Source organism: Bos indicus, chromosome 1 (genome assembly GCF_029378745.1).
Source record: "Bos indicus isolate NIAB-ARS_2022 breed Sahiwal x Tharparkar chromosome 1, NIAB-ARS_B.indTharparkar_mat_pri_1.0, whole genome shotgun sequence".
NCBI lineage: Eukaryota > Metazoa > Chordata > Mammalia > Artiodactyla > Bovidae > Bos > Bos indicus.
Window position 1 is genome coordinate 23,519,714 of NC_091760.1, and position 144,179 is coordinate 23,663,892.

General features: G+C 38.0%; 2 protein-coding genes across 4 annotated transcripts in view; one reads left to right on the forward strand and one right to left on the reverse strand.

The window, feature by feature from the left end:
* Nucleotides 1-7,651, forward strand: part of HSPA13 (heat shock protein family A (Hsp70) member 13) — a 12,245-nt gene extending 4,594 nt beyond the window's left edge. The window contains exons 3-5 of the mRNA XM_019963373.2: nucleotides 1,117-1,330; nucleotides 3,186-3,353; nucleotides 4,292-7,651. Of these exons, the coding sequence (XP_019818932.2) occupies nucleotides 1,117-1,330; nucleotides 3,186-3,353; nucleotides 4,292-4,959 (1,050 nt within the window). The 3' untranslated portion in view covers nucleotides 4,960-7,651. The remainder of the gene's footprint in view (nucleotides 1-1,116; nucleotides 1,331-3,185; nucleotides 3,354-4,291) is intronic.
* Nucleotides 7,652-18,060: 10,409 nt separating this feature from the next.
* LOC109560994 (multidrug resistance-associated protein 1-like) lies at nucleotides 18,061-115,502 on the reverse strand. Of its 3 annotated transcripts, none has more exons than XM_019963459.2 (28): nucleotides 114,455-115,502; nucleotides 107,119-107,180; nucleotides 98,227-98,374; nucleotides 97,363-97,505; nucleotides 92,935-93,112; nucleotides 85,024-85,278; nucleotides 82,541-82,606; nucleotides 76,516-76,653; nucleotides 75,147-75,293; nucleotides 72,856-72,940; nucleotides 72,694-72,760; nucleotides 72,165-72,291; nucleotides 63,929-64,105; nucleotides 59,735-59,902; nucleotides 57,447-57,609; nucleotides 53,007-53,082; nucleotides 43,947-44,007; nucleotides 43,228-43,447; nucleotides 37,170-37,324; nucleotides 36,283-36,438; nucleotides 31,417-31,616; nucleotides 30,017-30,143; nucleotides 28,106-28,207; nucleotides 25,494-25,637; nucleotides 23,006-23,164; nucleotides 21,262-21,428; nucleotides 19,713-19,907; nucleotides 18,061-19,371 (listed from the first exon to the last, which is right to left on the reverse strand). In XM_019963459.2, the coding sequence occupies exons 1-28, from the start codon at nucleotides 114,515-114,517 to the stop codon at nucleotides 19,239-19,241; spliced, it is 3,882 nt and encodes a 1,293-aa protein (XP_019819018.1). In that variant the 5' UTR covers nucleotides 114,518-115,502; the 3' UTR covers nucleotides 18,061-19,238. The 3 variants fall into 3 exon arrangements, with proteins under 3 accessions (XP_019819018.1, XP_070642573.1, XP_070642576.1); XM_070786472.1 differs by lacking the exon at nucleotides 114,455-115,502 and adding an exon at nucleotides 108,293-108,771; XM_070786475.1 differs by lacking the exon at nucleotides 75,147-75,293.
* Between the last annotated feature and the right edge of the window lie 28,677 nt (nucleotides 115,503-144,179).

The following is a 144,179-nucleotide window of genomic DNA, read 5'->3' on the forward strand; positions in this document are numbered from 1 at the left end:
GTAATGATAAAATTGTATAAAGCTATACATTTTCCTCTAAATTGCAGCTTTGGGTACATTACTTATTGATCCTAGAGTTATTTTAAGATTTTGTGTGTGTGTGTGTGTGTGTTTTAAGTTTCTCAGTGATCCAATTTTTTTGTTGTTTCTCTTTTATGATTACTCTGAACATACTGGAATTAATCTAATTTTTTTAAATGTACAAATATACATCTACATTAGCAAGGATAGTATACTAATATACGTTTTCATGGAAATAAGAATGTGAGTGATATTTGATTCTTAGCAAAAATAGTGAAGTATTAAAATTATTCTTGTTAATACATACCAGCACATTCTTTCAATTATCTATTATGTTTGGAAATAAATTAGTTTTTTGAAAAAGAAGATCTTGAGTCACATACATGATTTAGCAACTGTTATTCCTTCTATTGGGCTTTCCTAGTAGCTCAAACAGTAAAGCATCTACCTGCAATGCAGGAGATCCAGGTTCCAATACCTGGGTCAGGAAGATGCCCTGGAGAAGGAAATGGCAACCCACTCCAGTATCCTGAAAAGTTCCATGGACAGAGGAGCTTAGCAGTCTGCAGTCCCTGGGGCTGCAGACAGTCGGACACGACTGAGTGACTAAATTCGCTCTATCTCATCATTCATTTTTTTCTTACATTTGACATACGTATTGAGTTCTAGTTATATGCTGCTGCTAAGTTGCTTCAGTCGTATCCGACTCTGTGCCACCCTATAGATGGCAGTGCACCAGGCTCCTCCGTCCCTGGGATTCTCCAGGCAAGAATACTGAAGTGGGCTGCCATTTCCTTCTCCAATGCATACTTAATGATAAGTTTTATTTTTCTGCTATTATTAAAAACTAGAGTAGATTTATTTTATAATTTTAAAGTATATCTTTTAATAGCCTCTAATCTTTGTACATGCACTTGCTAGATAACAAATGAAATTTTATGACCTTTTCAGGGTAAGTTTTGATTGAATACATTCAGTGTGTGTGTATATATATATATATTTATGTGTATTAGTATATGTGTATGTATTATATGTATGTAGATATAAATACACACTCATATATAGTGTTTTCATCTTTGCAAATCTTATTCACAGGTTTTAAACAAAAATGGAATGGTTGAATTTTCTGTGACAAGTAATGAAACCATCACCGTTTCCCCAGAATATGTTGGCTCTAGACTGTTGTTAAAATTAAAAGAAATGGCAGAGGAGTATCTTGGAATGCCAGTTGCCAATGCTGTTATTTCCGTACCAGCAGAATTTGATCTAAAGCAGAGAAATTCAACAATTCAAGCTGCTAACCTTGCAGGTAATATCACTTGCCTGAGTTGCATTTTTCTCAAAATTTTCTTAGGCTGAAAATCTGTAATGAAGTGTATTATTTTGCCATCCACTTGATTAGGCGCCTAGACAAACTATATGGTAGATAAACAATTAAGAAGGCCCCATGGTACAATGTAAAATATGTACATTCTGACAACAACCCCGCAGGTATATGACCAAGGCTGAGAAAGAACATGGACACATAACAGTGAGGAATTTGTTCTCCTGAACTTGTTTTAATGTGAAGATGAATATAATACAATGTTTTTTAAAAATCTGAGGTGGGAGAAAATTTATTTGATACCATTCAGCAAATACTGATTACCTAGGTAAACAGAACTGGTAAACCCTTTTTCTCATGGAGCTTATATTCTGCTGGAGCAAAGAGAAAATCAGTATCGAAGATATAGTGTTCTTACCTTTAGCATTCTGTCATTTTTGAGGTTGTACCCAAGTATGCATTTTGGACTCTTGTTGATTACAAGGGTTACTCCATTTCTTCTATGGAATTCTTGCCCACAGTAGTAGATACAATAATCATCTGAATTAAGTTCACCCATTCCTGTCCATTTTAGTTCCCTGATTGCTAAGATGCTGATATTTATTCTTACCATCTCCTACTTGACCACATCCAATTTACCTTGATTCATGGACCTAATATTCCAGGTTTGACGTCAGAGGATGAGATGGCTGGATGACATCACTGATACAATGGATATGAACTTGGGCAAACTTCAGCAGATGATGAGGGACAGGGAGGCCTGGCGTGCTGCAGTCCATGGGTTGGAAAAGAGTCGGACACGAATAAGCGACTGAACTGAACATGTTATAGAAAGACAGGATAAAGGAATGGGCTTGCTAGGTGATCAGAGAGTAGGGGGACTTGCAGGTTTTGAAGAGAGTGATCAGATAGACCTCAGTGAGAAAGTGATATTTAAGCAGAGTTGAAGGAAGCCAGGTAGTGAGCCAAGCAGGTGCATGGAGGAAATATGTTGCAGGGGAGAGAGTGGCCAGTGTAGCGGCCATAAGATGAGAATTTAGAAAACAGAGGGTTGGCCAGTGTGACCAAAGGCGAGTGAGTGATGAAGTCAGAAAGCTAAGGGGAATAGTATTATGGTCTTTGAATAAATTCTTCAGAGTTTGAATAGTTTTTATGGCTCTTGATACAGAAAGTCATACTACTTTCAAGGCCACTCATTATATGTGGCAGTTAGTTTAAAGCAGAATTTTGTTCAAGGAAATTTTGATCTTTTGTCTGCACATCTACTGTTCAGCATTACCTTGAAATGAGATTTTGCTGTATATTTCAGAGTTGCTTTCAAGGATCTTGCATTTTAAGTTCTTTTTAAAAATATCATTGTAGCTATTAAAGCATATCTTCTAAGATTTTTCTTTTTATCATTTTTCTATCTGTTCATCTGTTCTTTTACAAAAAAGTCATTTTTAAAAAATGAGCACCATAAGCTTATTTCTATAGCTATTTGTTATAGTATATGGTTAATGTTTCCTTTCCCAAGTAAAATATGAAATTTAGAAGAGGCTGAGGGATCTTTTAAAATTAAGTATTAAAAAGAATAGAGTGATGTATTTCACTGAATCTGAGCCTTTATTCTTTATACTGTAGTCATCTTTTAGAAAAATTTTAATGATATCTATTCAAAAGAACCAATATTTGTCCTTCCCGTTTCATTGTTTTTATTTGGCTTGTGACTGTTCTTTCTTATTATTACTTAGTGGAGTTCATGTTGGAGAAGATACTAATATGTTGTAGGATTAAGTGAAAAAAAAATTCCTTGATCATGTCCTTTAATGATTGTTCTTCTCTCCAACCAATTTTACAGGACTGAAGATCTTAAGAGTAATAAATGAACCCACCGCAGCAGCTATGGCCTATGGTCTCCACAAAGCTGAAGTCTTTCACGTCTTGGTGATAGATTTGGGTGGAGGAACTCTCGATGTGTCATTGCTAAATAAACAAGGAGGAATGTTTTTAACTCGAGCCATGTCTGGTAAGAAAAATGTAGGGAGTGTTAACAAGATTCAGGCATGTTGACATATCTAATGTTTAAAGTGTTCATTTTTCAGTGTTTCAGTATTCTTCGCATTCATTTTGGTAATCTTCTGTACTTGTGATCTTAATGCCACCACCTATTTTATTTATAGCAAAAAGTTAAGTCTCAAAAAATGACTGGATATCCTGTAAGTCAGATATTGTAGCTCACTGAGCCAGTAGTTTTCACCTCCATTGTGAAGGGAACAGAAGGAAAGAAATCATTTAAAATGAAGGATGGTCAGTTTACTTCATTTAATAATCTATTTCACTAAATAGCTATGTTTAGGAAATCTAGTAATAGTATTTTGCATTCTAAGTTTTTTTACGGTTTTTGTTTTAGTTTAAGGAATTAAGCCTATGGAACTTAAGTTATAGGTAGTCTAACTGGACTCCATTTTGAAGCAAGTTCAGTGATGGGAATTTATATCACATTACTCTTTTCCTTATTAAATTATTTTTTCTACTTTTTAGCTCTTAATCATTTAAAATGAATTTTTTTTTTTTAAAGATAAATGCTTACTGGTACTTTTTATTGTAAGAAACACGTCTTTCTTTTGAGACTAATGCCGCTTTTTGTTTCTAAATTGCTACTTAAAGCCCAGTCTGTGTTCTCAATTTCTTATTTTCCGAAAAAGTATTTGATATCACTGAGAGACTTCCTTTTACATCATTTGAACCCAGATGTGCACTGTATTTTAATAGTGTACTTTTGAATTAAACTGCTTTTAACCCAGTTATTTTTAATCAGTCTGTATATGAATAAAATCTTAATAATACATTAAATAAGTATTTATCATTCCCAGAATATCATTTATACATACATACTACACAGATACATGCATATGTAAACACATACATATAGTCATAATATAAACTTTTTTATTTTTAACTTAGGAAACAATAAACTTGGAGGACAAGACTTCAATCAGAGATTGCTTCAGTACTTATACAAACAGATCTATCAAACATATGGCTTCCTGCCCTCTAGGAAAGAGGAAATCCACCGATTAAGACAAGCTGTAGAAATGGTCAAGTTAAACCTGACACTTCATGAGACTGCCCAGATGTCAGTACTACTAACAGTGGAGGAAAATGACAGAAAGGGACCTCCGACTAGTGACAGTGAACTGCCAAAGGACAAATTTTCCCAAGCAAATGACCCCCATGTGGACAGCATGTTTGGAGCTAACCTATCTGAAAAGAAAAATGGAGAGGGTCAGGTTTTATTTGAAACAGAAATATCACGAAAGCTCTTTGACACCCTTAATGAAGATCTTTTCCAGAAAATACTTGTACCCATTCAGCAAGTGTTGAAAGAAGGCCACCTGGAAAAGACTGAGATTGATGAGGTGGTCTTGGTTGGGGGCTCAACTCGTATTCCTCGAATCCGCCAAGTCATCCAAGAGTTCTTTGGAAAGGACCCCAACACGTCTGTAGACCCTGACCTGGCCGTGGTGACAGGAGTGGCTATCCAGGCAGGGATTGATGGAGGCTCTTGGCCTCTCCAAGTCAGTGCTTTAGAAATTCCCAGTAAGCATTTACAGAAGACCAACTTCAACTGAAGTACGAAAGGATGGCTGTTTGAGATCTTGTCTAATGATCTCTTCCTCTTTATCAGACAACCTCCATCAGCCAAATAAAGTCTCGAAAATGTCTCACACATTTACCTGAAAAATAACGTTTATATATATGAAATTTTGCATAACATTTTAAGATTGAATGTGACCAGATCGATCCTTCTTGATTTTGGAGAGATCCCATTCCAACAAGTACTTCTAAAATGATAGAATTGAGGTACAACTCTCTTACTGGATTATAGGTGACTGTATTTTCTGGATTCTGGAAGTAGACATCCATGTGCACTTAAAACTATATTCTGTAAACATTGCCTAGTGCCAATTATATGATTCCCAGTTCTTACTAAATTGTGTTAGCAGGGGCTGGCAATTTATTTACTTGGTTATCAGATGTAATTCTTAATTTGAACTATACTTGAAGGACAGTGTTGATGTCATGTACTTACATTGACTAGGAGATAGCAGTGTTATTTATATAAGCTGCATATACAATGTTCAGTAACAGCCATATTATATGACAAAGTTAACCTTCACAGAGTCAGTGTCCTGTTATGTGTCCTATTCATGTAACCTGCATTCTCCAGAGTTTTAAAATATATTTATTGAATCAGTTTGTTTTCTTTCTAAAAAGCTACAAATTTATTCAAATATTTCATTACCAATTTATATTTTATTTCTTTAATCTGCTATCATTCTCTGCTTCGATTTCCATGATTCTGCATGGTTAGAAAACAAAAGAGAATTATTAATTACATTTTAAAAATGTGTTAATGTCACAATATTTATTACTATAATTTTTTTGGTTATTTAAGACCTTTGTAGATGTTGATAAGGGGCTTTCCTGGTGGCTCAGTGGTAGAGAATCTGCCTGTCAATGCAAGAGACACAGGTTCAAGCCCTGGGTTGAAAGATACCCTGGAGAAGGAAATGGCAACCCTCTCCAGCATTCTTGCCTGGGAACTCCCATGGAGAGGAGCCTGGGGCTACGGTCAATGGGATTGCAAAGAGTCAGACACACAACTTAGCTATCAAACAACAAGACATTGATAAATAGCAGTAATTAGGTACAGTATTTATTTATTTTATGTTTTTTTTTTTTTTCAGTGTTTATTGTCAGTAAGCCCTGGAGAATTTAGCTTGCGTTAGATTCAGTTTTACTGACATTTTTCCCCATATTTAGTTGTGAATGAGGAAAATTGTACTCATTTGCAAAATCCTTGTTATTTGTTTCCTACCGTCATTTAAAAATAATCAGACTTGGACTGTTTTAACCGTAAGGTTAGTTTGTGATAAGAACAAAAAATTCATGAATACTGGAAGTAATATGGAAATCTCATGGAAGGCAATGTTAAAAAATGTCCACAAATCAGCATTTATAGTAACATTGGTATAGTGCAGTAGTTTTAGTTTGTTTCCTTTTAGAAAAGCTGCAGGAACCAAGAAAGGAAACATAGTGGTTTTATTTGTTATGCCCCTATTATTTGAAGATTTTCTTTTTCCTTAATAGAGGCTACTTCCTCTCAATATTCAAAAGTTATACTCTGGTCAACATTTTTGCTAATGTAAAATATGTCTCTTTACCCATTGCTGAATTTGAAAGGATGTTGAATTTCCAATCACTGAAAAAAAGAAAAAAGCAAACGCACTTCAGCAACATCAAAACATTTCTGCTTCTCATAGTAAAATCTAAGTGTTTTTGTAGATTATAAAGAAAATATTTCTTAGCAATGAAATTACTGTTAAAACAATTTCAGTCAGATACTTTTGTGAATAGAAAATGTCTGTAGTAGATAAGTAGAAAAATATAAAATGTCTGTTCACATGTTTTATTTTTAGAACTGAATGGAGAAATGCCAAAGAGGAAGACTTCACTGCATTATAAATATATTCAAGTGTTCTTTTGAACTTTATAAAAATTTTTACTAGACTTAAAAATTGAAAAAGATCTTTGTGCAAAGGTCTTTTAAGAGAAAAGTGTTCAATTTATCAAAATCTCTATATATAGTACCAGCTTTAACTAAAGCATTTTAAGATTTTTTTTTTTAAAGTTCGAATTTCTCCGATATATGAGATAGTTCAGGACAGTCTGTTAAGAGTTCTTAGAGGAAACGATTTGCAAGACAGAATGGCTAATCTCATACTCTAAAATTGGAATTTAAAAAATTTGATTGTGTCTGAAAAATAGAATGGCAGTGTTGGAATTTGGAGCCAATAGTTGAGCATATTCTCTAGAATAATACACTTTAAAAAAAATTGTGTCTGTCTTCAATCATATTTAGGAGGCTATGTATAAATAGTCTTGAAGTCAATGTAGTTTATTTAAAAGGTAAAAATGCATTCTGAAAGGGATCATTTATATATAATAATCTGAAGACATTTTCCATAAAACTATATTTTGGTTGGTTGTACATCTTGCTAGTGTTTTTTGAAGTACATAACTTTTAAAATATTAACTGTCTTCTATGATTAGAATATGTGAATGAATGTTTGGTGTCAGGAATGTTTCGGTACCACTGTTCTCACGGGAACCACTGATGTATCGGCAGATACTATTGTGTATGACGTGTTCTGAAGATCATAGTTGCTGTGCGTAACATTGTGCCTCTTAACTTTGTGTGCACACAGGTGGTTTACATTTTAATGTAAATAAATGCCACTTTGCAGTTTGTTTTTTAAACTGTGTCCTTTATTTTCTATTTGAGACTATACCAGAGTACATTATTTGATGTAAATAAGAAAGGAAGTGGGAATAGAGCTGATCTGATGCTTATGGCACATGACCTCAGCAGGTATGGCCTACTTTCCTGCATCCTGAATGTCCCTGAAATTGCTTACTTTTATACTTATTTCTTTATTTTTTAATTAATGTTTATTGGAGTATAGTTTCTTTACAGTGTTTTGTTTCTGCTGCAGAGCTAAGTGAATCAGTGATACATGTACATATATCCCCTCTCTTTTGGATTACCTTCCCATTTAGGTCACTGCAGAGCACTGAATAGACTTCCCTGTGCTATATAGTAGTTTCTCATTAGTTATCCATTTTATATATAGTATCAATAGTGTATATATGTCAGTCCCAATCTCCTGATTCTGCCCTCCTCCCCGCTTATCATACATTTGTTCTCTAGGCCTGTGTCTCTGGTTTTGCTTTGAAAATAAGCTCATCTGTATCACTTTTATAGATTCCACTATAAGCAATATAATGTTTGTTTTTCTAGATTAGTTTTGGCTCCATTATAGTCAGAAGCCATGAATTGATATTTAGAATTCTGGGTATCCTATTCATGATACAGGAAATATCTCTTCTAATTTAAAGAAATGACATATACCCAGAATTCTGAATACCAATTTATGGCTTTTGACTAATGGAGACAAAACTAATTTAGATAGTTAATAACCCTGCTTAATAAACAACTGTAATCCTTTGGTTGGTGATTAATACTTGATGATTCTCTAATAAAGTTTTTATTATTCTTTGGACAAAAAAATTTTAATATATATTTTTTAAAGAAGTTCATTCAATTCATGTAGTCTTTTCAAATGAGCCCTTAAAAACAGATGTGGCTTTCACTAGTTCCTGTGATTCTTTCATGGTTACTTTAAATACCATTGCTGGGAGATTCAAATATATGAGAAAACAGAGTCATATGTCCATATTTTATTTCACTAAACAGACATATACAGTGACCTATTCAGGTAGGCAGCTTCTAATGTAACTTCCAATTCTCTGGCCTGGTATTCAAGTCTTCAAATGCTGTAGCCACAGTTCAAATTTGAATGTAATCTTTTGAGAGACTCTTAAGCCAGAATCACTGAGCTAAGCAGTTTCCAGATCCCCAGTTCACAGAGACTAGTACCCTTTTTTCATTTGTTTTAAGCTTTGTTCAGTTGCTCAGTTGTGTCTGACTCTGCTACCCTATGGACTGCAGCATGCCAGGCTTCCCCATCCTTCATTATCTCCTGGAGTTTACTCAAACTTGTCCATTGAGTCAATGATGCCATCCAACTATCTCATCCTCTATCACCCCCTTCTCCTTCTGCCCTCAAACTTTACCAGCATCAGGGTCTTTATGGTTCAATTAACATCTCTACATGACTACTGGAAAAGCCACAGCTTTGACCATATGGACCTTTTTTAGCAATAGATGATACAGTGCTTACTATGTACCTGGAGTTTTCTAAGTGTTTTAATAGTACAAATTTTGTTCTAGCAGACTTAGGAGTAGTTACTGTTACCCTGGGCTTCCAGGTGGTATTAGTGGTAAAGAACCCGCCTGCCAGTGCAGGAGACGTAAGAGACATGGGTTTGATCCCTGGGTGGAATAAATCCACTGGAAAAGTAAATGGCAACTGAATCCAGTATTCTTTCCTGGAAAATCCTATGGACAGAGTATTCTGGCAGATAGAGACACGACTGAAGAGATTAGCACGCGCACACTGTTAACCCATTTTCAGGTATGTAAATTAAGGTACAGATGTGTTATGTAATTAATACAACATTACACAGCAGAGTTATGATTCAAATCCAGTCCATGGACAGAGGAGCCTGGCAGGCTGTAGTCTATGGGGTCACAAAGAGTTGGACACGACTGAGTAACTGAGCACACACACATTTAATTCTTCACATTACTGAGAAATTTGAATTTACAGATTTTTCAGATACGAAATGAAGATAATAGTACCTAATTCATTGGGGTTTTGTAACTGCCTGGCACAGAAAGTGCCAAGTACTATGAACGGAGATGATACATAATTGACCATAAGAAACATTGAAATAAGTTTCAGTGACTTGCTAATTTTATAAGAATTGTAAGAAAATGTCACAATAATGTAGGTTATTTTCCCTAGTATACTCAAAGCCCTAATTCTATGAGTCTAGAAGATAAATTTGCCATGGTAAAGCATTTATTTAATTTTGGAAAGAATTAATAGCTTGCCTCACCTCAAGTTATTTGGATGTTAAAAAAGTAACAAATGTAGTTTATTTTATACCTCATTGAATTAACTATGCTTTGGCTTACCTAAAAAGACATTTAAAATGTTTTAAATAGCTTACCTAAAATATGTAACACAACTTTGATGTGGACTTCTTTTTTTTTTTAAGTTATTGAATTTGTTACAATATTGCTTCTTAAAATCCTTAACCCAAGGGATCTTAGCTCTGTGACCAGGGATCGAATCCACACTCCTGCATTGGAAGGCAAATTATTAGTCACAACGTTATATATATATATATGTATACATACATATATATATATATATATATATATATATATATAACAATGTAAATACATCTGTTAAGAGTTTATCCATTCACCTTAAATTGTTTGATGTGTCCTATGTAGTACTGGAAACTAGAAATTGGATCTTAGTTGTAAATACTACCCCTCCTTTGTCTCCCAAGTAACTAAGAACATTTTGTCAAGGTTGAAAAATATTAATACTTTGTAACACGCCAAAGAATTGATGCTTTCTAATTGTGGTGCTGGAGAAGACTCTTGAGAGTCCCTTGGACTGCAAGGAGATCAAACGAGTCAGTCTTAAAGGAAATCAACCCTGAATATTCACTGGAAGGAAAGATACTGAAGCTGACGCTCCAATACTTTAGCCACCTGATGTGAAGAGCCGACTCCTTGGAAAAGATTCTGATGTTGGGAAAGATTGAAGGCAGGAGGAGAAGGGGTCATCATCAACTCAATGAACATGAGTTTGAGCAAACTCCAGGAGATAGTGAAGGACAGGGAAGCCTGGCGTGCTGCAGTCCGTGGGTTTGCAAAGAGTCATACAATTTAGTGGCTAACAACAACAACAAAAAAAGTGGTCATGGCAGATCCTGCTAAATGCTACTGCAATATCTTTTCTATTCATTCTTCAGAAGTGAGTTTTTTGGAGAGGCGTGACTTCACTTTCACTTTTCACTTTCATGCATTGGAGAAGGAAATGGCAACCCACTCCAGTGTTCTTGCCTGGAGAATCCCAGGGATGGGGGAGCCTGGTGGGCTGCCGTCTCTGGGGCCGCACAGAGTTGGACACGACTGAAGCGACTTAGCAGCAGCAGCAGCAGCAGCAACATCCCCTACTTTAAAAATTATTTTCCAGCTTCCTCTGCAGCTAGGGATGAGTATGTGACATAACTCTGACCTGCTGCTGCTGCTAAGTCACTTCAGATGTGTCCAACTCTGTGCAACCCCATAGACGGCAGCCCACCAGGCTCCCCCATCCCTGGGATTCTCCAGGCAAGAACACTGGAGTGGGTTGCCATTTCCTTCTCCAATACATGAAAGTGAAAAGTGAAAGTGAAGTCGCGTCCGACTCCTAGCGACCCCATGGACGGCAGCCTACCAGGCTCCTCCATCCATGGGATTTTCCAGGCAAGAGTACTGAAGTGGGGTGCCATCGCCTTCTCTGTAACTCTGACCTACCTTCTTGAAATACAGACATGAGGCTGGAGATAAAGCAATGGGTTTGCAACTAACAATCAACAGACATGTAATGGGTGGTTGAGCCAAAGGCAGAAAGAAGCAGCCAGTGGTGTCATGTAACTGCTCTGGCCATCTTTGTCCTTTCTACCTTGGGACTTATTTCTACCTGAGAAAAACAAGCCCTTAGTTGTTTACACTTCTTTGTTTTCCTTCTTTCTGTTTTTGAACCTTTGACCCTTAATTTATGGTTAAACATTTTGTCCAATTGTCATTTGTTGGACTTCTGCTTCTGGCCAAGATGGAATAAAAAGGAAGTGGTTTAAGTAAAAAGTAGAAGAAAATACATGAAACAGTTTTTTCAAGACCTTATGCATCATGGTTCACATTAATTCTTATCTGTTATTTCTGTAAAATCATGGCTCTGGCAATACAGAGAAAGTAGAATCTGTTGTGTAATACCTGGAGATTGTTGCACAAATGCTCAGAACAGAAAGCCAGAAGCAAATGTTCAGACAGAATTACTGTTGACTAAAGCTGGATTAATATTTATGCCTAGTTCCTGTGGTACTCCACTGTAACACATTCTCAATCATTCATTTAGTCTTATTCTCTGATGTTTTCTATTATGTCTATCAAGAGTTGAAAAATAGCAATAAACCCATAATCATCCCCAAGTATATTAATGATAAGCTGAGTGCTATAAATATGAACTCAAAATCAACCCTGTATCCCTTCCTTTGACACACAAAAATGCATATGTGTCATTTTCCTTTTAAATGTTTTAGAAACATATTTTTCAAATTTTTCACAAATATCACAGATAATTTTTTAGTTAATGATATTATTTTTACATTTTGCTCATATGCCTATTCATTTTTATTTTTCTCTTGTGCTGCCCTCATGAGATAAAATGTTACTATCATTGATCAGCTATAACTAAGCATGGGTTCAATCTGGTCAGTATGTAAATAGCAAGTGAGCAAGCTTGGTTACCTAGTCAGCAATCATTAACAAGAGAAGCTGAAATGGAGCAGGACCCTATGGATCCTTGTCCCCCAAGTCCTCTGCCTGAATTTTGTCTGTGGAAAAACTTTTACCAAAGAATAAGCCTAATCAGAGATGTGAGAACATACAGATACAAAGGAAAACAGTCAAAGGAGACCAAATAATAAAATGTATTCATTAAGCATAGTCAAGGACTTTTAGTTTCTTCTCACATCCTGTGAGCTGTTTTATAGATACTTAAACCACCCCACCAGGTGGAGAAGTTAACTACATGATGATCTGGCTTTAGCCATGACATAAGCTGGCAATTCTGAGAACAGGCCTCAAGAAATGGAAACAAAGTGGCCCTGGAATTGAAGATTAACTGTACTTAAAACAATCAAGATGATGCTGGTCAGACCACTGACCAGTTTCAAGGTGACTGTCAGAGCTAGCTATGCTGTTTCTGTTCTTTAGCCCCCTCCATCTATAAAAGCTCTTGCTCCCTGATTGTTGGAGCTGGGGGGAATTGGCCTTTGGACAGGAGTCTGTCCTCCCCCTGCCCCCAATTGTCCACATACAAAATAAAGCAAACTTTCCTTTACACCAACCTTGACACTTTATTGGCTTTTTGAGAGGTCTGCAGCCAGACCCCACTTTTGGTCACAAAACTAATCAGCCTTTAAAACCAGGTTTGTTACCCATTACCTTGGCATCATTAACCCAATAGCGTAGCAGTTGCCATGCAAACTACCGAGGTAGTCTTCCATTTTCATGAAAAAGATTTAGAGAAAAATGGCTCAGAATATTGCCGGAAGTCCTGATTTCTATATTCCACAGATGGTCTACTTGCTTGGAAAATGACAGCTAGAAAAGCAAGAGCTAGGATAACTGGAAGGACTAGAAAGAGATCTGCCCTGCTACTGCCTTCTCAATGTTGCTTGATCTCACCAAGATCATATTGTACACAACTGAGGACCGTATCTTATTTAAATATCCAATTATCCCCAAGTTGCTGTGTATACAATAGACTATCATAAATATTGGCTGTCTCACCCTTTTTGTTTAAAACTGTGTCCTATGTGATCTTGTTTGTAAACATGAGACTATGTATAACTACAAGAAACTATGAATGTTAATATTTAAGTGGTTATTAAATATTTCTACATTCCAGAAAGTGTTCTATCTGTCCTAATGTTATGTCATCTCATTTAATTTCCAAAAAAGAAACTTTTAAGGGGTAGATAAAATTCTTACACCCAAATAAGTTCAAAGAAATAAGTTAATTTGCCCAAGTTTGCACATCCAGAAAGTTGTGGAGTTGAGATTTTACATACATATTCTGTCTCTAGATTCTGAACTCTTTTAACTACAATAAAATTTTCTTATTTTAATTTTGTTGATTATTTTTCCCAGAATAAAAGCCCTCTAGATCAATTAGAACTATTTGTTATTTTCATGTGTATTAAAATACTTCATTACATCTCTTAACACTAACTTAGATATTAAAGTTAAATTGAAAACTATATGAAATTGCCTTTATTCAACCATTTTTTACCTACAATGATAACAAATTCATTTTGGTTTAACTAATATTATATTTGAAGAAGAACCCTGACCCCAAGACAAATACCATGTATCTATTTCAAAGCTACTGGTTTAAAATTCTTCTCTCCTATTCTTTAATTATAGACTCTTTAAGTGGCTCTTCCAGAAATGAGACAGATTATTAGAGAACTGAAAAGAGCATCAACACTTTTATAGTCACCTGGGTCTGGATTTTACAATTTGTTGGCTAAGATACTCTTGGTATCTTATCATGTTTGGTAAAATAGGGTGGGTAGTAATACCTTCCTTATGTTCTTCAGTGAGAATTGAAAATAATAAATTATTCCAGTGCTTTGTACATCACTTGGCATATAGTGGGCTTTCAGTAATAAATATTCTTATCCTAAAATAATTCAACTTAATGCTGCTTAGAATTTTCCTTCTGTTAGCTAAGAAGGAACTGCATGTCAAAAATGATAATTATTCTCTTAATCCATTTTTTAAGTTACAATTTGAAATAAATCAATCATTCAATCAATGCAGGAGAGCCAGATTTCATCCCTGGATCAAGAAGATCCCCTGGAATAGGCAGTGGCTACCCACATCAGGATTCATGCCTGGAGAATTCTGTGGACAGAGGAACCTGGTGCACTACAGTCCATGGGATCACATAGATTGAGACAGGACTGAGCAAAATTTAAATTTACTACTTCTCTATAATCCAGTCTTTTAAATTTCTCTCATTTTGCTTCAAAGACCACTTAAGTAATTGAACAAACTTGATGGACATCGCAGAAATTAGAATGAAATATTAATTTTTTAAAAAACACAATATATTGAGTAATAATAGCAAGAAGGGATAAGCATTCCTCAGTGATCAATGCAAAGAAATAGAGGAAAACAACAGAATGGGAAAGACTCGAGATCTCTTCAAGAAAATTAGAGATACCAAGGGAATATTTCATGCAAAGATGGGCTCGATAAAGGACAGAAATGGTATGGACCTAACAGAAGCAGAAGATATTAAGAAGAGGTGGCAAGAATACACAGAAGAACTGTACAAAAAAGATCTTCATGACCAAGATAATCACAATAGTGTGATCACTCACCTATAGCCAGATATCCTGGAATGTGAAGTCAAGTGGGCCTTAGAAAGCATCACTATGAACAAAGCTAGTGGAGGTGATGGAATTCAAGTTGAGCTATTTCAAATCCTGAAAGATGATGCTGTGAAAGTGCTGCACTCAGTATGCCAGCACGTTTGGAAAACTCAGCAGTGGCCACAGGACTGAAATAGGTCAGTTTTCATTCCAATCCCTAAGAAAGGCAATGCCAAAGAATGCTCATACTACCACACAATTGCACTCATCTCACATGCTAGTAAAGTAATGCTCAACATTCTCCAAGCCAGACTTCAGCAATATGTGAACCGTGAACTTCCTGATGTTCAAGCTGGTTTTAGAAAAGGCAGAGGAACCAGAGATCAAATTGCCAACATCCGCTGGATCATGCAAAAAACAAGAGAGTTCCAGAAAAACATCTATTTCTGCTTTATTGACTATTCCAAAGCCTTTGACTTTGTGGATCACAACAAACTATGGAAAATTCTGAAAGAGATGGGAATACCAGACCACCTGACTTGCCTGTTGAGAAATCTGTATGCAGGTCAGGAAGCAACAGTTAGAACTGGACATGGAGGGTACTCTTTCTGCCCCCTTCTGATGCCTACGTCAGAAGCTTTCTCTATCTCCTTTATACTTTAATAAAACTTTATTACACACACACACACAAAAAAAAAGAACTGGACATGGAACAACAGACTGGTTCCAAATAGGAAAAGGAGTACGTCAAGGCTGTATATTGTCACCCTGCTTATTTAAGTTCTATGCAGAGTACATCATGAGAAACGTTGGACTGGAAGAAACACAAGCTGGAATCAAGATTGCCAGGAGAAATATCAATAACCTCAGATATGCAGATGACACCACCTTTATGGCAGAAAGTGAAGAGGAACTAAAAAGCCACTTGATGAAAGTGAAAGTGGACAGTGAAAAAGTTGGCGTAAAGCTCAACATTCAGAAAATGAAGATCATGGCATCCGGTCCCATCACTTCATGGAAAATAGATGGGGAAACAGTGGAAACAGTGTCAGACTTTGTATTTTGGGGCTCCCAAATCACTGCAGATGGTGATTGAAGCCATGAAATTAAAAGACGCTTACTCCTTGGAAGGAAAGTTATGACCAACCTAGATAGCATATTCAAAGCAGAGACATTACTTTGCCAACAAAGGTCCGTCTAGTCAAGTCTATGGTTTTTCCTGTGGTCATGTTTGGATGTGAGAGTTGGACTGTGAAGAAGGCTGAGTGCCGAAGAACTGATGCTTTTGAACTGTGGTGTTGGAGAAGACTCCTGAGAGTCCCTTGGACTGCAAGGAGATCCAACCAGTCCATTCTGAAGGAGATCAGCCTTGGGATTTCTTTGGAAGGAATGATGCTAAAGCTGAAACTCCAGTACTTTGGCCACCTCATGCGAAGAGTTGACTCATTGGAAAAGACTCTGATGCTGGGAGGGATTGGGGGCAGGAGGAGAAGGGGACGACAGAGGATGAGATGGTTGGATGGCATCATTGACTCGCTGGACGTGAGTCTGAGTGAACTCCAGGAGTTGGTGATGGACAGGGAGGCCTGGCGTGCTGCGATTCATGGGGGCGCAAAGAGTCGGACACGACTGAGTGACTGAACTGAACTGAACTGAATGGCTTAGTCATTTAAAATTTTACTTTTTTATTCTTTAACTGTATTATATAAATATAAATATATATGACATCAATATATAATAATATATATATTATATAAATATATAGTTTATATTTATAATATAGTTTATAATATAGTTATAAACTATATTATACATGCATGCTGGTAAGTCACCTCAGTTGTGTCCGACTCTGTGCAACCCCATAGACAGCAGACCACCAGGCTCCCTGTCCCTGGGATTATCCAGGCAAGAACACTGGAGTTGGTTGCCATTTCCTTCTCTAATACATGAAAGTGAAGTTGCTCAGTCGTGTCCGACTCTAAGCAACCCCATGGACTGCAGCCTACCAGGCTCCTCCATCCATGGGATTTTCCAGGCAAGAGTACTAGAGTGGGGTGCCATATGCATGTATACATACTAATGTCACGTCAGTCACCTCCAACTCTGCGATCCTATAGACTGCAGCCCAAAAGGCTCTTCTGTCCATGAGATTCTCCAGGCAAGAATAATGGAGTGAGTTGCCATGCTTTCCAGAGGATCTTCTCAATACAGGGATTGAAGCTGCATCTCTGATGTCTCCTGGATTGGCAGGTAGGTTCTTTACCACTAGCACCACCTGGAAAGCCCATACATGAGATAAATATATAAATCTATCTATCTACATTGTACAAACCCCAAGTATATGGCCTGATGATTTTCACAACCTGAACCAATACTCAGACACAGATCAAGAAACAGTACATAACCATTTTCTAGAAGCCCACCTTATTTACCCTTTCAATCATTACCCATCATTGGAAAAGACTCTGATGCTGGGAACGATTGAGGGCTGGAGGAGAAGGGGGCAACAGAAGAGGAGATGGTTGGATGGCATCCTTGACTCAAAGGACATGAATTTGAGCAAACTCTGGGAGACAGTGAAGGACAGGGAAGCCTCGTGTGCTGCAGTTCATGGGGTCGCAAAGAACAGACACGACTGAGTGACGTTACAACACCGGCAACCAAGAGTAACCAGTATCCCAACTTCTAGGAGTATAATTGGCTTTTCCTTTTTTAAAAAACAAACTTTCGTATCCGTGGAATCGTAGGATCATATAAGAGTATTCTTTGTGCTTTACTTCTGTCACTCCACCGTATGCATGTGAGATTCACTGGTGTTATTGTCTGTAGTGGTTGTCCATTTATTCTCACAGCTGTGTAGAATTCCATGGTGTGAAGATACCACAATATATCCAGGTGACTGTTGACATACCATTAGACTGTTAAATTATGCAGTGTCTCTGACTGACTTATTACAGATGTAAAGAAGCTAAGACACAAACTTTAACTGATGTTAATGAAATATACAACTCCTTTCTTAAGAGATTTCAACAAATATTTATTCAATGCCTACTGAACACAAAGCATAGTGGTAAGTACTACAGGAATTATAAAGACAAGACAACACTTTCAGTAGCTAATGTTTTAAGCAAGGAAACTTTATAGATAATGTAGGGTTTTAAAATGTAAGTTAACTTTTCATAAATACCTTTAGGGGATGAAGCAAGGTTATGCAAAGTTGTTAAGGAGAAAAAGAGGATAAAAGAAATGACTGATGAGTCTGAACAGGTTAAAGCATTTTATTAAAATAATCTTGAAAGGAAAATATAATTGAAGTTTGGAAACTTCAAATTTGAAGGGCAATTCAGAGAAATAATGTTGCTTAAAACTACCAAATGAAAAAGCCATTCAAAATATAATTAGTACCACAAATTAATAATTACTTGTGAATGTATACCATCTGATACATAACTCACTGAGCTTTTCAAGTCAAAAATGACATTCTATAGAAAATACTGGCTTTTTACTCAAATAGTAAAAATATTATAAAATATTATTTTTAAATAAAGCACATCATAAAATTCAGTTAACATATACTTTCTCTTTCAAAAAAGCAGCTGAATAACTCAGTTTTTTCTGTGATTCCTCCAAAAATTTATATACTGTACAGTAACTCAAAACTTTGTTCATATGTATATAGGTGCCTATACAGTATTACTCTAAAACGCCTAATGATTTATTCTACAAATGTTTGTTGAGAATCAACAATCTGAAAGCACTATGCTAGCAACCTAACATACAAAGATGATAAAACTAGGCACTTGCCTTCAAGTAGCTTTAAGGGGAGGCACACTAAAAATAATTTAAACAGATTTTGGTCCCTGCCATGATAAAGGTATGCAAATAAGGCCAGTCAGAGCATATCAAAAGGGCATCTAGATAAGACAGGGGACCAAGGAGAGAAACCAAGAGATACTTTGTGCAGAAGATAACTCCTGAACAAAGTCTGAGACTTAAAGGATAAGTGGCATTTTGCACTTTGGGGAATCAATAAAAGGCAGATATTCAGGAGGGCATGACTGGAAGAAAGAAGGTTGGGCACAGCTCAGGATGGTTAGAACTATGGTGCTTATCTCTATTTGTGCCAACATAGGCCTACTTTTCGACATTTCTCTCCGGTCTTTATTTTTTTCAAATACTATTTTTTTTATTTGGTATAATCCATATATAACTATTTATTTTTCGCCCCCAAGTCTTGTGTTATTCCAGCTTCTGTTAGCATGTCAAAGAAAAGTCCTCTCTTGTGTATCAAATTCTGTGGTGTTTCAAATTCTGTAATTCTTCCAGAGTCTAGAACAAGTACCCTGCAATGTGAAAAGAATCCAGTCAGGTAAACTATAATCAGTATTTCAGTTCATCTTTCTTGTTCTTGCAACTGTAAAGTTTAAATTACTAGGTAAGTTCTGCCAGTACGAAATAAAAGTACAATTTGACTCAGGAAATATATCAAGTTTTCTAATATTCTCTTAGCATTAACGCTTTCCTCTAATTATTTTGTAAAGTATCTTCCATACTATTAGGGGACACTTTGTATCTCTCAGCACAGATAAAATCCATTATTAGTGGCAAGTAATTACTGTGTTTCAGACATGCAATCACTATCTCTATAGAAATTGTTTTATTTCTGAAAACAAATAAAGCATACCTGTCTGAATCAATGATAGAATGCAGTCTGTGAGCAATTGTCAGGATGGTGCAATCAGAAAACTCCTTCCTGACTGTGGTCTGCACCAAGTTATCAGTCTCAAAATCGATAGAGGCTGTTGCCTCATCCAAGATGAGAATTTTTGTTTTTCTCAGCAAAGCACGAGCAAGACAGACTAGCTGTCGTTGTCCAACACTGTTATAAAAAATAGTAAAATGGTCTCAACAATGGATTTTATGGTCACACACTTCCTATTCTAAAATTCTGATGACATTGTTATTCTCTTCCTAAGCCACATTCATTCATTCTTTAAGAAGTATCCCCTGAGTGATTATACCAGACTCTGGTCCAAGTTCTGCAAATAGAACAATGAATTAAACAGACAAAAGTCTGTGGGTTTTCACGGGGAGACAAAAAATAAACAAGATAAATGAGCAAAAGGCATAAGAAGAATTCGAATATACAGAAAGGCAGGATATAAAATGTGGGCATGGGGTGGACATTTTTGAGGAGCATGCCAAAGAAATCCTCAGAGACGACGCCTTTAAATTCAAGACCTGAGGAAAATGAAAAGTGAATCCTGCAGATTTCCAATGGGAACTTGCTCCTGGCAAGGTGATGGGCAGATGTAAAATTCCTGAGGCAGGCAGGAAGTGGCCTGGCATATTCAAGGAACTGTAAGAAGCCAAGGAGGCCAAGGTGGCAGAAACAGAGAGAGGGAGAGCGGGGAGTAAGCAAAGAAGAAGCTGAGTCATGCAGGCTGTGTCTCTTAGGTGCAGAGAGGGTGTAATTGCTTTTCCTTAGGTTTCTGGTCGGAGAAGGAAATGGTAACCCACTCCAGTACGCTTGCCTGGAAAATGCTATGGACTGAGGAGCCTACCTACAGTCCATGGGGTCGCCAAGAGTCGGACACGACTGAGCAACTTCACTTTCACTTTTCATTTTCATGCACTGGAGAAGGAAATGGCAACCCACTCCAGTATTCTTGCCTGGAGAATCCCAGGGACAGATGAGCCTGGTGGGCTGCCGTCTATGGGATCGCACAGAGTCGGACACGACTGAAGTGACTTAGCAGCAGCAGCAGGTTTCTGATCACATAAAGGGACTGTCCTAAGACAATAGTGGTGAAGATAAAGCAGAACTTTGTTGTTGTTCAGTCTTTCAGTCGTGTCTGACTCTTTGCAACCCCACGGACTGGAACATGCCAAGCTTCCCTCCCTTCCTATTTCCCAGAGTTTGCTCAAACATTTCTTTCCGGAAGAAAGCTATTAGGGTAGGAGTCTTTACTAAAGAGGAGTCAGTTAACTAATGACTTTCCACACTGCATTGTTGCTTTCTTTCCCCTTCATTTTCCTTCACCAGCAGTTTTCCAGCTGGTGGCTACCATTTTATTTATTCCTTGTCTCTCTTCTCTAGAAGGAATCAGCCAGTGATGTCCTTTGAACAACAAAATCCATGGTGGCTCAGGAGTGATTTCCCTCTGGGGCCAACTGGTTTCTAAAAAGCCTGGAATGAGTAACTCAGGCAAGCTCTGTTCTTCGCAGCTTACCTGAGGTTTTCACCACCCTCTGAAATCTCATGCAGCAGCTTCTTGGGAAGTGACTGCACAAACTCTTTTAAGTGACATAGTTCCAGCACCTCCCATAGCTCATGATCAGGATACTTGTCTAGGGGATCCAGGTTCATTTGAAGGGTTCCAGAAAATAGAACAGGATCCTAGAGAATAGAACAATCACTGGTAATCTTATTGTCACATGAGGCATGCATACTTTAAATAAGGAAAAAGCAAAATGATGAAAAGCTAAATAGTTATCAAATTCATTTTATATTGAAACCAAAAGCTGAAGGTCAGAATAAGCTGTGTTTGATTAAATCATTATAAACTTCCTGATACTTCTTCTTTCTCTAGTTCATAATGTTGAAGACAGCTTTCCAACCACAATAATAATGATGATAGTAGTCACCATTTAGTCAGAGATATAATATAATATGGGCTTCCCAGGTGGCTCAGTGGTAAAAGAATCCAGCTGCCAATGCAAGAGATGGGGGTTTGATCCCTGGGTCGGGAAGATCCACTGGAGAAGGAAATGGCAATCCATTCCAGTATTCTTACCTGGAGAATCCCATGGACAGAGGAGCCTTGTTAGCCACAACCCAAGGGGTTGCAAAAGAGTCAGACATGAGCTAGCAACTAAACAACAATGTAATATATAATGTAGAGAAGAATAGAATAAATGTATCTATAGTATGTATATAACATTATCAATTAGTCCACCAACCAGAAATAAGGAAGCAAACACTCTTGTTAGATAGCGAACTAGATGTTTCAAAAGCTCCTGTCCAAGGACACACAGAAAGTAAGTGCTTAAGCAGAATTCAAAGACAAGTCCATGCTTTTTCCAATACATTTACACATCTAGTGAAACTGCATTTTACTACACCTGTTTTGATTTATAAGAAAGGAATGACAGTTTATTTTCTCCACCAATTTTTTTCCCTTCCAAAATTTACTTAAATTTGTTCCAAAGTAAATTCATGAATGCCAGTATATGTTTAAACAATATGACAAAGAGATGATAGCATTTTTAGAAGCAAACATAAACATACTTCATAAATTCTCAGCTCAAATCTTTCAAACACAACTGAATGAGTCATATTTGGCTGTAGAAGCATATTATTGAGCCGATTTGCATACTTGTTAATGATCAAGTTCCTCTGATGCCACAGATGGAAAAATCAAAGGAGTTGGAAAAAAAGATCTAACTGAATTATGGTTCCTTTCATTTTTTAAAAAATACTTCTAAACCTCAAGTCAAAAAGTCAAAAAAGTCAAAATTCAACAAAGTACCAACTAAGCAAAAGCCTCACTAATTGCTTTTTTCTTCTAAAATTTCTGGTAAGTGGGATCTAACTGCCAACTAGAGTAAACTTGACTATCGTGGAAGACTTAACGTGACTTTTTCAAACAGATAAATGCACTTAGAAAGAATGCATCAGGGTAGTTTCAGTATGATTTCTTCATTTTAATTTTATTTGTATTTACTATTATGAAGGAAACTTACAAAGCAACATACTAGTTTTTCAAACAGATAAATGCACTTAGAAAGAATGCATCAGGGTAGAGTATTTAATAGGATTTAATTGCATAGTTATTTTTCACAATATATTTAAAATAATTTGGCTCTCAAATCCAAATGTATAGGCTTGAAAGGAATATATTCTTAAAAAAACAACAAAAAAGAAGAAGTTTACCAGAGGGAGTTAAGAAAGACTAGCAGTAAAACAGTCTTTACCTGTGGAATAATATTGAGTTTGCCACGAAGGTCATGAAGCCCAATAGTAGATATGTCAATTCCATCAATTATAATTTTACCTCCTGATCTTTCTACAATTCGAAAGAGGCAGTTTGATAGTGTTGATTTGCCTGCTCCAGTTCGTCCCACAATTCCAATCTATAATGAATGTATCATAAACAATTTACACCGTACTTTGTGTAAGGGAAGGAGACCTTTGTACTGACAAAAAATACATTATGTGTCTGGTAAATGGGATCTAACTGCCAACTAGAGTAAACTTGACTATCGTGGAAGACTTAATGTGACTTTCAAGGATCCATCTTTATCTAGATACCACTTACTCTGGTGGCTCAGAGGTACAGAACCTGCCTGCAGTGCGGAAGACCTGGGTTTGACCCCTGGATAGGGAAGATCCCTGGAGAAGGAAATGGCAACTTTTTTAAGTATTATTGGCTGGAGGATTCCATGGACAGAGGAGCCTGGTGGACTACGGTCCTGAGTTGCCAAGAGTTGGACCCAACTGAGCAACTAACGCTTTCACTTTACTCACTAGAAAGGCTTGGGCTAATTTGTGTGTTTCCTCTGGTTTTTGAATAGTTTAGTTATCACCCAGCAAAAACTGCCCCAGGCAGAGCAGATCATCCCTGAATCATCCCTGAAACAGCCATTAAATGCGGAGTTGAAAGAGAGACTGATAAAGGGGTTGATTCCATGAGACTTTCTGAATGAGGCTTCTCTACCATTCTTCCTCCAAAACAAACAAGCAAACAAAGGAGATGGGAACCCTTTGCTGAGATAGGCTAGAAAATCTAAAGGAACGCCTGCAAAACAACTATTGCATCAAAACTACTAAGGGTGGTCACAGATCAAGTCTGGGGATTTTGGACTTTTGGACAAAAGTAATCGGCTTGTCATAAGCATCCAGTGATTGCAGTGTTCCTTTGGCCACGAGATCTGAAGCAACCTCTTCTGGGTGTTGGTTCGTGTCTTGGTGTTAATGGAAACACTGCATGGAGAGAACATTTGGTGCCTGGTTTGCCCTAATTAAAGATCTTAAATCTTAAATCTGACATACTACATCCGAAAAACCAGGAATACACTGAATGAAATAGAATGATTAAAATTCCACAATTATTTCCAAAAATTAATTTGTCCTTGAGGCCACCTCAGTGGACCTGGTTTAGAGGGTTAGAAAAGGAGAATTTGGGGTTATCTGAAACAAGTCTCAGGAAAGGGGAAAGTGGAATACTGCTGTTCATTAAATTTTTTTTATCTTTATTTATTTGTAAAATATCAATCTGATCAGGGAAATAATATATTTTCATAAAACATTTTGAAAAAATATAGAGGTGAAAATCATCTAAAATCCCAACACCTGGAGAGAATCACGTTTATATTTTGTAACCATTCTTTTTGCTATTAGTAATATGCCTATCTGTTTGCTTTTTTAAAACACAAAAATGATACACTGTCAAAAGATTTGTATATTGTTCTTATTAACTAAATTACATCTCAAACATTTTCCCATTTCACTGATAGTCTTGGAAAACATAATGTCACTGACTATACAAATATTCTCACCTGTGTATTACTGGACAGTAACTATTATCTTACTGCCTTATTGTTGCACTTCACTTACTAGAGGAAGTAAAAATAAAATATACTAATAATACTGTATGTGTAGCCAAAGGAAATGAAATTTGTATGATGAAGAGAAATATTCACTCCCAAGTTCATTGCAATATTACAGTAGCCAAGAAAATATCAAAACAACCTAAATATGTGCTATGGATGAATGGATAAAGAAAGTGTATATATATATACATATACATACATACACATATATAATTCTGCCATAAAAAATGTAGAAAATCCTACCATTTGTGGTAACATGGGTGAACCTGTAGGACATTATGCTGAGCAAAAGAAGCCAGACAGAGGAAAACATTTTATGATCTCACTTACATGTGTAATCGCAAAGTGTCAAACTCACAGTACCAGAAAGTAGATAGTGCTTACCAGGGGTTGAGTGGGAAAATGGGATATAAACTTTCAGTTATAAGACACATAAATTCTAGATATCTAAGACATAGCATGGTGACTATAGTTAATAACACAGAAATTTGCTAAGAGATCTTAAGTGCTTAAAATTATGATAATAATTTCACAATTTATTCATATCAAGCTATATACTCTATGTATACTGTACACTCTAAATATATACAATTTTCATTTGTTAATTATACCTCAATGTAGGTAAAAATAGTACAATCATGTTTCATAATAGATTATGAACAATTTAAAATATATATTTTTATTTGTAGAGGAAAAATTTATTCTTTACATACCAACAACGTCTTTACTATTTTTAAATGAAATTTGAACAAATGACCATTTTATACTCCATACCACAGTATATTTTGGCCTTGAGAATAAATATATTCAGATAAAAGGTAAAGTGAAACTTATGAAATATTTATGGTACCTTCTCTTCCCCATGAGTCTGGAAAGTGATATCTTGTAATGCTAAACCAAGATCATCTCGGTATCGAGCTCGATAATCAACAAACTCCACTATCCCTTTACTGGGCCATTGTGATGGAGGCCTCTTAGACGTTATCCAGGGTGCCTTAAAACAAATAAAAACTTTTTAAACTGCAATTACAATAAAAATACCTTCCCTCCAAAAGAAAATAATTCTCAGGCATAAAAACAGAAGTGATGAAACAAAAATGAGGAAAGACAACATTTGTAAATATTATGATTTTTCTGAAAATAGTTTTAAATAATACCAACATAAAACTTCTCATCTAGTTATAAGAAGATTTTATAAATCAATTTTCACTCATAAAAATGCTTCCCATCTTCTATTAAGTTATCAATAGAAGTTTTCTATAACTTTATAAAGGATATGAAAGTAACCTAGAATTTTAATTGACAGGGGACAGTTTGTCATTTATTTCCCACATACTGAGTGTTTACCGCACCAGTCAATGCTTTAGTTGTTGGAGATTTAGCAGTGAGAAAAACATAATAAATAATAAACATAAACTCTCCCTTCGGGAGAGTACTTGCTGGTGAGGAGAGACAGAAAGAATCATACAGTCTATGCAGAATATCGTTGCTGTTGTTGCTCAGTTGCTAAGTTGTATTCGACTCTTTTGTGACCTCATGGACCGTAGGTCACCAGGCTCCTCTGTCCATGGGATTATCCCGGCAAGAATACTGGAGTGGGTTGCTGTTTCCTCCTTCAGGGGATCTTTCTGACCCCGGGATCAAACCCGTGTTTCCTGCAGTGGCGGGTGGATTCTTTACCACTGGCCGCCAGGGAGGCCCGTGCAGAATGTCAGTTGATGATAAAGTTTTGAAGGTCAGGAAATAGGCAGTGTTGGTGTAATTTTAAGTAGGGTGGTTAAGAAAGTCTTGATGGACCTGATTGGGAAACAAGCCATTTGGATATCAGAGGAAGGGCTTTCCAGGTAAAAGAAGCTAGGTGCATAATCTGAGGACCTGAGACACTGGAGGAAGAACAGGAGCTGGAATACAAAGAAGAGTGTGGTGCCCGGCCAGTGAGGGGAAGTGTTTTCATGAAGGGAAGTGATCACAAGCACCAGATGATAGGCTAGGTAGAGTGAAGACTGGGAGGCTGCCACTGGTGATGCTGACCAGGGCAGGCGCGGTGCAGAGGGGAGTTAGAGCCTGTGTGAGGAGGTTCCAAAAAAGAAGGAGAAAAGGAGTTAGAGCAAGTACAGGAACTATTCCCAAGAATTTTGCTGTAAAGAGGAGCAGAGAAATGGGGCTATTTTAGAGTAAACATGGTTATTTGGACGTATTTACTTTTTTCCACATCAAGAGTTTTTGTAATGGTATCTCTCACCTTATAAGGCATCAAATTATATAAAGGTAATTTTTAAAAATGTGTGTGCACACACACATTTTATTCTTTTTTTTTGCAAAATAAAAAAATATATATTAATAGCAGAAGGTTTAGAAAATACAGAAAACAACTTATTTTTCCTTTATTTTGTCCATGGCACGTGGCATGTGGGATCTTGGTTTCTAGACCAAGGATCAAAACCGCATTCCCTGAATTGGAAGTGTGGAATCTTAACCACTGGACTACTAGGGAAGTCCTGAGAATGATAAAATTTTTATATAGTCCTTACATAGCAGTAGGCTGAACAAACTAAATGTTGATAATTATGATTGTTTTTGTGAAGGTAGACTAATCTTTCAAGAAAGTTTTGGGAAAAATGAAGGTAAGACTCAGGGAAGAATCTGGAGGAAGAATCAACATTTAGGTAGAAGTTGGAGTATGCAGAAAATATTTTAGCATATTTGTAGGCTGAAAGGAGCCAAGGGGTTAGGGTGCTGAAATTACGACTTAGAGAAGATGGTTAATGGAACAAGGTCTGAGAAAAGACATGAAGAGATGCTACCAAAAATACAACTGGAAATCTGTAGGTTTTTATTTGGAGGAGGAATACACCTTCCTGAGTTATAAGCAAAGGAGGAATTTTTCATGAAGATTTAGATATCTTTATAGTCAGATTGAAGAAGATATAGAAATTCAACATATAACCTTTATCATCTGCCCTATTAATTCATGGAACTGGGAGACAGAAGTAACTGAAATTAACAAAATATGCAGATAATGCAACCATTATACTCTGTCAATAGTCTAATTCTTCTGTCCCTCAAATTATACTTAATTAAAGGGAAAAAAGCAGACTGATTTATTCTCCTCCTCCTTCCCATCCACAGAGATGCTAATGATGAGTAAATGGAACAGAAGGTATAAACAATAAAGGCGTACTTAATTTTTAAATTATACAATCAGACTGTAAATAATTAAGAGCTGACTATATTAAGATACTTCTCAATGTAAAATCTTTACAAAGTTGTAATCAGAGGTTGCATATTTTACTCTACATTGGTAGGGGACAAATCACTGTGCCTCTTAAAAACAGGTGATCATGTTTCATTTTTATAACAAATACAGGTTTTGTTCAGAATTGATTTTCAGAATGTCCATTCAAGGTGTACTGCAATATCTTAAATTCTGTATCTGCTTATTGGTTATTCATGAGTACTTACCTCTTTATCCATAGTTTCATATTCACAAACTCTTTCAATGGAAACTGCATTGGCTTCAATTTCACATGCTTTCCTTACCCAAAAATTCAGGGTTTGAGTAATCTGGGAGTGAAAAACCAAGAGCTTAATGAATAAGTATCAGTCTTTTACACAACGTTAATAATACTTTACAAAGCTTTTTTCCCAGAGTTTTAGTATATTTTATCCCTTTGAATTATTTAAACTTAATTCAAAGTAAGTATTTTTATCTATAGACACACATATGTGCTGTTTTAGGTTTGTTAAATTCATTAATGCCATAAATAATGGTTATTTGGCAGAAGATAGACTGTTCACTACATATTAAAGGTGCCCATACTTGGTGTAAGGAAAGATGAAAACCAAGACTGATGGGATAGGCCCTAAGAAATGTACATCCTAAGTGGGGAAAAATTTGTGCATATTACCTTTGCCACACTTTACCATTTTCCACTAGAAGAAGGATTCTTCTAATTTTCTGACTACAAGTGTCTCCTTTTTTTCCCCCAAATTTTACGTTCTTCACACTCACCTTTCCTCAAAATACACGTTCTCCATGGTTATAACCTCAAATGTAGTTCTGAAAGTCAAAAAGCCCTCACAATTCAAATTTTTCTTGAGTTTGTTGTTAAAAGATTTGATGGCCAACCTGACTTGAACTAAAGTGGGCCTCTTTAAAGTGTTGATTTAATTGACTCATGCTACACATTCACATGTTTCACTGCAGAACAAATAGTTTGATTACAGAGTTCTGCCCAGGCACTCCATATACTATATATATGCATGTGTGCATGCCAAGTTTCTTCAGTCATGTCCAGCTCTTTGCAACTGTATGGAATGTAGCCCGCCAGGTTCCTTTACCCATGGGATTCTCCAGGCAAGAATACTGGAGTGGATTGTCATGCCCTCAGCAGGGGATCTTCCCGATCCATGGATAGAACCCATGTCTCATGTCTCCTGCACTGGCCAGCAGGTGCTTCGCTACTAGTGCCACACCTGGGAAGCATGTATGTATGCCTCATCTGCTTTATTCACCTGCTCTCTCACCTGTCGACTACCACTTCTTCAAGCATCTCCAAAACTTTTTGCTGGGAAAATGCTTCCACAACCAGCGGGAGGCAGCAAACGCACTCCAAGAGTTCATCAGTCCTGAAGCATGGAGTTTTATCCAACAGGAATACACAAACTTATTTCCCATTGGCAAAAATGCATGGATTGTAAAGGTTCCTATTTTGATTAATAAACATGTGTTAGAGCCTAGTTACAAAGATTTAAAATTCATGGTCTGAGACCACAGTTACGTTTGCCCCAACATAACAGATGGACAGGACATGGTAGAGAAAGGCCCTACCCTTGTTGTGTGCATGCATGCTAAGGTGCTTCAGTCTTGTCCGACTCTTTGTGACCCTATGAACTGTAGCCCTCCAGGCTCCTCTCTCCATGAGATTCTCCAGGCAAGAACACTGGAGTGGGTTGCCATACCACCAGGGGATCTTCCTGACCCATGGATTGAACCTGTATCTCTAACGTCTACCCTGTGTTGGCAGGCGGTTTCTTTACACCAGCACCACCTGGGAAGCCCCTACCCTTATTACACTTTATAATCTGTAAGGATAGGAGAGGATGAAATGTCTGGGTGATGATGCAACACTAGGATCCTGGTCCTCTAGCACTGAGCCTTGGGGATCGGCTTTCTTTCTGTGAACTACCTTAGAACGGCTGAGCCAGCTATTTTGCTAGTAGCAAAAGAGAAAAAGAAATGCGCCTCCAGGGTAATCCAGATTTGTCTCTCATTACTTAGTTACTACCATCTCTTATTCAGACAGGAAAAGAAGAGAGCTTAATTAATTGGATTATAAACATGTCATATACCACACAATCGTTATTACTTACATTTAGGGCATAGGATATAGACAAACCAACTATTGCTGAATCTATAGAATTGCCAGCCAGCACAGTAAGCACTGCAGTGAAGAACACCATTAAGTTGCCAAGAAATTCAAGTCTAACAGACAGCCACCTGAAATAATGGAAAATATTCCTGAAATGAGATGCAAAAGCTTTGGTGCACTCAATATGAACTCTCCTCTGGGAAATGAAGACATAAACATCAATAGCTGCTTTCTACTTTTTTCTCACTTAGTTAGAAATCAATCAAACATAGGATGGTGGCAATGACAATAAAGAATTTATCTGCATTAAAACATGCTTTACTTTTGAAGAACTTTGCTTTTAAACTTCAGTTCAGTTCAGTCTCTCAGTCATGTCCGACTCTTTGCAACCCCATGAACCGCAGCATGCCAGGCCTCCTTGTCCATCAACAACTCCCGGAGTCCACCCAAACCCATGTCCATTGAGTTGGTGATGCCATCCAGCCATCTCATCCTCTGTCGTCCCCTTCTCCTCCTTCCCTCCATCTTTCCCAGCATCAGGGTCTTTCCAAATGAGTCAGCTCTTTGCATCAGGTGGCCAAAGTATTGGAGTTTCAGCTTCAACATCAGTCCCTCCAATAAACACCCAGGACTGATCTCCCTTAGGATGGACTGGTTGGATCTCCTTGCAGTCCAAGGGACTCGAAAGAGTCTTCTCCACACCACAGTTCAAAAGCATCAATTCTTCTGCGCTGAGCTTTCTTCACAGTCCAACTCTCACATCCATACATGACCACTGGAAAAACCATAGCCTTGACTAGATGGACCTTTGTTGGCAAAGTAATGTCTTTGCTTTTTAATATGCTGTCCAGGTTGGTCATAACTTTCCTTCCAAGGAGTAAACTTAATCAGAATTAAAAAGAAAAAGGAAAGAACACCAGCTGAAATGATGCATTTATTTTAAAATCTCATTGGAAAATCACTTACCTTCCTGATTACATGCACATTTTATACAATAAAATTAATCTCTAAAAGTTAAAATGTGCCCAAGTACTATTTAACATCCCCCCCGCTACTGGGTGAAATGTATAGCTTCAAATTCAAAATATTATAAATTGTTGTATGCAAATAAAATTTATGTTCACATACATAAATACAACATAGAGTCATATCTTTAGTAATTCTAATAGCATCCTATGTAACTTAAAAAAAACGTAGGATTTTATATTTACATGAATAGCATGGACTGTTCATATGGATATAAATAGATGTACTTTAACTTAAATGTGTATTAAATACTAGAAATATTTAAGGTTTTAATATTTTTGATGAAATGTTACTAAAAATACTCTATTTAGAGGTCAATAAACAAAACATCCAGGAAGGGACTAGTCTTGAATTAGGTATGTGGATATGACTTACCTGTTTGAAATCACGTTGTTGTAGAAACAGACCAAGTTCTCATTCACCACCTCTTTGTTTTGCTGGATGAACCTCTGTTCATGTCCAAATGCCCTGATAGTGGACACTCCCAGCAGAGTCTCGCAAAAATGGGAAATGACTGGAGAGTGAGATGCTCCTGCCAATCGTCGAATCTGCCGAGAGCTCGCCATGTAGTATCTCTAACAGGAAAACAGAAAGAGGTCGTCTTGCAGATATAGCCAAAATTTCTTCAGCAGTTTGAAACTGGCAAGATTCATGTGTAGTGGGCTAATGAGCAGCTCCCAAAATTTAAGTTCAAGTTCTAATCTCCATCGCCTGTGAATATGACCTTATTTGGAAAGAGGATATTAGCAGATGTCATTAATGTCTTGAGATGAGATCCTTAGGGTTGGCCTGAAATCCAGTCTGAGTGTTGTTATAAAAAATAGAAAAGGATAAGACACAGACATAGGGAGAAACTCATGGAGGACAAGATTGGAGTGATGTACCTGGGAGCCAAGGAAAATGCCAGGGGTCACTGACAGTCACCAGAAGCTAGGACAGAAGCATGCGACAGAGGCCTACTCCTGGATTTTACACTTGTGGCCTCTAGAACTGTGAAAGAATACAATTTCTGTTGTTTTAAGCCACCAAGTTTGTTATAGGAGCCCCAGGAAAGGAATGTACCTTTGTAACAGTGAAAGTGAAAGTGTTAGTAACAGTAAAAAGCCCAAATTCTGGATAGAACAACTCAAACATATTGGGCAAAATTTCACCTTGGGGACGCTCTCAAACAACCATTAGTGGAAAAAGCTCTAAGTTAAATAGTTGAAAGTGTGGCCAGGTGGTTAACCCATTAAATGAAGGAAGCCTACCAAGTGCACAAACAATAATATTATTATGATAACGAATGTGTTCAGTCGCTCAGTCATTTCCAACTGTTTGCAATCCCATGGACTGTAGCCCACCAGGCTCCTCTGTCCATGGAGTTTTCCAGGCAACAACACTGAGGAAGGTTGCCATTCGCTTCTCCAGGAGATCTTCCTGAGCCAGGGATCAAACCCAGGTCTCTTGCATTGTAGGCAAATTCCTTACCATCTGAGCCACCTATACCTAACTATAATTATGGAAATTTTTTTCCACTAAAAAATCTCAATATGGCCACAATTATAATTGGTGCTTCCCCTATGGACAATTGGGATGAGTGGACTGTGGAGAGCTAGAAGGAGTAAGCCTGAGTTAACTGGACCATCATTCATCAGCCCCAAATAGTTGCTATAAACTGGAAATGAAAATAAAGAGTTGCCACATCTAGCAATTTTTTTTTTTCAGGAAAATCTTTTATGTAAAATTCCTGATTTTAAAAAAGTCTTCATTTTGGTAAAAAACATTGAGCTAGCTAAGTGAAAACATATCTGAAGCCACATGTGGTCTTGGAGTTTACAAGCTCTGGTCTATGCTAAATGCTCTGGAGAATACAAAGGATGATGACATTCTGAGCCTGCCAGGGGACTTAAGAGATTGTCCCAAAGAAAGTTTCATAAATGTTCAATGAATTGTTGAAGCCCTGGAGTCTCTCCCTAAAATTATACAGAGCTCTGAGCTTAAGAACCTTTGATCTAGATTAATGCTTCTCATTCTTCAGCAAATATTACCAAAGGATTATAAAAACACAGATTTCTGGGCCCCAACCTGAGAGATTCTATTAGGGTATGATAAATAAAAATTATACATATTTACTTGCAAAATATGATATTTTTAAAAGGAGAGGTACAATTGGAAATTCTGATTCAATAGGTCCATGGGTCCAGGGACCACACTTTGAGTAGCACTAATCTAAAGCAAACTTCTTATCTTACAGGTAAAAGAAATGAAGGTTGGAAAGGGAAGTGATGTACCAAGCACAGGAGTCAAGAAAGTGACTAGAATTTGAGGCTCCTGAATCTATGTCCTGGGTTCAGCCTATTAAGTTCCCCTTCACAAAACATTGTTTCTAGACTCTTTTCCATTCCTAGTCACCCTATTATAGTGCACCAACCACAAAATTTTCACTTGTGATACATTTTGTTGTTTTTGTTTTTTTTTAGCAGATAAAATTGATTCTCAACATCATTCATCAATTTTTTTGGTTATTCTTTTAAACTATAAGACATAGCATCTGTCCCAGAGAACTTACAATCTTATTGAGGAGACAATTTTAGGTCCACTAAAAAATAAAACAACAACAAAACAGCCTACAAAATAATATAGCATAATATAATAATATACTGTAATAATATAGTATAATAAGTCCATAATACCTTCATAAGTCATATCTTTGCACTATTTTGGTAGAGAATCCTTCACACAGAAAGTAGAATATAACCTATGCATAAAGGGTAATTTCCAGGTGGCTGAGAGAAGAGGGGCATCATAAGAAATAAGAACAATAATGATAGTAGACATGTAGAAATGAGCAAATGATTAATAGCTTGGTTTGGACAAATTGGTGGCAAGAATACATGGAAGAACTGTACAAAAAAGATCTTCATGACCAAGATAATCACAATAGTGTGATCACTCACCTAAAGCCAGACATCCTGGAATGTGAAGTCAAGTGGGCCTTAGAAAGCATCACTACAAACAAAGCTGGTGGAGCTGATGGAATTCCAGTTGAGCTATTTCAAATCCTGAAACATGATGCTGTGAAAGTGCTGCACTCAATATGCCAGCAAATTTGGAAAACTCAGCAGTGGCCACAGGACTAGAAAAGGTCAGTTTTCATTCCAATCCCAAAGAAAGGCAATGCCAAAGAATGCTCAAACTACCGCACAATTGCACTCATCTCACACGCTAGTAAAGTAATGCTCAAAATTCTCCAAGCCAGGCTTCAGCGATACGTGAACTGTGAACTTCCATATGCTCAAGCTGGTTTTAAAAAAGGCAGAGGCACCAGAGATGAAATTGCCAATATCCACTGGATCATCGAAAAAGCAAGAGAGTTCCAGAAAAATATCTATTTCTGCTTTATTGACTATGCCAAAGCCTTTGACTGTGTGGATCACAATAAACTGTGGAAAATTCTCAAAGAGATGGAAATACCAGATCACTTGACTTGCCTCTTGAGAAACCTGTATGCAGGTCAGGAAGCAACAGTTAGAACTGGACATGGAACAGCAGACTGGTTCCAAATAGGAAAAGGAGTACATCAAGGCTGTATATTGTCACCTGCTTATTTAACTTATATGCAGAGTACCTCATGAAAAACACTGGGCTGGAGGAATCAAGCTGGAATCAAGATTGCTGGGAGAGATATCAATCATCTCAGACATGCAGATGACACCACCCTTATGGCAGAAAGTGAAGAGGAACTAAAGAGACTCTTGATGAAAGGGAAAGAGGAGAGTGAAAAAGTTGGCTTAAAGCTCAACATTTAGAAAACGAAGATCATGGCATCTGGTCCCATCACTTCATGGGAAATAGATGGGGAACAGTGGAAACAGTGTCAGACTTTATTTTGGGGGGCTCCAAAGTCACTGCAGATGGTGATTGCAGCCATGAAATTAAAAGATGCTTACTCCTTGGAAGGAAAGTTATGTCCAACCTAGATAGCATATTCAAAAGCAGAGACGTTACTTTGCCAACAAAGGTCCATCTAGTCAAGGCTTTGGTTTTTCCAGTAGTTATGTATGGATGTGAGAGTTGGACTGTGAAGAAGGCTGAGCGCCGAAGAATTGATGCTTTTGAATTGTAGTGTTGGAGAAGACTCTTGAGAGTCCTTTGGACTGCAAGGAGATCCAACCAGTCCATTCTGAAGGAGATCAGCCCTGGGATTTCTTTGGAAGGAATGATGCTCAAGCTGAAACTCCAGTACTTTGGTCACCTCATGCGAAGAGTTGACTCATTGGAAAAGACTCTGATGCTGGGAGGGATTGGGGGCAGGAGGAGAAGGGGATGACAGAAGATGAGATGGCTGGATGGCATCACTGACTCGATGGATGTGAGTCTGAGTGAATTCCGGGAGTTGGTGATGGACAGGGAGGCCTGGCATGCTGTGGTTCATGGGGTCGCAAAGAGTCGGACACAACTGAGTGACTGAACTGAACTGAACTTGGAAAAATCTAACTCCAATAAGAATTTTAAAATTAGGATTTTGAGAAAACATTAAATTACGAGAAAACATTAAATTACAAGAACTGCATCCTTTCATATAAAGAACCTCAAAAACACTGTTATATTTAATTTAAACAAGAGTTAAGAAATTTTGTTTTTACACTAGAGCCTCCCAGTGACATTATCTTGGAATTCAAATTGGCTGACTACATTTTAATTAGAATATAAACGTGTACACCTATCATGAGAGATCTGTTTAATACTTCTAGCAATAGTTTCTTGATAGCAGGGTAACAGGGCAAAAGGGAATATTCGTTTCTCTCTTGAATCTTCAGGAAAATTGACTTTTTGCTAAAATGTAAATAACACCCAGGTTTTGTGGTGGCCATGAAAATGCACAACTCAGTTCTCTTGTTGCAGGGCACATCGCTGACTGACAGCGAGGCTGCTGCCTTTCCAAATCCACTCCTATTTTAGAATGGAGGCCACTTTTCCCTCAGGTGGCTCCCAGGAAATGACTCAGCAGGGAAGGGGTGTTAAAACAGACTCATTCAGAGGTCACGTGGGAGTATCAATGGGCAGTATTGGTTGTGGATTTTCCATTCATTCAACCAAACCTCTTATGAAACTGTTCTGCAGTCCGGGACTTCCTACCCAATCCTCTTCGTTTCCCTTCTTCCTCAGACTCCTAACCATCTGAGCCATTAGGGAAGCCCAACTAGTATTTGACTATGAACTTGGAAGTTATTAAAACATAAAAATCCATAAACTTACCTGTATAGTGAAATAGAGGAAAACCAAGGGAATAAGCCCAAGAATGAAGAGTGGTAAAGCTCCCACAATGACCAAAACTGTTCCAATAACATCCAGTGTACAATTCACCCAGGTCCGTATGTAGTAATGGAAACGCATATCAATTATAAACATGTCCTGAAAAATTTGACATCAGATCACTTTATTTTTAACTTTTTATGGTTTAAAATGAGGGGAGGAAGACATATATCAGTCAGTGCAAAAATAAAAACACTTACCCAGAAGTGACAATATGAATCTTAAATGATTTTTGCCCTCCTCAACTCACCCCCACATATTTTTCAGTTATAACAATTGAGAGGGTTTTATAGTCCCAAGATGTCAATGATCAAGCAATCTGCATTTCCCAATCACAACTACATGACACTTGGCTGCCGTATTTTAAGGTTATGGCTATGCACAGTCTAATACAGGAGCCACTAGCAAATATATGGCTATTGAGTACTTGAAATGTGGCTACTGCAAATTGAGATATAACCCAAGTCTATAACACAAATCAGATTCTGGAGATTTTGTAAGAATAAAAAATCAAAATATGCAATTAATATTTTTATATTTATTACACTTTAATGTTTCAGATATTCAGATATTCTGTGTCAGATACTCTACACATTAAGATATATTATTATCAATAACAATTTCAACTGTTTCTTTTTAATTTTCTATTGTTGCTACTAGAAAATTTTAAATTACCTATGTGGTTTGCATAATAGTTTACTGGACAATACAATTAAAAGTACTTAGCTGTAAATACGATGGGTAAAACCCTATAGGTAGAGATTATAAAGTACTAAATGTGGATCATCATTTATTTACGTATGCCCTCTAATAAGATAGGGTTTCCTTACCTTGGTGAACCTATTGATGACCTGGCCTATGGGATTGGTTTCAAAAAACTGGAGCGGGAGATGCAGCACATTGTCCAACAGCTGAGCATGCAAAACTCGAGAGGCAGCCAAGGATCCCCTGGTGACTACATAAGCTCCAGAGCACACAAAGAGACCTAAACACAAACTGCTATCAGGGACATGTTAACAGCTTAAACTTCAAATTTTAACACTCAAGAAATTGCATATAATAGAACTTATTTTTAATGGAAAACTCAAGTATCAAATTTCAGAATGTGTAACTCTGGACCAAACTAAGTATAAACATACATGGCACACTGAAAATAAATACAGATGCTCTGATGGGGTATCAGAGCAAGGCTCTCTTATTTTTGAGCATAGCTTCTAGAGAAACGCTCTGAAGATAACAGATCAACCAGGTGGATAGAATGTTAGCAACCTATTAACTTTTATAACATCCTGAGGGACAATGGTAGTCACTGGTGGTACTAGGCAAACAGTTTCAGTTCTCCTAACTTCTAGGTCCATGGTAGAATTGTACTTTTTGGCCCCTTTGTGATTGGAGAGAACAAAGAAATAGTTCTGAACTATTGAGGGAGAAACAACACAGGACACTTCCAGATTAGAGCATTTAATTGTTGGTGTCAGATCTGCTAAAGCTCCTACTCCCTTTGCACAGTGCCTGCCAAAGTTTAAAAAAAAAAAAAAAAGTTGAGTTGCTTTTTCAACTTGGGCTCTAGAATCAGAAAAATCCCCTTCCCAATCAACAATGCACAAGTGGTGTGAGTGAGGAATAAACTTTTTTGGTCTGTCAAGCTGCAGAGATGTGGTTGGTGGAAGAGTTGTTCTTGACGAACTAAAAAGTCAGAAAACATAATCAACATGTCGCTCTGGTGGAAAAGGTTAAAAAACTGTTAACAGCATCTATTGACAACTGTGGGCTGTGTTTGACAAAATACTGAATATAACAAGAAAGAGGCAAGCTCAGAAAAGAGCTATCCAGGTGTGCAAGAAGAAATGAAAGCACAAAGAATCGCCAACTTGGGGAACTTGTAAGGTTGGAAAAAGAGAATGTTTGGGTATAATGATTGATTCAAAGATGGATAAGTAAGTTGTTTCAAGGAGAGTAATTTCCTGGGTTTCTATGGAGGGAAATTCTTTGAAAGATAACATTTCCATCACCATGTGAAGCTTAAGGATTAAGCCAATGAGGAAAACGAGTAGAACTGATAAATAAAGAGTAGTGGATACTTAGTTTGAGCCCCCTCGATCAAGTGAGTTTAAAGACTTGTGCCTGGACTTCTCCGTTTGAGGCATCAATAAACTTTCATGTTATCTGAGACATTTGCTTTTGAGTCTTCTGGGATACACAATTACTTTGTTGATCTCTACTACATAAAATTGTTAATAAAAGTGTGTTGGCAACATGATTCTTGTAGGTATAATGTGTAAAACAAAGCAAAACAAAAATAGTTGACCCTGACCACTTCAAATTATTTTAGCTAGTTCTATTTTAAATAATATCACACACGACTGTTTAATAATGTCTTACTCTTAAATATTTATTATTATTTTCCTACCTCAGTCCCCCTTACTTTCTTCTAGCCCTTCTAAAAATAGGTTGTTGCCCATTTTTCCCTCAAATATTCAGTGTTTACATTACTACTAAACATAATATTCATGAAGTTCACTACATTTACAATGCTTGTACCACTATTTTTCTATGCCATAAGAACTCATCTATTCCCAAACAATTCAGTAGTCAGAAAAATTCTTTTGAATATATTTGAACTCTTCAGATATTCTATTATTTCTTTTATGCTCTTTTGCCCCCTCCTCTTGCAACACAAACTACTATCTTGGAACCCCTTGTATTTCTGCTCTAAACTGGAACATTTGTGGGGACAGACTTCAGTTTTCTTCAATTACAGAAAATGTTGTTAAATATTATATAGTTGATCATTTCTATCTGCATTTACTGAAAGTCTTACTATAGGGATGGTGAGCATCCTGGATTGTTACTGTAATTTTTCCTTATTTATCATTTGCCATCTGTTTCTGGTGTTGTACATCTGGGACTCTCTCTTCCAATTTATCTCTTCAAACTTGTACAATCTCTTTAAATTTTTTTAAGAACTTTCTTGCTCTTAGACTGACCTTATTTCAGCACATTCTGCACTTGCTTTGCTTCTGCCATTTGAATATCTAAAGATACTAATTAGATATTTTAAGCTTCTCTTATATACCAAGTATGAGTATTTTACTTCTTGGTTCCACTGTTCTGTTTGTTAGCTCTTATTTATACTGTTCACTTAATTAAAACGCATGACCATCCATCATGACCAATTTAAACATGCGAGATAAAGATATGGTTAATCAAGAGGTACTTGGTGTGCCCTTCTTCTGCCAGTGTATACATTAATTTCCCCCAACATTTCTCTCCTCTGAATGGAAGTTCCACGTAAGTGGGTGTGACCCTGCAAGTCTTATATGGTGATTTATATGCAGGCTGGAACTTCTTCAAAAGCCACACAAGGAGGCCATCTTTAATATATGTCACACACACTAGTAACCTTCATTCTCTTTTTAAGCATCAGCTCCTAGTTTTCATTGTATTATTACTGTGCCAGTTGGTATATAATAATACATAGCTAGTGCTGGGGATGGGGCTGAGCTTGTAGGAGAGGCTGACAGGCCAGGACAAAGCTCTAGTGAGCCACTTTGATTAATTCTGTGCTACTTAATCTTACTCCCTGTACTTGTGTTTCTCCAGTGGATAGACTGGACCACTTACTATGCTTTTACAGCTTCATCTAGTATTTGTTACAGGTTCTTCTACCCTTGATTATCACTATAATCACTTATGCAGAAATTCATCACTGTGAAATTCCCTGAACCCTTTACTTTTGGATTTGTTCACTGTCATTTCAGTGGAATTTTGTGAGGTAAGTAAAGTAAATGATCCACTCATTCATCTCAAACAGGGAGTAGCAGTGTACTCCTTAAACACCACACGTTGAAAATAAGGTGTCTATATTTTACACACTGGGTTGGAAAAGGAAGTCTCTAACAAGGAGGCATAAAACACAACAGATTAGGGATGTCCAGAGTGTTCCAGAGATTCAGCACATAGCTGAGAACCAGAAATAAAATGTTTAGGGCTATTTCTTTTTCAGAAGATAAGGTAGGATCGTTATTATTGTTATAAAATATAGATGCAGTATTTTCTGCTTCAGTTCTCCAGTTTTGTTTGAATGTCAGCCTTCTATATTATTCATAGCAGGCCTCTGGTATTAACATGTGAAAGTGCTATTTATGCTTTAAAGCTCAAAAATTAATGTAAGCTTTTATGATATCAGTGAATACAGCCTGCTTTTGATTGGATCAGGTTCCAGAGGATGCAGCTGTGGACCACTAATAAAACCAGAAATTACAGAGTTTCATTTCTTATGAAATAATTTAAAATTTATAACATAATTACATTTAATAATAAGTCAAAACTTTAAATTTTTAAATGTAAAAAATAAAAATCCAGTCATGAAAAAATCTTTTTGATTAAATTGTATATAATCTGTTACTTTCATTACAAAATACTTTTTATACCTCCTGACAGTTAGTTAAAGTAAACGAGTAAAATTTTGAATACTAAACTTGCATACCTTGCCTAGTATAGGAAAATAACAGTATTTGGTCACTTAAAATATTCTCCAAAGGATACTGAATCTCCCTTAAAACTGCAACATGAGCTCACTAGGTTGGTAAGAGTTTAACTCTCCTATATATGATGATAGACACTGGTATAGAGATGTATATGGGATATTTCTTTTGCTGCTCAGCATTCTATCGATATATCTCTAAATCTACCTTCACCTCATTGAGTTTCAAACCACAAGCCAATAAACTTGACTCACTGGTTTAGAACCAAGCACATTCTAAGTTCCTGAATCTCATTTTAGTTATTAACATAAAAACTCTTTCCCCAATGAGTGTAACAGAATGACAAAACAAGCATAAATTTGCCTCAAAATATTTGTTTACTTTCTGATGGACATACTTATAGGTAGTACTAAGGTGGTCCAACCAGTCCATCCTAAAGGAGATCAGTCCTGGGTGTTCATTGCAAGGACTGATGCTAAAGCTGAAACTCCCAATACTTTGGCCACCTCATGCGAAGAGTTGACTCATTGAAAAAGACCCTGATGCTGGGAGGGATTTGGGGGCAGGAGGAGAAGGGGACGACAGAAGATGAGATGGCTGGATGGCATCACTGACTCGATGGACATGGTTTTGGGTGGACTCCGGGAGTTGGTGACGGACAAGGAGGCCTGGCATGCTGAGATTCATGAAGTCGCAAAGAGTCGGACACAACTGAACGACTGAACTGAACTGATGGTGACATAATAAAAGATAAGATGGGAGAGGAGAAAACAAAGCAAGGCCTTGAGTCACATACTTTTAAATGTTATCCTCATTTTCTGTTACCATAAGTATGTATTCTTTCTGTTTTCCCTTATGCACATCCTTAGATGTGCAAGGGAAGCAAGACTTCCATGTAGCTGATTTGTTTTCTTATTTAACTTTATCACTCTCCTTCACGTTATCTTTTCTCCTTATAAATACACAAAGATTGTCTCTAATTTAAAAGACCTTTCCTTTAATGGTTCTGTACTTTTGAGTACTGTACTTTTGAAAATCTTTCTTCTTACTCTTTCAAATCACTTAACTTCTTTGAAGGACAGTGTGAATCTACTTTGCTTACTGGGGGGAAAAACAACAGCAAAATATATCCACACTTCCCACTAAATGTGTTCCAAACTGAATTCATAATTTCTCTGTTCTCTCACTTAAGACTCTTCCCCACTGGTTTCTTTATTTTTGTCTTCATTGTTTTCCCAATTACTCGAACTTCAAAATCTCAAGTGATGCTCTCTTCTCACCCACAACAAATTTTATATATCTTTTCACTGCAGTGTCTTTCCTATCCATCCCTTTTCTGCAACCCCACTGCAGTTCTCTGACCCTGCCTCCATTCGTACTTTATTCAGCCTTATTCCATTCACTGCCCATTGGTTAGCACTGGACTAGATGCTTTGGGTGACAAGGAGATGGATCAGATATCTTTTTTACTTGGTTATTTTTATCCCTACCAATCCCAACTTCTCCCTGGTCTCTGACTTTAGTCCCTCCAATAAAAATCCATCTGTTTTTTCATCACACCAAGTTTATTCATATTCTGAAAAATAACTACAAATTCTGTCATTTCTTTCCCCCCTCAATTCTCAAAGTTTTCCACTTGCCTTTCCAACCATCATCTTTAACACATTTCCAAACTACCTTTCTACCTCCAGTTCCTCTCCTGCCCCATCAGTTACCTGAAGATAACTCAGATTGGCATCCTCAGCTATGCCTAGAGCCCCCTCAACTTTCCTATCCATCTTTATGAACATCTTTCTCTGCATCTCTCACCTTCCCTTCTCTGTGATCTCTGACAAAACTCAATCCATCTTTTCAGTGTCGCCTCAAATGCCAACTATGCCTTGGGAATTATCTTAATCTCTCAACCAAATATAGCTTTCCCCTGCTCTAAATCCTCCCAGTGTCGTCTTTTACTATTATACAAATATTGCTTGCCATGTAGTATTAAACTTTACTTACAATGCAGTTTTTAACAGACTCACTCACTGATCTTCACATCAGTCACAAGCCTCCCACATACAGTGACTAGCCATGTCGTCAAGACTTTGAGTCCTGAATGACTTAACAGATAAACCTCCATTTTCTCAGCTGTAAAATGGGGATAATGATACCTTTCTAAATACTTATTGCTAAGATTAAATGAGACAAATTTTTTAGTATGGGTCGTGTAGTTGACACATACAAGTTTCTGTTTATTCTCTCAAATATGGTGAATTAAAAATATATGTATTTGAATTATCAAAATACATGAATATTATGACGTAGATTTAAAAAAAATGCCTTATGCTTGCATCCAGATCAGTTAGGTTAGAAAAAGAAAAGAAAAGCAACTGAAAAAAAAAAAGCTAGACTTTTTTTTAACCTTGCATTAATCCCAGTAATCCATAGATGCTTAATTTCTTGCTTCTTATTTGCTTCCATTCTGTGAAATCATTCATGTGTTTTGCTTCTTTTGCCCAGGTACTAAGCCAGAGATTCTGTCCAGTTCCCACCAAATTCTGCCCCAGGCAAGTGGCCACATTCAGCCACACCCAGAGCCAGCCGAAGGCGTGAAGATACTTCAGAATGACTGAAAACTTCACCTAAAAGCAAAATTGTTTTTAAAAAATGATAAATTACTGTAATTAAAAGTCACACTAAAAGCTACATTTAAACCTACTGTGATATATTCTAAGCTTTATGACCTTGATTCAAGTTACCAACTCCTCTAATCCTCAGATTACTCATTTATAAATTGGAATAATAATAGTAGCCACCTTATAAGTACAAGCAAAGTACATTCACAGTCCTGAGGGCTTTAAAATAAGTGCTCAAATAATGTTAGTTACTATCATTAACAAGAATATACATAGTGAAATACACACAGCTAAATATCTTTAGTAAATAAGAGTATACGCAGCTAAATACACATAGCTAAATAATTAAACATCACTCTAATGTCCGATAGCTCATTTGCTTTAATTTCTTCAAAATATTATATAGCAACTCCCTTCAAATTCATTAAAAAATAGATGGTATTTGTTAATAATACTTACATGGGAGTGGTTAGTAACAAATAACACTAGTTATTCTGGTACTCACCCCACCAACAGGAATCTTTTCTTTTCTCACTGAGAACTGTTTCCTTTGATCCAATAAGGGCCTGATAAAGCAAGACAACATCCTTTTTTTCCTTTAGATTTTTAGATCAACCAAACATTTTTTAAAAGTTATACATGCTCAATCCCTTTTTTTGGATATTCGTCTGCTTTATTAACAGCAACCTGACTTGCCTTGACAATAACTTTGTTTCTTTAATCTCCTGGAAGGGAAATTGTTTATTCTTCCATACCCCACATATTTTAGAGCCAGGGCATACTGCCTGATTTTTTCACCGTTTCTTCTAGAAAATTGCCCTTCAAACTTGAGCCGAACTCCTAGATTGTTTAAGCTATTCCATCTGGCTGGACCATAATCTGTGCCTCCTCAGGTCTTTGCCTCCTGTCCTACCAGAAGACTAGCATCAAGCTAATTCATGCCACCTCAGTCTGCCACCATTCTGGGGGATGGCATAGCTGACAAGGACAACTGTATTAAACTCAATCTCTTCTCAACTTCATGACCTTCATACTTTTAGAGTCTGTCAGCTGCATGCTACATTGGCCATCAGCTTTCATGACCATAAACCATGAATCTTATTACCTGGAACTAATCCACCTTTGAAAACCCAACTCTAATTATTCCAGCCTCTGGCCATAATGTAACCTCTTCTATTTCTAAATCGTACATTCAGTTAGTCTCACTATATTTGGTTCTTATTCTATCGAGACTCTCAGTTTAAAAATGCAACTTTCTATCATCCATGCTCCCTAGGATGATCAATGATCCTGGTTTACCTGGGATCTTCCTGGTTTTAGAATCAATGGTCCCACGTTCAGGAAAACTCTCAGGACTAAGCACATCTATGTCCTGTCTTGAATCTTTTCATTATTCAGCCTGTACTCCATGATTACATTTCGCCCAAATGGTGGTGATATTCTAAACTTTAATAGTTTTCCTTTTCCTTCTATTAAGCTTCAACATTAGAACTCACAAGTCAGTCCTGATCATACTTGCTCCCTATCTGTGGAGTGCTACTTCAAAAGATCATAAAGCCCTGCAAACTGGCTCCACCATAAATTAGTATCTTCCTTCCATGTGGGTTTTCATAGTGCCTAGAAATTCTTGCATCTCTCAGAAGGGGCCTTGACATCCTATCTGATGGAGAAAGTCAACACAGACAGGGAAGTCAGTTGCCACACTTCCACATTCCTGCATCTCCACTCTGCCTTTTCTGACTCTCTCCTATAAAAAGCAAAGATAGTTCTCTCCTCAGATCCAAGGATAACCTTATGATCCGAATCACATTCTGCCCATTGCCTCAAAATACATTTATTAACTATAATTGTTTCCATACTTTCCTGCTGATGAGTCATTTAACAGTGCTTGATAAAAATGCAGATTGTAAGATTCCCGTCTGGAAACCTATCTTTAAAGGAATGATGCAAGGGATCATTTTATCGTAAGGCAAATTTTAAGATCCTCAATTGTTCTCTCTTTTTTAATCTTCATCTTCCTTTCAAGCATCTCTTTCCCATCAGCCCACAGAGAACTACACATTTTTCTCATCTTATAATTAATACCATCACCACAAAAATGATTTCACCCTCATTCCAGTGTTCAGTTATCCTCTTACTTCCTGCCTTCCTTCTGTAGCCAAATATTTTTCTGCCAAACCACCTTTTTTTTCTCCTTGAACTTTCCAACACCTGGCTGAAAGGGTTTCCAACAGTGGGGCCTTGATAAAGAAAGTACAATACTTACTGCTGTATTCTTGGGATACTTTGAAGATTATCTCACCTAAACTCTTCATAGAAATTAACATCATTGATCATCCCCTTGTTTAAGACATGTTTCCTTTTACTTCCTTACCATCATACCTTTGTGTTTTCTTCCACCTGTCTGGGTTTCCATTAGTTTCTTTGTCTTCTTTAAAAATGTATATTTCATGACACTCAGCTCTAGTCATTATTCCTTTCGTATGCTCCTTTTCTGAGCAATCTCCTCCACCCTCAGTTTCAACAAACTTCTTCTCTGTTGGTGACTCTCAAATGGATTTCTCAAGTCCAAACCTCTTTTCTGAGCTCCAGATACATACAGTAAAAAGCCTACTTGCCATCTGCTTCATCTCTACTTGTTTATCTCAATCACCCTGCACTGAACCAGTTATTTCTTACCTCTTCTAAAGCTTACTCTGGCCAAAACACTTCCTCTGTCTCAATCTTGACACATTTCCAACCATCACCATGGAGCTGTCAACTCTTCTGGAATTGTATTGCTGAAGAAATATTTGGAAAATACCGAATAGCACAAAGAAGAACAAGGACAAAGGAGGAGAGAGAAGAAAGAAAACAGAGGAGGAATAGAAGCTGAAGAAAAATACTCATAATGCTAATATTCCAGAGATATCTGGTGCTAAGGTGTTTGTGAGTACTGCTAGAGTCTTTATATGTGTGGTGTGTGTATGAGTCTCTCAGTCATGTCCAACTCTTTGTGACCCCATGGACTGTAGCCTGCCAGGCTCCTCTGTCCATGAGGTTCTCCAGAAAAGAACACTGGAGTGGGTTTCTATTTCCTTCTCCAATAAATGTGGTGTCATAATTCAAATGTTGCTCCATAACCAGTCTTACTTTTTTTTTTTTTAATGTACACATGGTCTTTGCAACTCAATATAAAATGCAGAGACATTTGTACAAAGGTACAGACCTTTGCCAACAAAGGTCTGTACAGTCAAAGCTATGGTTTTTCCAGTAGTCATGTATGAATGTGAAAGTTGGACCATAAAGAAGGCTGAGGGCCAAAATATTGATGTTTTTGAACTGCGGTATTGGAGAAGACTCTTGAGAGTCCTTTGGACAGCAAGAAGATCAAACCAGTCAATCCTAAAGGAAATCAACCCTGAATATTCATTGGAAGCACTGATGCTGAAGCTGAAGCTCCCATACTTTGGCCACCTATGTGAAGAGCTGACTCATTAGAAAAGACCTGGATGCTGGGAAAGATTGAAGGCAGGAGTAGAAGGGGATGACAGAGGATGAGATGATTGGATGGCATCACCGACTCGTGGAAATGAGTTTAATCAAGTTCTGGGAGATGGTGAAGGACAGGGAAGCCTGGCATGCTGTAGTCCATGGCGTTGCAAAAAGTTGGACACGAGTGAGTGACTGAACAACAACAAATATAATCAACCTCAAATATCATTCTATAATAACATTTTATTCTGTCATATGGCAACATAAGATTTTATCTTTTTACTAAATTAAGGCTTGTTCAACAAAATCAAAAGTTATGCCTGTTGCAGATTTTTCCTACTTTATTATTGTTACAATGCTCATTCTGTTTATACATCTCTCATGGTCCCTTGTAGGGACATAGGAACTTGAGACACGCTAAATTTTAAGTCATTTGATATATGAAATATCAAACTGACCTCTAGAAATTCTTAGCTGAGGTACATGCATGCCCCCATTTCTCCATGCTTCTCATTCTGTTTATCAGAATAAGAAATGGCTATTTGATCAGTTCAGTAGTTGTTCCCTGCCCATCTTTGGCATTTCTGTCAGGAAACATTCTGTGGGAGGTCTTGGTACATGCCCTTTGCCGGATCAGTTTCACCATCAAAAAAAAAGATACACTATTTAACAGACACTTTCATTGGAATAGCTCCTGGTATATGATTTGGGTTAATTACTGTCATCATCCTTCAAGCCCTTGGCATGGCTTCTGTTTGGATAAGCAAATTTAGCATTGGTGTCAAGCCAAAAAATTAATTCTTAATGTAGTGGGATATAAACTGCTATGAAACCCAACTGTTAAAAGGGAATTAAAGCATCCTAATTAGACATAACTAACAAAGACCAATAATTTAATGAACACTACACAAAAAGTTTCAGTTTTTCCAAACTACAATGTTAATTATTCTTTTTCCACAAAAATACTGCATGTGATCCTGGGCATTTTGTTGTGAATAACAGGTTTTATTTGAATTTTAAAAGAGCAAATTATTTTGTGCTGGTAGAGAAGTTTTAAAAATGAGTCTTGTTCTGTCCTTCAGAAACCCTTGGGAAAGTTGGCACGATACCTGTCTGCATATTTTTGTATAAAATATATAAAATTAACATACTGAAACCATTATCCCTGATCTGAGCATACAGTTGTAAAGTATGGAGTATGTATGGGAGGATTAAAGTGATTAATAGAGCCTGACATGAAAGCCAGAAGGGGGCAGTCTAGATGCTAAAATGGCATTTTCAGTTTATTTTATTCAAGGAAGATAGAAATAAGGATTTTAAGGAAATAAAATAATTAATATATACCATACAAAATTAAACCACAAAATGAAGAATAAAATGTTGAAACAGTTCCAATTATTTTAGTCCCTATTTGAAAACAAAACTAACACTAGTAAAGTAATGCTCAAGATTCTCCAAGCCAGGCTTCAGCAATATGTGAACCGTGAACTTCCTGATGTTCAAGCTGGTTTTAGAAAAGGCAGAGGAACCAGAGATCAAATTGCCAACATCCGCTGGATCATGGAAAAAGCAAGAGAGTTCCAGAAAAACATCTATTTCTGCTTTAATGACTATGCCAAAGCCTTTGACTGTGTGGATCACAATAAACTGTGGATAAATTCTTCAAGAGATGGGAATACAAGACCAACTGACCTGCCTCTTGAGAAATTTGTATGCAGGTCAGGAAGCAACAGTTAGAACTGGACATGGAACAACAGACTGGTTCCAGATAGGAAAAGGAGTACATCAAGGCTGTATCGGAGAAGGCAATGGCTCCCCACTCCAGGACTCTTGCCTGGTGGGCTTGCCTGGAGGAGCCTGGTGGGCTGCAGTCCATGAGGTAGCTAAGAGTCGGACACGACTGAGCGACTTCACTTTGACTTTTCACTTTCATGCATTGGAGAAAGAAATGGCACCCCACTCCAGTATTCTTGCCTGGAGAATCCCAGGGATGGCGGAGCCTGGCGGGCTGCCTTCTATGGGGTCGCACAGAATCGGACACGACTGACGTGACTTAGCAGCAGCAGCAGCAAGGCTGTATATTGTCACCCTGTTTATTTAACTTATATGCAGAGTACATCATGAGAAACGTTGGACTGGAAGAAACACAAGCTGGAATCAAGATTGCCAGGAGAAATATCAATCACCTCAGATATGCAGATGACACCACCCTTATGGCAGAAAGTGAAGAAGAACTAAAAAGCCTCTTGACGAAAGTGAAAGTGGAGAGTGAAAAAGTTGGCTTAAAACTCAACATTCAGAAAACGAAGATCATGGCATCCAGTCCCATCACTTCATGGGAAATAGATGGGGAAACAGTGGAAACAGTGTCAGACTTTATTTTTCTGGGCTCCAAAATCACTGCAGATGGTGATTGCAGCCATGAAATTAAAAGACGCTTACTCCTTGACAGGAAAGTTATGATCAACCTAGATAGCATATTCAAAAGCAGAGACATTACTTTGCCAACAAAGGTCTGTCTAGTCAAGGCTATGGTTTTTCCTGTGGTCATATATGGATGTGAGAGTTGGACTGTGAAGAAGGCTGAGCGCTGAAGAATTGATGCTTTTGAACTGTGGTGTTGGGGAAAACTCTTGAGAGTCCCTTGGACTGCAAGGAGATACAACGAGTCCATTCTGAAGGAGATCAGCCTGGGATTTCTTTGGAAGGAATGATGCTAAAGCTTAAACTCCAGTACTTTGGCCACCTCATGTGAAGAGTTGACTCAATAGAAAAGACTCTGATGCTGGGAGGGATTGGTGGCAGGAGGAGAAGGGATCAACAGAGGATGAGATGGCTGGATGGCATCACTGACTCGATGGACGTGAGTCTGGGTGAACTCCGGGAGTTGGTGCTGGACAGGGAGGCCTGGCGTGCTGCAATTCATGGGGTCACAAAGAGTCGGACATGACTGAGCAACTGATCTGATCTGATCTGAAGTAATTCTAATTCTTAAATTTCAAAGGGAGAGACTCTCAAACATTATTTGGTCCATATTCTTTTCCACCTTTTCTCTTGATGGGTAGTCAGTTTTCCTGAGAATCCTTCCACAAGGAAGATTCATTGTTCTATCTCAGTATATCCCCCTGTAGAGAGTATGTGTTGTCGCGATTACTTCCTTGTATCTTCCAATCTCTAGTCTATCTTAATTCTGCACAAATTGGAAAAAATTGAGTATGTTTAAGAAATACAAGTTAGGTTGAAAGTCAGGAAAATTTTCTCCATATAATGTTGTCTTACCAAAAAGTAAAGCAGATTAAAAAAACAAAAGCTAGACTAGTGATCATATAGAAAGTCATAAAGTAGGAAATACATGGACGTATGTAAAGAAATGCACACATTTTGGAGAAATGAAAATAAGTCTCTGATTTTTCATAGACAACATAAAAATGGTATGGAGGATTCAGGGACCTCCAATAACACTTTGATCACTTTTAATTACTTTTAGTAATTAAAAAGTAAGTTTGAGGCCAGACTGTGTTGACATGAATGTACCATAGTAGAATGAGGTAATCTTTTTGATGTGATCTTTACTGAAGAAGTAACTTTCGGCAAGCTGGTTTCTGTTTGAGCCTCCATAACTTGATAAATGTTTAGAAACCAGATCTGTAAACAAACCTCCATAAGGACTAGGGTTCTTTTTTTAAGGAAAAATTTTGCAAAAGTGGTCCACCCGAAACTTTGAGAGGTTCCATTTAGATATAACTAAAGATGACTTTTAAACAAGGAAAACTATTTATTATAAAGGAGAGGGTATGGTTATGTTTACAACAATAATTATTACTTTTTCACTTTTAAGCTTTAAAGCAAGCTACTCATTGAGTGTATGGTCAGACTATATACAAATGAAAACTATGATTCAGAGATGTGTACAAATGCCACAGCACACAAATTTCAAAGTCTGCTTCAGTGTTTCTGCTTCAGTGGATTTGCTTTTCTTGGATACCCTTAAAAATTGCACTCATATAAATGAAACACTGTTATAATGGTAAGAAAAAATAAAATGATAGTTTAAAGTTCCCTGGGTGTTCTTTCAGTCTCTAGTTATTTATTCATCCATTCACAATGCTTATTGAACACTAGGTTACAAGCTATTGAGTGTTTAGTTGAAATGTGTTATTTAGATGGCAGTAACAGAGAACAAAAAGACAAAAATTCCTGCTCTTATAAAGCTTAAAACCTAGAGGTAAGAGAAAGACAAAATACAAGCCAATACATTTTCTACTATGCAGGTAATTAATAAAAATTATGGGGAGAAAAGCACAGAAGGGATATTGTGATATAAAATAGGGTGGTTGAACAAGTCTTCATTGATGAGGTGACACTTGAGGAAAGACTTGCAGAAGTTGGGAGAACATAAGCCATATGGATATCTGGGAGAAAAATGCCCTAACTAGCGGGATCCCAGGGAAGGAGCATGTCTGATTGCCCAGGAATAGCAGAGTCAGGGCTGCTGGAATAGAATAGTGAAATGAGCTTTAGGAGGTTCTGAGATTAAAAAGATAAACAGGTTCAGGTCCTCCAAGGCTTTAAGCATATGTGCGTGCTAAACTGCTTCAGTTGTGTCTGACTCTTTGTGACCCTGTGGACTGTAGCTTGCCAAGCTCCTCTGTCTGTGGGATTCTCCAGGCAAGAATACTGGAGTGGGTTGCCATGCTCTCCTCCAGGGGATCTTCCTGACCCAGGAGGGAACCCACATCTCTTAATCTACCTGCATTGGCAGGTGGCTTATTTACCACTAGCACCACCTGGGAAGCCCTTAACAGGCCCTTGTAAAGACTTGAGATTTCACTCTGAGATGTGAACCTTTGGAGATTTGGGACAGAAGACTGATATGATCTGACTCATATCTGTGAAACAAACAACTTGATGTATGTTGTGAACAGACAGTACAGGGACAGGCTGTTGGCAGGAAGACTCATAAGAAGACAATTTTGTGATTTGGACAAAGGGCAGCTGTGAAATTGATGAGTAGTGTTTGAATTCTGGGTTATTTGATATATTTTGAAGATAGAGCCAATGGGGATTTGATGATGAATTGGATGTGGAAAAAGAGAGAGGTCAAGGGTGATTGCAAGATATTTTTATCTAAGTAACTGGAAGAACAGTGTTGCCATGAGCTGAGATTAGATGTCAAAGAGGAGGGTCCACCTCTGGGGTTCAGAGGACAAGTTGGGCTGGAGATATAAATTTGGGGTAAAGGTAACTAAAGTCAAGAGACTGGATGACAATACCTAGCCAATAAAAAGAAGCAGTCCAAGATCTTTAGGATCAAAGAGGAATAATTTAGTTTACCTACTCATCTAAACCTGGTATACACACAAAGCTCCAATCTGCAGCATCTGTATCATACACACATTCATAGGACTATCAATCCTTTAAAATAATTCAAGGTTGAAACTACAAAATCCTGAGCTATTAGATTCTAAAGTATTCATGTCTCTGTAGTTCATTCCAGCTCTCAACATTAGCAACTTGGACACAAGGCAGCTTTCAGTAATTCTAGCTGCTTATTTTTAAATGACTCATTACTATTATTTCTTTCTTTCTTTCAATCTCCTCTTTGCAACTGTTGGGGGTAGATTAGGTTAATTTTCTTTAATCACTGCTCATTTTAGTTACTTATAAAAAGGAAAAATAAGTATAATATAACAATTCAGAGTCAGAGTTTTATTATTTTTTTGTCTCTTTCACTTTCTCATATTCTTTCCTCTCTCCTTCCGTCTCTCCCTTCCTTCCTCTCGTTTTTCTAAATAGATTCATTTGGGGGATATTTTTAGCACTTACACACACAAATCAGAGTAGATTTCTTCTGGTAGAATTTGACTAGAAATTACTAAGACTTACTATGTTTCCCAAACTAAGTCACATACATCTCACTTAAAAACTTCGACACAACCATATAACTTATAGTTTAAAATTTGGAAACCACTAAGTACATTTTATATCCATCATAACATATAGATCCTTTTTATGGGATACATTTTAAATGCTAAAAATGTAATTAATTAGTCTGTAATCCCCAAGAGTCGAGTATCGTCCTAATACTCACCTATCATTTTGCACCAGGATTTGGTCTTTCAGTACAGTTCTGGAGTTGATTACACTGACTTGCTTTAAAGCATGAGCTGGGAAGAAGATGGTGAGTGCTTTTATATCCATAAAGGCAACCAATGCACAAAATAGAAATATCATGAAAGATTATACAAATCATTCTTTGTGTTTTGGATTCGCAGGTATACTGGGAGCCCTTCCGTTTTCCCCAGTATTTCCCCCTCATCTAAAATGTCCTGTAATGTCTTGATAAAACTAAGATTCTATAATGAAAAAGCCTACAGAAAATTCTTTTTTAGACATTAGAGAGAGTGCTAAGTTGTTTTGGATCTTCCACAGAAGGGTTTAATATTTGCCAAAGTGGAATGATTTTCTTTATTTAAAAGAAACATGGAATATCATCAAGTCTTATTATTGTAAAATGCTATTATGGTGAAAATTGTTAAGAAAATACAATGTAAATTCCCCAAATCTCTGTCTTGTTCTTACTAATTTCAGTAATATTAATAACAGCTTCCTATCTGTCAGCAATATTCTAAATGTTTTACATATTTTAACTCTAATGTTTCAAAATAACCCTGTGAGGAAGATCCTACATTATCCTTATTTTACAGATAAAAAGTACAGAGAAAGCAGGTTACACAAATCAAAGCAGGTTACACAAATCAAAGTCACACATCTAGAACTACAAGAATAAGGTTCAAGTTGTGTGTGTATGAATGTGCACTCAATCGTGTCCAACTCTTTAACACTCAATGGACTGTAGCCTGCCAGGCTCCTCTGTCCATGGGATTTCCCAGGCAGTAATACTGGAGGGAGTTGCCCCTTCCTTCTCTAGAGGATCATCCTAACCCAGGTATCTGTCCCTTGTCTCTTGCATCTCCTAAACTCCAGGCAGGTTTTTTATGAGCTGAGCCACTGAAGAAGCCCTGAGGTTCAAACTTCTGTTAGTGAATTCCATGGGAAACATCTCAGAGTTCGGCAGATTTTTGTCTTTTTTTTCACAGTATAATACTTGAATTTCAGACTTCTTATTTTTAAAAGGAAGAAATTGGAGATTTCTGAGCTCTCTACATGCGTTCTATGCTTTTTGTTTCTAGAAGTAAACATTTGGCCCTTAAAGGAAGCATCTGATTTGCATCAAGTGTCTCTGTGAAACACAGGATTCCATGTCTCACAGAATGAAAATTTGGGGATGTTGTAGCCTCTTCTGCCTAGGGCACATTTTCATCTTCATAGCTGATAATGATAAACATTTACATTTATGTATTTACAATTTACAGAATATGTTCACATACATTGTACAATTTGAGCATCAGAATGACCTGATAAGATAAAGAGAATAAAATAGGTAAGCTTATCCATATTTTTCAGGGAAAAGTAAAATTCAGGACAAGTGACTTGCCTAAAGCCCAAAGTTGTCAAAGAGACAAAGAGGGAGGGGGAGAGAGAGAGAGAGAGAGAGAGAGAAAGATTGACACACTCCTTCCTGTCTTTCATTCTAAGTCAGTGGGCTTGTTCCTACAAATTTGATATAATGTATAAGAGCTTGACTGGCCTCTGGCATAAAGCAGAGGCAGCGAAGGATTTAAATTCCGCAATTTATCACCTGTCTTAACTTGTGCAAGATACATATTCTTTTTGTAAAATCAGGACCATGCAGCCTCAGGAGGTTTTGGGAGAGATTTAAGCAAAACATTTGTGAATATACTGACAAAATTAATACCCAAGATATCCTAGCTATCATAAGTATTATTAGTATGGATAAGAGCCTAAACTTCTAAATATAAATATGTAAGTTCACCTTTGTATTTCACATCTTTTTTGATAAAGTCTTCTCTAACTCTTGATTGCTTCTGTTTTATAATATTCCCATGAGGTGACACTTGTAGATTTTTCAGAGCTGGATGGATTTTTAGAGATCTGATGTATCCAAGCCAAATAATAATATAAATTCTACTTGAAAGAAAGTGAAAGTCGCTCAGTTGTGTCCAACTCTTTGTGACCCCATGGACTATACAGTCTATGGAATTCTCCAGGCCAGAATACTGGAGTGGGTAGCCTTTCCCTTCTCTAGGGGATCTTCCCAACCCAGGGATTGAACCCAGGTCTCCCACATTGCAGGCAGTTTCTTTACCAGCTGATTCACAAGGGAAGTCCAAGAATATTGGAGTGGGTAGCCTATCCCTTCTCCAGTGGATCTTCTTGACTCAGGATTGAACTGGGGTCTCCTGCATTGCAGGCAGATTCTTTCACCAGCTGAGCTATGAGGGAAGCCCATAGAGTCTACTTATCTGTCATCAGCTCTGGTAGTGAGAGGGTGAATGATAGGAAAAGAAGAACAAGTGTGTGAGTCATCAGCAGGGAGGAAAGGCAGAGCAGGGACATAGTACAGGACTGGACACAGCTGGCCCAAGTCCAAGGGAAATAACTGCAGGAATGTGACACTAACTGTAACTAGATTTGAAGTTGTTTGGTGGGATGTTTTATTATCAATTTTATATCAGTTAATCTATTTTTTGCCCTGTTCTGTGTAATCAGTAATAAAATGACAATATATATGGCTGACCTTTTACATATATCTATCTAGCATTATCATGAGTAATATTTTGCCTGCTTTTTAAAAGCTTTCATATATTTTTTACTCAGCATCCAAAAAATCAAAATTCCAGAAATATTCACTTTAGAAAACATATTCTATTTCCAGTATAAAAATGATCTCTACTCACCACCTTTCTGAATTGTAACAGAGAAGACACGATACTGAAGTAATTAGAAAACAGTTCCATTTACATTTTTCTAATTATGGCATATTTCTGATGGTGAAATTGTAACATCTATTAATGTCAGCCCAGCTTCAAGAAAATTTTCCACTTGTTACCGCAGAGGACTGGTGTACTTAAGTTTTATCAGTGCTGGGAAGGAATGATGTTTTTTTCCAAAACTGGAGACTTAAACAAGAGCCACAGCTTTCAAAAGTGTGTTCCATATTTTATGGTAAATTAAATATTGAACTTAAAACTTACATATTACCTGCTTTTAAAGCTGTATTTCCCAAGGTAATGTAACTTATATTTCATGTGATCTTTAAAATAAATAGCAATACTGGCTCATAGCAATAAATAGCAATACTGGCTCATTACAAATCATTCCATTAACTCTGAAGAGACATACTTTTGGTAGAAGCAATGGAGGCAGATTCATCTGTTTAACAGTTATGGCGTGCCTAGCATGAGGCTACCTAAGTGCTAGGGACAGAGACAGTGACAGACTGCATCCTCATTCTAGCCCCTGACCAAGTAGGCAAGGGCTCATTTCCAAAATTGCTAGCCCTTAAGAAAAGATAAGGTGCCTCTCTTACTAAGAATGACCACAGCCATCTGATGATGCATCAGATATTTCTGAATGCATCTACATGTAGAACATTTCAATTTGAGAAAGGAGTGTAAACAAGGAATAAAAAAAAGTAGTGCATACCTAATGTATTAGCATAGAAAAAAACATCAGCAAAATGGCTTTTTTTTTTATTTCATGACAATCAAATACTAAATTGCACTGATCCTATTATGAACTGGTTTCATATCTTTCTGACGTTTACATCCAGGTAAAATGTAAAGTGAATTAATAGATAACAGTTCATGCAAAAAATACTAAGACATAACTCTATGTTTCTTTTTAGCCTGGAATTTTGAAATAGTCCACTGATTTTATAGTCATTTCTCAGTGGTGTTCCAGAAAGGGATAGCACAAGGATCCCGATGGTGGTCTATATGAGAAACCATCCATAGCTGGGAAGAGAGATGATGGCACATCCAGTTTTCAGAGTGAGAGAATGATCGATCTCTAGAATTAAACTAATGCTGGATTTCAAACATCCTTGTGTCCTAATTACATAAAGATCAAACAGCTTCATTTATACAAACATCTTTGGATCTTAATTTAAAATACTAACACTATAGAAATAAAAATTAGTAGTAAATAAACTCAGTTGTTGTTTTGTAAAAGTTAGACAACAATTATTCCCCTTGGTCATTCTTCAGATTTTCTTTTCGTTTGTCTCTCTCCCACAACATGCAATAATACATTTTAAAGATTTATTATTTATTTGATATGAATCTAATTTAAAAGAAAGCAGAATGTTTAGATTCATTATATTCTAAACTTGCAGTAGAGTTTATAAATTACCTAATCTCTTATTTCATAGATGAACAAACTGATCCTGGGGAATAACATTTTGCTTAAAAATCGTATGTGAGGTTGATTTTTAGCTGATGTGTCCCAAAGTATTTGTTTCTTTTCTAGAGAAAGGAAGATGTTCAGCTCCTGACTTAATAATCATGAATGAATAAAAATGCAGAGTAAGAAATCAGACAATCAATGGGCTTTCAGAATGGGTTAGCACACTGTATCTTAGGCTTATTTTTAATTGTGTCCTCACCTGTTTCTTGTTCACTGAAGGCCTGAAGCAAATTCGTGAGATTTTTGGTTTTAGCCAGAATTTCCTGGTATGTTCCCATTTGTGCTACTCTGCCACTTTCCATTACAACAATGAGATCCATCTGTGGTAGAAGTGTGAGGTTGTGTGTCACTAAAATTCGAGTCTGAAAAAGAGTATTTTATTCCTTGGGTTACAAAGGATGGTCAAAATGACTATTTTAAAGAGAGCTTCAGGGCGTCTCTGGTGGCTCAGTGGTAAAGAATCCACCTGACCGTGTAGGGCACGGGTTCGATCCCTGGTCGGGGAAGAGCAACTAAGCCCATGTGCCGTAACTACTGAGCCTGTGATCTAGAGCTGGGGACCACAACTATTGTGCTCACACGCCGCAGCTACTAAAGCCCGATCACCCTAGAGTCTGTGCTCCACAAGAGAGGCCACCACAGTAAGAAGGCCCGTGCACTGCAGCTAGAGAAAAGACCGCACAGCGATGAAGGCCTAGCACAACTAAAAATAAATACAATTTAAAAAAAGAGAGCTGCAATCATTATTTTTTGTCTTTACTATTTTAGAGTATACTTCTTGGGAGGCACCCATTTAAAATAGCACATAAATATCTCACAGTGAATGATGATACACTACTTGACAGAAACAAAAAAAGTCAGCAAATGTTTTACCCCATTAGTTCAGGTATTCTTCATTCATTAAGAATGAATCAAATTTATGACAAATTAACAACAGTCTTATAACTGTCATTCTTGCATCCTTTTCTGAAGGTCCTGTACTGTTACAAGGGGCTTCCCAGGTGTTGCTACTGGTGAAGAACTGGCCTACCAATGCAGGAGATGCAACAGACCTGGGTTCAAGCCCTGGGAAGATCCCTTGGAGAAGGGCATGGCAACCCACTCTAGTGGGTTCTCTTGCCTGGAGAATCCCAAGAACAGAGAAGCCTGGCAGGCTACAGTCCATGGCATGGCAAAGAGTTGGACACAACTGAAGCAACTTAGCATGCATGCAGTGTTACAAAAACATGTTTAAGTTATAACACGTAGTCTTTATTTTTAAATCTTTCCATATTATTATATAATATACATTAAATTGAGAAGATTTATCTTGGGTTCATTTCAATAAGTAAAGACATTTGTTTATACTTATTATAAATTATATTTATATATAATGTATATAATGTATATTAATGTATAATATATGTTTATATTTATTATAAATTATAAATATTTATTTTGCCATCTTATACATTTACTTTTTCCAGAATTCTCTGTATAAATAAATCTATAAGCACACAGTGTGAATACATGCATATGGCTCTGCAGTCAGAGAGACTTTTAAAAATCTCTGCGGTTCTTGGGGTTTCCCTGGCGGCTCAGTGGTAAACAATCCACCTGCCAATGCAGGAGACATGGGTTGCATCCCTAATTCGGGAAGACCCCACATGCTGTGGAGCAGCTAAGCCTGTGAGTACCACAGCTACTGAGCCTGTGCCCTAGAGCTGAGAACCACAACCATTAGCTCATGTGCTGTAACTACGGAAACTCTGCCACAGAGCCTTTGCTCTGCAATAAGAGAAACCACCGTAATGAGAGGTCCGTGCACTGCAGCTAGAGAGTAGACCCTGCTCTCCACCACTAGAGAAAGCCTGCACAGCAGTGAAGACCCAGCACAGCCAAAAAAAAAAAATTTCTGTGGTTCTTAAATTGGGCAAGCTATATCAAGTCATTATGAGTTCCAAGTTTCTTCATATATAAAACAGGAGTATTGATAACGCTTATCTCAGACTTGCTATAAGAACTAAATGAACTAATTTAGTGTCAAATTAGTCATATTTAACTATGTCAAATATGATATGCACTTGGTAAATATTAATTCCTTTTTCCTTTGTTCCTTCACAGAACAATTGGATTGTTATTAAGGTTATATTTAAAATATCTAATTTTAAGTAAAAAATAATAAATACTATTTTCCATAAAAGTGCTATACAACAAAATTCCATTTTTCCAAAAAAATGGTCAGCTAAACTTAAAACACTCATTTTGATGTGTAAATCACCTTTGAACACAGTATGAGTCAATGAGGTAATAATCACAGAAGTAGAGTAAACTTGTAAAGATTTTAAAATGTTCATTAAAGTCTGTGAGAGAGCAATACACCATCCCATTCTTTATGTGAAATTTGACTACTCTGCATCAACAAATAAAGTATTAGAATCTGGGGCCCAGTGCTACGTAGATTATTCTCCCCGTCCCTCACAAAAGCGTATGTGATGCTGTGGCCACCTTGTTCCTTAACATGCCAGAGGACCCGATCACTTTTTCAAAAAGTTGCTTTGCAACATGAACATCAACTGCAGACAAGGGATCATCTAGGAGGTAGATGTCAGCCCCACTGTAGACAGCTCTGGCCAGACACACTCGATGCTTCTGTCCACCACTTATATTCACACCCTGAAAATAAAGCAGGAGAAAAAAAAATAGGGAAAATGTGTAAATGTCAAAGAACATACGCATGCATGAGTGTGTGCTCAGTCGCTCCAGTCATGTCTGACTCTGCGACACTAAAGACTATTGCCTACCAGGCTCCTCTGTCCATGGGATTCTCCAGGCAAGGATACTGGAGTGGGTAGCCATTCCCTTCTATAGGGGACTGTTCTGACCCAGGGATCTAACCCAGGTCTCCTCCATTGGCAAGTAGGTTCTTTACCATGGAGCCAACTGGGAGGCCCCAAAGAACACATTAGTTATGTCCAAATTCTCTTCTGTAGCAGGGAAAGGTAATAACTCAGGATTGATATTTCAACCTTTCTTTATCCTGAAATTCCAAAAGCCTCTATTTCCTAGTGCCATTAATTTGTGTAAATTAACAGATATATCTGCTTTCTCTTAATTGCTTGCTTTTAAAAAGTAGATACTAACAGTTATGGAGGAAAAAAATGTCCAATTCCTTACCTCTGAAAGGTTGTGCCTCTGGAATATTAAAGGAAACTTTTGGCTGTCATTTGTATACTGACACTGCTGATTATTTTTAAATTGACATATAGGAAATTGAGAATAATAGCTAAATTATCAAAGCAGTAATCAACATGTCTTATTTTCTTCTGTAGAAAGATTACTACAAGTCTTGTTGGCAAAAGTACAACTCTAAGAAGCAAGAATAAGGAATATACATCACTCTATGTGAGAATTAGAATCGACATGTACAGCCATGTATGGAGAATTATGTGGCCAGGCCCAATTTACTTGATTTATTTTATATTTAGTATTTACAGATCTGGTTTAAAAGCTCTCCATGCAGCACAGAACTTAACCAGTGCCCTATAATTGTAAAATGCCTTTGCTTCTTTGCCTTTCTCATCTTCCCTCTGCTCAACAAATATCTCCTATATTCTGCTGCTGCTGCTGCTGCTAAGTTGCTTCAGTCGTGTCCGACCTTGTGCGACCCCATAGATAGCAGCCCACCAGGCTCCCCCGTCCCTGGGATTCTCCAGGCAAGAACACTGGAGTGGGTTGCCATTTCCTTCTCCAATGCATGAAAGTGAAAAGTGAAAATGAAGTTGCTCAATCGTGTCTGACCCTCAGTGACCCCATGGACTGCAGCCTTCCAGGCTCCTCCATCCATGGGATTTTCCAGGCAAGAGTACTGGAGTGGGGTGCCATCGCCTTCTCCATATATTCTGAGAGCTGTTAAAGAATATGAAAGTGCTAGTCTCTCAGTCATGTCCGACTCTTTGCGACCCCACGGACTGTAGCCTGCTTCCCTCCGTGGAATTCCCCAGAAAGAATACTGAAGTATGTTGCCATTCCTTCTCCGGGTGGAGAGCTATGCTAGCACTTGGGATTTAATGATAAATGAAACTGAGCCTCTGTCATGGGGAGGTCATATTTTAGCAAAGGAGCCAAGAGCAAAAAAAATATATACAAAGTAATATAATACATAAATACAACAAAGTAATATGATACATATATCTGTGAGTATGTGTGATTGTAACAGTCTCCAACTCATGGGTTTGTCATGAGCATTTAATGAGCTTAAAATATCTAGGATGAATCCAATACTGAGTACAGATATAACACACATTGGCTATCGTCACTCAATCACTTCTCTCTCTAATCCATCCTCTGACCTGTCATCGTGTATCCAGCAATTATGTCATCTTGCTTAGAAATCTTGGATAGCCACATCTTTCTCTTCTCATTATTCATGAGCAACAGCAAATTCCTTAATAGAAATCCAAGACACTTAGATTTTGGCATTAACTCATCTTTCAACCACTCTCCCAATGCTGCCCTCAAGTGACTGACTGACAATCAGACTAGCCTGCCTTTTCCTATCTACACAGAGAGTGTTCACTCTGCTTGGGTACCCACGCCCTCCCTTTGCAATTCAAAAGCTACACACTGCAAGTACTCTTTGAAATCAATCTTCTACCCAGAGTTTCAGGTAAAGCAATTCCTTCCCTCCCTTCTTGTCTTATAGTTTTCTGTTTACTCATCCATTGCTAGAAATAGCAATACTCATGTCAGCATCTCATTCTCCTACCCACTCCTACCTAGTTTATTCTTGCACTCCCAGCACATAGTGTCCAAATAAATACTGGTAAAGGCAATTGATAACATCACTGGCAGAGATCCAGTTGATTCCAATCCCTTGAAGACAAAGTGATAGCTTTCTTGCTCACCCTTATGTACTCCATTGTAGAAAACAGGCAAATAACAGATTAATAAATATTTGTGTTCAACTGAGTTATGTCAAAGAAAAAGATAATAAAGGTGAAGAAAATCCTACATTCATTATCTTTGTCATCTCATTGTTTTAGTTGGTAGTCGAGTCTGACTCTTTGCGAACTCGTGGACCATAAACAGCTGTAAACAGATTTCCTTCTGAAATACTCAATTACATTTGTAAGGTACATCATTAGATTGGGAGAAATTTAATTATAAAATATAAAAATCAGAATTTATAAGTGGTAATAACACTTAAGGACTATATTAAATCTATATTTCACATTTTGAATTTTCTACTTTAATTTTTTAGTTACATACGATTAGCTATTTCCATCTTCACAGGTGGCATTAGTGGTAAAGAACCTGCCTGCCAATGTAAGAGACATAAATGATGCTGGTTTGATCCCTGGATAGGGAAGATCCCCCAGAGAAGGGCATGGCAACATACTCCAGTATTGTTGCCTGGAGAATCCCACGGACAGAGGAGCCTGGTGGGCTACAGTAGGGTCGCAAAGAGTCAGACATGACTGAAGCAACTGAGCACGCATGCATGCGTTAGCTATTTCATATTATTAAAGATTGGCTTTATCAGCAAAACGCTCAACATGCATTAACAAGTTTGAAGAAGTCGCATTTCTGTATAATTTTAGCTATGGTGCTATTGCCTAGAGGGATAGTGAAGATGCCAGAAAAAACACAGAGATTGCAAAAAATTAAATCTACTTAACACTTTGAAAACATACCCCCGCAGAATAACAGGTTATGAATAAAAACAATGTAAGTCTAGTTAAAAGGTAAGATCTACCTTGTCCTAGATTTTATATTTTATTGAAATATAGATGATTTACAACGTTGTGTTAGTTTCAGATGTACAGCAAAGTGTACATCCTAGATTTTAAATACTGTCGCTTTCTACAATTTCGTTTATAGTTTTCAATTTATATAACAAGACAAATAATAGGAGGCCAGGGTAAAAACGCTTAACAACGTTATGCTAACTCTCTTCTCAGAAATTCAAAACACTAAGGATTATTTACTTATCTTCATAGTACATATGAATCGTAGGCAGAGGCTGCTTTTGCATTCATGTTTAATTAATGGAGATTTTAGTCAAGGGTTGGGGATAATCTCTCGGGGTTCATTATTTGACTTGTGATATATTATTTTGTTTTGTTTTTAACTACAATACACTGGGTAGCATGATACCTATTCATTAACTCGATGAAAATAAATAGAACAAAGAATATGACCTCTGGGAAACAAGCTCCTCCTAAGGAAGCATGTGTGAGCATGGAACAGGTACATGATGACAGCATCGTCTCAGAGTGTTGTTGGAACCTGGTCTTGGTGCCGCCACTGGAGACGGGGGCTCTGCTGCTACTCTCCTAGGCTTGACTTCGTGCACAAGAGATTCACAAGAAACAAAACTACTACTCCCTCATTAGACAGTGAACAGCATTACACCAGAAACCAAGCAAAGCGTTGATGATCCACTTGGTGGGCTTTCACTCCCTGTATAGACACTAACAACAGAATTTCCTGCTGATTTTTAATCTGCTTTCCAAGTAGTCAATAAAAAATAATTATTCATCTTTAATACTGCCATCTCTTTCATAGGACTTCTACAATAACTTTTAAAAATTATGGTTGTGTAGCTCTTCAAGACCTCAGGAAAAGGGCTATAGATGTTTTATTAGTGTAGCTGACTGGAATGTTATTCCTACATAGGATAAAATATATTTTCCTTACTTTTTCTCCAATCTCAGTTTGATCTCCATTTGGTAACTGCTCCAAATCAGGAAGGAGAGCACAGGCTTCCAAAACTCTCTCATAAAGCTGCTTCTGCATGACAGAGCCGAAGAGAATGTTTTCTTGCAAAATGCAATTCTGAATCCAGGCCTGCTGGGAAACATAAGCCACGGAGCCCTAAAAAAGAAATAAATAAAAGAAATACTCTTAACAGGGGAAAAGGAGAACTTGCATGTGCCAGATAAAGGGAACATATTTGTCTGTGGTTTTGCTCCCCTTAAATTGAATTTAAAAAAAAAAATAGATTATTTCTTAAATGTAAATATATTCCATATATATTTTAATCTTATGTCCTATTTTAATCTTATGTATTTTTATTAGAGGCCCCTTCAAATGAATTACTTTGTGTTTTTTATTTCCTTTCAAGTAGCTTCTACCAAGACTTCCCTGGTGGCTCAGACAGTAAAAGCATCTGCCTACGATGCAGGAGACCCAGGTTCGATCCCTGGGTCGGGAAGATCCCCTGGAGAAAGAAAAGGCAACCCATTTCCTTTCTATCAAAGGTCCCTGTGAGATTTTTGGCAGACACCGAGTTTACTAGTCAGCTCTTCCTACCTCACAAGGTACCATGAACTGAGTGGCTTAAACAATAGAATTTTTTTTTTTTTCTCACAATTCTGAGATCAAGGTGTTGGCACATGTGAGGAGAGAGTAAATTAGCCAAGATGGTGTGTTCAGACTCTCTCACCCCACATTTTGTAAATAATGACTATGTAACAGCTGAGATCATTTATAGCACTGCACATGCTCATCATGAGGTACTTGATTGGTCACAAGCTGTTTGTGCTGTAGGGATATGTGAGCTCCACCTAGAAAGTGGTGGCATTACTGCTGTGTCACGGCTGTGTCTGTTGGGTCAGCCATGAGAGGAGAGAAAATAGAGTGTCTACTGCCATGGCTGCTGTGGCAGCCAGGAGAGAATAAACATGTCTGCAGTTCCTACAGCTCTTTGCATCTTCTTCCAGCCTCTTAGCTTGCACCTTGCCTACCCTGGGTTCAACGAACAGTGTGCACAATGTGAATGGTAAGACAACTGGCATCATGACCAGGACAGCATGGTTGGTTTCTCCTAAGACCTATCTCCTTAGCTTGAAGATGGCTGTCTTCTCCCCAGTCTTCACATGGTCTTTCCTTTGTGTATGTGTCTTAATTTCTTCTCCTAACATATCAGCCAAAGGGCCCACCCTATTAACCTTATTTTAACTTATGGCCCCCTTGAAGACCCTGTCTCCAAATACAATCACATTCTTAGGTATTGGGGGTTAGAACTTTGACATATGAATATGGGGAGAAGACAATTCGGCCCATAACACTGAAGTTGGGGTGCAAGTTGTTTTGGAGGGATGAATTCCTGTGGACTTCTTATGGAAAGGAAATGGAGAAGCAGGATTGGATAGAGGGGTAGGTCACATGGTGACCCAGATCCAAGAAAGATTTGGTCAATCTTCCAGAGAGCTGTGGAAATGTATTACCCAGCAGAGGGATTCTGTTGTTAGGCTGAACTGGCCTGGCCTTTAAGGTTGGAGCCCAGCAGGCCATCACGAAGGTGCTAATGTGTTTGATGTACTCCCAAAGCTGGTGGCAAGCCCCCTAGAAGGGGGCTCTGGACACCACATTCCTTTGTCTTCCATGAACTCACTGCTCTTAAATTCATTTTCTGATAATCTGATGTCTTGACATTATTCCTGAATATCTCTGATGCATGAAATATTCTTTTAACTAACCTTTGTCTTCTAAAGGACTCCCAGTATTTGAACTAGAGACTCACGTTTCAATCTACCCCATGGACTCTAACCAAACACCAACTTGAGTATTCTGATTATTCCTCACTCTAACAATACTGCACATTTAAAGTACTTTCTGACATAGACCTGTAAATAACTACCAGTCTTTTGATTTCTACCAACTGCTTTCAAGAACAAAGATTAACTTTTAATTCTTCTTTGTTGAGCAAGTAAGACACAGAATGGATTTTGAGCCAAAATAATATAATTCGATCTGACTTGATCTTGAACACAAAAGTAATTGCTCTTGAACTACCTCGCTTAGTGAATAACCTTGATTAGGATAGCATAATAAATCAGTCCTCAGGTGATGGAGATTCTGAATACTTGATATACATCAGGCAAGATAAGGAGAACAGAGGGTGAAGAACACAGGAAAGAAGAATGCAGAACAGGGGGAAACGGTGTATAATATAAAATAGGAACTAAATACTACATTGAGAAATATGGACTTGAGGTATTGGTGTAACAGGAGCTGAAAAAGAGTTGATAAATTTTCACAGAGATGTAAAACTTTCCATGTATTATCATTACATCTCACATACAAATGAAAATGTGTATTTGTTTCATTTCATTCTTAATAATATAACTACAATAGAAGTTTGGTTAATTCAAAAATGGACTCTAAATCTCTGATGTTCCATCAAAGAACACTGAATACTGGATATGCTGCATGAATGATGTCTGATATAAACCTTTGATACTGGGAATAGGGGATCTTAGAATTTGAACACTGTAATGATATGCATCAAACAATTGAGAATGTGAAACCTTGAGAAACAGAAAGATGTAAACAAAAGCACCTTATAAATACTAAATGTTAGGTTGGCCATGCCATTATTATGATTGAAAGTGAAAGCATCAGTCACTCAGTGGTGTCTGTCTTTTTGTGACCCCATCCATGGACTGTAGCCCTCCAGCCTCCTCTGTTCATGGAATTCTCCATGGAAGAATTCTGGAGTAGGTTGCCATTCCCTTCTCCAGGAGATCTTCCTAACACATGGATTGAATCTGGGTTTCCCACATTGCTGGCAGACTTTTTTTTTTACCATCAGAGCCACCAGGGAAGCCCATTACTATTAAATTAGAGATAATCAGATAATATAAATTTAGGATTAGACATGTTTTAGGAAATAACTGAGAGTATGGAATGTGGAATAATTCAGAATGTTAAATAATTAAAATCTTGCCACTGATCCAGACTAATAAGCTTCCTAAAGAACAAAGTGGCCAGTTATATAGACAGATAATATTGTCTCTCTTTCACATCCCTAGCTTAATATAAACAAAGTGAGTCCTCTCTACTTTATGATTAGTAATAGCAGTGTTATTGTTTCTATTATCACCATGAACACTTTCCTAACTATGAATCCTCAAAAGTATCAGAAATAATCTTTAAGTCTTACCACGAGCCCCTCAACAATCATAATGAAGATAACAATAACCATAAAAACTCTCAGGGAGCCAGCTGACTCTGTGCCAAGAACTAGTCTAGGTCTTCGCACATTATCTTATTCAATCTGATCCTTAAAATTTAAGTTTATTATTATCATGTATGTATCATGTGAAACTTAAAATTGATATTGGTTTCATCTTGATCAACTCCTAATCATTTTTCAAGATTAAATAAAAGGCTACCTATTTTGATTATTTTTTTAACTCTTAAAAGCAGAATTTGTTGCTTTTTATACTGTTTCATTTCAAAAATCAAAATATTTATTGTAAATGATCTTAGTATCTCCCTCACTTGACTATGAACTCTTTAATAAAAGTAGCATATCCTCTTCATGTTTATTTCCTTGGTACTATGCCAGGCGCATAGTATATGCTCAATTGTTGCTTTGTGAAAATTAAAGAAACTGAATGAAAATAAAATCAATATGTCAATAAAATCATATATCACACTATTATATTTTTAAAGGATACTTACTGGCCATGTGGGGCCACCCAAGATGGGTGGGTCATGGTGGAGAGATTTGACAGAATGTGGTCCACTGGAGAAGGGAATGGCAAACCACTTCAGTATTCTTGCCTTGAGAACCCCATGAACAGTATGAAAAGGCAAAAAGATAGGACACTGAAAGAGGAACTCCCCAGGTCAGTAGGTGCCCAATATGCTACTGGAGATCAGTGGAGAAATAACTCCAGAAAGAATGAAGGGATGGAGCCAAAGCAAAAACAACACCCAGTTGTGAATGGGACTGGTGATGGAAGCAGGGTTTGATGCTGTAAAGAGCAATATTGCATAGGAACCTGGAATGTTAGGTCCATGAATCAAGGCAAATTGGAAGTGGTCAAACAGGAGATGGCAAGAGTAAACATCGATATTCTAGGAATCAGTGAACTAAGATGGATTGAAATGGGTGAATTTAACTTAGATGACCATTATATCTACTACTGTGGACAGGAATCCCTCAGAAGAAATGGAGTAGCCGTCATGGTCAACAAAAGAGTCCGAAATGCAGTCCTTGGATGCAATCTCAAAAATGACAGAATGATCTCTATTCGTTTCCAAGGCAAATCATTCAATATCACAGTAATCCAAGTCTATACCCCGAACAGTAACACTGAAGAAGCTGAAGTTGAGTGGTTCTATGAAGACCTAAAGACCTTCTAGAATTAACACCCAAAAAAGATGTCCTTTTCATTATAGGGGATTGGAATGCAAAAGTAGGAAGTCAAGAAACACCTGGAGTAACAGGCAAATTTGGCCTTGGAGTACGGGATGAAGCAGGGCAAAGGCTAATAGAGTTCTGCCAAGAGAACACACTGGTCATAGCAAACACCCTCTTCCAATAACACAAGAGAAGACTCTACACATGGACATCACCAGATGGTCAACACTGATACCAGATTGATTATATTCTTTGCAGCCAAAGATGGAGATGCTTTATACAGTCAGCAAAAACAAGACTGGTAGGTGACTGTGATTCAGATCATGAACTCCTTATTGCCAAATTCATTCTGAAATTGAAGAAAGTGGAGAAAATCACTACACCATTCAGGTATGACATAAATCAAATCCCCTATGACGATACAGTGGAAGTGAGAAATAGATTTAAGGGACTAGATCTGATAGACAGAGTGCCTGATGAACTATGGATGGAGGTTCGTGGACATTGTACAGGAGACACGAATCAAGACCATCCCCAAGAAAAAGAAATGCAAAAAAAAAAAAAAAAAACATGGCTATCTGAGGAGGCCTTACAAATAGCTGTGGAAAGAAGGGAAGCAAAAAGCAAAGGAGAAAAGGAAAGATATGCCCATTTGAACACAGAGTTCCAAAGAATAGCAAGGAGAGATAAGAAATCCTTCCTCAGCAATCAATGCAAAGAAATAGAGAGAAACAACAAAATGGGAAAGACAAGAGGTCTCTTCAAGAAAATTAGAGATACCAAGGGAATATTTCATGCAAAGATGGGCTCAATAAAGGACAGAAATAGTAGGGACCTAACAGAAGCAGAGGCTATTAAGAAGAGGTGGCAAGAATACACAGAAGAACTGTACAAAAAAGATCTTCACAACCCATATAATCACGATGGTGTGATCACTCACCTAGAGCCAGACATCCTGGGATGTGAAGTCAAGTGGGCCTTAGGAAGCATCACTATGAACAAAGCTAGTGGAGGTGATGGAATTCAAGTTGAGCTATTTCAAATCCTGAAAAATGATTCTGTGAAAGTGCTGCACTCAATATACCAGAACATTTGGAAAATTCAGCAGTGGCCACAGGACTGGAAAAGGGCAGTTTGCATTCCAGTCCCTAAGAAAGGCAATGCCAAAGAATGCTCAAACTACTGCACAATTGCACTCATCTCACATGCTAGTAAAGTAATGCTTAAAATTCTCCAAGCCAGGCTTCAGCAATACGTGAACCGTGAACTTCCAGATGTTCAAGCTGGTTTTAGAAAAGGCAGAGGAACCAGAGATCAAATTGCCAACATCCGCTGGATCATGGAAAAAGAAAGAGAGTTCCAGAAAAACATCTATTTTTGCTTTATTGACTATGCCAAAGCCTTTGACTGTGTGGATCACAATAAACTGTGGAAAATTCTGAAAGAGATGGGAATACCAGACCACCTGATCTGCCTCTTGAGAAATTTGTATGCAGGTCAGGAAGCAACAGTTAGAACTGGACATGGAACAACAGACTGGTTCCAAATAGGAAAAGGAGTACATCAAGGCTGTATATTGTCACACTGCTTATTTAACTTATACGCAGAGTTCATCATGGAAAATGCTGGGCTGGAGGAAGCACAAGCTGGAATCAAGGTTGCTGGGAAAAATATCAATAACCTCAGACATGCAGATGACACCACCCTTATGGCAGAAAGTGAAAAAGAACTAAAGACCCTCTTGATGAAAGGGAAAGAGGAGAGTGAAAAAGTTGGTTTAAAGCTCAACATTCAGAAAACGAAGATCATGGCATCTGGGCCCATCACTTCATGGCAAATAGATGGGGAAAGAGTGACAGACTTTATTTTTTTGGGCTCCAAAATCACTGTAGATGGTGACTGCAGCCATGAAATTAAAAGACACTTACTCCTTGGAAGGAAAGTTATGCCCAACCTAGACAGCATATTAAAGAGCAGAGACATTACTTTGCCAACAAAGGTCCGTCTAGTCAAGGCTATGGTTTTTCCAGTTGTCATGTTGAGTGTTGGACTATAAAGAAAGCTGAGCGCTGAAGAATTGATGCTTTTGAACTGTGGTGTTGGAGAAGACTCTTGAGAGTCCCTTGGACTGCAAGGAGATCCGCCCAGTCTATCCTAAAGGAGATCAGTCCTGGGTGTTCATTGGAAGGACTTTGTTGAAGCTGAAATTCCAATACTTTGGCCACCTGGTGCAAAGAGCTGACTCATTGGAAAAGATCCTGATGCTGGGAAAGTTTGAGGGCCAGAGAAGAAGGGGATGACAGAGGATGAGATGGTTGGATGGCATCACCGACTCGATGGACATGGATTTGGGTGGACTCTGGGAGTTGGTGATGAACAGGGAGGCCTGGCATGCTGTGGTTCATGGGGTCGCAAAGAGTTGGACACGACTGAGTGACTGAACTGAACTGATATGGGCTAGGAAAATGTATAGCCATCTTGATCACCAGAGAAATGGCTGATTGTTGTCATTAAAGAGAACATAAGGAGAAAAGATAGTATATTTTAAGTTAAAAGTAGTGGTATTTATTAAGTGTAATCTTGTCAAAGAAAAAGTCCTTGAAAGTATGCTTGATTCCAAACTAAGAAACTGTATCGATGAGAGAAAAATAAATAAAAAATTAATCACTAAAAACCTGGAATCAGGAAAGATATAAAGACATGAAATTGAACTTGAACTTGGAAGTCGCTCAGTTGTGTCTGACTACAAAGCCCATGGAATTCTCCAGGCCAGAATACTGGAGCAGGTTGCCATTCCCTTCTCTAGCGGATCTTCCCAACTCAGGGATGGAACCCAAATACAACTCCTGCAATGTAAATGGATTCTTTACCAATTAATCACTAAAGACCTAGAATGACTCTTTGCGACCCCATGGAATATAGCCCACCAGGTTCCTCTGTCCATGGGATTTTCAAGGCAAGAATACTGGAGGGGGCTGAGGTTTCCTTCTCCAGAGGAGAATAAATATAGACACAAGGAAATGATATATCATGAACAAAAATAAAAAGATCTGGAGTTGATTTTTCCTAGAGAAAAAAAATAAAAAACTGTGAAGACACTAGTTTCATATCCATAGAGCCTCTCCATCTTGTCAGAAGTGAGAAGGAGTGATTAGGTAATATTTTACCTTCTTAGATAGTTAGGTCTAAGGAAAAATTCATTGGTAGCCTAGTACTTCAAAAAAGAAATAGCTGATGAAGAACTTGTTGAATTCTTATTCCTATTGACCTTTAAGAATAGAACAAATGGCTGGAAGTAGACCTCTCCATAGTCCAAAAGCTGAAATTTAAATGTAAGCTATTCATAATTATTATTTTCCTGAGGTTTTCCTAGGTCAGAGATCCTTCTTGTGAGCAACTACACCATTTCTTAGAAATGGAATGGCCGTAATTACTTAGGAAACATTGCAATGAATGATAATTAGAAACCTAATCAAATTATATTATAAACTACATTCGTTTCTCCATAATTGGTTGCAATTTAGTTAATATCATCAAACAATTACCATAAGCATTCCTAAATGATTTGCTGAAGTATATGGATGACAGAATGCTCTGACTAATCCATCCATAGCTAATCAATTTCTGTGGAAATTTAAATGTTTGTTACAAACTAGAAATGCTCATTAAATACTTCGTTCTTCAATTCAACTTGATAAATTCTTATTGACACTAACGATGTGCTGGCTGCAGTCCATTACACTAGGAGATGTGCAAAGAATGCATTGTTGACTTTACCTTTCTTTGGACTATTCCTTTTAGTTTCTCCATTTCCCCCAGAATTGCAGAAAGCACAGATGATTTTCCAGACCCAACTTGCCCTACAACAGCCACTAAAGCTCCTTCTGGAATCTTTATGTTCAAGCTGCACAACAAATAAAGAAAGAGATGATATAGGAAGTTCTGTTATAATTGTTTTTAATGTATATTCCCAGAAAAGTCACTGTATCACAAGTCACTATATACAGGGCATCATCCTTGAAATTGCTGCTATTTACATTGTCCTACATTATTCTACAAACACCCAACCTTTCAAAATGCAAGCAGTAAATGCTGCAAAGAAAATAGAGGAAATGAACAGGGGGTAAAAAGATTGTAAAACAATCATAAAGATGAAAGATGCAGTGAGAGGTTTTTAAAAAAATCTTACAAATTCCAATAGATTCATCTTCTGCTTAAAACCTCTAAAAAATAAACACATGAAGTATGATAGAATCTATGCTAATTTTTTTGTTTTGTTTTTAATTTTCCCCAAATCATGACTTACTCTTTTAATACTGGAATCCCTGTTTTATCCCAGGAAAAGGAAGCATTTATAAAACCAATGGCATGATCTAGGAAGAAAAATAAATACAGAAATGTATTTTAGAATCAATTGTCTTCAGCCCAGAAGTCAAATAAATATTAAACACAAAAAAGAACTGCTAACCTCCTATGTAGTTTGCTTCAATACTATGTGGAAGAAGTTCCTCAGTGTTGAGAAAGTCTTCCAAATGAACCAGTGATATTCTTGTCTATCAAAATAAACGCAGATGGAATTTTTGGGTTTCAAGAAGAAGTTAAACTAAAAAACATCTTAAAGTTTTTGATGTAAACTGGAGATATTGATATAAATATTCAGCAAGCATGATTTGCATTGTTTGAATGTTTATAAATAAGTCCATCGATAAAGAAAAAGAAGTTTCAAGAATCAAAAATCACAACAAATATATGTATGCAGGAAAACACGAGAAGTTAGAAACCAAAAATTCTCCTTAACATTCTAGCAAAAACATGATAACTGATTAATTAATAATCATAGAATAATTAGTTTTTAAGAGCAACCTCAGGTTGGTTGAATGAAATCTGCTTGTGAGCATAAACAAAATAGCAGTTTTGGCAATGGTAACATTTAACTAATAGAATAGCTATGAATGTTTTGCTACAGATAGGATAAATAGAATCATTTTTCTCCTGACACTCACTTGCATGAAACCTCTAGTACGTTTTTATTCACTTTCTGTTAGGATGTGTCTACTGTTAATGGATAAGATATAATTAAAAGCTGTGATTTTGTTTACCAAGTGTGTCATATCAGTATGCAAGGTTGTTTTCTTTTCTTTTCTTTTTTGACAATTGTTCTCATCTGTTTAGTGACAGTAGTAGCATACCACTAGGAACTGGAAAACACTCTGGGATACCAGACCTTTAGCTAGAATATAATTTCAAAAGCAAAACAGAACTATTTTTCTAAGAATTTTTTTTTAAGAGAAGTGTGCTGTGAAATGTGTTAAAAGCATCAATAGTACTTCTATGCCCTCTGCTGGTGATTATTAGCAAAAGAATATAAAAACAGTATTATGGAACAAAAATAGCTTAAGTGCTATTTATTATAGAATTATGTTACTCTTCAGATATAATTTCTATATCTCAATTTATATAAATTAAAAGGAAAAGTTCTTAGATCAAAGAGCTAGTTCCAGTAAGCAAAAATTCACTTTGTTTATGAAACCAGACTTGAAAAAGTTTTGATGGGTGAATATCCAAACTTGATATTGAAAATTTTTAATTGAGAAAATCTAGGGGTAAAGGCAATGGCACCCCACTCCAGTACTTTGCCTAGAAAATCCCATGGACAGAGGAGCCTGATAGGCTGCAGTCCATGGGGTCGCTAAGAGTCAGACACGACTGAGCGACTTCACTTTCACTTTGCACTTTCGTGCATTGGAGAAGGAAATGGAAACCCACTCCAGTGTTCTTGCCTGGAGAATCCCAGGGACAGTAGGGCCTGGTGGGCTGCCGTCTATGGGGTCGCTCAGAGTCAGACACAACTGAAGTGACTTAGCAGCAGCAGCAGGGGTAAAGGGATAAAAGAACTCACTTCTTTGGATTTCCTATGGTTTTAGCTGCCTTCTACTCATCATAGCATCTAAAGAGGCTTCAGTCATTGGAGATTACAATAAAAGCAGGCTAAACCAGATACCTCATACAAGGTTGGTTGGCAGACTGACATTATCAGTGCACTTTTCTCCCTAGTTTATTCTTTCAGCACAGATGAAGTTTTGCTGAACCCTGGGAAAATTCAGACCTAGTACTGTACAAATTACTTACTTAAAATTTTTCAATTGAAAACAGAAAATAAACCCTTTGGTGGCATAGTGTCAAACACCAAATTTTAAAAAGCTAAACAAGAGAACTAACACTTAGCAAAGAAAACAATGTCACATGTTGAAATGCTTAAAAGTCATTTTTATAGATGAAAAGCACAGGCAGAGAAGACATGATTCTTTTCATTCTATCATATTCTCTGCTGCTGCTGCTGCTAAGTCACTTCAGTCATGTCTGACTCTGTGTGACCCCATAGGCGGCAGCCCACCAGGCTCCCCCGTCCCTGGGATTCTCCAGGCAAGAACACTGGAGTGGGTTGCCATTTCCTTCTCCAATGCACGAAAGTGAAAAGTGAAAGTGAAATCTCTCAGTCATGTCTGACTCTTAGCGACCCCATGGACTGCAGCCTACCAGGATCCTCCATCCCTGGGATTTTCCAGGCAAGAGTACTGGAGTGGGGTGCCATTGCCTTCTCCGATTATATTCTCTATTGCTCATTAATTTAGGGAAATTTTGAAAGCAGCATAAAACAACTACAAAAAACAATATTAAAAAAAATTAAGAAATGAAATATGCAAAACTAAAGATTTCAGTAGAGGAATGATTCTCAGTTTAAGGATAATTTGGATGTACCTGGACCACAGCTGAGATCACCATCGGTAAATCAAACAGAGGAAGCCTCAAGATATTAAACAAAGACATAGACGTGAACACTTTAGTGGCTGTTAAAATGTTTTCTTCATCCAGTAAGAAATAGACACCAAATGTTGCCAGGGACACCTTAAAAGCAGACATGTAATTTTCTCCAATGTGCAATTATTAATACAGACTCAAAATTAGGAAAGAAATCTTCAATAACCTTTATTGTTGTTGTTTACCAAAATTTGGTACTATTTAGTACTATTGCTGAAGAATATGAAATAAATGTTTAGTACAGATCATACAATTAAGTATCTTAGATAATGACATCCTACGAACATGTGGTCCAGTGCCCTTCTTTGACATGGCACATTTTCACTGAAGTAATTATCACCATTTAAAACATACAGCAGTTCATTTTTTCCTTCAAAATGGAGTTTTATGTAAATTTTTTCCAGTGATGCATGCATACCTATTGTCTCATATGCAGAAATTTTACTTTCTCTGTGTCTTAATATTAACTGAAGAAGGTATAAATAAATCATGCTTAGTAAGATTTATATTTACTTGCATAAGTTTCATTTAGAAAAGGCAGAAAAATTCATTTATGCATGAGACTGTATTGACTATTTATCATGTACATAAGACTGTCTTAAGCAAATGCTTCCTGGCTATTTTTACTAAAGTATTCCAAATGTAAATATTGTTTTACTTTCATAATATCCACATGTTTGTTTAAATAAAAAATAATAATATTTTAAATTAACAACAGGGGAGACATATAGAATGTTTCCTGATCCCATCACTACTGAGAGTGGCTAAAATTGATCCTTCAGTTATACATAGTTTTCTTATTCTTTGGCTTCCAGCCACTGCTTCAATATCTCAAGGCAATTTATACTCTTTAAATAGCATGAGATTCCCAATATTTGCATGAAGTGACAGAAAGAAAGAGACTTCAATTTGTATCAATTCACCTACAAATACTAGTTCTATAACTTTGAGGATATTTCCAAACTATTTCCATTTCCTCTTGTGAAATGAGAAAAGTAATATCTTATTATTGCAAGAAAGAAATAAAATGCATATAACTTGTCTGATACACGGTAGAAACACTTAATAAATGTAACGTCCCTTTCCAACTCTACATAGTGTGCCTTTCAGTCTTGCTTAAAAGGGGTTAATCAAGAAAAATAATCGAGCTGAAAAGGAACTCTGAAATATAGGTTATATTTTTTAAGATTGAAAAATTTAAATTTAGATATAGAAGACTTCACTTTGGAAACCTTAATTCCAGGGAATTTGAAGGCAAATATGCAAATCAAATTTGAAAATCAAAACAGGAAATAATATACACACTCACCAAGAATGGAATACAAGTTAAAGTTAGCATGGAAAATACAGCAAGATACCCAGCTGATTTTTGAACTTCCAATTCCTGTTCTCGAATTTCAATAATCTTCTTTTTATAGGAGGGTTCCCATGCATAAAGTTTGAGAATCTGTAAAGAAGTCAGATGATGACAATCAATATCATAGAATGAATAAAAAAACAGGCACACGTACAAATACACACACTGTAACACACACACTCGTAACTGTGAAGGTGAAAACGGTACCCATGAAGTAAATTACTCCTGTTTTCAACTGAGTCAAAATATTTCCTGTGGTGTTTTTCTAGGGTGAGTGGGAGGAGGAAATCACCATTTCCCTACTCATGTCTCTCTTACCCACTACTAGCTTATTCCTGAGCCAGACTTTGACAACATCCCAGCTCCTGGCATGAGCTCCAAAGCAGTTTCTGTCTAGCTTGAAAGTGAAAGTGAGAGTCGCTCAGGTATGTTTGACTGTTTGTCCATGGATGCATTATGGACATGTCTGAGCCACCAGGGAAGCCCTCTGTCTAGTTTAATCCTGACAATTTTTCCACTGGTCCAACTCTCAATTCTATTCTTTTCACATCTTTTAATAGTTAAGCTTCTCCCCCGGCCTCCCAATTTCTTGAAAACTTATGTCTTGGGATGTCAAGCCATTTTCTGAAAGGTTACAGGTGTTTTGAGATTGCAAACTATTTTCTGAGATGGAGAATCATGCAGTGGCTTACCACATACTTTTTAGAGATAGACAGACCAGCATTCAAATTCCAGGTCTCTTTTGTTGTTCAATCTCCAGGTCTCAGTTGTTCATTCGCTCAATCACGTCCAACTCTTTGTGACCCCATGGATAGTAGCACACCAGGCCTTCACTGTCTCCTGGAGTTTGCTCAAGCTTTTATCCATTGACTTGATAAAGCAATCCAACCATTTCATCCTGTCATCCCCTTCTCCTCCAGTCTTCAATCTTTCCTAGCATCAGGATCTTTTCAGATGAGTCAGTTCTTCTCATCAGGTGGCCAAAGTATTGGAGCTTCAGCTTCAGCATCAGTCCTTCCAATGAATATTCAGGGTTGATTTCCTTTAGGATTGACTGGTTTGATCTCCTTGCTTTCCAAGGAACTCTCAAGAGTCTTCTCCAACATCACAGTTCAAAAGCATTAATTCTTCAGTACTCAGCTTTCTTTATGGTCCAACTCTCACATCCACACATGACTACTATAAAAACCATACCTTTGATTATGTGGACCTTTGCCAGTAAAATGATGTCTCTACTTTTTAATATGCTGTCTAGATTTATCATAGTTTTCTTTCCAAGGAACAAGCATCTTTTAATTTCCTGGCTGCAGTCACTGACCACAGTGATTCTGGAGCCCAAGAAAATAAAATCTGTCACTGTTTCCATTGTTTTCCCACCTATTTGCCATAAACTGATTGGACTGGATGCCATGATCTTAGTTTTTTGTGATAGTTAGTTTTATGTGTAAATTTGGCTAGGTTATGTTGCCCAGTTATTTTATCAAATACCAGTAGATGTTACTGTGAAGGTAATTTTTAGATCTGATTCACCTTTTAACCATTAAACTTTAAATAAAGAAGATTTCTCTCCATTAAATGGGTGGTAACAAGCTATGTTGCTTAAGTTGTATTCAACTGTTTGTGACCCTATGGACTGCAGCCTGTCAGGCTCCTCTGTCTAAGGGATTTTCCAGGCAAGAATACTGCAGTGGGTTGCCATTTGCTTTTCCAGGGGATCTTCCTGACCTAGGAATCAACCTGCATCTCTTACGTGTCTTGCATTGGCATTGACAGACAAGTTCCTTACCACTAAAGCCACCTGGGAAGCCCCTTAGATGGGTGAGCCCAATCTAATCAGTTGAAGCCCTCAAGAGAAAAAACTAAGGTTCTCTGAGATGGAAGGGGTTTTGCCTCCAGACTCAAGGCTGTTGCATCAAGTCCTGCAGGAATTTCCAGCCTGCTCAACAGATTTTAGACATGTCACTGCCTATACTCATAAGCCAGTTGCTTAAAATAAATCTTTGTTTATCTATTAATCTATCTATCTATATGTCTATGAATCCTCTGGAAATCTCTAATAATCTCTTACCAGCTCTGTGAACTCAGGCATGACCCTCAACTGCTCACTTTGTTTCCTTATTTGTAAAACGAAGATGAGAAATCTTTTTCTTTAGGTTTATAAGAATTATATGAGGAAACAGATATAGTGATAAGTACAGTGTGTGACATACAGAAAATGTTTGATAAATGCTAAGCCATTACCATTGTTAGAGAGAGGCTTTATGACACCTGTTTTCAAACACCATGGATGCAAACTGCCCCGACTTTTAAACTATCCTAACTGATTTCCATTTGGACCTCTTCCAATATTCTAGTGTATTTACTGCTGGGACTGCTATTTTAAATCTTGAACTTTGCTTAGATCTTGAGAAAATTTCTTTTATCTACACTGTCTTAGTCCTACTGATAAAACAAATTTCATTTTATCAATATCAATACTTAACAGCACATAAACATACATCACTGTTTTCTAATGGATGCTGGGGGTCTCAGTTAACCCACAAAGAGGTGCAAGGTGCATCTGGATCATATACTTTGAGGATGTGTGACTTTATAGAATAATCTGAATTAAATTTCAGTTCAGTTCAGTTACTCAGTCGTGTCCGACTCTTTGAGACCCCATGAATCCCAGCACGCCAGGCCTCCCTGTCCATCACCAACTCCCGGAGTTCACCCAAACTCAAGTCCATTGAGTCGGTGATGCCATCCAGCCATCTCATCCTCTGTCATCCCCTTCTCCTCCTGCCCCCAATCCCTCCCAGCATCAGGGTCTTTTCCAATGAGTCAACTCTTCGCATGAGGTGGCCAAAGTATGGGAGTTTCAGCCTCAGCATCAGTCCCTCCAATGAACACCCAGCACTGGTCTCCTTTAGGATGGACTGCTTAGATCTCCTTGCAGTCCAAGGGACTCTCAAGAGTCTTCTCCAAAAGACTGTTCTATACAAAGCCTCCAATTAAAATAAATTTAAATTAAAAAAAATAAAGGGGAAATGATGGGAAAAAAAAAAAGAGTCTTCTCCAGCACCACAGTTCAAAACATCAATTCTTCGGCCCTCAGCTTTCTTCACAGTCCAACTCTCACATCCATACATGACCACTAGAAAAACCATAGCCTTGACTAGATGGACCTTTGTTGGCAAAGTAATGTCTCTGCTTTTCAATATGCTATCTAGGTTGGTCATAACTTTCCTTTCAAGGAGTAAGCGTCTTTTAATTTCATGGCTGCAGTCACCATCTGCAGTGATTTTGGAGCCCCCCAAAATAAAGTCTGACACTGTTTCCACTGTTTCCCCATCTATTTCCCATGAAGTGATGGGACCAGATGCCATGATCTTCGTTTTCTGAATGCTGAGCTTTAAGTCAACTTTTTCTCTCTCCTCTTTCACTTTCATCAAAAGGCTTTTTAGTTCCTCTTCACTTTCTGCCATAAGGGTGGTGTTGTCTGCATATCTAAGGTTATTGATATTTCTCCTGGCAATCTTATTGCTATTCATGGATATCAGTCTCCTTTCAAGGTATCTTCAATTTAACAGTCTTTCACTTCAGTAATTTATATTTTTATAAAAATGTTATACAGCACAATGCAGCATATCATTTACTGATTCTAAGGTGAATCAGTATGTACATACAGTGGGTTTATTCTGTGGATTTATTTATACACAATTTATTTATACACAAATACACAAATAATTTATTTGTGTATAAAGAAAGCTGAGTGCTGAAGAATTGATGCTTTTGAACTGTGGTGTTGGAAAAGACTCTTGAGACTGGACTGCAAGGAGGTCAAACCAGTCAATGGTAAAGGAAATCACTCCTGAATATTCATTGGAAGGACTGACACTGAAGCTGAAATCCAATACTTAGGCCACCGGATGCAAAGAACTGACTCATGTGAAAAGACCATGATGCTGGGAAAGATAGAGGGCGGAGGAGAAGGGGATGATAGAGGATAAGATGGTTAGATGCCATCAGCAACTCAATGGACATGAATTTAAGCAAGCTCCAGGAGTTGGTGACGGACAGGGAAGCTTGGAGTGAGGCAGTCCATGGGGTTGCAGAGAGTAGGACATGACTGAGAGACTGAACTGCACTGTAGTTAGTTGCTCAGTTGTGTCCATCTCTTTGTGACCCCATGGACTACAGCCTGCTAGGCTCCTCTGTCCATGGGGATTCTCCAGGCAAGAATACTGGAGTCAGTTGCCATGCCCTCCTCCAGGGGATATTCCCAACCCAGGGATCAAACCCAGGTCTCCCGCATTGCAGGTGGATGGAAATGTCCGATAGAGTTTTAAATGTCAGAAGGAAATTCGATGTGAACTTTGCAAATTTTGTGCTTTAGAAAAATCTGATGAGCTATAATCCAAGTGCAATAGGATTTGAAATTATACACAGATGATCTCTGATATACAGTGATTCAATTTAGGATTTTTCAGCTTTAGGATGGTGTGAAAGCAATATTCATTCAGTAGAAATTGCACTTCCAATTTCAAATTTTGATGTTTTTCCCAGGTTACTTCTATGTGATATAATACTCTGCCATGGTGCTGGGCAACCAGACAATCTAGAGGATAAATGACGAATATACTACCAACCATTCTGCAACCATATTACCAATCTGTTTTTCACTTTCAGTACAGTATTCAATAAATTAGTGAACTTTTCAATGCTTTCCCTGGTGGCTCAGATGGTAAAGTGTCTGCCCGCAATGCAGGAGACCCGGGTTCAATCCCTGGGTTGGGAAGATCCCTTCGAGAAGGAAATGACAACCCACTCCAGTATTCTGGCCTGGAAAATCCCACAGACAGAGGACCCTGGTAGTCTACAGTTCATGGGGTTGCAAAGAGTCAGACACAACTGAGCAACTTCACTTTCATTTTTATTATAAAATAGGCTCTGTGTCAGATAATTTTGCCCAACTGTAGTCTAATGTAAGTGATGTAAATATATGTTAAACTATGGTAATAAGTATGTTAGGTATATTCAATGCATTTTCGACAACGATATTTTCAGCTTATGATGGGTATATCAGGATACAAAGCCATTGTAAATTGAGGAATGTGGTGGTGGTTTAGTCTTAAGTTGAGTCCTCCTCTTGCAACCTCATGGACTGTAGCCTGTCAGGCTCCTCTGTCCATGGGATTTCCCAGGCATGAACACTGGATGGATTGTCATTTCCTTCTCCAAAATTGAGGAGTATCTCTATGCAAAATTTATAAAGCTTCACTCATTTTATCACAGAGAAAATGTCAGTGGTGTGGAGTGGAGGTAGTTTTTATAGGAAACAAATAATCAGTAACGTACTTTTTATAGAATAGTGAGATAAGTGGCTCAGACAGTAAAGAATCCGCCTGCAATGCAGGAGACCTGGGTTCCATCCCTTGGTCGGGAAGATCCCCTGGTGAAGGGAATGGTAACCCACTCCAGTATTCTTTCCCAGAAAATTCCATGAACAGAGGCACCTTGCGGGCTCTAGTCCATGGGGTGACAAAGCGTTGGACATGACTGAGCGATGAACACTTTCACTCTTTTTCATAAAATACACTTGTATGACGGCTTCTCTTCTGTATAAAAGAAACCGAATGGCCTCTCATCACTTTCCCCATGCGTCTACCTCCACACTGATGACAGTGTTCCTGCCACTCTTCCCTGCTTCATTCCAAACTTTCTGTTTTAAAAATGAGTAATATTTTGTGTCTTTTGAGATATTTGTGTTTAATTGTTGGTTGAGAACAACAAAAAAACACCTTACATTTTATTTGGCTTTATTTAAATGCTATTTCAATGTAAGAAATCTTATACATCTGAAATCTAAATTACTCTCTCAAAATTATACATATTTCATTATTTTGATATTGAGAATGCTAAAAGATTCATTTATTGGTTAACTTATTGCTGTATTCTAAATAGATAAATTAAATGCATGTCCTTTTTTTATTACCTTAATTCCATGTAAGATTTCATTGAGCAGTTTTATCTGTTTGTCTTTGTTCTTCCTTTGATTTTTCTATATAATGGAAAGAAAATGACAGTATATTTGATAAAAGTTGCTAATACTTTAATTTACATAACTATTTTTAAAAATGCAATCTACTTCCTCTATTTTATATAATATTTAGTTGATAAAAACTATATTATAACATCTATACATTATTCTGTTAATGTTGGATAACAGTTATAAATACTTTAAAACTTAAAAGTAGCTAGCAGTAAAATAAAAACAAGTTGTACACTTTCCAAAAGAGTAGAAAATATAATATTTATTCAGAAAAATTTTGTTATAAATGGAATAAAAGTATCTATATTCAATCAAAATGGGAAAAATTCCCCAAACTCTATCAATTATATGTATGTAAATCTTTATTCCTATGGTACTTCTATTATCACAAATATATATATACACACACACACACACACATATATAATATATATATACACATACCAGCTTTTTTTGCAAATATTATGTATTATATAACTTACTATTTATAATGTAAAACTTTATTTATAATACTTATTATCATTTGGTCATTTGGTCTTAAGGATTTTCTCCAATAATATTGCCACAATTATGTTATATGCAATAATAGGTACTTGTATATCTAACAAAGTACACATTTACAAGCTAACATCCTTTATATCGTTTGTGTGATTAAAGCATATTTTTTATTTAGAATACTTGTACCTAATATTGGAGTCTCTTGGATGTTTTAGGGCTCTAGATAAATTCCTGATAATGTAATTCCATTCCTAAAAATTTAACTTACAATTATTTAATATCCAGAATATTAAAAAACATATTTTAAAATTATTCATTTAAAAATCTGTTATTCTAAATACCCATATGTTTAATAATTCATAATTATTTTATAATTATATGTTATTTCCTAGTTCTTATCTTCAAAAACTAGGCTTTTGGGTAATTATTTGAAAAATTCAGAAAAAAGTAAAAGAAGGTATAAATTCTTAGCTTCTAAATATATTAAAGTAATAAGTAAAAAAATCTTCCCTCCTTCCATTTAATTTCACTTTACAGGTAACTACTCTTAAAAGACTAGTGTTTTATCTCTAGGTTATTTCTATGTTCATACAAATACATTAAAACCTATATTTAGATATCTTTATCACTATATAGTGATATAAATATATCACTTTATATATATTTTTATCATATCCATGTGCAAGGTATATTCACATTTTAAAAACTGGATCATTATACATATATATATATGTATATATACACACACATATATACATATATATACACACCATATAAATTCATGGGATACATATTACACATTTTTGTTGTTTAGTCACTAAGTCGTTTCCAACACTTTTTCAACCCCACTGACTGTAGCCCACCAGGCTCTTCTGTCCATGAGATTTCCCAGGCAAGAATACTAGAGAGGGTTGCCATTTCCTTCTCCAGGGCATCTTCCCAATCCAGGGATCGAACCTGCGTCTCCTGCATCTCATGCATCGGCAGGCAGATTCTTTATACATATATATGTGTGTGTGTGTGTTTCTCTAGTTTACGTTTTCCTAATAGTGATTGATTCACTTCCATGTCCATACATAAGATGTTGTTTACCCTTTATTCATTTAAAAAAATAAAATAATTGTCCTAAGCAACACATCTGCATCTATCTTTGTTACTTTAACATGGGAAACCATCTATTTCTCCCATTACAGTGTGATCTCCTTCAGAGAAGTGAACTCTATCTTGGTCCTGTTCCCCCATTCCTACAGTACAGCATAGTACACACTGTTTTGGAAATAGCAGATGTCAAAAATATATTGACAGTAAGATGACTGACGGAATGTAGAAGAAGAATATTAAAATTAATTCAGTTAGGCATTTACTGTCCACTGGCTGCACGCAGCCACTCCTTGCACATTTTAGCTCACTAGCCTTCTTGCTACTTAAGGCAGACCTAGCATATCCCCACCTCTCGGCTGTGCACACACCATTCCGTTTGCTTGATATCTTTTTCTTAGACATCCACATGGATTGGTGCCTTACTCAGCTGATACATCATATCTTTCCTCAGGATGTTCCAGACTTTGTGAAATGAAATGCTTTGTTACTCTATCACTTTATCCTAATTATCTCTCTTCATACACAAATTAACACCAGGCATTATGCTATCTACCTATTTTATTTATTTGTTTGTTGCCTTTCTCCCCCAATAACCCAAGGAGAGCTGGAACTTGTCAATTCTCTTCACTGCTATACTTTATGTGCCTGGCACAGTGACTGACAGGATAGATGCTCAATCAATACTGGTTCAATAAATGATTAATTCATATTGTATCCATTTTAAGCCTCTATTTTCTATACTCAGAGAATTAGCTAGGTGTTTAGTATCAAGTCTGGAAACTCAGCTTCTGTTTGACACAGGTAACATGAGGCAATTATTTTCTTACCTTCAGCTTTTTCATTCTATTTGCAACTAAAGCATTCATTGGTATAACAAACACAAGGACTGCCACCCCTGCTAACACGGCTGGACCCAGCTCTTGCCAAAGGAGTGATACGGCCATCAGGATTTGAAAAGGAGCTGACCAAAGAAGATTGATGTTTGTCATCAAGTCCATGAGCTGCTGGGTATCTGTTGCCATCAAGTTAATAATTTCCCCGGTAGAAAACTGTTTTCTAGAAACATTAGATAGAAGCAGGGCCTGGGAAAAGAGAAGCAGAATATTTACAGTTCTGTAGATCATGCAGGATCTTTACAGTCAAACAATGACAACTTTTAACTATAAATAAAAAGTTTTCTAGCACTGAGCTTCCTTTCTGTTCTTTTGCACCCCTACTAAATCATCTAAAGTTCATCAATACAGAGTACACAGGCGAATCAATGAAAATCTAATGAAAGTATTTTATTAATGATATAGTTTCAATCTTAAAGAGATTTCAGTCTAGTAGTGGAGTACACTCCCCTACTACACACACATCCTACACACAGGCTAATTATAAGGGCTTCCAAGGACTCAAATAGTAAAGAATCTGCCTGCAATGCAGGAGACCAGGGTTTAATCCCTGGGTTGGGAAGATCCCCTGGAAAAGGAAATGGCTACCCACTCCAGTATTCTTGCCTGGGGAATTCATGGACAGAGGAGCCTGGCCAGCAACAGCCCATGGGGTCGCAAAGAGTTAGACACAACTGAGGGACTAACACACACACACACACACACACAAGTCTAACAGTAGCTAAGAAGGGCCATGGGTATTTACAGAGGTAAGAGTATTGTTCCATCTTCTCTGTTCTTCCAAGGCCTAATTCTCCCTTTCCTTCTGTATATGTCATTTAATATTTGTATATTGAATTCAATATACCAAAGAATTGATGCTTTTGAACTGTGGTGTTGGAGAAGACTCTTGAGAGTCCCTTGGACTGCAAGAGGATCCAACCAGTCCATTCTAAAGGAGATCAGTCCTGGGTGTTCTTTGGAAGGACTGATGCTAAAGCTGAAACTGCAGTACTCTGGCCACCTCATGCGAAGAGTTGACTCATTGGAAAAGACTCTGATGCTGGGAGGGATTGGGGGCAGGAGGAGAAGGTGATGACAGACGATGAGATGGCTGGATGGCATCACCGACTCAATGGACGTGCGTCTGAGTGAACCCCGGGAGTTGGTGATGGACAGGGAGGCCTGGAGTGCTGCGATTCATGGGGTCGCAAAGAGTCGGACACGACTGAGCGACTAAACTGAACTGAACTGAACTGAAGGTTAAGTATTGGTAATTTCTTACTAAGGCTAATATTAGAAATTCATTTATTTAATTTCCCACTCATTTAAAATTCCCATAAAAGTGCATGAAAGTGAAAGCGAAAGTTAGCTGCAGAGTCGTCTCCAACTCTTTGTGATTCCATGGCTGCAGCCTGTCCTGCTCTTCTCTCTGTGGAATTCCCCAGGCAAGAGTACTGGAGTGGGTTGCCATGTCCTTTCCCAGGGGATCTTTCCAGTGGGGATTGAACCCAGGTCTCCCACATTGCCGGCAGATTCTTTACCAGCTGAACCACAAGGGAAGCCCAGAAAGCCCAGAAAAATGCATAAATAACTGTAAAATAAGCAGGAAATTGATATTTATACCAGAAATTAGGTGAAAGTCCCACCATATGCCAAAAGTTTTAAGGAACTCCTACCACACTGATTTAAAGAGAGACAGGATTGAGAACTAGATCTAACAATGATAAATAGGATACAGGGGACACTCAAGTTCTCTTCACTCAATAAATGACTAATAGAAAGCCCAGAGAAAAAGCCCCTCTGGAAAATGAGTAGGCAGGGCCTTCAGTGGGACACTTCTAACATTCCCTAGCTTAAAACCCACGGGCTCAGTGCATATGGCAGTCTATGGGGCCAGCAGAGGAAAGGCACAACCCTCAGAGGTTCACAAGGGATCAGGATCCTCCTAAGCTTGATGGCTGCTGTAATGCTAAATCCTTTAATTTTCTGCTCCTTCCTTCCAAGGTACGGTGCTGATGATACGACAGAATAAATACTGCTCCCATAAGAGTAAATAAAAAAGGAAAAAAATACACTACGATAGTTAAGCTTCTAGCCATGTCTCCTCCAAAGGCAGCTTTTTAATCTCCCCTAATAAGTTACTGACCATTTAATGTGCTCAAGAAAAACAATGGAAATCCAAGAACAGTTGTTCTCATTTCATTAAGACTACACCATTTTTTAAGTGAGATCCATTGATCTCTAATAGCATCCACCTCCAACATACTATTATAAACAAATACAAACATGTTATCCTACTTTTCTAGAAGGAAAATATAAACTGACTTATGTAAAAACTAAAAGACTGGGTAGTTCAAAATCAAATTACCCAAGGAATCAAATCAATGCCCCTCCTTTAGGAAAACACACAAAGCACAACTGTCACTAGCAAAGGCCATTAACAATTCTCAGGGAATTCCATAATAAAATAAAGTCTTACCTTGTTTCCACCCCCCCCCGCCCCGCCCCTTTTCCCTAGCACTTAGTCTATTCTCATTTGCTCACAGGGAGGCCATGTGCAGAGCCTTGTATCTGGCCCTTCAGACCAGGGTTCCTCCTGTGAAAGGAAACGGCTGAGCCTACACCTCAGCTGGGCGTCCACGTGCAGAAGCCGTGCGTGACACAAAATCCAAGATGGTAGCTGCAGGCCGCGTGCAGAGACGCTGCTCCAGGAACTGCCGTCTGGAGCCTAAGCAGCCCAGCTGCCCCTGCTCCAACTCCACAAGAACCTCACTTTGAGAGATCCTTCTAAAGCAGCCCTACCTACTGCCCATTGGGAGAGTGGGTGCTCAAGAAAACAGGCCCACACCTCTTCGTTATCTGATCAAAGAATAAAACCTTCCTTGCTTCTGACCAGAACTCAGATGCTCGAAGGGCACTGGGCTGAAGGACCCTTGTTGGAGCCCCACTCAGGAAAACAGGTAACACAACCTTGTGACTCCTTAAGTTTTGAAACTTCGTTCATTTCATTGATTACATTTGCTCTAAAAAAAAGTGTTAGTTGCTCAATCATGTTCGACTTTGTGAAAACACGGACCATAGCCCGCCAGGCTCCTCTGTCCATGGAATTATCTGGGCAAGAATACTGGAATGGGTAACCATTTCCTTCTCCAGGAGATCTTCCTGACCCAGGGACTGAACCTGAGTCTCTTGTGTCTCCTGCAGGAAGATTCTTTACCATCTGAGCCACCAGGGAAGCCATAAAAAGACCCAGATAAATCATATATGGCTCCCAGCCTCAAGAATCCTTTTTACAGACTGGAAATATCTTGTTTATTACTGACCTCAATTCAGTAATGGTTCATTTTGACATATGATTATGAAATTTGCTTTGCGATTTCACATTCTCCTTCAAATATTTGTTCTTTGCTGATTTTTTTTTGCCACAGCCCTGGTCCATATATTTATTTCTTGAACTATTTTTCCTGACCACCCTAGCTTTGAGTCATAGACATTATATAATTTAGAGCTGGAAGAATCCCAAACATTTTTATCCCAGTGATTCTCAGCGGTTACCATACTTCTAATGAGTCATGGTTGTATGTAAAGGTGAATCCTCATAAATCTATGAGAAATCATTTTCTTTAGCTCTTTGGATGCAAAAAAGTATGCCAGGATTCTCTTTCTCTCTTCTCCTTCTAATTACATTTAAGTATCTCTATTTTAAAGAAAGGAAAAATAATTTTATCAATTTTCTTTATACTGCATTCTTCCCACAATTAAGGAAAGAATATCCTTCAGGCGCAAATGTAGACAGTCTAGATATGGATATTAAATTTAATTAAAATTAAAAATTTACTTCCTTGCTCTTACTTGCCAAGTTTTCAGTTTCAACAGTCATATGTGATTAGTAGCTACCATACTGCATAATGTGGATACAGAATAATTTAAAAATCACAAAAACTTCTACTGGATGGCATTTGACAGAATGCCCACAGGCTGCCCACATTAAGCACAGGACTAACTGATGCTGCTTTTGAAACATATCTTATTATTAGTCCTCAAAAACTCTCATGGAGCCTGTAATTGGGAGCGAAGGGATAACAAAACTGAGTTTTAAGACCCAAAGACTCATGAAGTGGTCAAGTAGAAAGAGGTCCGTGTTCTTCCCCACAAACCTTAAAAATGAAGTCTCTTGAACTTTACTAGAGTAGCAACAGTCATGCGATCGGGTAGAGATAAAGAGCTTTCTAACACATCCCCTCCTCACCAGGAAAAGGATGTGAGACTAGCTTTACCCAAGTCTAGTAATGAATTCCTGATGAAGGAGTACCAGTGTCAGATGAATATGAGTTATCTGGTCATCTATGAGAGCTGAGGTTATCAAAACATGATAAACATCAGAATCCTAAAATCTGTAAAGGAGACAAGAGATCTAATAACCACAATTAGTCCCTTTGGAAAGCAGATATAGGATAAGAGATTCAGAAGAAAGACTGCCTTATATTAGTGTCACCTGCATAGGCTACCGAGGGCATCTGAACACTACAGGTCACTAAGTAATGTCTTCTGCTGCTTGTCTGATGGACTAAGAATTAAAGCTTAATCCATACTGCAGGACCCACTGAACCCCTCTGATCTTAGAATGCTCTCTGTTGTTAAATAACCTCTAAGGACCCACATAGTCTCACTCCTGTAGATGCTGTTCCCTCTTACATTATCTCCAGGGTCTCTTTGCCCTTGTTGTAATGTACTCACCCACGAGACTTGACTTTCCTTTTTATTTCTGATGGTTTGCTTCAATTTCTACTGCTATCTATTCTTTTATGCTTATCAGTTCAGTTCAGTTCAGTTGCTCAGTCGTGTCCAACTCTTTGCGACCCCATGAATCACAGCACGCCAGGCCTCCCTGTCCATCACTATCTCCCGGAGTTCACCCAAACTCTTGTCCATCGAGTCAGTGATGCCATCCAGCCATCCCATCCTCTGTTGTCCCCTTCTCCTCCTGCCCCAATCCAACCCAGCATCAGAGTCTTTTCCAATGAGTCAACTCTTGGCATGAGGTGGCCAAAGTACTGGAGTTTCAGCTTTAGCATCAGTCCTTCCAAAGAACACCCAGGACTGATCTGCTTTAGAATGGACTGGTTGAATCTCCTTGCAGTCCAAGGGACTCTCAAGAGTCTTCTCCAACACCACAGTTCAAAAGCATCAATTCTTCGGTGCTCAGCTTTCTTCACAGTCCAACTCTCACATCCATACATGACCACTGGAAAAACCATAGCCTTGACTAGACAGACCTTTGTTGGCAAAGTAATGTCTCTGCTTTTGAATATGCTATCTAGGTTGGTCATAACTTTCCTTCCAAGGAGTAAGCGTCTTTTAATTTTATGGCTTCAGTCACCATCTGCAGTGATTTGGGAGCCCCCCAAAATAAAGTCTGACACTGTTTCCACTGTTTCCCCATCTATTTCCCATGAAGTGATGGGACCAGATGCCATGATCTTCATTTTCTGAATGTTGAGCTTTAAGCCAACTTTTTCACTCTCCTCTTTCACTTTAATCAAGAAGCTTTTTTGTTCCTCTTCACTTTCTGCCATAAGGGTGGTGTCATCTGCATATCTGAGGTTATTGATATTTCTCCCAGCAATCTTGATTCCAGCTTATGCTTCTTCCAGCCCAACATTTCTCATGATGTACTCTGCATATAAGTTAAATAAGCAGGGTGACAATATACAGCCTTGACACACTCCTTTTCCTATTTGGAACCAGTCTGTTGTTCCATGTCCAGTTCTAACTGTTGCTTCCTAATCTGCATACAGGTTTCTCAAGAGGCAGGTCAGGTGGTCTGGTATTCCCATCTCTTTCAGAATTTTCCACAGTTTATTGTGATCCACACAGTCAAAGGCTTTGGAATAGTGAATAAAGCAGAAATAGATGTTTTTCTGGAACTCTTTTGCTTTTTCCAGTGGATGTTGGCGATTTGATCTCTGGTTCCTCTGCCTTTTCTAAAACCAGCTTTTATAAATCTACCCAAATCCTATACCTAAACTCCAGTGCTTTAATCAATGAATGAAGACCTGTTCCATATGGGCCATATATGGGAAAAAAATGTTAGCATTTAAAGTGATTCCTAGACTCTTTAATATTTGTATTTCATATCTTTTCTCCATATTTGTATTTCTCAGAAGTTACAACCTGTAAAATTACAAACAGCCTATCTGACCCTGTATCTGGGGTGTGTTACACAGAGCTAGTTATACAGGACTTCCCTGGTGGATCAGGTGGTAAAGAATCTGCCTGCAATGCGGGAGACCCAGGTTCAATGCCTAGGTTGGGAAGATCTACTGGAGAAGGAAATGGCAACACACTCCAGTACTTTTGCCTGGAAAATTCCATGGATGGAGGAGCCTGGCAGGCTACAGTCTAAAGGGTCGCAAAGAGGTGAACACAACTGAGCAACTAACACTTTCAGTTTCACACAGAGCTAGGTTTACTGCAAGTTTAGTTATATTCTGGCTCAGCTGGGCTTGGAGCATTCTAGAATCTCTAAAATCACTTGCTGCCTCCATTTTGGCCTAATATGGCCAAATGGTCTGTGACATTTCATATCCAGGTCAACAAATCCTACACTTCTCCCAAAGATTATTTCAAGGCTCCTTTCTATGTGAAACCTTCCTCTGCTGCTGCTGCTGCTAAGTCGCTTCAGTCGTGTCCGACTCTGTGCAACCCCATAGACAGCAGCTCACCGTCCTGGGATTCTCCAGGCAAGAACACTGGAGTGGGTTGCCATTTCCTTCTCCAATGCAGGAAAGTGAAAAGTGAAAGTGAAGTCACTCAGTCGTGTCCGACCCTCAGCGACCCCATGGACTGCAGCCCACCAGGCTCCTCCGTCCATAGGATTTTCCAGGCAAGAGTACTGGAGTGGGGTGCCATTGCCTTCTCCAGAAACCTTCCTCAACTGCCTTCAAATATTGTACATTTCCTGCTCATCTGAATCTTAAAACATCTGCATTTATTGATAGTTTCACACATTTATTATGTATGCTTAATAGTTTCCTAGTTTTGAAGGTAATGGCTCATTTATTCATTTACTCAGTCTTCCAACTTTTATAAAAATATGTGAAAGCCACTGTCTTAGATGATAAAGGTATAATAGGTAAGTTAAGTTCCTATTCCAAATCTGAAGAACACAGATTGACAGAGGACTACAGAATAAGAAGGCAAAATATACTTTTGACTGAATAACTCAGTAATAACAACAGAAGAGAGGAAGGTTTTTAATTGTTTGTAATTATGATGTAAATAGGCTCTGAATGGTAAAGAGGTGATGTTTAAAACTGCATTTTCAAGAAAGGACAAATTAAACTTTAGAGTTATGCTAGGTATAAGGGTCAACCAGCTCTTCGGGTGGATAGGAAGGGGCTTAGACTCAAACAGAAATAGATAACAACTCTATAAAGAAGTATGGCTTTGTTTTATGAAAAAGTAGAGTGAGCAGAGGAAGAAGTAAAAGGTATTATGTAGAAGGAAAATGACCATGGAAATTAATTTATTGATACATAAATAGGGACAACCATGAAATAGTCAATTCCATTCATTTTCTGAGGAGGAGTTAAGTGACATTAAGAGTGGACAAAGAACATCATTTAGTTTCAGGCATTAGGGTTGACTAGAAGTTTCAAGAAATATAGAGAGAGGACCCTGTAAAGAAATTGATGTAACTAATATTGATGAGTCAAAGTTGTTTTTCAGCAAAATACATGTATATTCAAAGTGCATAATAGAAATTTTTTAAATACTACTTCTATTTTTCCAGATCCCTTATTTTAAAGCACGCACTGGACAGAGTCCATTTAGAAACTTGGAATTTTTTTAATCTTTTACCTTTTTGTAGATCAGTCCAATTACAGCTGTCTTAATTTTTGCTGAAGTGAGCATTTTAAAACGCTGGTATTGCTGAAGGATCAGGGTTTGCAAAAAGACTACAACAAAAAGCGCCAAAGCATAGCCATAACCACTCCAGCCAAAATCCGGGCGTTGTTCACAGAAAAGGATCATTTGCCTGAAGGTCATATACAAATCGAGAAAAGGGAAGAAGTGTTAAACATCCAAAGTAATAAAATACATGTGTGAACTAAGTACTGTCAAAATGTTACACACACACACATACACATTCTTGCCTGCTCTTTTTATCCACTTGCTCAATTTTGCATTCTCTCTCTATTTTTACTCAAGCTTTATATAAATAAGGCCAGATGCAGGAGACCTGAGTTCTGTTCTAGGAGGAAATGGCAACCCACTCCAGTATTCTTGCCTGGCAAATCCTATTCACAGAAGAGCCTGGCAGGCTACAATCCATGGGGTCACAAAAGAATCGGACACGACTGAATGACTGAGCACACACTCACACACAGTCAACACTTAGTTTCTCAGGCTTCTGGGTAGAAAGGTATTTTCTAGTTTTCCTACAGTAATCTCATCAATATTGTACAGGAGGCAATGACCAAAACCATCCCAAAGACAAAGAAATTCCAGAAAGCGAAGTGGTTGTATGAAGAGAACTTACAAATAGCTGAGAAAAGAAGAGAAGCAAAAGGCAAAGGAGAAAAGGAAAGATATATCCACCTGAACACAGAGTCCCAGAGAATAGCATGGAGAGATAAGAAAGCCTTCTTAAGTGAATAGTGCCAAGAAATAGAGGAAAACAATAGAATGAGAAAGGTTAAAGATCTCTTCAAGAAAACTGGAGATACCAAGGGAATATTTCATGCAAAGATGGGCACAATAAAGGACAGAAATGGTATGGACGTAACAGAAGCAGAAGATATTAAGAAGAGGTGGCAAGAATACACAGAAGAACTCTACAAAAAAAGTCTTAATGACCCAGATATCCATGATAGTGTGGTCACTTCCCTAAAGCCACCTCACTGGAAAAGACCCGGATGCTCGGAAGGATTGAGGGCAGGGTGAGAAGTGGGCGACAGAAGATGAGATGGTTGGATGGCATCACCAAGTCTGAGCAAATTCCAGGAGATAGTGAAAGACAAGGAAACTTGCATGCTGCGGTTCATGGGTTTGCAAAGATTCAGACATGACTTAGTAACTGAACAAAAACAAGGAAGCCCCTTAAAGACTCAGCATCCAGGGTACCCTCTTTCTAACACAGGCTGAAATTCCAAACTCTCAGAAAAAAAGGAGGAATTCAGCATGGATCATGTATAAAACATCATGTATAAAACATGTATAAAACAGTCTGGCCATATCGAACCACTCTTATCAGCTAGGGTAAGTGAGAACCCTCCTGAAATTCAAGTTCTAATTGCCAGCCTGAGGCCAGCCATATAAACAGTCTTTCCAAAGGATGGCAGTCAGGTCTGTTAATTTAATTCTGCAGAAAATCTAATGCATATTTCAAATTTAGCAAATTGTATGCCTTACTCTTTTCTGAGCCTTCTGTATGTCAGTAAATGGTAACTCATTCATCTTGTGACAAACAAAAACTCTGAAGGCACCATGACTCCTTTTTTCTTCTCTCAACCTACATTCAACTATCAAGGTATAATGTTGATTCTACTTTTAAAATAAAGCCAAAATCTGACCGCTTATCACCTTCATTGCCACAATCTTGAAGCTGCTATTGACTTTTGCCTGGATTATCATAGTTGGCTAGTAGCTGCTGCTTCTTCCACTCTTGCTCCTTTTTACTTCTTTTTCTACATAGCTACTAGAGTGATTCCTATGAAACTGCAGTCTAATCATATCATTCTATGCTCACAATCTTCCAAAGGTTTCCTTTCTAACATGAAATGAAAGCCTGTATCATCACATTCTCTGCATGTGTGCTGAATGTCTCAGCTGTGTCCAGCTCTTTGCAGTCCCATGGACTGCAGCCTGCCAGGCTCCTCTGTCTATGGAATTCTCCAGGAAAGAATACTGGAGTGGATTGCCAATTCCTATTCCAGGGGATCTTCTTGACCCAGGAATCGAACCCGAGTTTCCTGCATCTCCTGTATTACAGACAGATTCTTTATTGCTGAACCACTGGGGAAGCTCCCCTCACATTCTGTAAGGCCCAGCTAAAAATCTTTTTAGCTGCCCAAACTTTCTGACCTCAACCTTTTTGTCTCCCCATCCCCACAATGTCTCTATTTTTTTTTAATTGGAATATACTTGCTTTACAAGGTTGTGTTGGTTTATGCTTTGCAGCAACACAAATCAGCTATAAGTACACATTTATTAACCTCCCTCTTGAGCTTCCCTCCCAGCGCCCAATCCCATCCCTCTAGCTCATCACAGAGCTGAGCTCCCTGTGCTAAACAGCGGCTTTGCACTAGCTGTCTATGTTACATATGAAGGTGAAAGTGAAAGTTAAGTCACTCAACCGAGTCCGACTCTCTGCGACCCCATGGACTGTAGCCCACCAGGCTCCTCCATCCATGGGATTCTCCAGGCAAGAATACTGGAGTGGGTTGCCATTTCCTTCTCCAGGGGATCTTCCCAACCCAGGGATCGAACCCAGGTCTCCGGCATTGCAGGCAGACGCTTTAACCTCTGAGCCACCAGGGAAGCCACACATGTTACACAGGGTAGTGTGTATATCTGACCTCAGTCTTACCACTTTTCCTCTCAGCTTCCCTGCTCCACTCACTTGCCTCCTATGAGTCTTCAAAAATACCAGATATGCTGCTGCCTCATGGCTTTAGCCCTCTTTGTTCTTCCTATTTGCAACAGATATATCTCGGCTTCCTCCCTAACTTCATTCAGAACTGTGTTCAAGTTTCACCATTATAACCAATGTCTTCCCTAATCACCTCACAGAAAACAGCAACTTCCAGTCCCTCAGACCAGTATTCTGTGCCCCACTACCTCACCATACTGTTTTCCTTAGCAGTAATTACCTCTTAATAAAATTTATACTTATTCATTTATTGTTTATCTCTCCCTTCTAGGTGTCATCAGAGCAGGGACTTTTTGATTTTTGGTCAATCCCCATGGTCTACTTAGAACAGTTTGGCATATAGTAGGTGCTTAATAAATATGGGCGAAATATGTGCCTGGATGTGATTTGGGATCTGGCAACTCAGAATTAATTTTATTTTCATGAATTAAATTGTTCTTAAAAACTCCAACTTGAAAACATATTCAAAACAAAAAATATATAATAATTGGTTAATAAAAAATCTTTCCTTGTACCCCTGGAGGCATACAATCAAAGACTCAGTTTTACTGTCTGCTCATGAATCCTTGCATATGGCCACTATTAGAAATAGAAATTACTTAGATAGTTTCTCTATGCTGCTGCTGCTAAGTTGCTTCAGTCGTATTGGACTCTGTGCAACCCCAGAGATGGGAGCCCACCAGGTTCCCCAGTCCCTGGGATTCTCCAGGCAAGAACACTGGAGTGGGTTGCCATTTCCTTCTCCAAAGCATGAAAGTGAAAATTGAAAGTGAAGTCACTCAGTCGTGTACGACTCTTAGCGACCCCATGGACTGCAGCCTACCAGGCTCCTCCGTCCATGGGATTTTCCAGGCAAGAGTACTGAAGTGGGGTGCCATTGTGCATTATTATGTATTATTATTTGCTTGGCTGATAAAGTTCCATTCCAAAAAGTCACTCAGTTGTGTCCAACTCTTTGCAACCCCGTGGACTATAAAGTCTATGGAATTCTCCAGGCCAGAATACTGGAGTGGATAGCCGTTCCCTTCTCCAAGAGATCTTCCCAACCCAGGAATTGAACTCAATACAGGTCTCCTGTTCTGCGGGTGGATTCTTTACCAGCTGAGCCACCAAGGAAGCCCACACATAAATACATGCATATATATATTTATATAGTATTACCTTGGCTGATAAAGTTCAATTCCAAAAAGGTCACAGCAAAGAAAAATAGTAAAGGTATGTGTCATTTCATTTCCTAAACATATAAACTCAAGCCAGATTTCCCAGATTTGTGTTGTGACTCTTGTATTTTCTAGTTGTATGGTCTTAGGCAAATTACAGAGATTTCTTTGTTTCTACATTGTGCTAGTGAGTACAATATTACTTCCTACATTGTAGGATTGTTGTAAAGATTAGATTAGATAATTAATATAAAGATTTTAGAATAGTGCTTAATACATGGTTGTTTCAATAATTACTATATTATCATAATTCACATTCATATCACAAGCAAACTTAATGGAATGCTTGTATCTAAATAAAATCTGTAATATGAACCCACCCCACTCTTTTTTAGTACATTTTTAAAGTGAAACAGTAAACTTCCTTATCAAGTACTTGTGGGAAAGGGAAAAAAAAAAACAACTTCAACTTACTTCATTATGAGTGGGCTAGTGAAGGACAAAACATCAGCCAATACTTTGAATAACGCAACCTGAATCAGGGCAAACTTAAAAGTGTTCCACAATGCCCGGAGTAGAGATGGCTTCCTGGTGTGTGCCTCTTTATGAAAAGATGACTACATAATTAAAGAAAACAAAGACAATGAGAAAAGAGAACAGAACTAATCCATAAAATATACATAATCATAAAATTAGTAATGTACTCCAAAGATGATAAAGCAACATGAAAGGAATAAGTTCAATTAAACTTGAAAACAAGGTCCCTGTTATTGGTATAGAATGGTACCAAACCACATGGTGTTAGTCATACCATGTGGCATAAACAGGAAAGGAAACCATTTTTTAAATCACTGTTGTGGGTTTTGAAACTGTTTCACTAATACAGTTTTTATCTTCAAATTATATTTTCTTTTTGAGAAGTCTAAAGACTATATACATACATTGTATATATATATTCATGTGTGTATGTATGTGTGTGTGCATGAGGCTACATCTGAAGAGCCTACTCTTGCCCCCTATAAGTCTTAGCCTTGGCCACTATATGACTTACTTTGACCAATAGATATGATGCTCTGAGATATGGAAACTATCTTTGCTACAATGGATGAGGAAGCCATTGTAGGTGAGAAGCCCCAAATTATATACATATAACACACTTGCTCCTGAGCTTTAAACAGATGCTGAATAATTTGATGACAGAAATTAGCTTTAATAACAGCTAGTATTGTTAGGGAAATGACATGTTTTGTAACATATTTAAGGGATTTTCCATATTAATAATAATATCTCATATTTGGAACAAGTTATGCAGTTAAGTACTAAGGATTTAATAGTTACCTTTACTTTTTGCCTCTCTTGAGTCCTTAAAACTTCCTTCCTCCACTGTTTCTCAAAGATGGGACACACAATATAGGAGGAATCGCCTTCATTAAGTTCAAAAAGATCCTCTCTTTCCAAAGGTTTCTTATAGCCTAAAATAATTATTCTAAAAATGAAAGAGCAAGGAAAACAATTCATCAAAACCAACAATCGTTAAAACTAAACTGCATACATTCGTTTCACTTCTTGATTTATTTTATTGACCAGGTTGGACTCACTAGAATGTGTGTTTGAAAAATCACACAACTCTATCCTGAAGTTCAACAATATATAATAATCCTTTGTAGCTTTTAAAAGAGCTGTTTAGATATCCAATTATTCAGTGAAAACACTAATTGCATTTACTCACCTCATATTGGAGACACCCACCTACTCTATTTCCCTTTACTGTTGTTTAGTTGCTTCAGTCATGTCCAACTCGTTTGCAACCCCATGGACTGTAGCTCATCAGGCTCCTCTGTCCATGGAATTTCCCAGGCCAGAATCCTGAAGTGGGTTTCCATTTCCTTCTCCAGGGAATTCTTCAGACCCAGGGACTGAACGGCATCTCCTGCATTGGCAGGCTGATTCTTTACCACTGCTGCTGCTGCTGCTGCTGCTAAGTTGCTTCAGTCATGTCCAACTCTCTGCTACCCCATAGATGGCAGCCCACCAGGCTCCCCCGTCCCTGGGATTCTCCAGGCAAGAACACTGCAGTGGGTTGCCATTTCCTTCTCCAATGCATGAAAGTGAAAAGTGAAAGTGAAGTCGCTCAGTCGTGTCCGACTCTTAGTGACCCCATGAACTGCAGCCCACCAGGCTCCTCCATCCGTGGGATTTTCCAGGCAAGAGTACTGGAGTGGGGTGCCATTGTCTTTACCACTGAGCCACCAGCAAAACCCACTCTTAGCTCCCTTGCTGCTGCTCCTGCTGCTGCGTTGCTTCAGTCGTGTTCGACTCTGTGTGACCCCATAGATGGCAGCCCACCAGGCTCTCCTGTCCCTGGGATTCTCCAGGCAAGAACACTGGAATGGGTTGCCATTTCCTTCTCCACTTACCTCCCTTACTGGAACTTAAATAGCTAATATTCACAGTAAGATATTCACGCCAAAACCCACATTTGATTTTTAAGCTTGTGTGAAAATAGAAATGAATCTGTCCTCTGCTGGGACTATATAGACCCTCTGACACTTGACTTCACAGAGTGTCCAAGTGGAGGACCTGTATCTGCTGCATAAACTTGGGTCTTGGTCACATATGACTTACTTGACCAATAGAACATGAGTCATTATCACAGAGCCGTTTTGGAGCTGAAGCCTTAAGATACTGTCAGCCTCTTAGTACTTCCACATTTCTTCACTCAAAGAGCTTGCTCCAGAGTACATTGTGAGTAATTATGCAAGAACAATAGGTCTAAACTGGGCTTGTCCCAGGAGAACTAAAGTGCATGGTCTAGTTATACCACAGATGTTATTGTTGCAGACAGTGATTTATATTTACCTTACATCCCTTCCTTCTGCCTCATCATCTTCCTACTGACTAGAATTTGATATTTATTCAGTTGAAAATCTCTTGAACTCAGAGTAAGTCCGTATTCCAACCATAGAGTTATGAACTAAGATTGGTCTAAATCAGTCCCTGTAGTTCAGTTCAGTTGCTCAGTCATGTCCGACTCTTTTCGACCCCTGGACTACAGCATGCCAGGCCTCCCTGTCCATCACCAACTCCCAGCATTTACTCAAGCTCATGTTCATTGAGTTGGTGATGCCATCCAACCATCTCATCCTCTGTCATCCCCTTCTCTTCCTGCTTTCAATCTTTCCCAGCATCAGGGTCTTTTCCAATGAGTCAGTTCTTGGCATTAGGTGGCCAAAGTATTAGAGTTTCAGCTTCAACATCAGTCCTTTCAATGAATATTCAGGACTGATTTCCTTTAGGATGGACTGGCTGGATCTCCTTACAAGGGACTCTCAAGAGTCTTCTGCAATACCAATTGAAGTTCTTCTCCAATTGATGTTCAAAAACATCAATTCTTCAGCGCTCAGCTTTCTTTACACTCCAACTCTCACATCCATACATGACTACTGGAAAAACCATAGCTTTGACTGGACAGACCTTTGTTAGCAAAGTAAGGTGTCACTGTAATCTCATTACTATTTGCTTGACATTAATAAGTCAGTTAAGGCTGTGGCTCAGACTGAAGAATCTGCCTGCAATGTGGGAGACCTGGGTTCAATCCCTGGGTTGGGAAGATCCCCTAGAAAAGGGAATGGCTACCCACTCCAGTATTCTTGCCTGGAGAATTCCATGAACAGAGGCTACAATCCATGGGGTCGTAAAGAGTCGGACATGACTGCGTAACTAATATTTTCACTTCAAAGCTAAAATATCTATTAAAAAAATCTACTGAAGAGACCTCTCTATTTCAAAAGACGACACAAAACAGGGAGTCCCCTGATGTCCTAGTGGTTAAGATTCCAGGCTTTCACTACTGTGACCAGGTTCAACCCCTGATGGGGGAACTGAGATTCCCACCAGCCTCACAAAAAATTTTAAAAGTAAAAAGAAAAGGAGACACAAAACTTCAAAAGGAGAAAAATGTTTGCCTCCCTTTTCCTGAGCTTTCCTCCTTCCTCCCTGTACTGAAGACATGATGGTCTGAAATGGAGAAGCCATCTTTGCCACCAAGGGTGAATAGCCAAATACTAAGGATGGAGTGGAAAGGTAGAAGAAGCCTGGATAGAAGATGCAGGATCAAGGCTGGTGTATTACCCAATAACATAAAAAAAATTTTTTTTAATCTGTCTGTTTAAGCTATTATTATTTGAGTATTCCGTTATGTGAAGCACTCCTGAGTCATATACTTGAGATACACTCCGTTTTGAGCCTGATGACATGACTTGTTCAGTGAGAAATTAAACTTCCATTTAAACCCAGGCCTTCTGACTCTATAGATTCAGTTCTTTTCATTATAAAGTATATTAGTCCAAGTGACCATAACAAAGTATTACACTGCCCCAAACTGGAACTGCTTTCATTGTCATTGTTACTGAACAATCTGAATTGATTGACCCCGGAATGGATTTAAATCCCGTGGTAACCAGTCTCCCCGGGATTCAATTTCACTTTTATTACACACTACCTAATATCATATTACAATTCATATTTAACAAAAAAGTTTAAATGTACTAAGAAAGGACCTTTTGTAATCATGTTTCTGTTGGCTCAATATGCTGGACATTTTTCTGCAGTGCACTTTTAAAAACATATTAAGCAATAAACTACTTCAATGTCATATTAACTTCTTCTATCCCATTCCACAAAATAAATATTCGTTTTCAAACTAAGATTGCATTGATTTTCACAAAAGCATTTTTAATAACATTTACTGCCTCAGCATTTTGAGGTAGAACTATGCAAAACTCAGCAGTTTTGGTTCATGGGGATAAGTGACCCCTGGCTTTCATGCTGAGTCTCCAAATAAAGAACCATTTAAAAGTGACACTTAAGCCGAATTGACTGTGGTGTACTTGGGCTCAGCTGTGACTTCCTTTTACCAGGTGTGTGCTTCTTCCACCTCTTTTGCTCTCTTCTGTGTCTAACTTTTACACATATGAATCCAGGAGAAGAGGAAGTGGTGCTTCTTTAAATCAATTCATAAAGCAGCTTTGGGGAAGCTTCTTGGACCAATAGTTGACCCTCCCAACAATGAAATGCACCAGATCCTACAAACTTGTGGACTTTAGTCCTTAAGCAATAATAAAGGTACATACAAGCATCTTGGTTTTTTATAGACTGATATACTTTTTTCAAAGGACAACTCTCTAAAGCATATAGAGCAATCATTTTTACTGGCTGTTAAACAGCAGGAACTCTAGGGACTGGTCACAGGTTTTTAAATGTGATATACACCAGTACTTACTTACCCAAAGGCATACAATGTCATTAAATGTAATATTTCCACTGTATATTCATTTTTGTTATGTTAGAGAGAATCTTGAGTGTATTTAACATTAACAAGTGTGCATAATATCTTATCCAACTGATAGTAATGGTAGTAGACCAGTGGCAGTTGGCTAACAGGGTGAGATGAAATATACATTTTGCAGATGAGTAATAATCGAAATACTTGGAAAGTATAGATATATGGCAGCACCGTCAATTTCATTATTGCTGTGCTGTGTGTGCTAAGTCACTTCAGTTGTGTCTTTTTTGCGACCCTATGGACTGCAGCCCACCAGGCTGCTCTGTCCAGGAGAGTCTGCAGGCAAGAATACTGGAATGGGTAGCCATTCCCTTCTCCAGGGGATAACTTTCTGACCCAGGGATCGAACCTGGGTCTCCCATATTGCAGGCAGATTCTTTACCGTCTGAGCCACCAGGGAAGCCCTCATTATTGCTAATCATCTGTTTAAACATTTCTGGAAAGGGGTGATTATGTAATGGGAAAAGGCAAGGTGTCAGTTGGTACAAAAGTCTTAGGATGAGACAAAGTCAGGTAATGTACAAATTTTACTAATACATGAGGAAAAGTTAGGACAGATTGAATAGTGTATCCCCAGTTAAAATAATTCAATTGTGAACCATAAAAATTTTAACTAGATTTTTCCATGTATGTCAAGGGGATCATTCTATGACCATGATTATTATACACTGATGACAGATTATATTTGCTAATAAAACCTTCATAATTATTAATCATCAACATGATTTAGACAGCTACTGCCTTAGGAATTAAGGCTCATAAGCATATAATTTCCTAATCATTTGCATCATCTGAGCACATTTTAATCAAATTATTCATATAATTAGGGGAGCTTGAATTTGGGCTAGGAAATAATTTCTGACTTCATTCTGTAACTCAAAGAACAGATCTGAGAACACAATTAACCAGTGTCTTGAAAGAGACATTCTCTTAACAATAGCTATGATTCAGCTGCAATTGTTTCAGCACCAGATAAGCAACCACATTGGTTTAATGCCAGTGATAGCTTCAGATAATGCATGCCATGAAAATATTTCCTATCTAGTTCTGACATGTGAGAGTTAAACAGAAAATAAATGAGATATTCAAAAAGTATAGCTTATTGGTTGTTTGATCTAAAATATAGACTTCAAGATATTGAGTCACTATATTTTAAATTCTGCTGTTTTATTTGATATTAAATTTAATTTCAGCTTCATACTCCATGCCTCCTAAAATTGTGTTTGTAATATTTAACATAAATGCATATTGTTTTCATTTGTCAAAATGCATATAGTTTGATAATAAAAGTTTTTAAAGTACATTTACTTAAAATTATTTGCATCATTTAAATTCTTAAATTAGCTTGTGACTTAAAAATGACAGTCTGAAAATTTTAAAGCCAGTGTAGACATCACTCTTATTCTCAATTCATGGATGAGACAGAACTCAGGTTTGAAAAACATATCTAAACATACACAAATTTGAAAAACCAAAATCATTAACTGTAAATAGTCCACATTTACATAGTTTCCATTTAAACTTTATTTTTTCTAGTGCATAATTTAATATAGCATATCGTCATAAAATTTCTGCAATCCTCTTTAAGTGATTCATAGATTTGTATAACTTAGAATTTTTATCATAATTCAACATCTGCCCAATTATTTGCTTATCAAGTATATCAGTTTTCTACTTCAACAACTTTTATAAAGATCACCAATAATTTTTACGTTGCCAAATTCAATGGAGAGTGTTCATTTCTTACTTTAATTTTCAGTATTTGGTCCTATTGGTCACTTAACTTTTTTTCCTTTTTTGACAGTTTCCCTAGCTTCCAATCACACCGTTTCTTTGATTTTTCTGTTACATTCTGAATACTTAGCTTCCTTTGTAGACTCTCTTTCCTCTTACTGTTTAAATACTGAGGATTCCCAATATACTGCTTGTTAAATAGATTCTCCTGCTTGATTTCAATGACATTCATGACTACAGATCTATAGTCATTGAGTCTCAAATCCACAACTGGAAGCCTAAGATCTACATCTCCAACACATGTAAGTTTTTTTTTTAGTGGGGATGAGTCAGGCACCAGAAATTGAAACTTTGCTAAACTGAATTCACAAATTTTCACAATATCTGAAACTCTCAGTTATCTGACCCAGAAACCCAACGTTATTCAACGCTTTCCCCAGTTTTTCAATCTCCTCTTCCAATCAACCCTTTCTCTTAAATGTATTCCTTCCTGTTCATCATCTTTATCATTACTATGGTTCAGATGGTAATCATAAATCTACCAAGATATCCAAAGAGCCTCCTAACCAGTCTCTCTCCATTTTCATCTCTTACATGTATCCACAGAATTGAACAGGTGATTTTCTGAAGTGCAAATCATATGTCACTCTCTATTTAAAATCCTTCCGGGGCTTCTCACTATCTTCAGGATATCCTAGAGAACTCTTACTGATCTGTCCTTTCAACCTGATCTCTTGACATACCAATGTGGAAGGGTCAGTTCTCCCCTACCTCCATGATTTGTATATGGTGTTTGCTCAACTGGGAATGCCACTTTGGCTCACCCCTATACTTTTTAAATGTTGGGTTAAGGCATTAATCACTTGTGAAACATTCCCAGTTGTGCAGACTTGGTTAAATGACATTTCTGAAAATTGTGTTTCTCCATCATGCTTAGACTGCCTTTTTGTGTAATTGATAGTGTACTTTTTAATCTTTTTAATTCTATTATGAATTCCTGGAAGACAAGATCTAGATCATTTATCTCTGCATTTTTAAAGGTTAGCATAATGTAGGACATCTAGCATGCAAAAAACTTTTTTTTTTAAAGCATTCATCTACTCTTAAAAACACATAGGGTTAGCCAAAAAGTTCATTCGGATTTTTCCATACTATCTTACAGAAAAATCCAAATGAACTTTTTGCCTAACCTAATATTTGTAGATCAAATTGGGCAATTTTGTTTCTACCAACTATAGAGCAAGGGGCATTAAGTTAGAATGATACATTTAGTTTCACATTATCATAAACTTTCTGTTATAGGAGAAGACATAAAGTTGTTGAATGTATAAAATTAGAAAAAATGAACTCTTCTCATTCAATATGATTTAATTCTTGTGTTAAAGCCCTCATCACATATTATAAATTATTCTGTAAGATAAACCACATCATATGCCTTACAAAATGATGTGTGTGTGTTTTAATAGGACTATAAATAAGTATAAATGAGAAAATTTTCAGCAAAAAGCACAATAGGTGGCTCAGATGGTAAGGAATCTGCCTGCAAGGCCAGAGACCTGGGTTTGATCCCTGGGTCAGGAAATCCTCTGAAGAAGGAAATGGCAACCCACTCCAATATTCTTGCTATTTCCTTCTCCAGAGGATTTCCTGATTCAGGGATCAAATCCAGGTCTCCTGCGTTGCAGGCAGATTCCTTACCATCTGAGCAACCCACTCCAGTATTCTTGAGTTTCCCTTGTAGCTCAGTCAGTAAAGAATCTGGCTGCAATGCAGGAGACCTGGGTTTGAGTCCTGGGTCAGGAAGATTCCCTGGAGAAGGAAATGGCAACCCACTCCAGTATTCTTGCCTGGAGAATCCCATGGACAGAGTAGCCTGGTAGGTTCTCAGTCCATGAGATCACAAGAGTTGGACATGACTTAGAGACTAAACCACCACCACTGGTATTCTTGCCTGGAGAATTCTATGGATAGAGGAACCTGGTGAGATACAGTCCATGGGGTCGCAAGAGTCACACACGACTGAGTGACTAATGCTGCACTACATAGATAAGTATAAATGAGAGCATTTCCAGTAAAAAGTAAAATAACAAAACAGAACAAAGAAAGCTTGAAACGTGAACTCAAACTCACCTCTAACATCAGGTCAGTCTGCTCCTCCTACCTAGGTACCTCCTACTTGGATATCAAGCCTACCTGGCTTCCCTCTCCTTGAGCCTCAAATGTCCTCTCTGTAAATGCCTATCTCATAGGGGAAAATTACATGAAATAAAATATATAAAACGGGTAAAAGTAGATAGCAGATACATGATGATTAAACATATATGTGTATATACACGTCTGCTGCTGCTGCTTAGTCGCTTCAGACGTGTCCAATTGTGTGTGGCCCCATGGACTGTAGCCCTCCAGGCTCCTCTGTCCATGCAATTCTCCAGTCAAGAGTACTAGAGTGGGTTGCTATGCCCTCCTCCAGGAGATCTTCCCAACCCAGGGATTGAACCCAGGTCTCTTGCACTGCAGGCAGATTCTATACCACTGAGCCACCAGGGAAGCCCCATGTATATGTACATATATATGCATATGTATAAAATATGTATATGTGTATGTTGGAGAAGGCAATGGCACCCCACTCCAATACTCTTGCCTGGAAAATCCCATGGACGGAGGAGACTGGTAGGCTGCAGTCCATGGAGTCACTAAGAGTCGGACACGACTGAGCAACTTCACTTTCACTTTTCACTTTCATGCACTGGAGAAGGAAATGGCAACCCACTCCAGTGTTCTTGCCTGGAGACTCCCAGGGATGGGGCAGCCTGGTGGGCTGCCGTCTATGGGGTCACACAGAGTCGGACACGACTAAAGCGACTTAGCAGATGTATATGTATATGTTCATTTTCACTTCCTAGTGCTAACAGAGATAGAAATAGTATAAATGGGCAGCCATATTGCAGGAGTATTAACAGTCGTATCTGTGGACCTAATTTGTATGTTACTATTTGTGATATTTTTGGAATAAATCACATGAGAAGAAAACCTTTGCAAAGTTATTTTGTAAAAATATACATGCTTAGATTAAAGGAATAACATGTAAGTGTCATTTCACTCAGAATTTTCCTCAATGTGTTACACTACAGATAAATTAGCAAAATTCTTACCTACTAAACCAGGAATAGGTCATCTTACTGAAGAATGAAGCACTTTTCTCTGGACTGCATCTCTAAAATAAATAAATAAATAACAGCTAGTGTATGAAGAAAATGCCTTTATTTTACATTTGAAATATCTTTGTCAGCAAGTGGAAAGCAAACATGAAATAATTTATATTTCAGCTATTGATAACATAATCTTTAATTAATACAATTAAGATATCCTTGGGCAATGCATTAGAGGAAAATTAAGATTTCTTCTAATATTATGGCTTTTACATAGCAAGAAACCATGTAGAAAAGGAAAACTATTCCTAAATTTCCTATTATTTCTTCTTTTTCTCTCTGTGCCTCTCTACATATGAATAACCACACATGTATATATATATAGCCTCTCAAACTAAAATGACTGTGTATATATGTATGTATATACATGCATATATAAATACATAATTTAGCTTACATATATGCACAATAAAAGCTAAATTTAAAATATTATTTGCTAAGTGAAAAACAGTTTTATCTTTCTTCTGATAAGTAGGAAAAGAATAGACTATAATAGGCATTTGGTTTACTCACTTCTGTGTAAATGCTTAATTACACAATTTGTATAAATGCATATATACATACATAACTGTATATTATCACAATTATATATTATTTGGGAAGATTATAGTATTTCCATAACTCTCTTTCCATTGACCTGATAAATTTAACCAAAAGAAGAGGGGTTTAAAAGAGAAGGTCTCAGAGGCAATATTCTTACATTTTTTTAAGGTCAGCATCAATCTCTATTTTTACAAAGTTACACTAACCACAAAATTAAATTTCATTGTTAGAAACTGTCCCATATTTAACAATTTTGCATTAATCCTCTCTAATCCAGTTCTGATTTCATATTTACAAACTGTTTAAAAAAATTAAAAAAAAAATTCTTATTCTAGAAGAATGAAACAATATTTCATCCTGAACAGCAAAATATTCTTGGAGTAGGAAATGGCAACCTACTCCAGTATCCTTGCCTGGGAAATCCCATGGACAGAGGAGGTTGGTGGGCTACAGTCCATGGGGTCACAAAAAGTCAGAGAAGACTTAGCGACTAAAGAATCTGCCTGCAATGCAGGAGACCCCAGATTGATTCCTGGGTTGGGAAGAGCCACTGGAGAAGAGATAGGCTACTCACTCCAGTATTCTTGGACTTCCCTGTTGGCTCAGACAGTAAAGAATCCATCTGCAATGTTGGAGACCTGGATCCGATTCTTGGGTTTGAAAGATCCCCTGGAGAAGGGAACAGCTACCTACTCCAGTATTCTTGCCTGGAGAATTCCATGGACAGAGGAACCTGGCAGGCCACAGTCAATGGGGTTGCAAAATGTGGGAGACAACTAAGAGATTTTCATTTTTCACAGCAAAATATCCTGGTTAAAGATAAGAAAGCACTCACTCCAAATCTGTTCTCTGAGTTATAGCAAATGATACACTATAAATCATTGCATATATATGTGTGTGTGTGTATATATATATACATATATATATGAAGAAGGAAATGGCAACCCACTCCAGCATTCTTGCTTGGAAAATCCCATGGACAGAGGAGCCTGGCAGGTTATAATCCATGGGATCGCAAAGAGTCAGATACAACTTATCGACTAAACAACAACTATATATATATATATATGTATAGTTGACCCTTGAAGAACATGGTTTGAACTGCGTGGGTCCACTTATATTTGGACTTTTTTTTCTTACCACACAATCATGGATTGGTTGAACCCATGGATGAGGAACTTTAGATACGGAGGAACCACATATATGGAATGAGCACGTGTGTGTGCTCAGTCGTGTCTGGTTCTTTGCAACCCCATGGACTGTAGCCCTCTAGGCTCCTCTGTCCATGGGACTTCCCTGGCAAGAATACTGAAGTGGGTTGACATTTCTTTATCCAGGGGAACTTCCTGACCCAGGGACCAAACCTGCATCTCCTGTGTCTCTTGCACTGACAGACGAATTCTTTACCACTGAGACACCTGGGAATCCCACATACGTGAAAGGCTGACTATAAATTACATGCAGATTTTTTAGTTTGAGGAGATTTGGCACCTTTAACCTCTGTTATTCAAGGGTCAACTATATTTTAACAAATTGCTATATATCCTTACACTGTTGTTTCAAGAAATAAATGCTATGACAAATGTAAAACATTTATCACACGGTGGCCCAAAACAACCATGCCAAGAAGTGAACGATGATGTTGTCATAAATCTTGCTATCAAACACATTATTTGGAAAATTAGTACATATATCAGTGAGGAGAATGTGTGAAAACTCTCTGATTAACTCAGTGGTCACATTTTATTTTATAGGGAGTTGCCAATTTGATAATTGGCCACCAATGTGAAGATCATATTCACATCAAAAATACACATATTTCTGTGCCCAAATGCAAATGGCTGCAAATACTTTGCAGCTTTTCCCATCCAGAGACTGATTCTATTTCCCACTCCTTGAATCTGGGCTAGCATTGTTTCTTCTTTTGATTATGAGAATGCAACAGGAGTGATGTTAAGAGAACTCCAACTCTAAACTTCAAAAGGCTTGCTATGCTTGCAACCCTGAGTGCACCATGTGACTGAGCCCAAGTTAGCCTCCCAGAGGGAGGCTACATGGAGTAGAAATGACGTTCTCATCTGAGAGCCCATCATCCTGACCAATAGCTTGAAGACTGCCCAACATACGAGGACATTGGTCTTACATTATCCAGCCACCAGCCAACTCTCCAGCTGACAGTACATGTCTGAAAGAGCTCAGCAGAGATTGGCCAAGCTAACCCAATTGAGGTCATGATCCAGCTGGGCCAGGGAATCATCAGCTAAATAAAAAAATTTCAGGGCCAAAGTCTTGCAGAGCTAGTAGACAAGGTTACTTTAGCAGGCCAAGGACTGGGTATTTGACATCTGCTCTAGGTCCACTTTTCATGTGAAAGCATCTTATACAAGGTTCTTTGAGTACTCTGGTAAATAAACAGCCTCATTAGATGAAGGCCAGGCATCTTATACTGAAGTTATTACAGTGAATTCCAAGCATATTTACCTTCCAGAAGAAATATCAGGCAGGCAAAATATCTAGTAGAGGTAATTAAATCTTAACAAGTACCAGGCTGGGAGGGATTGGGGGCAGGAGGAGAAGGGGACGACAGAGGATGAGACGGCTGGATGGCATCACTGACTCGATGGATGTGAGTCTGAATGAACTCTGGGAGTTAGTGATGGACAAGGAGGCCTGGCGTGCTGTGATTCATGGGGTCGCAAAGAGTCGGACACGACTGAGCGACTGAACTGAACTGAACTGTACTGAAGTACCAAGAATGTACACATAGCTTCTCAGTAAATAATTACTGAATTCATAGCATGGGTCTCACTGAGTATATTATCAACATATTGCTGAAAGAAACATCTGTGTTGAAAACAAGGATATGACAATTCTGTGAGTTTCCTTCAGTGTTTGAATTCACTCCCATCCTCTCCACTGGACATTCTGTAGTCCTTGCAACTCACCTGTTCTCGCTGACACCACTTCCTCTGCAGACCTGATATCAAATGATTTCTCATTTCTTTTATCTTCCCAAGCCTATTAAAGGCTTTTGTTTTCTAAAAAGCCTGTTTTCCTTTTATTATCTTTGTACTTATCTAGCACTGGGTATATACTAGGCATCCTGTAAACGTGCCTTAATATTAATGCCGTGCTGCTGGCAGTGCTAAGTCACTTAAGTCACGTCTGACTCTGTGCCACCCCATTGACTGTAGCCCACCAGGCTCCTCTGTCCATGAGATTCTCCAGGCAAGAATACTGGAGTGGGTTGCCATTCCCTCCTCCAGGAGGTCTTATGGGCAATTTTCATTTGGATGGTGATCCTATTATTTTTGTATTGTGATGGAGGAGCAGGAAGGTTAGCCCACAGCATAACCTGGGTCCAGGATTTAATGAAACATGTTGCTGGCGATCTTCTTTGGGTTCAACATTTAGATGTAGCCTCCTGAGGATGTGGTTTGTGTGACTGCTACTGTTAATAATATCTAATAACCCCTAACTTCAGGAACTTCCTTTGTGGGTATTAGAGAATGATCCTGGGAAGAGTGAAGGAAGATATGGAAAAATGCCTATACAGGAAGTCTTACAGAGAAGGAAAACCATCTAGAAAGCAAAAGGGATTTATGCTTTTTAGAACTTAGGCTTTTCAATCGCTTATTATGTGTCAGATTCTATTGTAAATATATGTATTATTAAATATAATGTGTCTTAGTGGTGGGAATATTTTTGTCAACCCAATTTTACAGAAGAGAAAACAAAGGCCCAGAGTTTAAAAAATAAACTTGGCCAAGGTCCTCCAACTGAGAAGCATAAGACATTGAACTGAACCCAGTAAGTTCATTCTATTTTCAGGTCATAATTCTACACCCTCAGCTCTACCCGTTACATGCTGTTACTGTCTGCTGCTACTTAGAAACCCCTTTCTTCTTGTCCACTTCCTTGTACTTCACTTCTGGTTAAATCTTACTTGTGCTTGAATCATCTGGAGGATGTATTACCATTAGTGATTCCTCTCCTCTCATCCCTACCTCCAAGTCTCAATTTCTTGTTCTGGGTTACCAAGGCAAACTCAACAAATTCCTTACGTGAGATGTAAAGGCTCTTCAGACTTGTCCTCCTTGAACTTACCCTCACTCTTACCTGACTATCCAATAATTTGCCTACAGGTACTTTTTCCTTCCAAACCTATCTTCTCTGGAGGGTAGAAAATACTATGCTTCAGTTCAGTTCAGTTCAGTCGCTCAGTCATGTCTGACTCTTTGCAAACCCATGGATAGAAAATACTATGCTTCAGTTCAGTTCAGTTCAGTCGCTCAGTCATGTCTGACTCTTTGCAACCCCATGGACTGCAGCACGCCAGGCCTCCCTGTCCATCATCAGTTCCCGGAGTTTACTCAAACTCATGTTCATTGTGTCGGTGATGCCATCCAATCATCTCATCCTCTGTCATCCCCTTCTCTTCCCACCTTCAATCTTTCCCAGCATCAGGGTCTTTTCCAATGAGTCAGTTCTTCACATCAGGTGGCCGAAGTACTGGAGTTTCAGCTTCAGCATCAGTCCTTCCAATGAATGTTCAGGGCTGATTTCCTTTAGGATGGACTGGTTGGATCTCCTTGCAGTCCAAGGGACTCTCAAGAGTCTTTTCCAACACCACAGTTTAAAAACATCAATTCTTCGGTGCTCAGCTTTCTTTATAGTCCAACTCTCACATCCATACATGACTACTTGAAAAACCATAGCTGTGACTAGATGGACCTTTGTTAGCAAAGTAATGTCTCTGCTCTTTAATATTTCCAGGGTCCAGCTCATAAAATGTTTTACATGAATAAATATGTGAATGAATTAATGCTAATCACCACCAATACAATTTTTAAGAGGTTTTCTATTTATACGTCACTATGCCAGTCCTAGAAACTCAATCAGAAAGTCATGTTCTTGGCTTATAGGTAAGGCTGGGATTTTTATCTGAGCTCTACTATGCCAAAAATATAGTCTAAGTAGTAAAATACAACCATACAAGGTTTTCAACATGCCTGAAAGCCATCAACTTAAAAAAACAAAAAAACTTGGTGTCATAGAAGTAACAAACAGAAAATGCTATTTAAATTAGTATTTTCAACCTTTTCTAAATGGATTCTTGGTCCAGAAAGCTATTGATGTTGAGTAACACCTGATGCAAAGACCTGACTCATTTGAAAAGATCCTGATGTTGGGAAAGATTGAAGGCAGGAGGAGAAGGGGATGACAGAGGATGAGATGGTTAGATGGCATCACTGACTCAATAGACATGAGTTTGGGTAAACTCTGGGAGTTGGTGATAGACAGGGGGGCCTGGCGTGCTGCAGTCCATGGGGTTGCAGAGAGTCAGACATGACTGAGCGACTGAACTGAACTGAATAGCCAAGGAAATAAACATAGTTGGAATCTTAAAGGAAGAGTCCACTTGAATTTGGAGTGAAGAAATTGTTTGAGTTTATAATTTCCCACCACACCTGTTTGTAGTTCACTGCCTTTGGCCACCTTTGAGGTTAGACTCATGATGTTAAACCAGTTTGCCTGACTAAGCCTGACATGTCTCAAGTTAAACAAACAAACAAACAAACTGAAAGGTATATTGTCCTAGTGGAGCTCTTGCACATTTTAAGGGACTTATTCAATTCCTATACTTTATAGATTTAAAAAGAGTACATATAATTTGTCCTACTTTTAAAGAAACTTATAGTTTCATATGTAATTAATAGACTCTTATTTATTTGACACTTTAAGTTACTAACAAAAGCCAGGATGAGAACAAGATCCTCTGAATCTGAAATTTTTTTTCTTCCTTTTTAAGTACTACAGATCTAAGTGTGTTAGGCCTATTTCTAAGACCTATCTTGTGTAGTGATGAGAAGTAAAACAAGTAAGATATTTTTAGGAAATCGGACTTCCCAGGTGGGGCTAGTGGTAAAGAACCAGCCTGCCAATGTAGGAGATGCAAGAGAGGTGGGTTCCATCCCTGGGTCGGGAAGCTCCCTTGGAGAAGGAAATGGCAACCCACTCCAGTATTCTTGCCTGGAGAATTCCATGGACAGAGGAGCCTTGCAGGTTACAGTCTATGGGGTCTCAAAGAGTCAGAGGACACGGCTGAAGCGGCTTAGTACACATGCCGGCATACAACAGCAGAGTTCATGGCACATGACTTCCACTGTAGAAGAAGCACGCGTTACCACAGCGTGGGGGTAGGGATAGGGTGCCCGGGGGAGCAAGGCACAGTCAAATGTCCGCAGTTTCTGGGTTTGCTCCAGGCCTCGGGTTCTCAATATCATGTCAGTTGACGGAGTTTATTTATCCCGGGTCTCTTCCTGGGGTTTTATTGGGCTCTACCACTGGTTGTAGAATTCCATCCCACCCTCTACTCCTGCAGCGGAAGCCAAGTCCATTCATTCTTTTCTCAAATGCTTGTTTCTGTTTACAGGGGGGGCCGCTTATCCCTGCAAAGATGCCTCTTTCTCTCCTCCAGCAGCCACCTTGACTGAGATCTTGCTCGGTGAAGTTTCACACCATCCCATGGACAGATCTTAGCTCTTAAGACTGTGCGTGTGTGTGTGTGTGTGTGTGTGTGTGTGTGTGTGTATGTTTGACTACTACGCATACAGGGGTCTAAGACATCAGTTCATGTTTCAGGGTCTGCACAGTCAGCTCTCCCCACTTCCCTTCGTCCCCAGATTGGCCGGAAAACCGCCCCGCCTCTCCCACCTCCACCAAAGAGCTTTACCTGCGCCTCGGTGACCCGCTGGTAGAAGCCGCTCGCGCCCCATCTCCCCAGGATGGAAAACATGGTCCACGCGGACTCCCGACGACGGGAAGCGGAGAGAGGTCCGGGCTGTCAGCTCTGTTTCTGGGGGGACTGTCAATCGGCGTCTGTGAGGTGGAAGGACGCGAGCGCCCTGCCCGGGCGTGTCGGCAGTCGCCCAGCCCTTCCCCAACCCTTCCCGCCCCCGCGCCTGGGAGGCGGCTGGAAAGAGGGAGGGGCCCGGTGGGAAGTGGGACCTTCCTTAGAATCCAAATAACTCTGCCTTTTGGGGGACTTGTACTGCACTCAGTAATTCTCACTCCTCAGTTTCCAGGGTTGCACTGTTAGAAAATGTGTCCCTTTATAATAGAAACTCAATGCTCTTTCCTCCCTGGGGTGACATTTATGTGTTTGCAAGCACAATGTTAATATCTGCCCCTTATAGAAAACTGTTAAGGAGAACAGGTCAGTAGAATTTTACAGAGAGAATTTAACTGCAAGGGCTTTAAGATTAGAAAATTAAAAAAAAAAAAAAAAACTAATGAAATACTTCTCATAGTATTAAGAAACAATGACAGTATAGAGAATCTTAATTTTACTTTTCAAATTAATCATAAGGCTATGTAATAAATGGAGTAACTTCGTAGTAACTAAGGTTAGCAAAGAACTAGGTGAAATATGATACATGACATATAAAGGGGGATATGAAAATTAAGGATAGCATTTTGACATTTAATAAATACTAATGGATCATGAACCTTGTGTAAAGAAGTATTAGTTTATGCAACAAATCCCTTTCCATGAGATGTGTCATTGGTCTAATGAAATATTTTGTTTCGATTAACTTAGAGCTTGAAATAACAGAAGAGGGACTAACTAAGAATTCTGTATAATGGAGATAAGGATAAGGAAATGTGATAATTTTACAAGAGTGGGTATTATGTTTCAGAACCAAGAAATATTCTGTCTGATTCTTGAAATTAATGTTAGAAGTAGAAGAAAGAATTGAGTATTTAGAGAAAGAAAGAAAAAAAAAAAAAAAAACAGCATCCTGGAAAAAGTGGTTCAAAGATGTTTTGTAGGGGGAGTTTTAGCCTGCCCACAGAGTGAATCTACAACAGTGTCTACATAAGACATAGACCAAATGATACCTCATGGAGTTACAGTGCTGGCGAATGTTTAGAACACCATTTATGTGGCTTTCTTCCTGTCTTCAGACTGTATTTGTCAGACCCCATGCAAAGAGGAAGTTGTAGATTTCACTGTAAATGTGTCTGTGAAGAACTGAAGTCAAAGTTCAGGATTTAGAAATCTTGTTTCACATCTTCTAGGACTTTTCAACAAATTCACCTATCACTTTGGGGACATCTTTTACTCATCAGCCTCAGCCTGAGGGACCCTTTCCCCATCTACACTTTTAAACTTTTTCTTCTTTGGATTCTAATCAGAAAAATCACCCTCTTCTTAAAGAGATAGCTCCTGATTTTTAGCTACAAGGAAAGAAGGAACTTGAACCTGTACCACAGAGGGGGAAGACAAGAAAAGCAAGGCCTAGAACTAGATCAGGCTTCAGACTCAACATTTTCTTCCCTCCTGTTGGAATTAATTCCTTCAGGAAAGGGTAGTTCTAACAATGGGAAACAGACAGATTTCCATGAATACTCAGCTCTTTAAAGTGACCCAGCTCCTGGGTTGGTGGGGAAAGAGGAATCCCTAAGGTAGTGGAATAGATAAAGTTAGAAAGGGCTTTAAGGTGTGTTGGGGAACTGGAGTGCTGGAGCCCCTACCATAAGGGATTGAGGGAAACATCTCTGGGTGCCCCACAAAATTACATTTTAATGTCAAGTTTCTGCAGGAGGAGATACAAGATAAGACGGTGATAATTAAAGGGAAGGCATGGGGTTTTTTGTTTGGTTTTGTTTTATGAAAGAAATTACAGTTTTTATTGCTTCAATGTTTAATTAAGGAAAACTCAATGAAACATTCTAATTTGTCTAAGGAACAGAAAATGTTAAATAAAATGGCCCTGGCATAAATAAAACCTTCCCACAAAATTAGCATTCTGATTCACTGCATTCTCATGCTAGCTGAATTGGGAAATAAACATTTCCTTTTCCAGCAAAAAGAAGACTAGAGAGAAGGAGAATATAAGGGCTTAGGGATTTAGTAATGAGGGCGGCATATTTTAACATCACAAAATTCAATTTTTTTAGGTTGCCAGAAAGATTCATTATTAGAGTTCTTATCCTTCCAGGGATTTTGCTCTACTTCCTACCTTCTGCAGGCACTGTACCTCACCCATTCTTATTGTAGAAAGCATCATAGATCAGGGTCAGAACCTCTGAGGTTGGGACTTCCCTGGCGGTCCAGTGGTTAAGCCTTCACCTTCCAATGCAAGGGATGCCGGTTTGATCTCTGGTCACGGAACTAAGACCCCGCAAGCCTCAGGGCCAGTAAAACAAAACATTAAAAACAGAGCCAATATTGTAACAAATTCAGTAAAGACTTTAAAAAAGAAGTGGTCTACAACAACAAAATCTTTAAAAAAAAGAAAAAGCATCTCTGAGGCTGATTAAAAGTAAAACTGAAAGGAATCATCTGCCTGTTTCCTATAATTCTCTGGGGATATGTTTGTCATCCTGGGTGAGAAGTCACTCATCTTTCCTGACTGCAGATTATGTCTTCACAGCAGAGGTGGGGGGTGGAAGAGATGGGTTTTTTTGCGCTCATTAACCTTGGTATTAAAAATCGAATTCATGAAACTATTCAGTTCATGGCATAGCATCATTATTTTGTGAAGTACCATTTTTATTTTATTTTGATTTATACTGTTTTCCCCATCATAAGTCACTGATTTGGAGTTACAAATAAGTATCTTTTCAGTTCAACTTCTGCATATGTATTGAGACACTTCTTTATACTTAAAAGCACTATGGTGCTGTTTTATCTGTTTCAAATATGTAGACAAATGGTATTTTCCTATAAAGTTATTGGACAATAATAACTTTTTATTATTCCCTCTATTCCCCTGTATTTTTTAATTTAATGTGATTAGTGCAGCATCTACCTGTGTGAGGCTATGTAATATTCCACTCATTGCTCCTGGCTGCTGCATGATATTCTGTTCCATGCACGCACCACACTTACAGGAACTCAGAGTGTGACTGAGTACACAGACTCTAAAGGAAAACTGCAGACGCAGGCCTGGCACCACTATTTACCAGCAAATCATTAACACCTCCTGGCTCATTTGTAAACTAGAAAAGTAGTGCCTTTCTCATAGGTTTGCTGTAAGGACTGTGTGATTCAATCATGTTACAAGTAAATTACTTAGAACAGCAAGCGCACGTGCTGAATACTGCATAAATTATTGTGATGATTATTACCTAGCTAGTCACCTAGTGAACAATGTATAGGCTAACTCTAACTCTGCCTCATGGTCATTGTTTGGAGGACTTTCTGAGGACTGATATTGCATTTTTCTTAGATCAAGTGTTCTCAATTTTTTTTTTTTGGACTCAGGACTCTTTAAATTTTTGAAAATTATTGAGTATACAAGTAACATTTTTGTGTGTGTGATAGCTCTATTGATATTTGTCACATTAGAAATTAAAACTGTAAATGTAAAAAATTAATTTAAAAAACAATAATAAACCCATTAGATGTTTTTTAAATGCTGGAAATTAAAACAAAGATTACAGGGTTCTCAGGATATATCCCAAGCCCCCCATGTCACAGAGGAGGTGACCAGGTCTGGAAAAAGTCTGATAACTTTCCCAACATTACAGTCATAAGGAAAACTGGGGGGAAATATCAAATTTCCTTGAATCCAGGATTCTTTGTGCTTTTTTGTCCCCACTATACCAATCTAATACCCTTCTACTGTGCCTCACATTGCTACTAATTTGCAAACTTGAGAGAAAAGCTGAAAAGTCTGCCCATTTGGGGGGCTTCCCCTTTTGCACAGTGGTAAAGGATCCATCTGCAATGCTGGAGACATGGGAGACGGAGACGTGGGTTTGATCCCTGGATCAGGAAGATCCCTGGAGGAGAGCATGGCAACCCACTCCAGTATTCTTGCCTGGAGAATCCCATGGATAGAAGATCCTGGGCTTGTGATCATTTTTGTTGCCATCCCAACTCGTAGCCATACGAGTTAGCAAGAAAGGAATTTCCAAATATTTCACAAAATTTTTCTTTAGAACTCCACTATATTTTTTTTTTAATTTTTTTTTATATTTATTTTTTTTTTATTTTTAAAATTAAAAAAATTTCAGGTATGCACGTGCTCCCCATCCTGAACCCTCCTCCCTCCCCCCTCCCCATACCATCCCCCTGGGCTGTCCCAGCGCACCAGCCCCAAGCATCCAGCATCGTGCACTGAACCTGGACTGGCATCTCGTTTCATACATGACATTTCACATGTTTCAATGCCATTCTCCCAAATCTTCCCACCCTCTCCCTCTCCCACAGAGTCCATAAGACTGTTCTATACATCAGTGTCTCTTTTGCTGTCTCGTATACAGGGTTATCGTTACCATCTTTCTAAATTCCATATATATGCGTTAGTATACTGTATTTATGTTTTTCCTTCTGGCTTACTTCACTCACTATATTTTCCTGAATGTTCCTCCTTACTTAATTTTTTTTTAACAAGCATTAATTTAGTACCTCCATGTACTAGGCATTCTGGCAGGTGCCAGAAATATAATGAATCATTCCTGTCCTCGTCAAATTATACACTAGTGGGAAAAAACAAGCAAAAACAAGTACACCAAGAATAAATAAATAACTGCAAAATGTATAGTGCAATGAAGTAAGTGAACAGGATGCAATACTAGAGAATAATCAACCAGGTTGGCACCCCTTTCCAGATTAGCTAGTGAAGCCTCACAGGTTTAATGTGATGAACACACTGGACAGAATAATAAGTGCAGAAAACTGAATCCATCTCTGTTTTTCATACTTTTTATGATGTGCGTGCATGTGTGCTAAGTTGCCTCAATCCTGTCTTACTCTGCAATCCTTTGGACTACAGTTTGCCAGGCTCCTCTGCCATGGGATTCTCCAGGCAAGAATACTGCAGTGGGTCGCTGTGCCATCCTCCAGGGTGTCTTCTGGACCCAGGGGTCAAATCCATGTCTCTTGCGGATCCTACATTGCAGGCAGATTCTTTACCACTGAGCCACTGGGGAAGTCCCTTTTATGATGCAAATTACTTATAAATTCTTCCTAAAGTTTGCTATACCTGCGGTACTGTGTTTTTGATTTCTCTGCTTTCCTCTCCCTGCCATCATCTGAAACATTATTTGGTTTCTAAGGAGGCAGACGTTAGATAAAATCCACATTTACCACATTTACATGCACACCGACTGAATCTTATTCCACATATCTGTCTGGGATTCTTTCTGGACATTCCATACATAGAGCACTTCAAATAGATTTGAATACTTTTGTCAAACTCATGTAAGATGCTAGAACAGAGCCCAGGGGACCTTAAAACTTAATAATAGCTCATATTTAGAGTGTATTTATTATGTGTCAGTTGCATAGTAAAATATTCACATTCAGTTCAGTTCAGTTCACATTCAGTATCTAATTAAGTTCATACAACCAAACCTGTGAATTTTTGTGGAAACATATAACTTGAAAAGAGACATATAGTCTCTAAGCCAAGAGTTGACCAGAAACAGTTTTATAATCAAGGTATTCAGAATGGAGGGAAAGAGTGTACCCTAAACTCCAGAGCTGTGGTGGCTTGTGTGCACATTCATATTAACACACCTAGGAAGGATGATGTGAGCAAAAAGGGATAGGGTTGTTACCGTAGAGGAGTGTTCCTGGAGAAGTACACTTTCTCACTGTGCAAACCTTTTCATTCTGATTCTGGTGAACTAGGAATACTTGCATGAATTTTCCATAGTTGAGGTGGATAGTCACTGAGTCATTCATCAGTTATTCATCACATATCTATTATGGGATAGGCACTGTGATAGCTTTTGGGTTAAAAAAAAAGGGAAGGTGGAAAGGGAACTAAAATCTTGCTTCATAAACTTACAATTTAGCATGTTTGGGGAACAGAAAATAAATACATAAATTGAGGAAATGTTTTGATGTCAGGGAGAATAAATGACATGGGAAAAAATAATGAGGGGAAGAGGGAAAGGAATATGGATGGTTTTGTTGCAATTTATTTATGGTGATCAGCAAAAGACACTAATGAAAAAAGGTCTTTCAGGGAAATACCTAAGATAAAGGAAGAGGAAGGAATGTGGTAGAATTTGGTAATATTCAAGGAAATCTTGACATGAAAACTAGCAACATTTTGGAAGAAAGCTGGGATAACAGTGGGGCAATTTTCAGAGTATCCACCTCACCGCAGTTCTTGGTGAGGCACAGTGGATGATACTGTGTGGACAAGAAGACCAAACTACTCTAATTCAAAGAAAAGACTTCTTAAAGTTGGATCTGAGTCTAAAGACGTTTAGAAATATATTATTAATTGGTTCATCAACATAAATGGATGAACTTTGAGCCTGTTATACAGAGTGAAGCAAGTCAGAAAGAGAAAAACAAATATGTTAACACACGCACACAAACACACAAATCTAGAAAAACGATTGATGAATCTATTTGCAGGGAAGGAATGGAGATGCAGATACAGAGAAAGGACTCGTGGACACAGTAGGGTAAGGAAAGAGTGGAACGGATGGAGAAAGTAGCATTGACATAAACAAACTATCATGTGTAAAACAGATAGCTAGTGTGAAGCTGATAGGGAGACCAGGGGGACCAGCCTGGCGCTCTGTGATAACCAGGGGATGGCACGGGGGGAAAGGAGGGGAGCTCAAGAGGGAGGTGATATATGTACTATTACGGCTGATTCGAGTTGTTGTATGGCAGAAACCAACACATTGTAAGGCAATTTTCTTCCAATTAAAAAATAAAGAAAGTAGAAAAAAGATTTAAAAAATTTTAAAGGAATATATTAATTGATTTGGTTTGATTCTATTTATCTTTTTTAAGTAGGCACAACAGTGATACAATAACACCTCTGTCTAAATCTAAAGGAACTCTCTAGTGAAGTGAAGTGAAGTCGCTCAGTCGTGTCTGACTCTTTTCGACCCCTTGGACTGTAGCCTACAAGGTTCCTCCATCCATGGGATTTTCCAGGCAAGAGTACGGGAGTGGGTTAAGGAACTCTCTAAAGAAGTATAAAATAACGCATTAGATAAGATAAGATAGATAAGAGAACACTGGTTCATAGTTACACTGGTAGTTTTTGGTTTGTTTATTAAAAAACACATCATTTCAAAATAATGTTAATATTGTTTCAAGTACCTGGAATAGAGACAATAAAATCGTGTGTATTTGAAAGCTTGAAAAAGAAGTCACAACAGGTTGTGTACAATTTCTGCTTCTTTGCCTATCCCCTCCTGGGCCAATATTCTCCTACTTAGAATCACTATTAATCTTTATCTATTAAAGAAAAGGTGGTTTTTATGAAACAAGAATGCAGTCATTATCTTCCCATTAACATTAACAAGATGGATTTATGGGACAAGGATGAGATATAGGAGGAAGAGTTTTATTAATTAGGTTTAAAAATGGCACATTAATGAACAGAGAGAAATCAGAAAAGTTCTAGATTCTTCAAAGACTATGGAAGTGATTATCCTTAATCATAGTAAATTCTTACTAAAATTTAGGCATGGTTTCTCACCCTCCTCCAGTGATTAATTATTAGTTTGGAATTAATTTAAGGATTAAAGAGATTAAATACAAGGATTAAACAAAAAATTATTTTTATTCAAATTTGGAAAAAAATGAAAATATATTACTTAGTATGTTAAATTAATCCCTTTGTAATGAGCTGAAACAATATAATTAGAGCACATTAATTTGAATTTAAATGTCAAATATACTATGTGTCTTTGGAAATGATCATTATATTTATGAATATATTAAGCAAATTACCTAAATATATTATCCCCCAGTTTTATTAATTGAACAAACATAAAAAATATTTTTTTTAAAAAAGCAAAGAATCACTGAAACTCCTTATCCTTGGGATGGTAACTCTGTGTGATTTTCTCTGTAAGCATCGTTATTGCAATTAATTACATTTTACCAAGATTACATTTATGTCCTTCCTTTTGCTGCATTATCACTTAATTATCACTTAAAATAATTAACCTTCTATTCTATTGTGCTAATGCAGCAAATTTAATTAATGAAGTAATGTCAATTCTTCAAGTTTTAGATGATTTTCAAATTTTTACTGTCACAGAGAAGCTTTTCCTTTGTGCAGAAAATATTCTTATCCACTTTTTTGCTACTTCCTTGAAACAAATTACTGAGAATCACTAAAACAGGAGGTTTAAAACTTTGAGTGGCTCTTGGTAACTTTGGACAACATCATGTAAAGATATACTACTAATTTACCTTTTTCCAGGTCATATTTATTTCTAAACTGGTTTATTTATTTCATCAATTTTTCAACTCTCCTGTAATTCTATGGATAATAATGATTGTAATGATGTAAACACAACTAACAATGATAAATTTGTTTAGTTCAAAACACGTCAGGCACTATTCCAAGCACTTAGTATAGAATTGTAATGGAATAGTATAGATTTTGTATTTAAATAGACTTGCATGTGCTTCCCTGGTGGCTCAGTGGTAAGAACCCACCTGCCAATGCAAGGGACACATGTTCAATCCCTGTCTGGGAAGACCCCACAGGCTGTGGAGCAGCTAAGTTCCATGCACTACAATTACTGAGCCTGTGCTGTAGAGCCCGACAGTCACACCTACTGAAGCCCTAGAGCCTGTTGCTCTGCAACAAGCAACAAAAGAAGCCACTGAAATAAATACAATTATTAAAAAATAGACTTGCATTTGACTACTTACTCTTTCACTAATTAGCACAGTGACCTTGGGTAGGTTACTTAACGTCTTTGAGATAAGCTTTTCCAGTCACACTATGCAAATAATATCAAAAATCTTGCAGGATTTTTGAGAGGATTGGCTTTTCTTAGGACTTGATTTTTTTTTTTATTTAACCCTTTAAACTGATTGGAATTTATTTCTTAACATGTTATAATATATGTATCTATTTTTCTAAATGGTTAATTTACCATAACATTGTTTATTAAATGTTATCCACTTTGGCCACCTCATGCAAAGAGTTGACTCATTGGAAAAGACTCTGATGCTGGGAGGGATTGGGGGCAGGAGGAAAAGGGGACGACAGAGGATGAGATGGCTGGATGGCATCACCGACTCTATGGACATGAGTCTGAGTGAACTCCGGGAGTTGGTGATGGACAGGAAGGCCTGGCGTGCTGCGATTCGTGGGGTCGCAAAGAGTCGGACACGACTGAGCGACTGAACTGAACTGAACTGACTGACCCCTTTTGCCAATACTTAGTGATATATACTTCCTTATATTTAAGTTATCATATACAATTTATGTTTTTGAACTTTCTGTTCTTTTTCACTGGTATATTTTCATGCCACCATGATAATACTTTAGTGATTATTGCATCCAAGTATGTTTTATTCTTAAGTAGGCTATGCTTTGCTATGAGAGCTCATGGTTCTCATTGTTCCATTTGTTTCAAAACACTATTTAACAGTTTGGCAGATTCATTTTTATCAGAAAAATTTAGAATTATTTTCTTAAGTTGCAAAATAAGTGTATGTGATAGGGTTTTATTAAATGCATTCATTAACTTCAGGAGTACTGATAAGTTTTCAATATAATCAAAGTCACACTGTTAGGACTTCATGGATGGTTGCTCAATGTAAACAGGTGCAGCGGTCTCCATAAATGAGACCTCTGGGGAGAGAGGAGCCCTCCAGTGTTCCTACTAAAGTCAGTCAGCTTTAGCAAACTTTTGCACTAGAAGAAAACCCATAGGTGGTTGTATCTACAGAATTAACTGAAATATATTAAATTGAGCACCTTTTTAAAATACATAGGATGTGCATTCTAAACTACTTATTCCAGTTAAGCATAAAATTCACAACTATATTTTAATTATCAAGCATATAAATATTGGTATATTGAAACAGAATGTGTCATTCATAAAAAACTCTAAGGAACTTAATTCTGACTAATGAATACAATCCTGATTTAAAATTGAAATCCATTTCAAGTTAATTACATATACCCCAAATGTCATGCTATTTAAGTGGAAGATAACATTGCATTTTATAAAGAAAGGTGATTTGCATGAAACATTTAAAAAAGAAAAAAGGACAAACTTACCTTAAATGAATGGCCCAAAGTATACAATAATATTTTGATAATTCAGACATCTATTTTAAAAATTTAAATTTGTTTATTAAGTAATAATGACAATAATATTTGAATTTATTTAGTACTTCCCACATGCCAAACATGTCCTAAAAGTGCTTTCTTTGTACTCATATGATTTCAAAGTAAACCTGTGAGAAAGAAATTAGACTGAAATTCTAATTAGAAAGAAATTAGAAAGAAATTGTATTGGTGAGGAAGCTGAGGCACAGAAAATCTAAGAAGTTTTCTCCAACTTATACAGAGCGTTTGAACCCAAGCTGTTCTCCAGAACCCGTGCTTTCAAGCATTTTGACCAGAACAATTAAATCTTTTATATCGTCTAACTTTTTTTCAACTTTGCCTAGCAATTGCTTTTGATTATCTATAGAACTGTACATTTTAGCTGACATTCTCTACAATATTTTGACTATCTCACCTGACGAGGGAGTCTTAGAAAAAATCAAACAAGCTTTACTGAGTGTTCTTGTTCAGGATTAAAGTCTAATCGTACAACGAAACAGTGTGCAAAGCATGAATTAAAATTAGAGGACACCTTTCAAATATGACTTTTCAATTGAAAGTATATGATTTTAAATTTAAAGTATATACATATGATTATAAAGTATTGCCCTTATGCCCATAACACTTTCTGATTTAATTTCAAGACAATTTTATGATTCCATACAAAACTGTATCAGTAAAGGTCTATAAAAGCTGTAAGGTACTGGTTTGACCTTTATTCTTTCTACAGGAAAAGTTAAATAAGCAGTTACATTCAGCTCCTATATAGAATCAGGGGGCTGTCCAGCTCTAGCATTAGCAATTGCAAATCCATCCTTTACCTTTCTCAGGCGAAGGATGGCTGGCCAGGAGCAAATCGTGAGCCAATGGGAGCCTCTAAGTCAACCATGCATTAATATGTTGCTTGAGCACCATCTGCTGGACACTTTAAATAACAACCAATTTGAGAGCAACGTACCAGAGAATCACCTGAATTTCAGATGTACAATACAGTGTTTATGTTTATGCCCCGGTGTAGTAGCAATCCATTTCTTCTACCTACTCAGAATTAATTACCCAGGCAGGACACTCACCTCCATCTTTGCCTGTTGATTTACTGGCATGAGAAGCTCCAAGTGGCCAGGTGATAGGCTCAACTTTTAGTTTAATGGAACTATATTACTGGGTCTCATGGTGGAAGAATTCCTCCCTCGGGAATGAAGATGACTAAACTAGCAGAACCACAAATCCTGAGGTCCCTAAAGTTTCTGACAACTACTCAACTTTGCCTCTGAAGTGTGAAAGCAGCCACAGACAATGGCATGGCTGTATTACCATTAATACAATAAAAACTTACATAAACAGAAAGCTGAATGTGGCCTGTGGTTCATAGTTTACCAATCCCTGATGTATATATGACTTCCCAGGTGGCTCAGTATAAAGAATTCACCTGCCAAGCAGGTGACTGGGTTCAATCCCTAAGTCAAGAATATCCTCTGGAGAAGCGAATGGTTACCCACTCCCGTACTCTTGCCTGGAGAATTCCATGTGCAGAGGACCCTGGTGGGCTATAAGGCGTTGTGTGAGGTTGGATCTGACTATCACATAATGTGATATATACATGAGATAAATATATATCCCTGCTTATTTTTGATAGATAGATACAAATAGAGTTAGGAATAGAGATAGACATGATAGAGATAGAAATACATTTCTAGTAACTAGGAGAGTCTATTTTGATGCTGTGACTGTTTTATCTCCCACCATGAACCAATAACCCTTAAAAACCCTGTGCTAATATTTTTCTTAATAATGGTGGTGTGTGTACATGTCTCTCTGTGTATGAATGTTAATTTAAAGTCTTCTGTGATAACTAAACTCATCCTGCTACTTAAGATCATAAGATCGATTCAAATCCCATATCCATGAATTAATGAAATATTCAAGGGGTTCCCCAAGGTTTCTGGGAATATCAAGCCTATTCTTTAGTCACAGTCATCTTTACTCTCAAACTCCTGCTTCCACTAAATTACAGCAAATAATTTATTGCCACTGCTCCACATCCTGTTAACTTAGTGAACTCAGAGTTTTCTTTCTTTTCTTCTTTTTTTTTTTAAATTTTTATTTTGTGTTGGGGTATAGCTGATTAACAAATAATGTGATAATTTCAGGTGAATGGCAGAGGGACTCAGCCATACATATACTTGTATCCATTCTCCCCCAAACTTCCCTCCCATCCAGGCTGTCACATGACACCGAGCAGAGTTCTCTTTGCTATACAATAGGTCCTTGTTGGTTATCCATTTTAAATATAGCACTGTGAACCTGTCTATCCCAAACTCTCTAACCTCTTCCCTCCATTCTTTCCCTCAGCAACCATAAGTTCATTCTCTAAGTCTGTGAGTCTCTTTCTGTTTTGTGAGTGTCATATTGAGTGAAGTAAGTCAGACAGAGAAGGAGAAATATTGCATGACATTCCTTATAAGTGGAATCTATAAATAAACAACACAAAGGAACTTACAAAACAGAAAGAATTTTCCTTCTTTTCGACACACACGCACAATATACACACACTTTACTGAAGGCCTTTTCTGGCATAACTGACTTTACCGATGTTCTGGACAGATGACCTAGGTTAACCTAGGCTGCAAATTAATAATTTGAAATTGAACATTAAACACTATTTCATAGTGTTTTCCACCAAAAGAGGGTCCTGGCTTAGAATTTTAATCAGCTCATTTTCACACCATTGTATTCTGATACATTTTATATTGTATTTTTTATTGTATATTTTGTTTTACATTAACACAGTTCTGACACATTTTCCCAATTTCCCACTGCCCTCTAGTGGCTTCTCAAGGTATTTTCCTAAACACTGCTGCTGCTGTGCTGCTAAGTCGCTTCAGTCGTGTCCGACTCTGTGTGACCCCATAGACGGCAGCCCACCAGGCTCCCCCGTCCCTGGGATTCTCCAGGCAAGAACACTGGAGTGGGTTGCCATTTCCTTCTCCAATGCATGAAAGTGAAAAGAGAAAGTGAAGTTGCTCAGTCGTGTCCGACTCTTCGCGACCCCATGGACTGAAGCCTACCAGGCTCCTCCCTCCATGGGATTTTCCAGGCAAGAGTACTGGAGTGGGGTGCCATTGCCTTCTCCGTTCCTAAACACAGACCCACCTAAAAAGAACTCAGGTGTCAGCTGTTCAGATCAACTCATTTTAAAACATTTCACTTGCACTAGACTAAATCGGTGTTCAGCACAATCTTTATATAATTTTATTTTGTGATTCATTTAGAGTATTGAGTAATAATTAAGAAAACATTAAGTATACTTCCACATGTATTGCAAAAACATGGCATCTCTGAAAATAAATGATCTGCCATGAAAAATAACAAAGACATTCTAATAGGGTGATTCACTTGGCCGCATTTCATAGTACTTCATGTTATTTTGTGTAACAGAAGAAATAATGAAAATTAGAAGGTTTAAATGAACTATATTGATGTTTTTGTTGTTTTGTTTAATGATAGTGGCAACTGGATTTTACTACCCATTCATAAAATTCCATGGGCCAAAATAATATGATTTATTCTCAATGATCAGATCTCAGTCAAATATCTTTTTTTTTTTTCAGTCAAATATCTATATAGACACTTGTGTGATTAAAAGTATCTTTTCAAAGAAAGCCATCCCTTGTCACATTGTTCACTGTCTTCCGATACAACTCAGGAGGGCTTCCTGTCTGAGAGAGAAGGTGGAGAGGACTCCTTATTTCTTGGAGCAGAGCTATAACATCAACTTTTCTCAGTCTGGTTGTCAATGAGTTATGTCATGTATCTGCAGTTAAGGCACAAGTTGTAGGCACTTGTGAACAAGAGATCAGTTTTCAGACATGAGCTCAGAGATGGGATATGAACTCAGGTTTGAGTCACAGAGAGCATGGATGAGATATTTTTGACAAAGGGAATAGTGAGAGAAGAGCAAATGGTCAAGGAGAGTTACTGATCAGTCCTAAGGTTTACTGGGACTTCCCTGATGGCTCAGACAATAAAGAATCTGCCTGCAATGCAGGAGACCTGGATTGGATCTTTGGGACAGGAAGATACTCTGAAAAAGGGAATGGCTACCCCCTCCAGTATTTTTGCCTGGAGAATTCCATGGACAGAGGAGCCTGATGGGCTACAGTCCATGGGGTCACAAAGAGTCAGACACAGCTGAGTGACTAACATTTTCACTATTGGGTCTTTCTAGGTGGTGCTAATGGTAAAGAGCATGTCTGCCAATGCAGGAAACATAAGAGATGCAGGTTCGATTCCTGGTTGGGAAGATCTCCTGGAAGAGGGCATTGGCAACCCACCCCAGTATTCTTTCCCGGAGAATCCCATGGACAGAGGAGCCTGGTGGGCTACAGTCCATTAAGTCGAAAGAGTCAGACATGGCTGAGCAACTGAGCACGCATACAAGGTATATTGAGTGCGCTTGACTCTGGGTCTTTTGCTAAAAGCTTAATGTTTAAAAACTTCTTAGGTTGAGGCTCTTGGAGTGAACTTTGATTTTGCCTAATGTTTAGTTGACTACTTGCTGTGCTTTACTGGATTTGATAATTCAGGCTTAAAAAAAAAAAAATCCTCCACACAGGATTAGTGGGATTAATAGTCAAACTCTGTCTTTAGGTTTATTTACAGAACCCCAAGGATGTGGCAATGGTGAGAACACAAGATGAGGAATCCTATTCTCTGAAAGTAGTTTTTAGTTTGCCCTTATTCCTAGGACTGATATGATTTTCTTAACCTTCCTTTGACATCTGCTGTGAAAATCTGTGATTCTGTACAATGATTCTATATTCATGGCTGTTATCTATCTTTTTAGGAAGCTATATGATTATATTACAAGTCTTAAATTGTGTAAATTGTGATTTTTCTCTTTTCTATTTCTCATTCAAAAAAATAAATTTTGTGAGTGATTTTAGATGATGTTATATCCATGGTAGTAAAGAGGTTGATGAATCAAAACATTAATGTTTTCCTTTCATAGAGAAAATTAGAGAATAAAGTTAGTGGGACTCTTAAATGCTTGAATGATCTAGGCATGTTCCTATATCATCGTGGCACTCTGGGATATCCAGATGGTTGCTTTAGATTATGCTAAAAAGAATTTTACTTTACTATTCTTGCTGTGTCACATTGCAACAATCTGAATATGCTAGTTAGATAATGGGCAAACAATTTAAGGAAATGAGATACATTTCTCCTGATCATGTCTTTTATGATGAAAAATATTGAAATTTATCCTTGCACAGATACTTGAATTTGGAAACTGTATCAATGACCTGTCTCAGTGGAAAAGCACAGACAGAGAAATATGGAAAACTGAACATTGTTATAGTTAAGTGTTAGTCCCTCAGTCATGTCCAACTCTTTGTGATCCCATAGACTCTAGCCTGCCAGGCTTCACTGTCCATGGGATTTCTCAGGCAAGCATACTGTAGTGGGTTACCACTCCCTTCTCCAGCGGATCTTCTCGACCCAGGGATCGAACCCAGGTTTCCTGCATTGCAGGCAGATTCTTTACCTTCTGAGCCACCAGGGAAGCCCAGTTATAGTATGCATGAGTGCTCAGTCACTACAATCCTGTCCAACTCTCTGCAACCACATGGACTGTAGCCCTCCAGGCTCCTCTATCCATGGGATTCTCCAGGCAAGAATACTGGAGTGGTTTGCCATGCCCTCCTCCAGGGAAAGGCATGAACCACTGGGGAAGTCCCAGTTATAGTATATCTTTGAATTAATATTCAAAACTACTAGGAACTTCCCTAGTGATCTTGTTGCTAAGACTTCCCCCTCCAATGCAGGGGCTGTGCATTCGATCTCTGGTTGGGGAGCTAAGATCCCACGTGACTCATGTCCAAAACCCAAAACATAAAATAGAAGCAATATTGTAGCAAATTCAATAAAGACTTTCAAAATGGTCCATTAAAAAAAACAAACTTAAAAATAAGAAAGTTATGAAACTGTGCTGCTGTGTTGAGTGTTTTCTCATTGTTGCACAATAGAAGTTTGCTTTTGCTTTTAAGGACTGAGAAAACATTAGTCCATTTCCATGCACCTTCTCATGGTTACAAGCTGAATTCTTAAATTGAGTGTGGCATTTTAGAATTTTTGTGGTCCAGAGGAAAAATAATGTGTATTAAACACGTATCAGGTATCTAGGACATTCTTGGTTGCTTTATCCTTAACAAGTGGAAAAGATCATCATTCACCACTTCGTGCATGAATAAACTGAGAATAGAAATTGTACAAAGTTTTGTTGGTGCATGTTTCTATATTTGATCTGGATTGGGTATGCATTTCAGGTATCCAATTTCTGGAAAAAAATGATCTTCTCTTTAGAGAACTTAGGACAACTAGAATATGGTAATCGAGGAAAATGTTCTAAAATAACAGTGTGTCATTTAAATAAGTATTTTCCAGCAATGAAACTATTTTTCATTGCACTTCAGCTTGAGTATTAAGACTAGTAAACAATGATATCTTCAGATGAGCACTAAGAAGAATCAATGCACAGTCCACTTGATTTAAAGGTACTAATTACTCCTTCAGAAATTATGATGAAAGAACAGATAAACTTGGTTTCATGATATGACTGCCTTTTAGAGAAGTAATCAGGACTAATGTGATTTTTTAAATGATATTTGCTCTTCCTGTTTAAGTTAATAGTGCCCCTAGCATGGATTTAAAAGCTTTTCTTAGTAGAAGATAAACAACAGAAACTATCCAGAAATTTTCTTTCTGGATAATTTGGAAACAAAATCAATATTTTATACAGTGTTTTCCCGACTTTGCTTTGGTTTCCTTTTTATATCTCATGAATTAAAAAAAAAGAAAACTTCTAGTTAATGATCTCTTGTCTTTTGAGAAAATGGCTGTAATGAATTTGCTTCGCTCAGCATCTGACTTGACTCACATAAACAATTCTAGACACAGAAGAAAATAAAAACTCTCAACAGCCATGGTGGTAAACTTAAGGGCATCGGGAAACATGTTCTACAAAACGCCAGGATGACAGAGGGGAGAAGTCAATACATTCAGTGATGAGAAATAAGCCATTCTGTCTCCATCCTCTGCCATTTTCTTCCAGTTTCAGAACCTGAACACTTTAATAAAATAGAAAAATTGACAGCCATGCTTCTACTTCTTAGATGCTACTTTGTGATGTTAACATCTACAACCCAACTCAAATTTTCTACATCTAATTAGAAACCCCAAAACTTTTGTAATATTAGTGGGATAGGACCAGGGCCCACATATAATTGAGACAGATAGTGGCAGCTTACTATCTTAAGCAAGATGTAATATGCACAAATAAATCATTAGAAAGAAAGATGGGGTCAGGAAGCCGTCCAGTCATGGTACACAGAGAACATTCTACAAGTCCATGTACAGCATTCATTTCAAACATTAAAAACCCAGGTGGTGAATATAGAAAGGGCACATCTCATTCTTATAGGACCCACATAGATAAAAACATTTTAATTAATGAAAGAGCATATGAATTCAGTAAATGCTTCTGAAACATTGTTCTGGCTTAAATCCCCATGAAAGATTAGGACTTGCATCCAGGTTGGCTCACAATCAACACAAATCTATTCCTTGGTCCTTGTAATGTAGTAATCACTGTGTCTGGGGAGAGTTCTCCTTATTTAGAAATGAGCTTCCCTGGTGGTTCAAATGGTAAAGAATCTGCCTGCAATGTGGGAGACCTGGGTTTGATCCCCTGGAGTAGGAAATGGCAACCCACTCCAGTATTCTTGCTTGGGAAATCTCATGGACAGAGGAGCTTGGCGGGCTAGAGTCCATGGGGTCACAAAGAGTCAGACAAGACTGAGCGCACACACACACAATTTTTAAAGAGGGAAATTAAAATGTATGATAGATTAAAATACATGATAAAGCAACAGCAAAGAAGTCTGTGAAATTTCAGGGAACGAGAAGACTTCAAAAGTTTTTTAAAGAAATATAATGATGAGTATGTTAATTCTCCTCAGGACACAAGGTGTTTCCATGTTAATTACGAATTGCAGAAGACCACAAAGAAAGAGCAGGTTGGCATGAAGGTGAATACTACTACTACTATGTCGCTTTAGTCGTGTCCGACTCTGTGCGACCCCACAGACGGCAGCCCACCAGGCTCCCCCGTCCCTGGGATTCTCCAGACAAGAACACTGGAGTGGGTTGCCATTGCCTTCTCTGATGAAGGTGAATAGATATGATAAAAAGGATATGGGTGAGGAAAATAAAGACTTTATGTATTCCTTAAAGGAAAAATGCCAAACTGGAAGGAGAGTACAGCATTCCAGGTAAAGTCTATGATAATAAATTCACACCTTTAAATATCCTGTGAATGAAAAGAAATTAACACCTTGAATATACATTCAAATTAAAAAAAAAAAAAAAAAACAGAGTGGTAAAGAGAAAAATCCTACAAGTATCAAGGCTGAATAACCAAGTTGCTTACAAGAATAAAAGAATATTCATACTCAGTTCAGTTCAGTTCAGTCACTCAGTCATGTCTGACTCTTTGCAACCCCATGGACTGCAGCACACCAGGCCTCCCTGTCCATCACCAACTCCTAGAGTTTACTCAAACGCATGTCCATTGAGTTGTTGCTGCCACCCAACCATCTCATCCTGTGTTGTCTCCTTCTCCTCCCACCTTCAATCTTTCCCAGCATCAGGGTCTTTTCAGATGAGTCAGCTCTTCACATCAGGTGGCCAAAGTATTGGAATTTCAGTTTTAACATCAGTCCTTCCAATGAATATTCAGGACTGATTGCCTTTAGGATGGACTGGTTGGATCTCCTTGCAGTTCAAGGAACTCTCAAGAGTCTTCTCCAAAAGCATCAATTCTTCTGTGGTCAGTTTTTTTTTATAGTCCAACTCTCACATCCAAATATGACTACTGGAAAAACCATAGCTTTGACCAGATGGACCTTTTTTGGCTAGTAATGTCTCTGCTTTTTAATATGCCATCTAATTTGGTCACAACTTTTCTTCCAAGAAGAAAGTGCCTTTTAATTTCATGGCTGCAGTCACCATCTGCAGTGATTTTGGAGGCCCCCAAAATAAAGTCTCTCACTGTTTCCACTGTTTCCCATCTATTTGCTATGAAGTAATGGGACCAGATGCCACGATCTTAGTTTTCTGAATGTTAAGCTTTAAAGCAACTTTTTCACTCTCCTCTTTCACTTTCAACAAGAGGCTCATTTTTCTTTGCTTTCTGCCATAGGGTGGTGTCATCTGCATATCTGAGGTTATTGATATTTCTTCCGGCAATCTGGATTCCAGCTTGTGCTTCATCCAGCCCGGAAATTCTCATGATGCTATGACATGATATTCATACTAGTCTCAGCATTTACCTTTGGAATATTTTTTTCACGTACTCATTGGCAATTTGCTCTTCTTCTTTTGTGAATCACTGCTGCTGCAACTGCTGCTAAGTCCCTTCAGTCATGTCCAACTCTGTGCGACCCCATAGACGGCAGCCGACCAGGCTCCCCTGTCCCTGGGATTCTCCAGGCAAGAACACTGGAGTGGGTGCCATTTCCTTCTCCAATAGTTAACATTATTTGGGCTTCCCTGGTCCCTCAGTGGGAACCAATTTGCCTGCCAATGCAGGAGACCTGGGTTCAATTCCTGGCCCAAGAAGATCCTGTGAAGAAAGAAATGGCAACCCACTCCAGTATTCTTGCCTGAAAAACCCCATGGACAAGGGAGCCTAGAGGGCTACAGTCCCTGGGGACACAGAAAGTCAGACATGACTTAATGACTGAACAACAACAACAGTTAATATTATTTACTATTTTTAAAACTAAGATTTCAGTTTCATAACTGACCTTAAATGTTGGTTCTTATTTTAAAACTCAAACAATATAGAGGTATAAAGAAAAAAATAAGTCTCTTGCATCTCTCAACATTCACCATAACTCCTCTGAGCAGAGATAGCCACTCTCAACTAATGTTGAGATGGTTGGATGGTATCACCAACTCAGTGGATATGAATCTGAGCAAACTCCGGAAAGTAGTGAAGGTCAGGGAAGCCTGGTGTGCTGCAGTCTACGAGGTCCCAGAGAGTTGGACACGACTTAGTGAATGAACTACAATGTTTTAGAAAATATTGCGGAGGAAGGCTAAATTAACACTTTAATGTTTGGAGTTAGGAGGCCTGAGAATGACAAGGCTGGATCTGCATGAGAATCACTGTGACGAAACAGGGTGGATTTGGAAAGAAAATAAGAAGAGACCATTTTGTCTCCTTGAATGAAATGTAAAGAAACGAAAGGTATTTAGTTAGATAAATAGCACTTTTGTAATCTACTTGACCTGAAGTTAAAGTGGGTTTGAAGTTTTCTAGGTTATGTGGCTTTGTGGTAGCCAGAGTTCAGATGTGACAAAGGAAGTCCAAGAGATAGCTACATAGTTGGCCAGCTCAGAAAGGAAACTAAAAGCCAAAAATAAGCAGAATATGCAAATTCTTAGGATAGTTTTAATGCAAGTTATTTCCCAATACTTTTTAAGACCAGGTTTTAAACATATCTGTTTATGGATATAGCATATGATTAAATGGGATTTTTTATGGTTAAAATTAAATGAGCAGTAAAAAGTTTTATAGAGTAACTCTCAGGATTAAATCTCTATAATTTTACTCATCTCTAACCATAAGGAGGGAGAGTAGATATAAACTTTCCAGTAGACCTAAACTTTCCAGTTAAGAGATATATTGCAAAAAGATTAAAAGGCAGATTGACTTGCAGAAATGCATTTAAATTGTTCAGTGAGCATATGGAAAGTTATTTGCATTGGTTAATGGAACATCACAAAAAATGAAGTTCTTTCTTTTTCATCTCACTGGTATTTAAAAGAAAATAAAACCAATCTGATTGCATTAAAATTCTGAAAGTTGGGTTTGGCAGAAATACCTCAAAGAGGAATGAGAAGATATCCCCCTACATCTCTGCCTGAATTCCAAAGACATGTGAAAATAAAGGACTGGCAGATGGAGGTCAAAACATAGCAATTTTTATTAATAAAGCTTGTGGGGGAAACATGTAGTGGCATAACAGATTCAAATGGTCTCCAATTATTGAAGTCCAACATTCAAAATTTACTGAGGATTGTGATAATATCATCTATGATATGAGAAACAGAGAGTTAATACACCTTGAGGCCAACTCACAGCTAAGAAAAAGTGAAAGAGCAGCACTTCTTTGTTTCCATTTTAAAATGATGGGAATTTTTTTTCTATATCCCAGCAGTTGCATACGAGATGTCTCACACTGAAATGTCTTTCCTGTTATCCATGGTAGTGTAATACATTGCCCCCAAATTAAGTGGCTAAAAATAAAATGTTTTATTATATTTTATGATTCTGTGGGTCAGAAATCCAAACAGGGTTCAGCTGTAAATTCTTCTGTTCCATGTGGTATTGATTGGGGTCATTTGGGGACATTCGGCTGATGGGCTGACTGAGAAATACAAAAGGGATTCATTTGCCTCAGCAGAGACTGCTGGAAAGTTAGGTTCAACTGTTTTCTTCTCCCTCTCCACGTAGTCTCAGGACTTCCCCACATGTTTCCACCAGCTGAACTTCTTACATGGAGACTCAAGACTCTAAAGGTGAGTATTTAAGATTCAGGAAATAGAAATATTAGTCTCTTAAGAATTGATGCTTTTGAACTTTGGTGTTGGAGAAGACTCGAGAGTCCCTTGGACTGCAAGGAGATCCAACCAGTCCATTCTGAAGGAGATCAGCCCTGGGGTTTCTTCGGAAGGAATGATGCTAAAGCTGAAACTCCAGTACTTTGGCCACCTCATGCGAAGAGTTGACTCATTGGAAAAGACTCTGATGCTGGGAGGGATTAGGGGCAGGAGGAGAAGGGGACGAAAGAGGATGAGATGGCTGGATGGCATCACTGACTCGATGGACGTGAGTCTGAGTGACCTCGGGAGTTGGTGATGGACAGGGAGGCCTGGTGTGCTGCGATTCATGGGGTCGCAAAGAGTTGGACACAACTGAGTGACTGAACTAACTGACTGACTGAAGACTTGGCCGCAGAATCTGGCACCTCATCATTTTCGTCACATCCTATTTTCAAAGCAGTCAAAGGGCCCTCAGATTCAAACAGCAGGGCTGGGGGTGGGAAACGGACACAGACACTCCATAAGTCCATGAGAGGACTGCCAAGGAATTTATGTCATTTTTACTGTGTTATAGTTTGCCTGTCCTCTGACTTCCCAGAAGATACATTCAGCCCCTCCCACGACTCCTGCGTTTTCCTCGCACCACAGCACCACACTCAGGCCAGGTACCAGGTGTGAATGAGGCGCCTTCACTTCTGGGGCTTGATTTCTATCTGATAAGCTATGAACTAAAGACACAAGTTTTTCCACTACCACACAGTGCTGAGACAAAATAAGAGTGGTAGAAAATCCAGTTTGAATAAGGAGGGAATTAGAGGCAGAGTGTTTCTTAAAATCTAGAAAGTATGAAAGTGTTAGTTGCTCAGTCGTGTCTGACTCTTTATGAGCCCATGGACTGTAGTCCGCCAGGCTTCTCTGTCCATCGGTTTCTCTGGGATTCTCCAGGCAAGAATATTGGAGTGGGTTGCCATTCCCTTCTCCAGGGGATCTTCCCGACCCAGGGATCGGACCCAGGGATCGAACCCAGGTCTTTTGCATTGCAGGCAGATTCTTTATCGTCTGAGATACTGGGGAAGCCCATTGAAATAAGGGATTGGGGATAATTTTATTCCCTTGCAATGATTCCCCTCTACTCTTGGCATTGCTTTCTAGCTCTTGGTTCTGCTTTTTAGATCCTTCTTTATATTTACTGATGGATTTTTTTTTTTTTTTTTTTTACAACAAGGTGACCTCAATAGCCTGCTTCCTGCCCACAGTAGGTTAGAGCGGTCCAAAGACTTCTTTGTATTTTGTACTTTTAAAATCCATTCCATTAGCATAAACCATTCACAACTTTCCTTTTATCTTTTTTTTTCCTCTTTTCTTTTTTTTTTAATTTTATTTTTAAACTTTACATAATTGTATTAGTTTTGCCAAATATCAAAATGAATCCGCCACAGGTATACATGTGTCCCCATCCTGAACCCTCCTCCCTCCTGCCTCCCCATACCATCCCTCTGGGTCGTCCCAGTGCACTAGCCCCAAGCATCCAATATCGTGCATCGAACCTGGACTGGCATCTCGTTTCATACATGATATTTTACATGTTTCAATGCTATTCTCCCAAATCTTCCCACCCTCTCCCTCTCCCATAGAGTCCATAAGACTGTTCTATACATCAGTGTCTCTTTTGCTGTCTCGTACACAGGGTTATTGTTACCATCTTTCTAAATTCCATATATATGCATTAGTATACTGTATTGGTGGTTTTCCTTCTGGCTTACTTCACTCTGTATAATAGGATCCAGTTTCATCCACCTCATTAGAACTAATTCAAATGTTTTCTTTTTAATGGCTGAGTAATACACCATTGTGTATATGTACCACAGCTTTCTTATCCATTCATCTGCTGATGGACATCTAGGTTGCTTCCATGTCCTGGCTATTATAAACAGTGCTGCGATGAACATTGGGGTACACGTGTCTCTTTCCCTTCTGGTTTCCTCAGTGTGTATGCCCAGCAGTGGGATTGCTGGATCATAAGGCAGTACTATTTCCAGTTTTTTAAGGATTCTCCACACTGTTCTCCATAGTGGCTGTACTAGTTTGCATTCCCACCAACAGTGTAAGAGGGTTCCCTTTTCTCCACACCCTCTCCAGCATTTATTGCTTGTAGACTTTTGGATCACAGCCATTCTGACTGGCGTGAAATGGTACCTCACAGTGGTTTTGATTTGCATTTCTCTGATAATGAGTGATGTTGAGCATCTTTTCATATGTTTGTTAGCCATCTGTATGTCTTCTTTGGAGAAATGTCTATTTAGTTCTTTGGCCCATTTTTTGATTGGGTCGTTTATTTTTCTGGAGTTGAGCTGTAGGAGTTGCTTATATATTTTTGAGATTAGTTGTTTGTCAGTTGCTTCATTTGCTATTATTTTCTCCCATTCTGAAGGCTGCCTTTTCACCTTGCTAATAGTTTCCTTTGTTGTGCAGAAGCTTTTAAGGTTAATTAGGTCCCATTTGTTTATTTTTGCTTTTATTTCCAATATTCTGGGAGATGGGTCATAGAGGATCCTGCTGTGATGTATGTTGGAGAGTGTTTTGCCTATGTTCTCCTCTAGGAGTTTTATAGTTTCTGGTCTTACGTTGAGATCTTTAATCCATTTTGAGTTTATTTTTGTGTATGGTGTTAGTAAGTGTTCTAGTTTCATTCTTTTACAAGTGGTTGACCAGATTTCCCAGCACCACTTGTTAAAGAGATTGTCTTTAATCCATTGTATATTCTTGCCTCCTTTGTCAAACATAAGGTGTCCGTATGTGCGTGGATTTATCTCTGGGCTTTCTATTTTATTCCATTGATCAATATTTCTGTCTTTGTGCCAGTACCATACTGTCTTGATAACTGTGGCTTTGTAGTAGAGCCTGAAGTCAGGTAGGTTGATTCCTCCAGTTCCATTCTTCTTTCTCAAGATCACTTTGGCTATTCGAGGTTTTTTGTCTTTCCGTACAAATTGTGAAATTATTTGTTCTAGCTCTGTGAAGAATACTGTTGGTAGCTTGATAGGGATTGCATTGAATCTATAAATTGCTTTGGGTAGTATACACATTTTCACTATATTGATTCTTCCAATCCATAAACATGGTATATTTCTCCATCTATTAGTGTCCTCTTTGATTTCTTTCACCAGTGTTTTATAGTTTTCTATATATAGGTCTTTAGTCTCTTTAGGTAGATATATTCCTAAGTATTTTATTCTTTCCATTGTAATGGTGAATGGAATTGTTTCCTTAATTTCTCTTTCTGTTTTCTCATTATTAGTGTATAGGAATGCAAGGGATTTCTGTGTGTTGATTTTATATCCTGCAACTTTACTATAGTCATTGATTAGTTCTAGTAATTTTCTAGTGGAGTCTTTAGGGTTTTCTATGTAGAGGATCATGTCATCTGCAAATAGTGAGAGTTTTACTTCTTCTTTTCCAATTTGGATTCCTTTTATTTCTTTTTCTGCTCTGATTGCTGTGGCCAAAACTTCCAAAACTATCTTGAATAGTAATGGTGAAAGTGGGCACCCTTGTCTTGTTCCTGACTTTAGAGGAAATGCTTTCAATTTTTCACCATTGAGGATAATGTTTGCTGTGGGTTTGTCATATATAGCTTTTATTATGTTGAGGTATGTTCCTTCTATTCCTGCTTTCTGGAGAGTTTTTATCATAAATGGGTGTTGAATTTTGTCAAAGGCTTTCTCTGCATCTATTGAGGTAATCATATGGTTTTTATTTTTCAATTTGTTAATGTGGTGTATTACATTGATTGATTTGCGGATATTGAAGAATCCTTGCATCCCTGGGATAAAACCCACTTGGTCATGGTGTATGATCTTTTTAATGTGTTGTTGGATTCTGATTGCTAGAATTTTGTTAAGGATTTTTGCATCTATGTTCATCAGTGATATTGGCCTGTAGTTTTCTTTTTTTGTGGGATCTTTGTCAGGTTTTGCTATTAGGGTGATGGTGGCCTCATAGAATGAGTTTGGAAGTTTACCTTCCTCTGCAATTTTCTGGAAGAGTTTGAGCAGGATAGGTCACAACTTTCCTTTTATCTTTTTCTGTCTTTCTTCCTTTCTTTCTTTTTTAACCAGATAGGCCCTTTCTACCTAGGGCTAAGAGTAATGATGCTACGGGGAAGCATCTATAGGATCCTTTAGAGCCTTAGGAGTCAAAGTCTTACATTTGTTGAGGTCTCAACAAGGGGATATATACCAGCCACACATTTACAATCTTTACTGTGAGTTTCTTTTAGGTGCATCGGATTTTATATTTGTTAAGGCTATTTCTTTCTTCGAGAATTTTTGGAGAGTGATTAGGTAAGAAAAACAGTTTTCAAGCCCAACAATCCCTGGATCCTTTGTATTTTCTCTAAATTTTTAAAGGCTAAGTGAAAATGGTACAATTCTTTCTTTTGTTTCTCTTTCATTTCCTACCTTTTTTTTTTTTTTGCATTTTGCATTTAATCATAGGAAGAAGCCTGTAGGAATTTTCCACATTCTGTCTATAAATTTATTCAACAAGTTCATTAAATACCTTATTTATTTTCTACGTTATGACTAAGAGCTATGTTACCAAACTTTCCAATAACAATTTTCTCACTGTTTTTCAAATTTTCACTGTCTTCTGTGATTTCATCAACTTTAATCAGACCCTTCCAGTCTCTGCCTTCTATCTTCTTCCTGCCATGCTGTACTCAAACCAATGTCAACTGATTTAGGTTTTTGTTATGACAGCACCTTGATTCCAGGCACCAAATTTTGTAGGATGCAGCCCAGGAAGAAGTACTATGAGTGATAAGGGATGGGGCTTTATGTTAAGCATTAAACCTTGCACAGTCGTGGAACCTGGTGCACAACTCTTGGAAGAGTGTTATCTCTGCATCCAGTAGCCAGCCTGAAGTTGCTACAGGCCATTATGGTGAGAAGCAGAGAAAAGAAAAGTGGGTGTGAAAGTGGGTGATCAAGAACAAACTGGAACCATGTCTGTTTCTCAGAATCTCCAATGAGGATGATGTGGGTGACTGCAGAAGCAGCTGATTCCTTCACACAGAACTATGCACATGCCTGCCCCAGGACTCACAAAAACTGAACAAGAAGATTCCAGGGATAAGGAAGGGCGGTGGGCTTGAACGTTGCCCTGTACAGGAGCCTGCAGATCAGTCACCATGTGGCAGTGAACTGCAACAGCTTCTGACGTCCTTCATGCACCTGCAAAGCCTAGCTGTTGCTGCTTCCATGTTTCCTTCCAAATATGATTTTCACTATGCCTACTCTGACCTGAAATTACAGAGATAAGAATTCTGGGAAATGCAGTTCCAGTTCAGCTAAATTGCTACTCTGCAAATTCACTGAAAATGGAAATAAGTCCTTTGAGGTGAGTCCATTTTCTCAAGAGTCTGAGGTACCTCAACTTTTAAAGAGTTCAAGAGTTAATAGGAAACTTATAAATATCCCAACCCTCAGCAAATTTAGAAAAAAAAAGCCATTTCCTAGCCATCAGGGCTATTATTCTGGAACTCGGTATTTAGCATTGCCAAAGTCTGTTGCAAGAGACTTAGTTTTAAATGAGTACAGTGTTCGGTGGATGCAATGATGGATAAGATATTCTGGTTTCAGCTCTGACCGAATACTAGTGCTATCCATTTAATACCAGATAGTCAATGCTCATGGTATAGATACATAAATTGTAAAGTTCAACTCATTCCTGTAGGAGGATTATTTTGATACAAGTATTTATCATATTTCTGGGAAAAATCCACAAAGATATACTTGTTTTTCTTCTGAAGTGGCAATCAAAACATTGTTAATGTCTTAGAAAAGTGTGGATGTTCACAAATTTGGAAGCTTTTCTTTGAAATCTGGAAAATCCTCTTCGTTTTCACTTCCTGACTCTTCACTGCTGGTTAAAGCAGAGCTTTGTCAGTTAACGTGGGCTCCGCCTGTGGGAAGGTATTTTTAGCCCTGTTGTTTTCACCTTTCAGCTGTAGACCTGCTTAGACCCACAAAATCTTCCTGCTTTCACATTTGTTTCAGCTGGAGAAAACGTCCTCCGTAGGTTTCCCAGCTGAAGCTGCTGTTGATGTTTCTGGTGTCCATGTAACTAACTGCCCAGAAAGAATAGATAACTCTGTCAGCATCTCCTCCACTTCTGAATTCCATAACATTCATGTACATGTTCATTTAAGACAGTTAATGTTTGCATGCCCACCTATAATAGCTCTAACCATCCTGATTATTTCCAATAACACCAGTGCTTCCTGCTCTTAAACTGGAGGTCAGGTTACATGAATTCCAGATTAGACTCTTCCTGGTTTCTGGATGCTAAAGGGCCATACCACTGAAAGTCTCTCCATAAGGAAGTTCAGTTCAGTTCAGTCGCTCAGTCATGTCTGAATCTTTGAGACCACATGAATCGCAGCACACCAGGCCTCCCTGTCCATCACCAACTCCCAGAGTTCACTCAGACTCAAGTCCATCGAGTCAGTGATGCCATCCAGCCATCTCATCCTCTGTCGTCCCCTTCTCCTCCTGCCCCTAATCCCTCCCAGCATCAGAGTCTTTTCCAATGAGTCAACTCTTCGCATGAGGTGGCCAAAGTACTGGAGTTTCAGCTTTAGCATCATTCCTTCCAAAGAAACCCCAGGGCTGATCTCCTTCAGAATGGACTGGTTGCATCTCCTTGCAGTCCAAGGGGCTCTCAAGAGTCTTCTCCAACACCACAGTTCAAAAGCATCAATTCTTCGGTGCTCAGCTTTCTTCACAGTCCAACTCTCATATCCATACGTGACCACAGGAAAAACCATATCCTTGACTAGACGGACCTTTGTTGGCAAAGTAATGTCTCTGCTTTTCAATATGCTATCTAGGTTGGTCATAACTTTCGTTCCAAGGAGTAAGCGTCTTTTAATGTCATGGCTGCAGTCAACATCTATAGTGATTTTGGAGCCCCAAAAAATAAAGTCTGACACTGTTTCCACTGTTTCTTCATCTGTTTCCCATGAAGTGATGGAACAGGATGCCATGATCTTCGTTTTCTGAATGTTGAGCTTTAAGCCAACTTTTTCACTCTCCACTTTCACTTTCATCAAGAGGCTTTTTAGTTCCTCTTCACTTTCTGCAATAAGGGTGGTGTCATCTGCATATCTGAGGTTATTGATATTTCTCCCGGCAATCTAGATTCCAGCTTGTGCTTCTTCCAGTCCAGGCTTCAGCAATACATGAACCGTGAACTTCCATAAGGAAACACTTGTCTAAAATAGATATAACATAGATATATGCAGGCAATAGGGGATGTTTAGTCCTTTTAAGGTGTTATGTGCAAAGATCACTGGAAAAAAGTCAACACATTTTTATAACTAGAAAATAATTTGAAGGAAAATAACTTTCATGTTACAAGAGCTACCAATTGAACAAATAAGACAAGAGTCAAAAGAAAAAAGAGAGCAATAGTAGAGTGTTCACTTTCCCTTACTATTTATTTCTAATGACACATTCATATAAATGTTCAAAAACTTTGATTTTATTTTATCCTTTACACCCTGATTAAGGACTACTTAAAACTGGAATGATTGATAGAATGTAAATTACACTGACCCAAGAGGACAGGGTTCTCATATATATATTTTTGAAATAAATTGCCAGAACTTCAAAAATTCTAGATATTTTGACACATTAGAAAAGA

What these genes read in the sequence shown, in the direction of transcription:
- LOC109560994 (XM_019963459.2), bottom strand. Translation starts at nt 114,517, where the DNA reads ATGTTTTCCATCCTGGGGAGATGGGGCGCGAGCGGCTTCTACCAGCGG. An exon ending in TCCTCTATTTCACTATACAG is followed by an intron (nt 31,617 to 36,282) that starts GTAAGTTTATGG and finishes TTTTCCTGTTAG; the next exon opens with AGATACTACATGGCGAGCTC. An exon ending in CTATATCCTATGCCCTAAAT is followed by an intron (nt 28,208 to 30,016) that starts GTAAGTAATAAC and finishes TTTCACTCCCAG; the next exon opens with ATTACTCAAACCCTGAATTT.